Genomic DNA, 144179 nt, shown 5'->3' with positions numbered 1-144179 from the left:
CAGTACTCTAAAAGATCACTATTCAGGTGCCAGTGAACAAGACACAGGACCTTTCTCATCACTGATGCCCTGTATCAGGGATATATACAAATCCTGTGTGCATATGCTAGATGGAAATGTAGATATTTAGGAGGTGTTTTCAGTGAAATATGGGTTATATATGGCAATCAATCTGGTTTCTGTGACCAAATTACACCCTAGTAGTGTCTTCACTTCCTCCACTAGGATTCTCCTAGAGAGGAAAACAAGGCAGTCATTTTCCCTAAGGAAAGAAAATGGACAAAATGTCACTAAAATTGTATAAATTCAGTGGTATGGTTATTGCCCCCAGCTTTGCAGTGATTCTGCTTTAGCCTTTGGGTGTCAGGCTTTCATTTCATACTACCAAATACTTTCTGAATTCCTGGGGTTTTATTTCTTCTGCATCTGTTAACATTTTACTCCTGTCCTTTTCTTCAATTTTGCTACTTCCATTTTACTTCCTTACCTCTCCGTGTCATGCTCTAAAAAGTGCATTGAAGCTGAATTTACACTGGAGAAATACCACCAGTAATATCAAGTAGCAGGATCGCTTTCATTTTGTTGCTCCTTGAACAGACAACCCCAACCCTGTTTTGCTAATTTTGACAGAGAAAGTGTTTCAAACAGAATTATTGAAAGGCATCTGGTCTCATTTTGGTCAGTGTCTTCTTGGATGATACCATGGGAAGATACTGTGTTTGTTTCATGGAAATTAATGAGACAAGTTTCTCTGCAGAGAAAGAAACAAAAGAGAAGTAAACCTTTAATGTTTGTTTTAATACTCTTTCTTCTGTATGCTAGTACACATCAACATCAGAAAGTCTTCGAAGAAGCATTTTCTTAATGCATCTCATCTTGTTCACAACATACAGAGCAGAAAAGCTGGTGATGATAATCACATATAGCTCTGTGAAGCTGACATAGACCTATAGAACCTGAGGGAACAATAACTGTAAGTGTATCCACAGATGGCTTTTTCTAATATAAAGCTTTTCATCTTCAATGCAGGCTCAAAATTTCAGCAAGTTTAGCATAGTACTGACTACTGTCAAAGAATGTATAACACAAAATTAAATCCTTACAAGTAGTTTTTGATTGAAGGAGACATTTTATGCACATAGGTATATGCAATCATTAAATAATTTAAAATATCTGTAATAAAATAATTGTTGGATGGTGTTAGTTCATTATTAGTGCACTCAGTGTCTCAACATTTTGCTTTTACTGGTTTAAATATATGAGTAATGACTATTGGGGTTAAATTGCAAGATTGTGTTTAACATGCCATTACTTAAGAAAATTGTAACCACCTTCTGATTTCTGATAGAATCTGTACCAGATCTGTCAACTTTTCACTGTATCTTTTTTCTCTAGCTAAGACCTAATGATCTGAAAAATATAATGTAATGGGAAGCAAAACTATTCACAAATTTGTACTAAAACATTCATGATTAAGTTCCAGGGATAACAAGGAGCACATGGTTGCCTAAACATGAAACAGCAATCATAGAATCATAGAATACAGGATTAGAGGACTTGGCTTCTGTTGCTTTTGCTATAAAGGATTCAAACATTTATGAATCCCCAAAGATGTATGAACCTTTGTACCTGAGATAGGTGCCTTCTTCTGTCACTTGTACTTTTCTATTCCATTTTACATTTCATAATGAAATATTCATCAAGGCATTAAAGTTTCTATATAGCCTGATAATTAGGACAGTAATCTGATTCCTAGTTCTTGTGCCAACTGGTGTTTCAGTATGAAGCCCTCCATCAGCTTGGACTCAAATCACCATTTTAAATCAAGTGGTATCCTAAACTGCTAGCCTATAAAGACAGTCTATTTTGGTTCAATGAATATTTCATTGTGTCCAAAGCGAAGAGATAGAGAGCAGCATTCTCTGGGAAGCTTGAAATTATCATGGTCACTGCAGAGCCAACACAGCAATTGTGAGGCTTTCACAGTTTCCAAGTTCCTAAATCCACATGAGCCCATCTGTTGACATGTGAATTTGAAAATCCTGAAAACCTTCAGGCAGCTTGTAAAGAAGACAGGCTCTAAGGGTTTTGTCCTCTCACCTGCTCATTTATTCATTAACCAGGTGCTAAAGAACTCAGCAGGTACCCTGGCATGTGGTTAGAGGGTTCTGAAACATTTTTGGCATGAACAGATTCACCAAACCCTATCTGTCTTCTCACACAATTTCACCGAGATCATTGAAAAATATTTTGCTTTCACCGATTCAGCATTCTTCACCAGAAAAAGCTTTTTTTTTTTTTTTTTTTGTATTTTCCAGTTAACAGTTGACTTTGTAGGCTTAATTCATTACATGTACTGTAGCCAGACAGTTCAATGACACACTTTGAAGGAGAGCCCTCTGTAGAAGAGCATGACAGACAATATCATTGGCTTCTTGATGTGTGCTTTGGTGAAGATCATATTTCTGATATTTGCATAAACTAGGATGCCAGGGTCTTATTGATTTGAGTGGGAGGATGAGATGATCTGAGCATTGTGCCAAGCTCCTGTAACTCATCACTTTCCATTCTCAGAGAAGTGGCATTCCCCTAATCTGTCTGCCAAAACCTGGTTTCGATTTCACAGTCCCAAGGACGGTGTAAAATCTAACTTATTTCCTTCTTGTTAGACTAACTGCTGCAAAACCTGTTTCTGATTTGCACTTGGTTTGAACTGGTGATCAGCTGCTAATAAACTCTCTTTCTCACTCTTTTGCTCTCTTCATATTCTGCACCCCTGCCCATTCCAGCCCTTTCTCCACACTTCTTCAGGCATACTTCCAAGTGTCAGCAAAAGCTGGATCCCCAGCCATGTACATTAGGCAGTGCCTGCTGTATTTCATTTTTCTTTCAGCTGGATTGAAGTACAAGGCATAGACTGGGTACTGTCTGGAGTCAAACTTGCTCAAAAGGTTATGCTTGTATATTAGAATGCATTTTCTTTCTGTGATATTGGCACTTAGATTCATATAATATTCACACATAAGACTTCAGTAACTATGGAAAAAATCAACATGTATTGCAAGTTGTGCATGAAGCAAGCAGGTGTAATCCTGGGAAGATAAACATTACACAGTTGCTAGCACTGATTTCTTTAGCATTTTATCAAACTCCCTGTTGTAGCAACGGTCTTATGCTGTTTTTTCCATTCTGCTTAACCAGCAGATGACTCAGTCTACAGACCAAGATAATATAGTACAATTATAGCCTTCAGAATGGTTTATGTGTGACTATTCAAAGCTTGTCTTCACTCTGTTTATTGGCTACCAGCACACTAAGCTAAATTCAAGTTAACAAATTCCTAAAAATACTCCAGGGATGAATCATCCCTTTCAAAAGGATTCTGGAGAGTGTTTACCACTCTGATGGTAAGTCACGGGGTAGTAGGAAAGCCAATTTCTGTTACAGAAAGAGACAAGCTTGAGTCAGCCAAATGCTATGTTACAGATTGTGAATGCTTTGCCTGGAAGATAGCTATTATGAGTTAATGTTAACTTGGGCAGCTAAAGGAGACTCTTAAAGCAAATTTTTAGCAAAGTATCCACTTGCAAGCCTGATTTCTGTTGCTTTCCTTAGGAATCCAGGATTGGTTGGTTTTTTTTTTTTTAATTTTTAGAAAAGTTACTCTCAAATGCCAAGTTATTCATCATTTGTGGGAAAAAACCTGAGGAGTCTGCTTGCTTGATGCTTGGTGCTTGACTTTCAACACCGATATTTGAAAGTGTGTGTTCAAATTCATGGCATAGATATGTGAGTGAACATTCTCTGCTACCTACATGGTGAAGTATTTTCTTTTAAAGGCAGGTATTCAAATGCTATATCTGTTCCTTCAAAAACTTTGTGTTTGTTAGATCCAGAATTACAGAAAAAAATGTTAGAAATAACCATAGCAACATAAAATCTAGATCAAATTAACATTCACATTTCAACCTCTGCCCTGTAATTAACACGTAATAAACCATGCTAATAAACTCATTTCTCCAGAAGCACTTACATTTAGTTCCAGTATTACTGCTTTCCACTCTAATTTAATCTGAATGAAAATTATTTACTGTAAATTAAAGACTGAAGAAATGACTGAAAACTTCACTTAAGGAGATATTTCTGTTTGATAAATAATTATTCCACATTCACAGTTTGATTTCTAGCAGATGGCATAAGCAGACATTCTCTAGTGTGGTTTAAAGAGTTATGTCCAATCCTACTCATCTGTGCTTTTCCAGTGGAAGTTGCCATCCCCATGCATCTGAGCTCTCACAAGTAGCCATGCAGCTGCATCATGGCCTCACTTCCACTGCATGATGGCCACCCTGCTCACTCACCCAATTAACACAGATGGTTTGTGCACATTAGATGCATTTAGTAGCACCTTCAGACAACTCAGAATTTAGGCTAGAAGAATAAAGTCCTGAAGGCACCACTCAACAAAAATTATGGATTGCACTTAACTTAAGTTATGGCAAATCTTCCATATTTGAACCTTCAGCAGCTGCAAAATATGGATATATTCTTTGGATATATGTGGAAAAAGCAGGATAAAAATACTTTTTAAAAAATCTGAATCAAACAGTTAAATATACAGCAGCCACCTCACAGACTAGGCCTGAGACACACCTCTGCTCACACTTTGCCTGCTATCGGATAAGAAGCAAAGGGAAGGAAAACCAGACGTTTGCCTTGGCATATTTGAGTAAAGTTTATGACCAATTAGGTAAATTAAACAGAAATTTTTAAATAATGGTTTGAACATCAGTGCAGTGTGAATGAGATTATTGTCTGCCATCTTCTTCACTGCCACCATTCCTTGCAACCAAACAAGTTTCACATTCCTTCCAGGTGAGCAGTGAGATGTGTCATATGAAAGGACATGAGTTGAGATCTTCAGATTACCACAGACCATATATCCTGGATCCTCTGCATGGGAACTACTGACTGCTCATAGAATATTACTTAATTTTACTTGACTGTGAAAAAGCTCAGAAAATCCTTATTTCTGAATTAAAAATTTGCTTGCAATTTAATCATACTCTGCTTGTTCTTGACTCCTCCTTCTCACAGTTATGCTCTAATAAGCATGCTGATGTCTGCGTTAAGATTGTATTATAAATGTTTAAGAAGTAGCTTATGAAAAGTCTCACTTGTGCTCACACATCTCTTGTCAGAAGGAAAAGTGTTACGTAGGATATGCCACAGCCATATTTGTAGAGGTGGATCTGGGGAATTTACTCCTGGAAAGCATTTCTGTGAAGAGTAAATGAGGACATCTTTAGATAATCCCCTATGACTGAGACTTAGAAACAAACACCAGAAATGTTTGTCATAGTGAAATCTCCCACTTGATCCCTGTGGAGACTTGGAGAAAAAGCTGCTGCTCTGAAGTTGTACATTACTTTGCCATGGATGCCCAGTTAAAGTCCATTGCAAAACCTTTTTTTTTTGGTTGATGTGAACTGAAAGCTCCTAGCTCCTGCACTTTTTCTGATGATGCATTTGCTGTCCTTCCAAAACAGTACTTAGAAAGAGGTGCTGTAATACAGCTTCACAAAGTGAAATGCAAAATAAACAAGTCTGCAGACAGGATGCTACTTGACAGCCTTTTGGGAGTAGTTTATCAAAGTGCAGCTCTGTCTCACATCCATCCCTACCATGATCACTGATTGTATTGGTAGCTCAGAGCACTCACTGCAACCACTGAAGAGCTGCAAAATTACCAAATACTCCAAATGCATGCCAATAAAAATGCAGAGCATACTACATCAGCCTAAATGCTAGTGAGCATCTGGACAAACACAAGGGTCCACAAAACCCACCTTCAGAGTACGAGTGTTATACATTCCTCCCTCTCAACTGGGAGAAATTTATGCACTACTGCTTATGTTCACTTAATCCTGTAAGATGTTACTTAAGAACAAACCAATTGCAAAATTTTTTGCAAACACTTCTAATAAGGATTAAGATTTATTAGGATGACAAATTCACAATTTTACACTAATTTTATTTTCTATGTTTTCATCTTTCTTACAAATGTGTTAGTATTGGAATAGTACCCAAACAATAGCAAAAAAATACATTCTGGAATAAAATTATACACATAAAAGGAGTCAGTCCCTCAGAAAAGTACAAAAAAATGTCCAGGTGCAAATAATTCTCTTACGTATGTATGGTTTTCTCAATTGCATATGCATTTTTTATAATTTGAGCTGCACAAATATCAGGGTTTTATCTGTTTGCTGGCAACTGTAAAAACAGACCTAGTCTGTATTAAAGGACATTTAGAAAATATTAAAACAAGCCCATTTTTGTTTAAAAAAAATTTGAAATTACATATTTCTCTTTATTTCCCTGACATATTAACAGAAACAATTGGCAAAGATGTAAATTTACAGAGTACTTCAGTGCAGCTGTACGTATATTTTTCACATACAAAATGATGCCTGGAAAGGCTTGTAAAAATCACAAATCAAGAAGTTACAGACTGTTTAGCAACTGCAGACAAAAAAGCCAGAATGCAGTGGTGTACCAGCATCACCAGCACCTTGTATAGGACACTTGATTTCCTGTTTTGTGCCTATTACTTCCCCTACTCATTTTTAATACTTTATTATTTTTTTTTTTTAATTTTCATTCTTCTGTTCAGCTTCTGCCCATACCTAGATGATTTGACTACAGATACACGTGTGCTAACAGTGAAATTATCATAGAATCATAGAATAGCTAGGGTTGGAAAGGATCTTAATATCATCTAGTTCCAACCCCCCTGCCATAGGCAGGGACACCTCACACTAAACCATCTCACCGAAGGCTCTGCCCAAACTGGCCTTGAACACCACCAGGGATGGAGTATTTACCACTACTCTGGGCAACCTGTTCCAGTGCCTCACCACCCTAACAGGAAACTATTTCTTCCTTATATCCAATCTAAACTTCCCCTGTTTAAGTTTTAACCCATTACCCCTTGTCCTATCACTACAGTCCCTAATGAACAGTCCCTCCCCAGCATCCTTACAGGCCCCCTTCAGATACTGGAAGGCTGCTATGAGGTCTCCACGCAGCCTTCTCTTCTCCAGGATGAACAGCCCCAACTTTCTCAGCCTATCTTCATATGGGAGGTGCTCCAGTCCCCTGATCATCCTCTTGGCCCTTCTCCAGACTTGTTCCAACAGTTCCATGTCCTTTTTACGTTGAGGACACCAGAACTGCACACAATACTCCAAGTGAGGTCTCACAAGAGCAGACAGGTAGGATCACCTCCTTCAGCCTGCTGGTCACGCTCCTTTTGATGCAGCCCAGGATACGGTTGGCTTTCTAGGCTGTAAGCGCACACTGAAGCTGGCTCATGATCATTTTCTCATCAACCAACACCCCCAAGTCCTTCTCCACAGGCCTGCTCTGAATCTCTTCCCAGCCTGTAGCTGTGTCTGGGATTGCTCTGACGCAAGTGTAGGACCTTGCGCTTGTCATATTTAAACTTCATGAGGTTGGCATCAGCCCACCTCACGAGCATGTCAAGGTCCCTCTGGATGGCATTCCTTCCCTCCAGCGTGTCAACCGAACCACACAGCTTGGTGTCATTGGCAAACTTGCTGACGGCGCACTCAATCCCACTGTCCATGTCAACGATGAAGATATTAAACAAGTCCAGTCCCAACACTGATCCCTGAGGGACACCACTCATTACTGGTCTCCAGTTGGACATTGAACCACTGACCACAACTCTTTGTGTGCGGCCATCCAGCCAGTGCTTTATCCACGGAGTGGTCCACCTATCAAATTGATGTGTCTCCAATTTAGAGACAAGGATGTCATGTGGGACAGTGTCGAATGCTTTGCACAAATCCAAGTGCAATGTACCTATAGAACTCCTTCCTGTTATCTTTCCCATCCCTAGCCAAGTTTAATTCTCACTGGGCCTTAGCTTTCCTAACCTGGTTCCTAGCTTCCCGGACAACACCCCTGTACTCTTCCCAGGCCGCCTGTCCTTGCTTCCACGTTTTATAAGCCTCTTTTTTTCCTTCAGTTTCCTCAGCAGCTCCTTATCCATCCAAGGAGGTCTCCTGGCCCTCCTGCTGCACTTCCTTCTAGTTGGGATGCAACACTCCTGAGGTTGTAGCAAGTGATCCTTGAATGTCAATTAACAATTGTGGATCCCCCTGCCCTCTAGGGCTATATCCCATGGAACCTTATTGAGCAGGTTCCTGAAGAGGTCAAAGTCTGCTCTCTTGAAGTCCAGGGCAGCGTCACATTTCCAATGAGCCCTTCCCTGTTGGTGAGCAGGAGGTCAAGCATGGCACCTCTCCTTTTCGGTTCCTCTATTACTTGCAGAAGTAAGTTGTCTTCCACACAATTAAAGAACCTCCTGGATTGTTTGTGCCGGGTCTTACCATCCCTCCAACAGATATCAGGGTGGTTGAAGTCACCCATGAGAACGAGGGCCTGTGAGTGTGAGGCTGTTCCTGTCTGTCTATAGAGCGCTTCATCTGCAGGTTCTCCTTGATCAGGCGGTCTGTAACAGATCCCCAGGATAATGTCCCCCATAGCTGTTCTCCCTTTAACCCTCACCCACAAGCTCTCTGCTAACTGCTCACCTGTCCCCAGACACAGTTCCATACTCTCCAGCCTATATCTAACATAAAGGGCAATTCGCCCTCTGAGCCTGCCAGGCCTGTCTTTTCTAAAGTGCCTGTAACCTTCCATTCCAACACTCCAGTCATTGGAGCTATCCCACCATGTTTCTGTGATGCCTATTATATCATATCCCCTTAGATGTGCTCACATCTCTAATTCCTCTTGTTTGTTCCCCATGCTACGGGCGTTTGTATAGAGACATCTGAGCCGAGCTCCAAATGAAGCCGGCTCATTGGCTGGAGCAGCTGGAATATCTCCACATTACTCCAAGCATTTATTATACGTGCTGGCAACTGACTGGGAGTTCTGGGATGGAATGATGCCCCCCTCCCCCAACACATCTTAACAGGAGAAATAAAGTTCATGAGTGCTTGAATTTATTCTTTTCCACTGAAACATAGAATTCCATTCCCTTAATTAAAATTGCCTTGCTGTATTGTTCTGTGTGCAGTAAGATTGTGCTGCAAGCTTGGTTTCAGATGATAATGACAGCAATGAAGGCAAGAGTTCAGGGTCCCTGGGACTGTGGTTCCTGGTGGCTAAGAAGGTCTGACCACTGGCAGTGCCTTTAATGGAAACGTTTGATACACATCTGCCTATACTGCTCAGAAGTAATTAAATATTTGGTCTCTAGCAAGCATTTTATATGTGGAAGTTCTTTGATTACACTTGAAATGTAATATGGATACCCTTTTCTACAGAAAGGAGGGAAACACAGGTTGCTGCATCAGACACCTGTGTATATTTGGGTATTTATACACCGTTATACTGATGGGGGCTGGCAGTACACTACTTGTGGTATAGATGAGCTATAGGTTCAGGAGGCTCTACCATTATCCCTCTGTATATTAAGAAGCATACAGGGATAAATCAAACCATAAGAAACATGAATTTTAACACAGTGAATTTACATGTTCTGTATGTTGGATAAGGAAGGGAAAACCAGCCCCCAAATGTTTTCTGTCCACCTGTAGCTACTAGATGTGTTTCCTTCATGTGCTGTGAGAACATTTCGTTGGCTATTCCAAAACTCCACTGTAACCTACTAATAAGTCTGTGTACATAAAGGAAGAAAAAAGTAGGAGAGGAGAGAGCGGGGAAATGAAGACAAGCTTTGAACATCTCAGAAAATAGAGAAATATTGCAGAAATGTCCCTGTCTTTCAAAGCAAACAAAAGAGCTTGAAGAAACCAAACTTCCATCTGATAACATGTGATTTTTAATTGTTTGATAGTCAAGGTATTCTTGAAGGAATTTATGACTTCAAGAGTAATTACCAGCAATGTTTTGACTGCTGATGCCTTTGGGCAGCAATTTACTTCGGTTTAGTTTTTAGGTGCTGTCGCTTCAATCAGTTCTGTGGCTATATTCACAAGCAACTGTATCACATAAACCAAGGAAAAATACATGCTAAAAGGCACATCTTCCCATCCCTGTTTAAGGCAGAGTCATTTCATTCAACTGCTCTTTTAAGGGCAGAATACTGAAAGTATTAATTGGAGAGATGAGAGATTCATTAATTATGAAGATAACAGAACAAATTTCTCCTCTTTTCCTTTGCACAGTTTTTTTACAGACACTGATAGTTCTGTATTGTTATTTATCATATTTCTTTGCACAACATTAATGAATAAGCATAAAACATCTCTTTATGAAGTTCAGCACAATCTCCCACACTCCCCCCTTCTTTCTATGCATCTATCCTGCAGCTCATCAAAATTAACAGCAATTTCCTTAAATCTGTTCACAGCTATCAATCCAAGAAAAGTTTAGTTAGTCTGTATGTTGAGATTTTTCAGGAGCTGACAGGAAAATAGTGTTTTGGTGTTTTTTGCTTTTTCTTTTGCCAGATTTATGTAATCAATCTGGCTTTTTTTTTTTGCTTTATTGTTTTGTTGGGTTTTTTATTAGACCTTAAGGGTATGTATTATGCCTGCTTATATCTCTTAGAATTAGTATTGAAAGTATGAGGGTTTTTTTTTTCTGTAGATATTCTATGTACTGATGTAAAATAATTGAAAATGTCCCTAAAATTAACAATCTTTTATTTAGGTTCTTAAGTGATATACCATCCATTGCTGCTGTTTGTAACACATTTTGATCCCACTTACTAGAAGATAGGGAAATATATTTTCTTTCCCCTTTCAGTGGCAGGCTGCTGAGCTATGAGGAGAAAAAGGACCCAACCAGATCACTGGCACCCATTACTCAGTAGTTTCAGACGCAGGATACAGAAGTTCATTTTACTCTTGAAAAAGAATGACATCCTGCCCACATCCTATCTCCACATCTAGTGAGATCTTTTCCTGTGGGAAGGAAGAGCCACAGAGGCAGGAGGGACTCCCAAGCATTTAGCACTCTTTAGGTGTGTTTACAGAGGCCTATAGCAGAGGAGGACTTTCCCTGCATCCAAGCAGACTGACCCATCCTTCTTGTTAAAAGAACACTATTACATGGAAATATGAACACAGGCAAAAATAACTAAAATACTACAAAAAGCTATTTTTTGTTACCAACTGTAATCACTGTAATTATTATTACTTAGCACTATATTAGCTGCTAAAGATCCCAGTTGCATGTTCCAGTAATTGTTCAGATATGCAGCAAATGAACTCATCCTAATCCTGAAGTGTTCAACTACCAGCAGAGAAGTAAAATATTTTCCAGTGTGTTGTAGCAGATACCATGCTAGATTGTACTTCTATGACTGGGCAACTTTGCAGTGTTTGGCAAGTGACTCTATCACCTTGGGCCTGTTTCTTTTTCATGGATTTGGGTTATGACTATGTTCAGTCCACATTCCAGTGTTTTCAAATCTGCAGGTGCAAGGAGCTATTAAATAAAAAACAATAATAAAGAGAAATTAGGAAACAGTGCTGGCAAATAAGGTATCAGTAAATAAAACATCTATAGATAATCTGGAAATAGAAAAGATTTATCTGTGCCTTAGCCATGTTTTCGTTTTTTAATATTTTTTTGTATATGAGCTGCAAAGTAAAATCTTATATAATCTACCAAGTGAATCATCCATGGGAGAGTTCTGAAACAGCTAATTCAGTGAAGGTAAAATTAGGAAGATAAATTAATAGTAAAATTTTCAAATCCTAACCACCTTATTCCCCAGAAAAAAAAAAATAAGACTTTTTCTTTTTTTTTTTTTATTCCTTTATTTGGACATTTTGTAACTTTTATTCATGCTGTACAGCAGATGTGATTCCTGAAAGTCACCCAGATAAAACGTTTATTTATACTGGACTCAAGCATCTTCCTTATTCTGCCAGAAAACTTCAGGGTGAAAAGTATCTGAAAATATAAGAGGTTAAAGATAATGTTAGCTTATTCTAACTTTAGTGACTGAAATAAAACCATCAGTTTTTATCTAATGAAACAAGAATATTATAAAACTGTTGGTTGTTTTTGCAGAGCCTTACTCTTTTTATTCTTTAAAAAGCTGTGAAAATATCTTCTTTACTGTCAAGGAAGGCAGGAAAGCTGCAATTTTCTATGTATTCTTAATTTCACAGACAGATCTGGAAGGAAACCTTAAAATTAATGGAGAAACAGAACAATCACATGCTGGGTATTGTGTCTCATGTGGGAGCATACAAAGTAATCAAGGAGAATGAAGAGGATATTAAACTGTTCTTGGTTTGGGATGACTGATAACATTGCAACCATTTGACTTTTTTGACCAAATAGGATAAGATGTGAAAACTGCAAACTTCACTCCTGGATCTATGTAGCAGCTCAGCCAGGGTCTGAGGTCACACCGCGTGATGCAGGGAAAGTAGAGCTGAGGTCCTGGCCTGGGACACGCATCATACTGACACCTGAACATGATGACTTGGACTGAAGACTCTCCTTCAGCATTAGCATCACTTTGTGCAAATTAGTAACTCTCCAGCAGCATTTGCAGGCTTGGTCAGACTGTCATGCTCCTTCTCAGCTGCAGACACCACACAAAGTGTAGAATGCGCTGTTGGCACCCAACATTGCATTAGTTTTTAAGCTGTGCCTCGATCACTGCAGCGTACTGTGATGGAGACTTTACACTTAGCAGATCACTCTTCCAGTTGTCGTGCTGCAGCTCAGGTTCTAGCACGGGGCCTGGGACAAGAACGAAGAGACTCCAGGAAAAGATCTTTTAGTAGCATAAGATCCATTCTCTGTTAACACATTATTTTCCAGTTCCAGAACACTTAGCTGGTAGCAGTTAATGAATAGTTACAGTGTGATTCACTCACTGTACAGTAAAAATACTGACTCCACGGCTCTCATCCTTCCTCTGTTCCTTCTATTTATGAAGGCTGAAACAATAGATTCAGCAATTATATGAAGAGATTCAAGATGGGGTGACAATAAACCTTGCAGCATCATCATTTTAAGTGAATAAATTTCTGGATGAAAATACTTGATATACATAAATATTACTTAAATATAGCAAGCTAATGCAGTAAATTATCTTTTCTCAAGGGATTTCTGGTTAGTTTCAAATTGAATGGATCCAGTTTCACCACATGCTGTGAGCAAGATGATTCCCCTTTCACAGATGAAAAAATTGACAGCAAAACAAAATGAATGATTTGTTTCAGATCATTCAGAGTTTTTTAACCAAGATGTGTTATTTGGTTTTATGGATTTGCAGCAAAACCATCTAACAGCCAACTGTGCCCTTTGAGTTGCTCTCACTGTCATTCATTGAGTCGTTTGCATTTTCAGTCTGATTAAACGTATGTTAAACTGTACTGCCCAGCTACAAACTTATTGCATTGAAGTGCACTATATTAATTTTTAGTACAACTCCATAGACTATTCTGACTTCACACCATGGATAAATTGAGGCACATCTTGGCCTCCAGTGAGTTTGACTTTTTAAGGGAAAAGTAATAAACTGTGTTTGTTCCCTGTCCCCAAGAATAACAGTTTCCATTGTTACTCACCTTAAACAGCCAGAAGGTACATCTGTACTTTTCAGTCCTTATATAACCTCACCTTTTAAAAATTGTGACAGTAGATTTCTGACTAAACGTTTCCCAATTACATTGTGAAGCTGTGCAACTCATTCATAGTTATTCATATCTTTCCGTATTCCTTCATCATTTAAAAAGCTGTTCCTGAGTTAATCCTCTATGTTCTTTTGTTTCCAGGTGTGAATATTCATTTGGCTTAGGGAAGAGACAAGTGTGGGTTATACTTTAAAGTGTGCCTCAGGGTTAAATTGCCTGGGAAAATAAATGATTTCAAAACCCAATCAGACAAAAAAGGTGCTACCCTAAACTCTGGCCTGCACTAACCTGCCTCTTGGCAGTACTATAAATGCAAAGTACTATCCATGGGAGATTGTGAAGATTTTATAACATGGTAGTCCCTCTGCTGTGCTTTTTCATAAAGGATTAAGAGCCGTTTTTCTTCTGACATAAGAATAACTACAGATAACAGTGCTGACTCTGGACTGATCACAACAGACATTCCTAGTTAATATCACACCAAGGTGGGAAAAAGCAGCTTACACTTTCCAGAACTACTTTGTCTTCAGAAAAAGGCTGTCTTCAAAATAGAATAGCCTCAACTGCAGCAATTCACACCCAGCTCAGCCTCTGAAGGCCACCTTAGCAAACAGGACAGTCTAAACCGAGCAGTTTTCTTCTTGTTTAGAGTAATTTCTGAGACACTTTCACAAGTCTCAAGTTTGATGTATCAGTGTGAAATAGCAAAGAAAATTTCTCTGAAGATTGTTTTTCATATGTCTGCATTTGTACTATATAGAAAAGAGACTTAAACCCCAGAGACTGTGGAGTTCTCCTTCCATCGTGGGAGGCTATTTCTTTTAATGAACAGGTGTCTTGAGACTAGATACTTGCTAAAGCTGCAGGTGGAACCAACAAGGAAAATTCCTGCCTTTGTATATCCTTATAGCTTCTGCTTTAATATTCCTTTAGGTGGTATCACCAAAGCTTTAATGGATCACTATACAAATTCTTGTTGATGTGGCATGTAGATGAGGTTTAGACAAGGCCATCAACAGTTACATGCTAAATATATTAGGCACAGACATGGAAGACAAGAAATTTCTCAACTCTGAGGACAATGTCTTTTCTCTGAGATCAGACTTGATACGGCATTATAAAACATACTGGAAAGGAGAGTTTTGCTTCAGAGCCAGTCTTTTGCTTATTGTTTGTTTTTACTAAGTAGGGAAATATGGACCATTACTTCTTACACAGAAGTTAGAGTAAAAAAATCAAGAAGACTTTCATCTAATGCTTTTACTGTTGGGTGTTTTAATTCATTGTCTATTTTTTGTGGCACTCAGTTTTCCCAAACACATGAAGAAAAAGAACACTCAGGCAGTATCAAAGTCACTGGCTTTTTCTTATCTTCCTGCATTTCATTCTGCTTTCTTTGGCTTTAATCCCTGGGTAGGGAGGGAGAAGCTGTGTGCAGAACATTGGCAGGAATAGAGAATGAAAGTAAATCTTACCTTCCCCTGTCTCTATGAAGAGTGTTGACAAAGTCTATTTCCAAGAATCCTATGTAGTCCGTTTGCTTGAAAGGATACATTATTCATATCCTACTAGTCTAGTGTTATGTGCTATTGGACATTGAAGAGGCCTTTTTCTATGTCTCAGTGAGGAAGGTTTATTACTTTTAAGGCATTTTGCCAGTTGAGTCTCCCTCCTCCACCCACTTCTCTGCCTCTTCCACTTGGAATTGTTACTTTTTTCTTCCAGTTGATGAAATTCTATGGAATGAATGACTGCAGAGGTATCTGAAATTATACCAAAGTGAGATAAGAGGAGATGGGGGAGATCTACTTCCACAAGGCTGCATCAGACTGAAATTGAAATGGTGGTGGAGAGACACTCATCAACACCAGTTTATTAATCCAAGATGGGTAAAAGGTGCTAGGCTGCAACACACCAAGAACAAAAATGGAATCACTGGAAAATAATAACTTTATCCCCCATCCCCCCCCCCCAAGGACCTGAATTCTCTCAGGTATTCCTTACATGAAAGTAAATAATTGGATATATAGAAAGAATCTGGTTGCATGTTCAAGGTTTTGGAAGGTGCGTCTCTCTGAAACCACATTAGTGATAGGGATCTCTGGAGCCTGCAATAATCTTAAGAATAGTGACCTAGTAGACTGTGGTTTTGGTCAGGTTTGTTAACCATTAGGCTGTGAAATCACATTTACTTTTGCTATGTTGATAAGAGAAGAGCCTTTTATTTTATGTATAGATATAAATTGCATATGTATTTATAAATATAAATATATATACAATTATTTCGTTAAAAAAATATGATCCTTTTCTAATTGTGCAGTTTTTCTGAACTTGAGGTGAACTTACAGTGGAAGATAAAATTAAAACCGTATGTGAGTAGTAAAGTCAATAAAAGCTAAATAAGTACTCTAATGTTCAGTTCTTCAGTCATACTTACACAGTACTCTGTGTCTTGTTTATTTTTGCTGATCTTTCCATAGCCTAATCCTTTCCTTCTTGTTGCCAGCAACAGTGTAATAATGCCACCTGTGTGGGTCATTTAAGTTAGAATAGGATCTGAGAAGGCTTTTGTGTATGATTTCCAGCATGCACAGCACCAACAATATGAAACCCTTTCTAATGGATACACCATTAGAATAGGATCTTCCCAGACAAGAGAAGTGGAACAAATAAGAAGGTGATCCATCATTTAGCAGATTCTGTTCTTAACTGTGGGCAAAAAGTCCAGCAAATACTTGCTAGTACATCAGCTACACCATTATTCCTATGGGGTCTTTAGGACTTGCCAGTCTGTTTCTGCTGGAGAATATCATAGTAGTCTCAGCCAAGACAGAAGCCTAAAGTTCATTATAGCTTGAGAGCTTCAGTAGTGAACAAAAGAAAGCATGGGATTGTGCTTATTTTATAACCAGAACAAGCTTGGAGGCAAAGAGAATCAGCCCCCTGAGCAAGAGTCTGTCACGCTTTTGAGCTGGTCATTTCAGTGATAATTCATGTGCATTACGCAAACCACAGCTACTTCTGAGATAAAGTGAAAAACATGCAAATTCATTTATAGATCTGTGTAGTCACTTCATCTATACAAAATAAATTGCTAGAAAAAAAAATCATGCCTCAGAAAATCAGACCATATCTACTCATAAAGCATAGGGAAATATAAGCTTTGTATGTTTTATCAAGTGGAATTATTTTATTTCCTTTCTTTGGCTTGTGAATTCTTTACCCACATTTGAAAACTCAATCTTTCTCTATTGGCAAAACTTAATTGACTTGATCTAGGCATGCTTGTGTAGTTAACACTGCAAAAGAAATCCTTTCAGATAATCATTTGGAAGGTTAAAGAAAGATTTAATGTCAACAAATTGAAGTTCCCCTCAACTTGCTGCAGCTTTTATGAATTTGAATGGAGCATATCTCAGGTCTTTAGACTTGTGTCTGAAACTGCAATATACATCCTGCTTCCAATGTGACCTTTAAAGATTTGAGCTGAGGTGTGGTTTTTTTTATAGGCTGATGTTCACAGCAGGGAAAAATGGCAGGAGGAGATTTCTTTATGGCAGCATAAAAATGTGTTTGCCTAAAGAAAAAGCAATACAAAGTGTAGGCTTTTATTTATTTTAAGATGACAGGAAATCAGAAAAGACTCCTCAAAAAGCCTTTGAGGAACTTGGATCACAACCTGTAGCTGAATTCATCAATGCTTGGGGTTAATTCACTCATTTTGTTCTTTGAGAGACATTTATTAATATATATTTACCCTTCAGGAAAGATATTAGGCTCAGGCTTGTTGAAATTGTAACTTGTTCCTTTAGTGGTAGCAATAGACTAGCAGTTCAATTTTATTTAAACAGAAACTAATATGCTATGGGTCCTTGTCTCCTTGAACTGGATGGGCAAGTTCATTTGATGAGAGGATTACAGGACAGGAGCAGCCACCATGCAGCTGTCCTGTGTTATACATTTAACACAGACACATCAGTGGTGGTTTTGGAGGTCCTAATTAATCTTGACTTTGCTCACCCCTAAGAGGAATTATGGCAGCCAAAAGCCTGCTATAAAAGCAGTGAAAGTGATATTGTTTACCACTGGACTGTTCATTTAATCTTTATTTTGGTCAAGGAGAACTAGTGATACCATGTATTAGGTCTTCCTGTAACCATGTCACCATATAAGGGAAATTACAGTGTTGTTCCCTTGTGTCTTGATGTTCAGTAAAGTGCCAGAGGGACTGTGATGATCTCTTCAAATAACTTTTTATGCCTATGTTACTGGCAAGGTTTAGGCAAATGAAGACATGTTTCATATTTCACATGGATATTTACCATTTAAACTTACTAGTCTGGTAAATAATATGCTAAGGAAAAGACTCAGAAAACGTGATCCTTATTCCTGGATCTGTCTTTAGGTTTCTGCATGACTGATCACTTTTTCCCCAGCTTATTTCTTTTGGCATTTCTTTGCCACTGAAACATGAACAGTGATGCACTACACAGTATGTTGTGAAGTTTATGTGTGATAAAATGATCAGTAATAATGAATGGATTCCAAATGCTGCATTTTCACCCCAGTGCATACTGTTCTTAAGTTACCTATGTATTTCACCATCCACCTGGTATGGTGAGCTGCTAACCATCTCCAACAGTGTGCAGCAGATTTTCTGTCTAAAGACTAAAATAGGCAGCATTTGAGAGAGCGCTGCAGTATAGCACCCATCATGAGGAGGCTCACAAGTAGCAATGTCAACAAGTTTTCATTCATGCAAACTTGCAACCCCCATGGGTGTTCAGATTCACTGCTTATTAAATTCTGAACAAAAAGCATTAGTGAGGTCACAGAGAGAAAATAATGTGTAGCTTGTAACTCAGCCCAAAGTTCAGAGTAAACGGGCAAGAGAGATTTATTATGGGTTTTCAGAAACTCATACAACAGCCAGTTGGTGGTATTTCTGATAAGGTAGAATTACATATATTATGTATGGAAATACACAAAACACAACTTTCATAATAAGTTTCAAATACCTCACACTCAGTAGGAAAAGAGTATCTGCCAAAGTAGTTATTTAAAGATACTGAAAACACAGTGTGTGTGGATAAATACTCCAAGATGATGTACATTTTTAATATTCCCTCTTCTATCCTTCTCTGTCTGCTTCAGTATACTTAGTCCAACTATGTTAACCACTGATCTATGTCATAGAAGTCCTTAAAATATGGTTTCTAAGTTTGAAGGATGGCGTATCCTGTTTACAGCTTTCCTGACAAATGTCCAGGAAAATCTCAGATTACAGTGACTCTGGCAGTTCAGCTGTCTCTATTTCCACTGCCCTACAAAGTTTCCAAGCAAATAACTGCTATGCCTGAATTTTGAACATCTTACTTTATTTCACAGAAAACGCGTTAACTTTCTATTAATTCCATCCACGGTGTACAGTAATTTGTTAATGAATCACTGACACAAAAAAACCTCAACATTCTCCAAAATAAAAGGAAGAATGAATTTCAGTTCATCTTAATATAAATGGAAGTAGTATAATGAATGACAGAACTTCAATAGTGTTAAGAGACATTTGGGATTTGATCCATCACAGAGCATTTCACCGAAGTGTCTGACCCTATTGGTGTTCACTGAATTCAGAAATGAGCTTTTATATCCTCTGTATTGAAGGGGAACTATGAAATCAATATCCAACATCGTTAACATTCAAGTAAAGCAATTTTGGTTTCATCATTTCTGCAGAGGTTTCATACAGAAATAGTATTACTGTTTAAAGGTAATACATAGAGAAAGATAAACGGATTGAAAACACTATCGCTAGAGAAATTTAAAGCCAGACTGAAAGCATAAGGAATATTCCATGGTGAGGAGATGTACTGGATGTACAAGATGCAAATGTACCCTGACAATGCGCAGTGATACTTACTTTGATGTTCACAGTGAAAAAGTTCTCAAGAGAAAATGGTTTTGTGTATACACAGACTCTGGAATATATACTCAAACTTTGATTCAGCTCTTCCAGTCAAACATGAGAGCTGTTTCCAGAATTGCTGGTTTCTTAATAAACAGAGATTATATGTGAATAGAGAATATACATAGGAAGTTGAGATATCATAGCCAGTTCAAATTTGAAATTATCTCACTCACATTTTGCTATTGAAAAATCATTCACAGCCAAGGAATCTGGCAGGGGGTTGCTATATTCAATATGAGAATTGTAATAGTTCTTCATTGCATAACATAGGTCTGCACATGTCACAACAATTGGTGTTAAATGTTCTTTCCCAGAACCTCTTAAATGTATAGTTGCCCACATCTTCTTTGCCAGTTAATAATAATATGAGTAACTATCAATAAACAAGATTGAAAACTTAAAGTACACATACAGATATATATATTTCTCACTAATTTATCTGTATGCACACTATTAAGGCTTCCAGTGTTATTTTACAGACCTGTCTTCTTTCAAGACTTCTGTCATCAGATGATGACAAATACATTGGTTTTGCTTGTGTGTTGCTCTGGTGCTCAGCAGTCTCAAGCTGCTATAGTTACTATCTGAAACCTTCTTGGGGAGCAAAAACTCAAGGCACAACAAAAACCCTCTTAAAACGTGCATTTTGCTTATCTTTCTGTTCTTGGAGATGTGAGAAGGCTGTCACCCATCTGTTCCCTGTGAATGTTTGAAGTGAAACTTCACATACTTGTGTAAGTATACCTCATGCATACCATCACTGATATTAGGACACCACTGTTTAAAATATTACTGTTCTCCACTTGAGACGTGCATGTCATTACTTCCCCTGGATGGCTTACTCCTAAGATCACCCTTCCTTAAATGGCTCATTTTACATTGTTCTGTCTTTTCAGAAATTTGATAGTCCCCAAAGGGTGTAACATCAATTTCTAAGACTTTTGGGGTATTTTTTTCCCAGATTGGGACTGAATAAAATACCCACAGGTCTCATTGTTGGATTCATTGGTGCTATTCCTTAATTTACATCACTAAATATTGCTCTGAGTTTGATTTTGAATCTTTTGACAAGGCATTTGTTTAACACTGTTTTCTACTAAATTATTAAAGTGGGCATAGTGGTGACTTGAGGTGATATAGCAAAGCCTCTGCTTCTCTGAAAACTGCTTAAACTCATAACTAAATTGTAGTTTTCCTATCAAGTATTATAATTTCAATTGTTCCACGTTTAATGAACAGGACTTTTGGATTCAGGGTGTTTCTGTGGAATTTTTCAGTAAAATTCAGAATAACAATTGTGGCTACTTTTGTGTTGATTTTTAATCCAGTAAATTAAAATCTAGGCTTCTGTTACTTGTGGTAGCCACATTTCCAGTGTAGCAATCTGAGCCCAGGTGATTTTGCCTGTTGTGCTGTCTACTTGAACCTCCTGAAAAAATTCACTTTACTTTTTAAAAGTCTCAGTTACTTTTAGGTATTTTCTGTTAGATGTAGAGATGATCACCATAAAGCCTTTAATGTAAACTGCATCTAATTATGAAGGCTGTCCTTAATCTGATGATAGTGCTTTTCTTGCAGTTTCTTAAGATCCTTATTCCCCACCTGCCCCATCTCTTGTCTTCATCCTAGTTCTAGTAAATGCAGGTTGTATCTGGGGCCCCGGCATTTTAGAAAGACTCTTGGTGCATGCTTCCTCGTTATCATTTTGCTGAGTGTTTTGCCAGGTGTTCTAACAGCTCTTCCCAGATTTATTATTTATCTGAAGATCATACAATTGCATCTGAAAAAAAAAGCATACTGTCTGACAAAACTACAGAACACAGCCTGGTAGCTGGCGATTTCTCCTGAGATGTGGGAGATACAAGATCAGCTATTACACGATTGTCCAAGCTGCTTTATCCCACAAGACAAAATCCATTTAAGTGGTAGCACAGCCTTCTCCCCAAGTTCCCTGACTCAAACTTAGTGGTGTCTTTGCATTTTAGGCATATGTTAAGCACATCTACCAAATCAATGATAGCAGAATATAGTTAATTCTTACCGCATCAAGACATTAGGACTTCTGTGTAAAATCAGTAACACAAATGGAAGTACCTAAAGATGTATGAGTACCAGTAGCCTTTCAAGCCCTTAAGTGGATGAGGAAGGATGATACTGGATGTGTCTCTCTACAAAATGATGATATGAAAGTTTCATTAGAGTTGCACTTTTGCTCATTAAGTGAAATTTTGGATCTTTTCTGAGAATCGACTTTCTTTAACTGGAAGAGGCTTTGAACAAAAGCTAGCATTTACAAAAGCCACTAAAAGACATAGCTCCTCATCTTTCTCATGGTGTTTCCTGACCTTAAGGATGGAATGAACAACACACAAGCAAAAAAATAAAAAAGTGAATATACCATAGGGTTTTTTGCCTTTTTTTTTTTTTTTTAGTTCAGTACTTCTATTTTCTTTTAATAGAAACAAAAGCATAGCTCATTGGTGAAACAGTCTGATACATTTTGTGTGTGTGTGTTTAATTTCATTTTCGATCTTTTCACCCCAGGCTCTGGCTGGGAATGGAAACACAGCAAGCACAGTGAAGGTCTTTATAATGCTGTAATATATGGGACATAAGGGGGCCTTGCTACATCTGTATTGTCAGCACTATCCAAGTCATAAATGGAATCAGGCTTTTTAAAACCATGTGGTACCAAATGTGCGGTTTTTAGGAAAAACATAAGTTTTCCATCAGCACCAAAATTATTATTTATCAGCATAATATACAGTCTATAGTAATCATCCACATTCTTACAAATTAAAATGTCATTTATATGTCACAGAAAATCATTACTGTGTGATTTCCTAATATGTTATTGTCCTGGGTTCAGCAGTGGCAGTCATTTTTCTCCCTCTTAGTAGCTGGTGCAGTGCTATGGTTTTGACTTTCAGCCTGGGAACAGCACTGATAACACCGATGTTTTTAGTTGCTGCTCAGTAATGTTTAGTCTGACCAAGGACTTTCTGAGTCTCATGCTCTGCCAGGGAGGAGGGGAAGCCAGGAGGAAGCAGACACAGGACACCTGACCCAAACTAGCCAAAGAGGCATTCCGTACCACAGCATGTCATGCCCACTATATAAACTGGGGGCAGTTACCCAGAAGGGGAGATCACTGCTCGGTCGGGCTGGGTATCGTTTGGCGGGTGGTGAGCAGTTGTATCCTCTTCCCTTGCTATTTCCCTTATCATTATTGTTATTGGTGGTAGCAGTAGTAGTTTGTGTTAGTTACTGGACTGCTCTTATCTCAACCCGTGGGAGTTGCATTCTTTCAATTCTCCATCTCTCCTGGAGCCGGGGGGGGGGGGGGGGGGAGGTGGAAGAGTGAGCAAGCTGGGTGGCTGGGCTTAAATCACAACAGTTATAACATTACTCCATATAACAGAAGAGAAGTGTTGTCTCTTGTAAATTCAATACTTTTTTTTTTTTTTTTTTAATTTCTATGATTCAGGAAAATTTCCAGTTCTTTTTATTTGTTTTAATGGCTGAATTTATTTGTACTATTTGTAAGGATCAGAATTAAAAAGAAGAAAAAAGAAGCCAATTTTCTAAGATTCCTGGGGTTAAAAACTGTTAATTTAATGAGGACATAGGTGCTGCTATTGTTATTTCTTCTAGATCTTAAGCTTTATACAGTAAATTAACAATTCCAGGTTTCTTAGAAGACATAAACACCAAACTTTTCATGTATTTGCATGTTAATTTACTTCAAGATGAATAATGTTTCAGAACTTAGTTGCCTGCGAAACACAGCTGGAATAGAATTGCAGTTTGAAAAAGCTCAACACCACAGCTCACAGAGAGAATGTCTTCGATTCAGCTCTTTGGATGTGTTTGTGCATGTGTGAGTGTATCTGTCTCTGTGTTTGCTTTTGGTTTGCTTGGATACTGTAAGTGTAAAATAAGTTTTGATTTTTCACAAATGCTATTCAAGTCACAGTGAAGAGCTGCAAAGTACATTCCATGAGTCACATGGCAGCTTCTAACTTCTTTGAAACTTGTGTTTGGTTGTTTGCTTTTCTCTGTGTGTAATGTTATATTCTCGAGGAAAATAATGCTACTTTGCTTGCTCACCACCCCCACCACCCCCCCACCCCCCCTTCTGTGGAAACAAAACAAAGCCCTCGGCAAGGCAGCTTGCATTTACAGTCCTCTTCCTTCTCCTTTGTGAAGTGTGATGTCACCGCTTGGCACCAGGAAAGCCATTGTTTGGTGAGAGTCCCATAAATGGCCTTTCTGTGCTCCTGATTTGCATGCTAAGAAATTGGATGGGAATTGCTTGCCGCAGTGACTCCCACTTTCCTTTCAGTTAAACATCATTTGGTAGTAAATATCCAGAGGATACTTTGTTATTCATGGTACATCCTGTCTACCACCTAAGCACTTTTTTTTTTTATTTTCTGGAACTCTCAATTTTAAAGAAATTTGCAAAATAAAGCTCTTCTTCCTTTATTTTCATTCTCATCCCTCTCCACCTAAACACTACAAATGTTGGCTCTGATATTTGCACATTTCAATAGTAGAACAAAGACAACTTGTTTCTTTATTTCAGAAGTAAACTCATAATGATGTCACACTTCCAGAGTGGCGTACTATACCTTACAGAATAGTATTACTATGCCTTAGACAAGTCATGGCAAAGCTATTCTATTTTGAAACTGCTCAGAACTGATTAATTTAATGATCAAGTGTTCCCTTCTGGATTGCAAAAAAGAGTGGGGTTAAACTAGAAGATAAAGGAGTTGTTGCGATTAAAAAGCGAGATAAAACTCACAGAATGTACAGTTCTCCCACAGTCTTTTCTTATGCTTTGGCAAGCAGTTTTATCCAATATTTTAACCTACAAAGTGAAGTAGATACTTCTCTATAGGCTTTTTGTTTGTTTTTATTTTTTGTTTGTTTGTTTGTCTCTTTTTTTTTTTTTTTCTTTTTTTTTAACTGATATGTGGCTCTTAGGAACAGAATGCTCCAGGTGTGTTCACATCCATTACCAGAGTGTATTCCTAATCTCAGATAAACCCTCCATAAACCATTGCAATAAAATAACTAATAATTCAATCCTAAAACCTCCAAAACAAACTTGTTGGAAGTTCAGATCCAGTCTGAATAATTCTCCTCTCTGACAGGATTGTAAACAATGGCAAAAGGTCCTCTGACTTCCAAAAAGTCAGTACCACTCACTAAGCCACATCATTTGGAATGCTACTTAGATCTGTATTCAGATTTCAGGCAGTTCTCAGTTACAAGGAAAAGCTTTATGACGTGATAACTTCTATTTTATTTTTCTTTTTAAAGCTTTTAAAAATATACTTGTGGTGAACATTTGCCATTTGCATTTGTTAGAACGTGATCGGCAGGATCACTGATTGATGTAAGTCAATGTTGGTCTGATTTACACCGTATTAGGTTTGGCTGTCTGCCTTTTAAATGAAAAGGGAGCTCAGATATTGTTGTAAGTACTGCTGCGAGCTATTTTTACTTAGTCAACCAAGAAAAAATATCACCACCCAAAATAAAGAGAGTTTTAACAAGTCTTGAGTAGGTACTCTGGAGCTGTGAAAAATTTGTTTCTTCTCAGTGAGCATCTGGAACCCCCAGTGGAGCTCTGGCCCTTTCCCATACGCTTTTCTTCCAGCAATAACACTGGAGAGTGGCAGTTTCCCATCAGCTTTGTGGAGCAGAACTGTAACCTCAGGAAAGAGTGAATAAATATCACTGCCAAGCAGCAGCTCCTGAGGAGAAGGGTGAAATTTCACGTGTTTAGGTCATGTGGAGAAAGGAATGTTGACCAAGTTCATCTGAATGATTGGAAAAATATCCTGGGCTTCATTAAAATTACTTTTTCCTTCTGAGGGCTTGACAGCCACTTTCTGTTTCATGACAGCAACATTTTCCAATAACAAAATTGCTGGATAATGCTGAAGCAACCTTTATGGAAAGATTAAGCAACTGACTTATAATTAGCTAAACAAAGGAGGCACTTTTTTAGAGACACTTTACATTGCAAGTACTGGATAAGAATGTAATTTGTGTTTTATCAGAGAGTGTGTGTGCCTAAATGCAATGCCAATTTAGTATTCAAAATCCTATTTAGTATTTTGAGACTAAGAAGTTGAAATCCTTTACAATTGCTAAAATCCAACGAATGCAGCTAAGTGTTATTATTCAATTAAGAACTTCAGAAAGCAAGAGATATTAGTGTTTGCCACAGTATGTCTTCTAGCAGATAATGCATGTTTCCAACCGGGACCTCTGAAAGAATACAAATGAACTCATCTGGAGCTTCGAGTAAAAAAAAATATTAGACAACAAAGAGAAAAAGATACAGATACAGCAACCAGGGAAACAGAGGGAGAGAACAGATACGGTAGAAAAGTTATATATAGTATGGAAAATAAGTTACAGGGATTTGAAAACATCTGGAATACATTTCTGGGATGTCTCTGAAAAACAAAGCAAACCACAGGAGGAAAGTCAGACTAAGAGTTACTCAATTCTTTTCTTCCTTTCCTTTTTATAGAGGGGGGGGATGCAAAAAATGTTTGATGTTAATGGGAAAATTCCTTCCAGTATATGTGTTCTGCCTTCATACGCCTCAACTGAGTAAGCACAAACCTAATTTTAAACATTTCAACAGCTCCTTAAAAATCAATGGGATTATGCTTGTGTTAGTTTTAAGTGAATAAAAAGGCCCGAGTGAAAACCTCTTTCCAGTTATTTTGGTGAGCTTTGGAACAGGCTGGCTCCAAATGTCTTGTCTTCAATGACTCCAACCTTGAAATTCACAATTAAAAGTGGCATTTTCCAACAGAAGAAGAGCTATAGAAAGACCATATTAGCCCAAAGTCCAGTAAAGCACACTTTTGTCCTGGTTCAACCTCAACCTGCAAAACCTAGTAAGAGTGGAGAGGCCAGTAAAAAAAAAAAAAAAAAAAGAAGAGTTTTCAAATCTGTAAAGTACTGCTTAAAATAAAAAACAGCTTTTGCTATGAATGGAAGAATGTCTAAAAGTAAAGATTTTTCAGATCTGCAAATATGAGACAGGTGACATATCATACTTCAGGTATGTCGTTTTTTCACAGGTATGCTTTGTGTTGGTCAAAAAATTATTAACTGCTCTTTCTAAGACATTGAAGAAACTTTTAAGAAAACATAGTAATTCTGGTGTTAGCCAGAAGTCAGTGTTTTTACCTGAAACAGTGAATTGAATCTCATCTATCCCATTCTTGTGAAAAAAAAAACACACTATGACTGGGAGAGAGGCCATGTATGCATCAGCAAAGCTGACGTCATGAGAAAGGGATCAGGCCCAATGTTTCTGAGATCTTCCAAGCTCGAGAGTTTGCAAAATACTGTGAATTCTGGACCTAAAACAAGCTGACGTATTAAAAAGACAGACAGTTTGCTCTGAAAACCAAACAAAAATAGTGCAAAAGTAACACTCTAGGGAATTTTGGACCTTCTTGCTTCCCACGCTCCATTATTCCCAGCCCACTGTCCTCTCATGAAAATGCTCAGAGCTCAGGATCCCTTACAAATAATGATGCTTTGGTTGCCAGCACTAAGGAAGTGTTATCTTTGCAGCCTTTCTTGCTAAGGCCATATTCTAGTTTAAGCCAACCTGAAAACAGAGATGTGAAGATCAAGATTGTAGCTGGCCCCAGTAGCAATCCTATTCCATGATCTGTGGTCTAGCCCTGGCCTTGGCACCTTTTGTAAAGAGACAAGGCATTTTACGATGAATCTGACTTTGCTGTCTTCCTTACAATTACCAAAGAAACAAAACAAAACAAAACAAAAACCCAAAAACCAATCAAACAAAAAAATCTGCTTCTTAGACAACTACAGGATTCATCACGTTTGTTTTTTGAAAATGGAAGCTCAAAGCTCTTAGCTTTAATACTTTGTAACAGGGCTCTGTATCAGGTGGAGGTTTTCAGGTCTTAAGAACCCAGAAATTACACTTCTGTAGGTTCCACACACATAGAAAACTTCTACGGTAGTAATGAAGTCATTTGTGTGCAGAATCTGAGCAACTAGACTGGTCTTCCAGAAAACAGGAAGATTAGAGATTAACTCCTTATTTGTTCTTCAGACTGATTGCCTGAATGACAAAATGACAGTCTCTTCTAAAGGGCTGAAAATGACAAACTGATTTATTGCAGTTTCATCCAATGTGCAAAAAATAAGTCAGATTTCTTTGGCCATAAAGAGGCAAAAGGCTTTTGTATCTCATGGTTAGAGTTCTCACAGGAAAATCTTAGTAATCAAAGTTGTTGTCTTGTGCATTAAGCTGAAACAGTATGAAATTTTAAGGCAATGTTTTGTGATCAGCTGTAACACAAATTAAAATCTTTCTTATATGTTCTTTATTAGCAAGTTGCCAGAAGGTAAGGTATTAATGTAATGGAGACTTTCTACTAGATCTTATTTTGACAATATGCCATTAAATATGTCAAGAACTAAAAATGCAAACTATGAAATATTTTAATTGATTCTTCTCCTGCCCAAATAATCTGTATGAATTTTATACAGTACCTAAGCCCATATACAACAAATAAATAACTGCAGTGTAGTTTTATTCAATTTGACAATTCCAGTTATGAATCCTTTCACCTAGGATTTTTTGGTGGTACATCACCAAAGGAGATTTTAAAGATCATTTAAAGGTCATTTAAAGGAGACAAGTGGGCAAAATAGTGTACTCCAGGCAGTTGTACTTGAAAAGCAAATGTAGTTTACATTATTGATAGATAAAGGAAAGTAGAAAAGTTTCAATGAAGTTTAATGAGCAGGTCTTGTGAATACAGCATATTCACAAAAATCTTGTCTATTATCTCAGTATTATAGCAATCCTAGAGTCTGGTAGTAGAAACGTATAAGCTTTTACCTTCTTCTGCCACACCCTATCTCACTTTTTCGTCTAGTTCCTTTCTATTGCTTTTGGAAAACATAACATAGCAGCTTCTCAGATTTCCTTCCACTCACTGACTCCCACTGTGCTTCCTGCTTCAAACTATAAAATATAATCACAATGGGCATGAAATTTGCTTTGTCATATCTATTTGCCAGGTGCAGCAATTTCATGAGCATGAAATACCAGAGGAATCCTCCCATAAAGCGGGTATTGAACAGGCAGCAAATATTGAACAGACAACAAACAAAATTATGATTTTCTGATTTTCCTGTCCTTTCTGCGCATTAACCAAATAACGTCTTTTTCTGTATCTGCTGCAGAATGAGTGATTATGTGTTGCAATTAAATGCTGTACTGAAACATGTAATGTTCATATCATTTCACAATCAGTTAGGACAATCCTTAATTCTGCTGGTGCTTTTGTTATTGGTAAGTGAATGGTAGAGGAACCATTTAAGCTTATGGCTTGCTGATCAGCAGGCTACTTCCATAATAGCCTTGGTTACTTACAGTGTCTGCCATTGATACTTGTGCATGCTATGTGTTGTTATTCCTGCTCACCTCACTCTGATTTTTCAAGAAAAGAACATATTTAAAATAGAAAATAATAAATACATTACATTAATGAATGATTTTTATGACTAAAAAATAATAATGAAAATGGACGTGTATCCTTTATGTTTTCAATCACCAAAAGACAGGAACAGAATGGTACATCTCTGTGTGCTAGCAAAATCTCTATAGAAAATAGTTTATTTTCAGGGCATGATGACTTCAGAACCTTTTGTATCTGTGGAAATATGAGAATAGCCAGCACTGGAAAGCTAGGTGATTTTTGATTAAAAAATTAATTATTACAGAAGTGTTACCACAGTGCATTATGGAACTCTAATTGTGTCAGGTATCCGTTCCTTTCTCTGAATTGTTTACTATGGCAAAATGTATTAGCAATATTGTAAGGGGAAAATGCTGTGGTACATAATTGGGGATGTCATCTGATTGAAAACTGTGACAAAATAATACAGTCATGGAATTACTAGCACACAATTGTTTTAAACTGAAACCTTAGATTAAAAATTCTTGACTTTTCAGCTTAAATTGATCAGTCTTTTTTTTTTCATTTTTAATTTTCTGACTAGGGGTAGGTGAAAGAAACAGCTGCCTTGGAGTCAAATTAATATTCCTGAAAACTCTTTCTTCAGTATTTCCCTAGCTATAATCTAGCACTGCTACTCATTCAGAAGCTCAGTGACTTGAAGGGGCATACATGCTGTGACTGTCATATTAATTGGTAATAATGCTGTAAATGGTAGCATCAGTACATATTAGACTGCAAAGAAATTACACAGGTGAAAAATGCCAGTGAGACAACTTTAGGTTTTCAGGAGTTACATTTATTTGTAGGATTCACTTGGTCATTCGGGTTCTACAGTTAAACAAAAACTCAGTTTAACTTCAATTTAATGGGAGCAACATCTCATACTGGGGACAGAGTTGAGCTAATGTTCTTCCAGATAACTGGATGTTTTGGCAAACATTAGAGTAAAAATTAGCCAAGAAAGAGGCACTGATCTATTGAATTTTTGAATTTACTTTAAGTTGAAAAACTTCTGTGAAAAAGTTGTAAACAAGAACTGATCTGTGATCCTGGCATTTTATTACTGGTGATAAAACAGTTCATCCTGCACTGGTTAGTTTGACCCTTGGAAAGGGAATTCATATCAAAACTGTTCAATATTCTCAACAGCCAATATAAATTTGTTGGTTGTCAGTCACTGATTCACTCTCACAGAATGAAGGAAACTTTTAGTACAAAGGCAGAAATACTGCTGGCTGTTTAATTCCTGACATTTCCAGCTCTTTACTTTGTTATTTATGAACTGGTAGAAGTTAGTAGGATGATCTGAACTAAAATGTACAATTCATTTTTGTCCAGATTTCTTTATAACTTTATTTATTTTGAAGAAATTGCAGGAAGCACAAAATTATTCCCCTAGAAATGAAGTGGCTGATACTATACGTTTATTATAGCTGTGAAGCCTTCAAGGTAGATGAGTAATAATTTTTTCACACTCAACAATAGATTTACAGAGAATGCTTGGAGTCTTGCAAGGATGATTAACAGGCTGTGCATTCCAATGTAATGGCATCATGCTACTAATTCACTCCAAAATAAGTCTGCCATTCACTACCAACTGGGAAAGAAATGGAAAGACTTGGCATTTCACTTAAATTATCTGCTTTCATAACCATTCATTTTCAAGTCAAGGCCAAGAGCTTTTCTAAAACATGTGTAAATCTGCAGGCTATATTTACAATAAATGAACAATGCATCTGCAGTTAAACTTTTTTATTAAAAATACAAAAGATTTTAAAACTAGAAGGACATCAAGTAATAATACGGTCACAATAGCACATGGGGAATTTTTGGACCTACACTTAAAGTTCTATTATTCCAATGTTTAAAAATGTCACTGATTGTGAAAAATATATAGCTTTGATTTCTTTCTTCTTGTTTGGTTGTTTTACTGCTAGTGTTTTGGTTTATGTATAACACCAGCATGAATAAAGCTGATAAGATTGGTGCTCTTCCTAAATTCCTCTGCAAGAAATGTAGAAAACATATATAGTAAAATTCACTAGTTGTCTTGTTAACCAGATAATTTCTACAAAGTTACTTGTGTGTTATGAATTCTAAAAGCTCATAAATCATTATTGCCATAAAATTTCAGTTACATTTTGTTTTTGGAATTTTTTTTTTTTTTTTTAACAACACTGAAATGATTTCTGGAAATATTTAATAACTGAGCATTAAGCTCCCAGACTACAATTTAGAATGGAAGAAAAAAGAAGGGATAGAATAAGCTCTGCAAAAAGAGTTGCATTTGAGAGGCTTTGGAATTAGTTAAAAACTATTTAAACACATACTGGGCAATGGATTCCCTCTGGGGAGGCTGAAGCTGTAATTTATGTAAAATTTTCTGCTAACATCCTAAAGGGGATACAGTTTGAAAGGTCCAATTAGGAGCCAGTGTAGTGGCTTTATAGTCTTAATGTACATCACAAAGGTAGTTAAACGAAAGAATTCTCAGTTGACATACCTGACTTAAATTCAAAGATGGTTTAGGCTAAAATAACACTTTTTTTAGTAGTATGTGTTGGAAATGTGTTAATTCTCTCCTTCCTCAGGGGTACATTTTTGTGGAATGTCCAAGGACAAGAAGAGAAATAAATTCTGAATATTGTTTCAATTGCAATTTAGAATGAATATAGGAAGTATTTGAGATGTTACAGTGGCTTTTAGGAAACCAGCCACATCTAACCTACTGCCCACTGATTAGGTGACTGAAGAAGTTCAAGTTGTTACAGCTTGAAACAGATCTTAATACCTCTGTGTTTCTTGATTGCAGCCTGGAAATATTTACATTGACTTTGTAAAAATAACAGGGCTTTCCGAAGAATTTCTGCAGGAAGATGCTTGTCTTAGTATATCAAATGTCCTTAGAAACTCCTATATATTGATTAGTCTCTATAGTTTGGAGAAGAGGAGATTGAGGGGTGACCTTATTAGTGTATATAAATATATAAAGGGGGAGTGTCACGAGGATGGAGCCAGGCTCTTCTCAGTGGCAAACAACGATAGGACAAGGGGCAATGGGTACAAACTGGAACACAAGAGGTTCCACTTAAACTTGAGAAGAAACTTCTTCTCAGTGAGGGTGACAGAACACTGGAACAGGCTGCCCAGGGAGGTTGTGGAGTCTCCTTCTCTGAAGACATTCAAAACCCGCCTGGACACGTTCCTGTGTAACCTTATCTAGGTGTTCCTGCTCCGGCAGGGGGATTGGACTAGATGATCTTTTGAGGTCCCTTCCAATCTCTAACATACTGTGATACTGTGATAGTCATATATCCCTCAGCAGAACTGTCTGTTTCTCCAAGCAGTACATTAGACATTAGTCACTGTGATCTATGAGTTGAAGGAAAAATTGAGTCTGCAGGTTTTGTGTTCATAACAAGCCTTTATCAGCATCATTTGGAAGAAAGTAGTAGTTTGCTGTCACATTCTGTATGTGTATTTTAGGACATACATTTCTGTAAGTCTTCTACTCAAGAGGGAACAGTCTAAGAGTATAGAGTACAGTTGGTAACTACAGAAAATGGTCTTTTAACAAATTCAAGAGATTCCAAATTTTAATATTGAATTGTCAGAATTCTTAATACCATCACAAACAGTTGCAAAAGTGGTACCTGATCTTTTTTGCTTGAACATTAGTGGATTGCACATAATCCCGTGGGGTTTTTCTGAACTGAAGAAGCATGTAATTTCCTGTGAGGGTGTAGAGCTCTTTGTTCACCTGTAAGGGATAAGCCCTGTAGGTGATCTATGTATTCTATAGAATTATAGAATCATAGAATTGCTTGGGTTGGAAGGGACCTTAAAGATCATCTAGTTCCAACATCCCTGCCATGGGCAGGGACGCCTTCCATTAGACCAGGTTGCTCAAAGCCCCATCCAACATGGCCTTGAACACTTCTGTGGATGGGACAGCCACAAGTTTTCTGGCAACCTCTTTCAGTGCCTCATCACCCTCACCGTGAAGAATTTATTCCTAACATTTAATATAAATCTAGCCTTTTTTAGATTAAAGCCATTCTTTCTTGTCCTATCACTACATGTCCTTGTAAAAAGTTCCTCTCTAGATTTCCTGTAGGCCCATTTAGGTATAGGAAGGGTGCTATAAATTCTCCCCAGAGCCTTCTCTTCTCCAGGCTGAACAAGCCCCAGCTCTCTTATCTTGATTTCATAGGAGAGGTGCTCCAGCCCTCTGATCATTATCACGGGGGGATATTCTTTGAGATTTACACACTTTTTGAAAAGGAGCTGACATCCTCTGCTTCAGGCACCTTCTTTAGCTATTTAAAAAATACAGTGAATTAGCACGTGCAGTCTCTCAAACACTCCGCGATAATTCGAATGAAAATAAATAAATAAATCTTAGCTATTACTGGAAAAGATTGTCAAAAAAAAAAAAAAAGATATGTTTCTCAATGAATAACTGTTATGACAGATTCCTTTATAATGAAATTGGTGAGATTTTTTTTTTTTTCATTTGACGAAGATATGTCCGGTTCTTTCATTGCTATAGTAACCAGAAAAACATTCTTTGTAACACCTTACATGACATATATATATGCATGTATATATATGTGTGTGTGTGTGCATGTACACTTTTTACACAAAATTGTAAAAAAATATTTGTAGCTTCCAGTTAAAACCTAAATATTAAGAAGAGATTTTTTTTTTCCTGTTTTTTACCACTTGGGTGTCTTGCAGATTTATTAGGATCTGTTGAATGTCTCTGGATTTATTTTCTCTGCTTCTATTTTTGCTTTTCCCAGAAGTCAGGGTACTTACCTAATCATTCTCCCATTTACAATGTCTTTATCAGACTATTAGATTTATTCATATTATTCATAATGAAAGGTACATGCTATGTAAAATATGAAACCACAATCTATATAACCATTGGTATCTGCAATTCAATAGTATGGTCTGGTGAGAACTTCATGTGGGTGAAATCACCATCACGAAACAGGGCATATGCCAGCAGGATTCTGCACATTTGCAGTATTATGGATTACAGTATTTTAATGAGATTGTTGTAGAGAACATGTACTGGAATTAAGAAACCAAGGAAAACAGTCTGATTTATTGAAGTGGTCTTTTATTTATGTCACTACCAAAATTATGAATTAATTTAGAAGACAGCTTTCACAAAAGTTGATTATGTTGTTTATCTCTGTCCTTCTGTCTTCATTGCCCTGTAAAAATCACAGGGTTTGATATTTATTACTGATTCCATTCTAAGAATGATTTAATAATATGGCCACTGTGTACTGCAAAACTCTTAAATTCATAGAATTCTTACATGTGCCAGTCTTTCAGCTTTACTGCTGCTAATAGCATATTTAGTTGTTCTTGCTTTGTCATAAGTGTCCCTTTATTGCAAAATGTTGCCATAAAATACACTAAATGAACAACTACAACTTTTTAATCAGCTGCTTATATAATCTAGCAGAGCTAGTAGAATTTGTGTACCTTTATATATATATCTTATTTCTTTTCTTGTTTTGTATCCTTTCTACAAAACACGCTTCTTCTGTCAAGTTTCCCAAGGCAGCTTCAGGCCATAATCAACTCCCTGTGAACTGAATTAGCAGCATTTTCAATAGAATAACAGTATTTGTTTGCTTAGGAACTTCCTTCTTGGTGTTTCAAAGTGCTTTATATATCCTTAAAAAGTACAGCCAGCTGGGGTTAAAATTTCCTTTGTTTGTTTGGGTACTTCTCCCCACTTCCTCCCCTCTCCCCAGAGATACAGGCTAACTAATGACCAAATGGGGAAGAGAGGACTATGGTCATGCATCTCTCCCAGCTCGCATTAGCCACAGGCAAGTGTGTTCCCATGTCCCATGTAATAACCCCAGGAAATGCCTTATAAGCCTCTGCCCTCCATCAGAATCAATTCTGTAACAATTCTGTATCTATTCTTGTCTCAGAGCAGCTTATGAATAGATAACTGCAGTTAATATATTTCACTTCTAATGATCATTCATTAACTGCAACTGGTGTAGCAAAACAGGTCAGTTTGGTTGGCCCTGATTTCAGCTGATTATAACTTTCTTCAATGAAAAGTGAGATTGGCCAGGTCAGTTTTCTGCTAACGATACATTTTTCATGACATTAAAAAGAAAAAATATTCACCTGTTGCACAGAATGGTATTAGGGGAAAAGATATTTCTGTGTGCATGTAAAGATTAGCATGTGGAGAGAATCGAGCACTTTGATATCCCTGAAGAGACTGATAAGACAGGTTAGTCTGACTCCCCACCACCTTTGAGAGAAACCTAGACCCTAACAGATTATTTCAGATTTAGATTCCTAAAACTGTGTGAAATGAGTCTGACCTACACAAACACACTGAGAAATTATATGATGTCAATGTCAGATGGCCTCTTACATATGGGGTTAGATTTCCCCATTTAGCCCTAATAGGGTAATTTTTATTGATTTTACTACATTGCTTTTCTTCTTCTAATAGAACTTCCTTCATCCAGAATAATGGCAAACAGTTCCTGAGACATGAATTCATATTATGCAGCAAATGAGTGTGCTGCAAATTGGCTTTTTGCTTATTAAATAAACAAGTCCAAAGTTGTGTAGTAAATGTAGAAAGAGAAGTGTAAAGAGAGAAAGGATGGTTTAATTATTAAGACAACTGAATGCTGTGAGAATCTAGACCTTTACATCACTGACATTTTTGATGGAGCCAAGCAATTCACTTAAACCAAGTTTTTCGCCAGTAGCCACTACTGTGCACTACTAATTTTCTGATTGCCCAACCTGGGCCACACAGGGATAGATTTTTCCAAACCTGAGCACTTACAGCTACAATTTAAGCCAGTTAAGTTTGAAAAGTGTTTTCTGAAAAGTGTCGTTATTCCTGAGCTTGTATATTTCAGGTAGGGAATCTAAACAAGGTATATAAACTTCTCAACATTTATGTTTACCTGTGCCTCAGCTCTCTGTTCCTAATATGTGAATAATAGCTCCATCAAACTCTGCGGGTAGTGTGAAGTGAAAATCCACCTCTTGTGTAAAGTATGCCAACTCCTCTCACAGAAATAGTTATAATGACCTTATATTTCCTTCAGAGTTTAGCTAGTCTGCTCTAAAGAAGAGCTAGAGCCACATTGCATCAGAAGTTAGACAGAAATATTTAATAACATTCATTCACTCAGGTTTGGAAAAGAGAAAAATATTTATCTTGATTCTGTGGCTAGCACATATAGGCAGACAAGTCATATGAAGACTGCATTGACACTTTCTCTTCTGAGGTGCTTGAAAGTGTAATATTCTTTTTAATTTCTTTCAACATTAACATTTTTTTATGTTACTGGTGTGTACAAACCTTTCTGGGGTTCTGGAGGCAGGAGGCTAGATGTGGTTTTCTTTATTTTTATTTTTTGGCCTAGAATATTAGTTCAATTCAGGATAGTGATCATAACATTTGGATAACTCAGGTCCTAAATCCCTTCTCCATTCAGATCAATGGAAAGATTTCCAAAACACTGAAGGGATTTTGCTTTCTCTGGGACATGGCAACAGTCCAAGCTTGGAGATATCCAAGCTAATGATATAATCCTGGAACTGAAAGTGGAACAGCCATGTCAGCACCCAGCCCAGGTTTCCTACCACCCATAGGAAACATGCAGTAATCTGGGCTGTGCTCAGCACTGAGGAGGACCCATCTGGAAACTAAGTGCTGGTTTGGACATCCTCCTTTCAGGTGAGGTGTAAAGACCGGCCAGAGAAGAGCAGAGGTGAAGAACACGTGGCTGGGGATAGGAAATACTTGGGAGAACTGGAATTGTGTAGTCTAAATAAGTGAAGGCTGAGGGAGGTGGAGTTTTAAGGTTTGAGTACAGAATGCATAAAAATCTGCTACAGAAGAAAGGAATAATCTATTCAGATTGTGCAAGGCAAAACTAGTGAGAAATACATGAAACTGAAGTTCAGTGGGACCCATTATAGATATCACGGATAGCTTCTAATGTAAGCAAAGCAGTGATTCATCGACCCAAAGTGCACTTTGGGAACTTCTATTACAGTAAATTCTTAAGGAAAAGTTATAAAAGTATCTAGGATGACCAAAGGGATGGATGAGATGAGCTATCCAGGACCTGACAATTTTATCATTCCACACTTCCATGTTTCAGCTATAAGTATTCTCAGTAAGGCAGATTAATTTATGTTAAGAGCTGCACTACTACAATTATCACGTTTCAAGAATTCCAGGTACTTTTCTATAATGGGACTTTAGACATATGAGCTATTGTGTCCTGTAGTTACCTTCAGTCATTTAGGAGTTATTACCTAGGATTAAAGCTTTCACTAGTTAGTCCAAGAAACATTCCTGAAGATATCCCTGTTGCTGTCAATGCAAAATTGTTGTTAATGTGGAGTTCGTAAGAGAAATAATATATATTTACATTGAGACAAAGGGGCACAAAATCACAAAATGGGATATAGAAACTTTTATATGTAATTTTAAGTAATGTTAAGTTTGATGGCTTTGTAACAGTAGCAATGGAAAATTACTGAGGTGCTTGATACATAGAGAAAAAAAAATAGAGTACAACTAGAGAACATACTGAGAATTCTCACAAGATAAATCGCTATAGTTTGCCTAGTTTTAAGAAAAACAGTCTAGAAGAACAGGACACAGGGATAAGGAGTATCTGGGAATGGCAGGTGTCCAGGATGGGCTACAGTTAAACTAACTGATAAGTAGGAGGACAGGAGGATTATTATGTCTCTGGTGCTAACGAACCAATTAAACTGGTATGAGCATCTACTGCGCATGCTCCAAAGGCTGCCAGAAGTGATGAAGATTGTTGGAAGAAGTAAACGACCCTCAGAGACCACCACCACAATTCTGTACGCATGCGGGGAACTCTCTGGAAAATGAAGTAATCCATACGTAGCCTCATGAATATGTATGTATGCCCAGGGACTATATAAGGGTGGCTTGTATAGCAATACGGGGACACACGTTAGGAGGATTTATCCCCCGTGTCTCCCAGTGCCGCAATAAAGAATACCTGCTTGTCAGCTTGAAAACTTTGTTGGCAAGTTTGTTCCTGGAGTTTTCTCCGAATCAACATGCATATATCTATATTTATATTTCTGTAAACATAGTAGATCCTTTGAATGGGAGTCAGGTGCTGAGTCCTAGAATGCCATTTGTTTATACTCTTCCAGTCAAATATAATTTATAGACAATATAGTCATCAGCGAGTGAAAAAAAAAAAAGCTCCTCAAAAGTGCTTCCATGTTGCAATGCATGCTTGGTCTTAAATACCATAAAATTCCTTGACACTACAGTGAGGATGAATTAAAAAAATGCTCTTAGGAAAATGCTATTTAATATGAGCATAACTTGTCTTGATACAGTCCTGTCTTCTTTAAGTTTTTGCTTCACATATAATCAAGAAAAATCATTGCTTAAGTCTTTAGTATAAAATGACTTAGTATAAAATGACCATGTCAGAGTACTCCACTGAAATAAGCATTTACTTGGTTGTACAAGACAGCGATGTTAAGTTAGAAAGCAAACCGCTGAAGTGGAATAAATTACACACTTCAAATGGATGAAAAAATATTTCGTAAACATAAAATTTTGCTTCCAAAATTAGTTTTATTATTTGAATTTTATCCTCAATCTATGTTTACATTCACAAAGTAGTTCAAGACCCCCAGAGAGACTTATATGAAAGGCATCTTTCAATTGCCTTAAAAAAACTTCTGGGGAGTTTCTGTTGTTTTGTGCTTTTAGGGAATCTTGTACAGGAGAGAGGTTAAATTTTAACTCTGTTGCTTTTTAAGTTGCTCATTTCAGCTTCTTCAGTCTTTCTGAAGTAAGTCAGTACCTCTGAACAGGCCTGATCAATCAGGCACCATCTTTTCAAGAGAGATTTCCACTCCAAATACAAGACAACCTGATATACTTACTCTTTTCCTAGCTTTTAGTTATAAATTGAATCTTGAGCATTTAAAATTCATGTATGTTTGATCATATATCACTTAAAGATATGCACCATTCTTTGGAAACACTTCAGACTTCCTACACCTTTTTCCCCTATCAACATTTAATTGAGCAAACACTGAAAATCTTTCTCTAGAAACTGTATTTCTGTTGCTGCTCATTTTATTTATTAAGTAATTCTACCTAATTTAACTGAAACTGAGATAATCCAAAACACAACACTACTATTTTCTGCAATACATAAGCTCATCATGAGCAATTGCAGTTGACAGACAGTTATATAAGTAAGTAAACCACAGGCGGGAGGTGAAAGGAAATGTTCACTGCTTGTCCTTTGTGAACTGGTTGTGAACACATGAAAGGAAAAGCCTTCATAGGTATTTGGAAGTAATCACCTCCAAAGCTGATGTTTGAAGCAATTGATTGATTCCCTATAAAATGAAGTGCAAGAATTTATTTCCTGAATAAATAATGCACTAACAAGAAATGATAAGCCTAATGGGCTCATTTATTTGTTTAAAGAAGATGTCAGCAGAAGGCAGAGCAAGAAAACTGAAAAATATGCAAGCAATTCAAATGATGAAATTAAAATATGGTGCCTAACTTCAAACTCCTCCATGCCCAAATAGTCTGCTTTGTTTGTAGCTAATCATAGACTAATGAGGGATGTTCTAAGACATGAGGGATGCTCTAAGACATTGAAGTCCAACTCTGATATTTACTATTATGTAAGGTAAGGTGCATATGAAGTAGCAATACGTCTTGGCCGTTGTGAATGGCATTTATGAATATCAGCACAAAAGCTAAAAATCACTCTTCTTTAAAAAAAAAAAATAAGTAAAACAAATTATAGATGATGCTATCAGGGTAAAGAGACGACACAGAGTTAAACAACCTAAGCGATATTTGTTTAACCAAATGACACAATCTGGGATTTCTTAGATCCCCTATACCATTAACACAGCATTTGGAGACCACCACACCTTGCCCAGTAAGACAGACCTGGCTGTGGGTGAACACTTGCTCCTGGCTGGGGCTGGAGAATCAGTGCCACTCAGCCTGTCTGGTGTCTGGAGAACAGCCTGCCTATGGAGCTGTGTGCTGGCTAAGAAGGTCACACATGGGGCTGGAAGGAGTTGCTCACATCTTAAAAAAAAACAACAATAAAATAATTGGTACTGGGCTCAAAGCTAATAATTAGAGCTTTCCAGTGTTCCTAAAATGATAAGAAACTTGAAAGATGTTAGTTCCTGCTTTGAAAGAATACAATTAACTCAATGTCTTTCCTTCAGCCATTTCTTTTTGAAGTTCTTTGCAGAAAATGCTAAGCAATTTCCTTTCCTTTTTAACATCAATAACCCTCCTCAGTGAAGGACTTTGTTTAAATAGTTTTCTGTTGTTTGCAAACAAGTCAAAGGAAAATAATTAACTGAATGAAAATGTTGCTGAGAAAAGAGAGGGGGATTATTCAGTGTTGGTTCTTTGAATCTGAAATGTTGATTGCATTTAGATATTTGAGTGAGGCCACCACTGTGACTTACTGCCAAGACCGCTGGTTATATGGATAAGCCTCAGGCCAAGCTTGAATGACACAGCAGGCTCAAAATAAACTGACTTTCTCCTGTGTAACATGTTCATTTCAGTTTGGGTTACGTGAAAAGCAGTACTTTCAGGATTGTATCAGCTTTTACTGTAAAGCATGAGGTGTGGAGGAGAATGATCAGATCTCACTGTCCCTAAAAATTGTGACTGTGACTCAAACTCCAGGTTATGTGTATTTGGCTGGATGAGCTACTTTTTGCAAATACAAAAGTAACACCAACTGCAAAACTAGCTTTATTGAACGATGTGGTCTTTCCAGTCTTTTGTAAGAAGGAGGAGGTTTTACAAACCAATTTATTTTTCTTTGCACAAGCATATTGTGTGCTTTGCCCTGCCTTAATTATATATATATAAAAATATATACCCACTGAATTCCATTTATTTATCATGCACAGAAGCAACGTTTGAGATGACACATTTGTGCTGAAAGTCTATATGTTCATGCTGCCCAAGTAGTGGAATGTTTGGCTACTTCTGTGCTGCAAAAGACAAGATCTCACCTGGACTAGAGAAGCTGAAATGGTTTCACACATTACTCCATACCTGTAGCCTGGATCTCCCAAGGTATGGCAAAGTTTTTGTTCCCTTAAGCATTGATAATGAAATAGTGAATTACTGAGAGGGTTTTCTCAAACACTAGCATAAAAATATCTTAAAGATCAGAAATTATGGTCATCCTGGTGTTACTGAAGACAACGCAAATATGCTTCAGGTTTTCGTGGCACTCCTATCTCTCTGGACATCCCTGCGACATCTGTAATTCACTGAACAGAGACAGAGCTCAGAGCCTGGCATTGTGTGTGAGGGCACTGGAGATGAACAAATTGCACAGGGGTGAAGTCCCTAAAATCTGTCCTAGAGATGTTTGACTAACGGACCTTTCCAGCTGGTGTTTTCCTATGCTAAAGTTACATACAAGAGTTACTATTTAATGTTGCTAATTACTGACTTCGGCAGAACTGGGCCAGTGAGGAATGTGAGGTCTGTGCATGAATATTGTTGACTTGGAGCTCTCCCAGTGGCATACTGGTACAGTGGCCAAGCAGGCACATCAAGGTCCAGATGACTTGATAACAGTATCAGAAGCCTTTCCACAATGCAGCTGCTTCCTATGAAGGGCTGCTATTCCTCTGACAAGAATCTGTAGTATGTATAGAGAAAAGCTACTTTTGCTGGGAGAGTGTTATGGGGAATACATTTCAGTGTGAGGTTTCCCTTAGTATCCACATGCTTTCAGCACACAGTTCAGCTGCTTGGAAATAAATTCCCATTCCCTTTCCCTTTCCTTTTCCCTTTTCCTTTTCTTTTTTTTTTTTTTCCCTTTTTCCTTTCCCTCCTGTCCCTTTCCTTTTCCCTTTCGCTTTCCCTTTCCTTTCTTTTTCTTTCCTTTTTCTTTCTTTCTTTTTTTTTTTTTTTTTCCCCTGTTTTTACTCATCTGTGTATAGCTGAGAAACAAACAGGTCTTTCCTCACTGAGGGCTGTATGATCTTTACCCAGTGCTATTTACCAGGATTGTGCAGCAAGGCCAAATCATGATCAGAGCTACCTCAGAAATGAAACTAGGAACAGAAAACCTAAGATACAGCTTTACAAAACTCTTCCTTCTCTCTTTTCTTCCACACAGGGAAAGTGCCTTGAGGGAAATAAAGATACCAGCACTGAGGTAAAATAGGCAGATAATGCAAAAAGTCATGTTGTGCTACCTTGTCTCTTTTTTCACTGTGTACAGGTTGGCAAAACTCCTTGGCAAAGTTAAGTTCAGCAGGAAAAACAAATTAAAAGTAAACCTAATATTTTTTATTTATTGAAGGATTGATTTATAACTGTTGGTTGAAGGGGCATTGGCCAGTTATTGTCTCTGTAATGTTCATTGTGAAATGTGACTAATTCTGGAGAAGGGAAAGCTTGTGTGCCCAGTGAATACAGATGTAATCCAGACCAATCCAGCTCTCTCAACAGTCTCAAAGATTGGCTTGATTTATAAAATTCATATTGGTTTTAAACTGAGATCTCCCAAGATCAGGCTTGTAATGTTTGAATCTACTAAGCTGCTTTGTAAAAAAGTGATTGATTCTCAAATTTCAGACCCAAATTGACACTGGCTGGAGACAGAAAGGCAAGGATAGTTGTTTTTCAGAATCCTCTTTTTTTTTTTTTCCAGGCCAAATGAAAATAACATAAATTTCAGTGTCAGAGGTGAACTTTCCTGAAATCTCAAGTCAGGCAAAGAAAGTTTAGCAATTACACCTTAATTTCTTGAACCTCACAAATCTTTCCACTTCTGAAAGTTTGCATAGTGAAAAAACACTGTGTAGTAGTTTAGGACAAGAAATGGATGCTGTATTTATCCTATATAAAGCAGAAGAGAATGATTTAGGTGTTTCAAATCTTATCTCTGACAAAGCTTCACAAAGTAAGTCAATGATGTTAAGGTCACTGCTTTTACAAAAATGTCGTCCCATGATTTTAGAAATATGTGCTCAGCATCTATAATTAAAATTAAATTGTAAATAATGCCATCTTCATCACAACATTTCCTAAATATGTTGTCAAGACTAATTCAGGTGAGAAAATCCACCTAATAAATCATCAGACTTGTTTCCTGCTCTGACTAGGCAGGTCACAATGCCTTTAATTCCAATTTTTGCTACAAAATAAATTCTTCTAAATATGAGACAGACTGGGGTAATAACTCAGTGTTGGGATTCATTTTACTATATCCGAGCTGGCCAGCATGGATTTCTTTAAAACCAACAGAGATCTAGAAAATATATTCAATAAGAATTAAGGCTAAATCAATCTCACCATAGAGCAGATAGCTACAGTAGGTGACACAAATTGCTCCCTAAAAGAGAAATGCATATTCCACTCTTCCTTACAAGAGTCACCAAAGGAGCAGCTGAGTTTTAGGTGTCCGCATCCTACACTTCCGTACATCTGGGGTGGATATACAGTATACCTGTCACATCTCTTTCTCTAGGGCTTTAGAAACATTGTGTTAGAATTGAATACCTCTGAAATCAAGTCATCTGCAACTTCACATTCTTTTTTTGTGGAATTTCTCCAGAGCTGAAATGTCCTTACTAACTTCATCAAATATTTCAGCAAAATCACTTGTTTTTTCCATACTTTATTAAATTTTGTACAATATCGCGGTATGATTCTGATCAAATGTGTTAATTTATATATTGGCCTTCGCATAATCTGCAGATCATAAGATCTGAATACTATTGTCTAAGCATACCTTGTTCTTATTTTATCTGAGCATGTATGCATACTTATATATATACATACCTATATAGAAATAATTATGCAAAAATAGGCAATAATGAGCTACACACCAACTGTGAGCTACGTAGAGACATAAAATCTGAGGTCTATATGTGTACATACGCATTTATACAAATGCTCTTAGTTCTGTTATTATTTAAAAGAACAATGCCACAGGATACAAGAAGCAATTGTGTTGAGTCAGGTGACAGAGAATAAGAAGTAAGAAAACCACCAAATTTTAGGTGAGTCCATGTAAAAAAAACATTACTAAAAAAAGAAGGCAATCTTTGGAGTTGCAGTTTCTTCATCAGTCTATGAGAAAGCAGAACAAAGGGATCAGAAAATGTATACTTAAAAGATGATGATTCAGAGCTCATAAGGGATTATGTTATTGTAGTATGAGTAAAAGGTCTATGGGAAATATTTTCCTTGGGAGACCAGGAAATGCCTGAAAAAACTAAGCCACAGGGTGCATTAAAGAGAAATGTTTCCCTGGGTCACCCTTCCTTTTACCGAAGGAAAGAGGAATCTATTAAGTCAGGAATGGACAGTAAGATCAAGGGAAATTAATGAGCTGGAAGAAAGCCTTTTAGAGCTGTATTAATGCTTGGACCTGTAGGCTGCCCTGAAATAGGATTCTGTTTTCCTGAAAACCAGTGGTAACTTCATGCAGCTGCTCATTAGATAGTGCAGATAGCAAAGGAGAAATTGGAACCATGGATGTGTTAGATTAGCTTTTTCCCTCTATTTCCTGCATTTATTTTCTAGATGGCATACTGTTTCCCTATTATGTTTTATTTATACAAGCTAAGTCCATTCCCCTTCCAACTCCATTAACCTCAGCAGAACAACACTAGAAATTATAGGGGCCCACTGACTACAGAATCTTATTTGATATTGACTGTTTTCTTTAGGACGATTTGATTGACACAAATTATTGCAGCAGATGTGTACTGTAATTTGTAATTGAACATTTTACCCTTTTGAATCCAGATAGCTTTTCTTCTACAGTCTCCATTTGTAATGCTGCTTATTGCAATCTTTGAATCCTTATTGTATCAAATAGCAGGTATTTGTAGGGGCAGCTAACTGTGGAGGATCAATCCTTCCACATTTAAATATCTTGCTGTTTTCATCTTGTCCTAAGTCATCAGTGGGGATGAATTTGGTCAGTTTATCCTGGTACATTTTTACAAAACTCACAGAAGTGCCATGGCATTTGATGCAGTTATCAGTCTCACTTCAAAAGGATACCAGAATTGAAGTGACAGAAATCTCGGGAACCAGGACTGAGGTACTTTACAGGAATATATCAGATGCTTAATAATGGGCTCCACTACATTTATTTTCATTTTTTTTTTTCAAACTCTGATTTTCTTCATCATAAATGTTAAATATGTATTACATGTGTAAAGAATATGACAAAGGGGAAAGGATGTGGAAGGGATAATGCTTAACATTTGGCTGGTTTGGATAAGACTCACAACACTAATCATTGCCTTAAAAAGTTATAAATACTGTAATAGCTTTTATTTGAAGAGCAAAAACAGCTATTCCCTGATTTGATGCTTTGTGAATTAAAGGATAAGACCTTCTCTCAGGTACCAAATCAGGGCAACACAAGCATTTCATGCTCATGGCATGGGGGTACACAGAGCAGAAATCAGGCTGTTTTGGGTAAGTATGGCTTTGAGTATGGCCACAGCTGGTTTGTCTTCACAGCCAGGTAAACAGTATTTCAGAAACACAGCATGCAGGTTGAATGCATACAGATTCCAGGAGAAGGAGGCAGTGCAGAGGGGCAGCTGCTGTGCCCTGCTCTGGCACAGGCCTCGTGCTCTGCCCAGGAGGTGCTGGTGGTCTGAGGAGCAGGGGGTGTGTGGGGAAGAACTTATTATCTTAAACTCAGTACTGCCCATCCTGCTGCTGCATTAGCTGGGGAGCCTGCTCCAGGACACTGCTGTTTGGAGCAGGCAGACGCTCCATGGCTGTTGAGAGAAATCCTGATCCCAGTGTGCTGCAGAAGTGTGGAATAATTACTGTGCACTACAAGTGATGAACAGTTTTTGACAAATGGCCAGGATGGAAACCAGAACAAAATGTTATTTTGGCTTGATCTGAACAACAACAGCTTAATTCTTCTGACTTCTCTCTCATCAAAATGAGAAAAACCTAGGAGGGAAAGCAAAAAAAAAAAAAAAACAACAAACCCCAAAACACTGAATTGAATTTTCTTTCAGGAAAACCAAAATGTGTTTGGTTTTAGTACAGGCTTTTTTTCCCCATTCCTCCCCTTTTTCTTTCATTTTTACTAACTTAGTTAAACTTTCTCTTAAAGCGTATAAACCAGAGAGAAAATACTCCATATCAAAAGAAATGCCCCAGTGGTTTTTTGGTTTTTTGTTTTTTTTTTTTCCCCTAATCTGGTAATTAAAATGCACCTAAAATCACAGATACTTTCTATTACACAAAAGATGCAATTTTAGTGGCTTAGCAGCTTGGAGCATTATATTTTATTCTACACAGGAGAATCAACTATATCTCTCCTAAAGCAAACCCTAGTGTACTTGAAACATGCTTTTTGCAGGGATAATGCCTTTCGATAGCATTGCTCAGATACCACTCTCTTCCTTTCCTTTCCCATAACACTTACCAGCCTCAGAGGACACATAAATATGCATTAAGAAATTTATGGCTAGTTCACAATGTACTAAGGCAGCTATTCTCTTTTACTAAAAGTCTTTCTTATACAAAGTGTCCAAAAGAGTTTTCACACTTAAGCTTTCTGAGTAGGGTTTAAGTGCTTAGAGGTTCTTTGTTAGTCTGCTACCTGGAAATGGCCCATCAGCAGTTAATCAGTGGTATATTGCACAGACCACTTGCAATATACATAGAAACTGAAAATATATATGCCATTGTCCTGGGTTTAGCAGTGGCAGTCATTTTTCTCTTTCTTGGTAGCTGGTGCAGGGCTGTGTTTTGACTTTCAGCTGGGAACAGAGCTGAAAAACAATGATGTTTTGGTTTGGCCAAGGACTTTGTGGGCCTCATGCTCTGCCAGGGAGGAGGGGAGCCAGGAGGAAGCAGAGACAGGACACCTGACCCAAACTGACCAAAGAGGTATTCCATACCACAGCACGTCATGCCCAGGAGGTAACTGGGAGTTACCCGGAAGGGCTGAGGGGACTGCAGGGTTGGAGGAGGTATCGGTCGGTGCTTGGTCGGGCTAGGGGGGCGAGTTATCGGTTGCCTGGTGATGAGGTGTTGTATTCTCTTCCCTTGTTATTTCCTTTATCATTATTATTATTGGTGGTAGCAGTAGTGATTTGTGTTATACCTTAGTTACTAAACTGTTCTTATCTCAACCCATGGGAGTTGCATTCTTTCTGATCCTCCTCTCCGTCCCTCCGAGAGTAGGGGGAGGGCAAGAAGTGGGGGGGGGAGTGAGTGAAAGCTGTCTGGTTGGGTTCAAACCACGACAGCCATTAACAGCTGTATTTGGCCCCTTCTTTTACTTATTACCAAACTGGAAAGAAGAAAATTAAAATGGAGCAGCAAGTAACTCAGAAAGCAATTAGGAAGAAACGGTTTCATGGATCTGAGCTACCTAATGCAAGCAAGGAAGACTACTTAAGTGTAATATGTTAATGCAATAAAGAATATATGATTTTGGGTGACAGACAACAAAAAGTCTGCTTTTGGAAGATGGAAAAGTTACTTTTTTCCCAGGTGTCAGCATTAAAGAAGCCTGGATATTTGAGAAGCAGAAGGCATCCGTACCTGTGTAAACCGTGGACAATCACTTCTCCAAGTTGTTTTCAGTGCCTGTTTTTCTTTTGAGCAAGCAAAAACTAATGAAAGTAAGAATAAGAGTCAACGTTACACCTCTGGGTCTTACCATCATACCACTTTAAAGTCACTCACTCTTATCTGTCTCCTAGTATGAATTTCTAAGCTGAGACAAATTTTCAGAAGCTGGAAAAAGAAGGTAGACAAAACCAAACAATAAAGAAAGTTTTCACGGTGATGGAAAATTTACTGAATATCACTCCTCCCTGAAGGAATGCTATATTCTACCATGTTTATGCTTGTAAAAATATCACCTCTCTGTCTAAAACGTAGACATTAGCTAGTGGGAGGGTATGCCTGGAGCACATGGTGATGGAGAGGATGAAGAGGGGTCTTTGCTGAGGTGTTGCCCTCTTTCTCTGTCTTCACCCACAGGTACGGGGGTCTTGGGATGGCAGCTGTGTCACCCACACCTCTGCACTCTCAGAGGACCCACTACCTGGAGTGATGTGAACATTCCCAAGTGAAATGCTGCTCTCTGTGCTGTATATAAATAGCATACTCACCTCACAGATGAAGTGATTATAGGGTGCACTCTCACCATGAAAATCTATGAATCCAGTAATCTGTACAGCATGAAGGCAATATTTTTTCAGGACAAAGCTCTGGCATGTTAGCCTGCTCCCCTCACTTCTGCCAGGCAGAGGCAGGACGTTCTTTCTTTGCCACCCTTCACAGGATTTGAAGCTTTTGTGTCTGGTAGAAAGCCCAAGCTGAAATCCCAGGTTAATCCTGTTATCTGGTACACAGCCTAATGCACGCTTTGCAGAATTCACCTCCATGCTTTCCCCACAAGAGAACAATTTCGACGGTTTTAAATTGAAAGGACAATATTAACTCTTGTGTCCCTCCTTCATCTTCCAAATTGCATTTGCTTTTAGAATCCTCTATCTGTGCTGGGCAGCAAGATTGACATTCTAAACTCTGCTAAAATAATTTTTTTTAAGAAGTTATATATGCAGGCATGCCGAGTATACAAGGAAGTAAGAAAAGAAATCCAAATAAAATAATAATGAACTAGCACCAATTTTAATCCATAAATCATTAAGTACTCCAGCATTCCAATAAAAACTCCAGGGCAGACTAGGCACTTCACCGGTTTCCAGTGATGCTTTTTATGTGAACCAGAATTCACTGTTCTTCTTCCTACATGTACCTCCCATGGAATTTCAGTTCAGTGTGTCTCAAAGGAAACATAGGGGTGGAGCAGCAGGTTTGCAACCAAAGGGTTAACTCATCACAGTGTCTGCTATAGCTCTCTTGTTACCGGAAGGAAGTCAATTTTAGAATTTGGTGGAGAGCAGATATCTAGCTATTTTTAAGCACCCAAGTGCCACAGATAGGAAGCTAGATCCTTTATATAGTAAATGAAGAGACTCCTCTATTCAATGTTCTGCCTTAAATCTGAAGGACTCTACCTCTCTGGAGTCAGACAACACTAAAATTTCCCTGGTCCCATTCTTTCCCTACTGAACAGTGTAAGTTTGCCTTGGACTGAATACAAAGAGGGTAGCCTTTGTGACCAATTAATATAGGTACAGGAACAGAACCTGCTTTCTTCTTTCCTTTTTCAAACTCACGCACCACTGACCAGCACAGTCAAACAAGAGTCACTTTCTATAAAAGATCCAGAATTATCCCCTCTTTTTCTCTCCCTGAGTATGGTGGGCAAGTTATCATAACTGCAAAGTGCTTAGAGAGCAGAATAAGCCATAGAGGCATACAAAGCTAAAATATATTTCCTGCTATTGTGCCTTCTACTGAAGTAACTGAAAACTTAACTGAGAGCTGCTAAGCAAAGCAACACATGCCAGCATGGTGAAGGACAGCTGAAAGAAGAAATGCATATTGTGAATTGAAATAGCAATGGGCAGGTGTGTGAGAGATTTCTGAACTCAGGAACATGTCCCTGAAACTTGGCATCTGATGCTGTTTGTTCCTGGGCTGGCATCCAGCAGAGACCGAGACGGACCGAAAATGCTGCTGTTAGTTACACAGTGTGCACAGTTTCAGATTCATTAGAAACCCAAATATACTAGTGAAACATTTATAAATCACACTAGAGCAGCTGCCAGACAAGAGAATATGATGACACTATGTTCGTGGAATATAAGGGAACTTTAAAAAATAGAAAGGAAAGTCAGAGTTACACTAAGGATAGTAAAAAAACAACAACCAAACAAAGAACAGAAGAACAGCAAATGTGCTAAAAATAAGGGTTTACTGTCTGTGACATTCTTAATAGTAGTTAGATAACTATCTACTAAGGTGTATGTGACATTTGGGATAGAAATTGGGGGTCTTTTCTACCACAGGGTCATCCTCGATGATTAGCACTGAGGGACAGGCATCCCCAGAGATCATACCTGGCTCTCTTAGTTCTACTGAATAAAGGGGGAGCCTATATGATTAGTTCAGACATACAATGTTGAAAACACAGAAAAAGAATCCATAAACTAAAATAATGTCTGAGTGAACAGCATAGAAATGTACTGTTAAGTAAAAATCGTAAGTGAAAAAAATAATGGTGTAAAAAGTCACTTTTTCATGTGTGTACTACTTCTTAGAGACTGTGTATCACCAGGATGGATTACATTCTCCTTTTATTGAGCATTGTTTGTCAAAATTACTATTATTTTATGTTCTTTGAATCCTGCTCAGTAGACTACAGGTATTGATCACCTACTATTTTTATACATCTATGGTTTAGAAGTCTACATCAGAGTCAGTTCATTTAAGGTTCCCTTTAAATTTAATAGAGTCACTTCTAGGATACAGACCATCTGATTAAAGGTAGAGGTATGTTTTATGAGTTTTTCCAAACTCATAGTGTCAGGTGAATCCCAGTCAAGGTATATGTCTATCTAAGAGAGATTTCAGTCACTGTGTTTTCAAAGACACCTATCTTTAAAAATAGATTCTTTGGCTAAATAATCTGAACAAAAAGTTTTCTGAGGCATTTAGTGTTGACTCCAAAATGAATCCTAACCTTTGAATACTCAAAACTGAACTCTGCCTGTAATTACCGTTATCTTACAAAAACCATATCAAATTGCACAGGGTCATTTTCCTTCTGATAGCATTAGGAATTTTGTGATGAATAATATGATCCACAAAGCATTTTTTGTACTAAGTTAAAAATATTTTTCATCTCTGTCCCAGTGGCAATAATAAATCAATAAATACAAAAAATAATATATTGTTATATATGCTATTCATGGAAATCTAAACAAAAATTGTGTGGCTTGTTCAATTTCTCATATGCTTGTGCCTCTTTGGGTAAATCTAAGAAATCCTAATATTTAAAGAGTATATGGAAATGAGTAGACATGATGTCCAGGGTACAGGCAAAGATCAGCTACGAAATTCAAAATGCAAAGAGAGATTTAATATCCTAATCAGAAGATACTTAAACACATCTTCAATTTTGAATGCCCAAAGGAATTACAGATGTGCCTAATGTTACGTACATATTTAAACACCTTTCCTGACTGATAGTGTTTTCTTGAGCTGAAAATGAGACTGAGTTTAGAAGCAAGAGTGTCAAATGCTAAAATTAAAAAAGCCCCTTACATATATTTTATTGTGCTCTCCTTGGAACACATGGCGTTTTCTGAGCTTCTGTCACACTTTTAAAAAGAAACACTGGTAGAAAAGAAGCCATCCTAAACCACAACATGAAAATCCATATTGATGGTATAAATGCTGAAGGATCTTTCCAAATAAATCAACAAGACAGGGAATCACACAGCTCTAATCTATGTGAAGTAATCGTGCAAACCATCTTAGAGGGCTGTAACAACAAGTTGGAGAATGGGATTTTTCTGATGGGGAAAAACTATTAAAATAAAAAAATAAAAATAAAAAATAAAATGAAAAAAAATGCCCGAGACACAGCAAAACCTTTTTCATAGTAAACACTAAGATGCGATCCAACTGGCTCAGTTCTTTGTTAATCTCTGCTTCATTCTCTGTGACATTACTTATCTGCATTTGACTGGCAGTCATCTATTCTCAGTTTGGACAGTTTCCCAGTTAGAGTACCAGGTATGTGGTTTGTACAGTAGTTATCAGGCAAAACTGTATGTTGGACTGGACTGAAAGAGAGTCCCGTTGGTGTGTGTCAAATATCACAGGATTTTTTTTTTTTTTTTTTTTTGGGGGGGGTGGGGATGGTATGTTTAACCAGATGCCTCATGCTCTAGGAAAAGATTTGGTAGGAAAAAAAACTACAACCACCACCACTCCCCCCCGCCCCGAACCCTTCATTTTACAAGTCCTTGTTTTTTCACCTGTGAGCAGTCCATTACCAAGGCGTTAGTAAAAGCCTTTATTTCCTCTCTTGTCACTACAATACAATGTGTCCTGAGATTTACTCATTATAAAAATGCAAGCCCCACAGCTGTAAAACACAATAATTGATCTCCAACTGGCTGCTGGCTCATAAGTACATGGATATCTTTACATATACACACATGTATACTCACATACACAGTACACCTACAATGACTGCCATTTTTATGATTTTGACTCCAAGAAAGAAAAAGCAAAACCACAAAATAATCATGAATAGAAACCTATCTGAAGGAGTGAAAAATTAAATCTGGCGTTACCTTAGCAATTCAGTGATGGTGTTCATATCTGATAGAGAAAAATGTAGTAACAGTAGCTTTGGAATCCATAGTGAGGCTATGCATAAATGGACAGAGAGATGAAGCTTGAGGCACAAACCTGGAGCAAATCACACAGCAGCATACAAAGAAGCAGGACGTGCATCTGAAAGCATGAAAAAGAAACATGCTGTGTCTGGAAAGGTAAGTATTTGAAAGTACATCAAACATAGCTCTGATTCATTCTAGTAAATTTGAAGGTAAAGGGGCTAAAATATTTCTAGGAATTGTCTCATGTATTCAGAGTTTGACTTCCACAGTTTAACATTGGGGTGTACTGATCTTTGTATGCTGATGTTTTGCTCATCTGTGCTCCTGGATTTTCTTCTGTGCTCATTGGTTTTGCCTTTCATGGGACATAATAAAAAGAGAGTATTTTAATCTTACTGCTAATAACTGTGCTGTTGTTTGCTCCAGAGATTATGTTGTAGACCCAGCAACTGAAATTGGCTTGCTTTCTCTTTAACTGTCCACAGTCTGTAAGTACCATTGCTTTGAAAAGACATTATGCCACTGTTGTGTTGAATAGAATATTAAATAACACCCTAAATGGCATTAAATTAGCACTAAATAGACATTTCCCACTATGAATATAACCAAATGAATTTCACTGTATCTGGCTGGAGCGTATAAACTACATCAGCTGTCTAATGAGGATAAAATGAAAAATGATTTGTACACTTGGCTGATTCCTAGTACTTTCTCCTGGTTTGACCAGTCTATTCCAGCAGTGTTTCTTGGCAGTTTCTGTGTTGCTCCATCCAGTGCTAAAAAGAAATACGTGTTTGGTCCAAAGGGCACATGTTGAGTGGAGAGTGGAAAGCTGCAGCAGCTGTCATGCAGGGAACCAATGCCTTCCAGAAGAATATTGTCTTTTTCTGAAAGTGGCTTTGTCTGTGGTGAGGTAAATTATTTAAAGCCTAATTGTTTGACTACAGATATAAATAAACCTGGCCATTTCCCTGCGTTAGATCAGACTTGTGTAGCTCTCTACATTAGTGCCCTCTTTCTTAAACGTATGAGTAAAAGGTGTAGCAAATTGAGTAATTAGGAGCAAAACCACTCACAGATTAATTGTTTTCTAAAAAAAAAGGTCTTTGAAGGTTGGACTAGAATAGATTAATTCAGATATGTGACTGCATACCGCATGGTAGGAGGGAATAATGTTAGCATGTTTAAGAAACTCAGCTTTATACAGAAACCCATATATGAATCAGTCATGCTGGCACTAAACTTGTGTTTTGGCATCCATCTCTGCACCCATGTAGCCAAAATCAACTTCTATTGTCACACCTGGACAGAGCATAGGCAAACATAAATAGTGGAAATAAAGAGCTAGCAAGTAATTCCATCCAGATTCTAAAGGTGCAAAATAGTCAATTGCATGGCTTACATAGAATTGCATATTTCAAGTCTGGTTGTTCTCAGCTACCTTTAACTTAATTTCTCTCCACTGTGAAATAAAGTGGATACAGCTGAGACATCTGTTGCAGCTAAATCACAGGTGGTACTCGGCTGCCACAAAGAAGGGAGATGTTTTTGGCATTATCATTATAACTCCCCCAGTGGCTTGGCCTAGTGAGGTTGTCTTCAAGCTAACTCAGGATCTTCTAGACTGATGAACATTAGTGACTGTGAAAGTTATGTCCTTTTTCCTTATAACTCTTCCTGTCAGGTTTTGACATGGTGTTGATTTGCTTGTGGATCACCAGGGAAATTGTGCTTGCTGACAGCTTCAAACGACATCACCAGCAAAGAAAGAAGGGTTATATTTTCTAGGGTTCAATGAAACCTTAAATGCAAAACTGTTCCAAGGTAAAAATTGCTATGTCCAAGATACATCCAGTATGAGTTTTCATATGGCATAGACATCAAATGATACCTGAGGTGGCAGAAGCGTTTAGAGGTAGATGAAACTACAAATTATCAGCATAAAAAGGTATTGATGACTGTTTAAAAGAAATTGAGACATTTTCATCTGCTATAATAATGAAAGGGGATATAGTCTGCAAACATGATCTGTTTCTAAGGGTCTTCATACAGATACAGAGCTCACATGCTGAGTCACCCTCCTATCAAACAAATGGATCCTTTCATTTCCAGGATTGTGAGAGGATGAGATTGTCTCTGAGAGCCAGATGGACGTAAAGGCAGAGACAACAGCAAAGGAGAAAGCTGGTGTTGTGCTTTACAGTTTTCTTATAGCATCCATGAAAAGGGACAACTTTAGCAGAGATTCAGCAAGGGCATCAGGTGACAAAAAACCTTCTCAGTTACATGGTTTCTCTTATGTGCAGATGTCTCAGACAGGCTGTACTTCACCTCACTACAGTTTATTCAGCTTGTGAAATTCCTTACTTGTCCTCAAGTGAGGATTTGCCTGGGGGCTTTTCTGCATACACTTGCACTACTGCTGGGTAAACTCATGGCAAGATTATCATTAGCAGAATTTCTCCTGTACTAGCAGTTCATCCTCTTATTTTCCCCATATGGTAACCTGCTATCTGCACAGCTTTTCTGCTCCCGCTGCAAAATTTTGTTGTCAGCATATAAGTGTTGGGCCATGAAAAGACATTCATCCATGCTAGACTAATACCTCTGAAATAAAAGTGTTTTGTTAGGCATTTCATATTGCTGTTAAGAAGACAGAACAATTACAGAAATACCTCTGCTGGAAATACATCTTCACAGAGACAAAAACTTTTTAAGAGAAATAATACAAGGAATGGAAGCTGATTTCCGAACCCCAAAAGATAAACACCGTATCTTTTCATAAGTTAGTAATATGACCTTATGTAAACATTGTTTCTCACTGCATGGCTTTGTTTGTTTTTTTTCATATACTAATCTCAAGAAATCGAGGTGTCTATTCAACTTTTTATGTCATCTGGCCTCTACAAACGTGGTATTGAGTGGAGCCAAATGCAATAACTTTCTCACAAATAAAACATTATGGAATATTTTAGTAGAGATTTTCATTGTAATGGAAGCCTGATGTGCTCCAGAGTGCAACGCTTACCATATGCAAATAATAAAGCATAGAGGAGGTTACCAAGTACTGCTGTTATGAAAGTTCACTAGCACTAAGTCTAAGAGCAGTACTACTATCACCAAACTTCAAGGATAACATCAGACTAAAATGAAGCATTTTTTTTAGCAGAAACAACTTTTGTGGTAAAGACGTATTTCAAGTTGAAAGATTATTAGGGAGAAATGGGGAGAAATGTTTTCATGCTCAGAGCTGAAGCATGCTGCTTAAAAGCAGTGTTTTTGAAGAAGTTCAGGTATTGCCCAGGTACAAGTGCTCTGGGCAGATATTTACTAATGGCTTTAGCAAAATAGAAGTAAAATTTGTCTCACACTGATAGAGTATGGTTTCCCAGAACACTTCTGACAGCAGAAGGACTTTATTCTTGGATTTTGCCTTGGGGTGTTTGTTTCATTTTTTGCTGCTTTCAACAGAGTTGTTCATGAGAGCCTGGGTTATTCACATGCCTTGGAGTTATTGGTCTCACCTAGACTTTGCAATCAGTGACACAGATTCTAATACAGTCAACTGCTCACAGAACTGTGAATCTGAAAATTCATAAGCAGACAAAAATATTTTACACAAAGCAGATGATCTTCTGATATATTTATGCAGCTAAAAAAAAGAAAACAGGCTCAGAGAGAGGTACTGTCATATTTCAGAAAATCCCACTAGATACTGTTCTGTCCCTTTGAGCATGTAAATATACTTGAACCAGAGCTTAAAATCAAGCAAATATGTAAGTTCTTTCAGGAATAGGTATGGCTTTTAGTCCACTCCAGTTAGAAAGGAGTAAAAAAATGGTAAAAGTCTTCTGAGGAATGGAGGTATGAATAAAGGTTCATGGGTTCAACCTTTTAAATGTATAATACACAACTGATTAGAAAAAAAAAAAAGGAAAATTTTTCAATATTTAAATATTTTTGTTTTGTATTTCTGTCTCTAGTGCTTTTCAGGGCTGTGTTACAGATTTCATTTTATTGATTTTTTTCTTATATTTTGCCAGCAGTAGGTAGTTGGATTAAAGCAGTATAGTGGAGAGGATGTTCTGTTTTTTTCTATATCACAAAGGAAAGGAAATTAACACATTTGATCTAATTTCACCTATTGTGGTTGAACGTTTCTTTGCTGTTTTCAAGGTTCCTTTTTTTTAATGTCAGTTGCCATAGAAAACCACATGTAACAATAGCTATAAGAAGCCACTGTATTTAAGAACTTTCCATACCTTACTACTAAAAAATGACAATTGTCACACATATAAAACCTGAACAAGCAAATAGCAACAACAAACTAAACCAACCAACCAATCAAAACAAACCACAAACCCCAGAATGAGATCTCTTTCAAAATACTTTTTCAGGAAAGTGTGGGGTTTTGTTTTTGTTTTTTTTATATTCTCAATCTGAAATTATGGTCCCAGTCTGCTAAAATACTTACGTTTTACTGTATGCAAATTGAAAATCAGGGAGAGACTAAGTTTTGATTTCGCAATGATCTTTTTTTCTTTTTTTTTTTTATTAGTGTTTTTCTCATGCTAGAATGAAATTAAAATAAACTGTAACAATTCACATAATCTCCAGAAGTGAATATCTTGTTTCCAGTTAGACTATATTTTTAGTTTTGCTCAGCACAGTGTCTGATTTTCTAGTTAAGGTTACATCTGTCAGTCTGGAAGTTGTCCTAAAACTCAAAATGCATTTGATAATCTGTATTGCAAACACTGTAGCTTTATGTCCCAGAAGCTTTGTTGCGTTGCTAGATACAAAAAGGTCTCTCAGCTTTACATTTTCTGCTGTGTGAAACTGATGCAGATGTAGCCCTTGATGAACAGGATATCCACCAGTTGGATTCCCTTCATCTCTGTTCCTGAAAGAAGGTCTTTCTGAACCAAGTTTTCTCCTTTTGTGAATCATAGTGAAAAAAAGGGAAGAAATACCATTCTATGATTCTGTGATTCTAAATCATAGAAAGGAATAAATTATTACAGTCATACCATTCTAAATAAAAAAAAAAAGTGATTTTGATATGCGCTACGACATATGGTATGAAGAGTTCATGTAGCTCAACTTAGCTAATGTGATCTCAAGTCAGATTTAAATAACAACATAGAAACTTTGTATAGGACTTTATCAGCTGTTAATGACATCTCCTATTTAGTTTTATCTCTACCTCCTTATGTAAGCAATGTTCTGTGGGACTTAATCAGTACATATTGAAACCATTGAAAATATAACCTTTGCCATCAATATCCTATTGCCAATTGCCAATTACTAATAAAGTGTAATTAAATATTTTCTAAATTAATAATAATGATCTATTAATCAATCATCCCTGTTCCTGCAAACTAAAGCATGAATTTCAAAGCCCTGCAAGCATGGCAGGCAGAGGAACTAACTGTGATCAATAAACAGCTCTTACCCAGGATTCTCTAAATATTTCTAATTAATTCCATTCACAAAGTACTGAACAACAGAAAGAGAGAGGAAAAAAAAAAATATTTTCATCTCAAACACAACCCCCTTCATTAGTACTTTTTCATTGCCAATAATGTTGCTTTTGCATTGCTTTTAGCCATTATTAGCATTTGAGCATTTGTCTGAGCCTGGGCTGCTCTCTCTTTGTTCTAAAAAGATTGAAACTTATCTTACAAAGTGCATTGGTAGCAATACTCACTCATGGTAGAAATGGCTAACACGACCATTCACTTTTGAGGTATTTTAGATTTCTGCTTATGAGAAAGGAATTCTAAATTGTGAACAAAACCGTAAAAAGCATACCTAAAACCTACATAAATCAAAAAATGTTCCACCTAAATCTACATTCCTAATCAGTTCAGAAGCTTCTCTCTCCCCCTTCCCCCATATTACCTCAATTTATATATATACATATATTTTTTTTTTTTTTTTTTGTCCAGGTTTTAAAACAGATAACCATGTCATCCTACTGAAATAACAATTTTTCCTTATTTTTCATGCTTGGAAGCAACCCAAATCTTGTGAGAAAGTTTCTCTTTATTAACTGTTTGGTTTTTTGTGTTTTTTTTTATTTTTGAGGAAGTAATAATATAGAGAGACAGTATTGCATTTCAGATTAATACTAGAAAATTTTTGCTATATGCCTGGAAGCATTTTGATACAAGCTATTTGAAATTTACCTTTTTGGGGGCCTGGGGGGTGTTGCACAAATGTTGCTTTGAACCATATAGGATATAATGCACTGTTTAAAATGGATGATTCATATTTTCCTCCTTTTTCTTCCAACTCCAAAATCACTGCATCTCACTTCTTATCTGCTCACATCTAAGTCTAATATCTTGCCAGGCAGCTGTCACTTCTTACAGTTACTTTGAGAGAGCTGTGTCAGTACAGGACTGGGCACAAGCACTCTGTGATTTATGGCAGCAGAAGCAGCCTGTTGGCTGAATTCATTTGACTTGCACCATCTAAAAGATAAAACCTTCCTCCAGCCTTGTCCTCCAGGAGCCTTTATTGTCTTTGGAAGGGAAGCTGACATCCCTAGAAAATGGTTTATCTAGTACCAAGGTAGATGTTATATAATAATACCTACCTCGGGGGAAAAGAAATACTCATTTTGCTTTGACTGCAGCGAAAACACAGGCAGTTGTCCAAAACAGTCATGTTACTTTTATGTAGCTGAAGTCTGATGGAATGGATACAGACTTTCTTATTCAAATGGCCAGGAGTATGTACTAATCAGTCAAGTCAGAAGTAAGACTTAAGCAGGAATTTTTTGGTGGATATCTTAATTCTTAGCCTACTTGAATTGCACTAAAAATAAGACTTCACCGTGCATGGCCATACAGGAGAGAGTAATGCTGCTTTTGGCTTCCCTGCATAGAAACATGGTGACAGAGAGCTGTGAGCAGACCAGAGCTCCTTCTCTTTCAGAGGGCAAATTTTCTTTTCTTTTCCGTAAATTGAAGCAGCAATGTAACCCATGAGACCCTTCCATCTTCTTGACTGATGAGCTGAAAAAAATGTTTCAGCTCTATTGATCTCCTTTACCTGCTCAATATGAGAGAGTAGATCAGGGGCATGTTGTGCGGGAACAGCAGAGTGAGGAATGAACAGACCCAAACTCTATATGCTTAGGTAGTAAAAGACAGACAGAAGTCCTTATATGTTTATTTGTTTATATGTTCTTATTACAAAATATGGAACAAAAGGGGAGCCAAGGTTTGCTATCCAGTGTGCTGGTTGCTGAGGCAGTTATTGACCAGGGCCTTGTGTTTGGCTTATTCAGGACAGCCTTTACTAAGCGGGTGCAATGCACAAGGACCTGAGCCAAGTCACGGAGCTGATTATGAATCTGTTGATTTCAGAAGGTTTTGGAGTTGTTTCTTAGAGCTTAAGTAATTCCTGTTTACCCCTCCAACATTCAGAAGGGCAAAGAGGGAACTGTGAGTTCTGCACAATGCACTCCTTGTACAGCACAGCCAGGTAGATCCAAGTTAATTATTTCCGTTTCACCCTCACACATCAAAACAGTCTGTTACAAGTCCCTCTTTCTCTTTCACCCACCCTTTAAAACAAAACAAAACAAAAAAAATAGCACCATTCTATTTAAAAGGATCAAGGATGGCACTTCAGCAGATGGCACTTCAGCAGCGATTAGTGCCTGGTGGTCAGGCCTGTAGCCTGTTATTGCTTGCTATTTAAGTCTATCACCGATATTTTATGACTACATTTGCAGTTAATGTCAGCTGAGCAATATTTAATTCCTTGATTCACAAACTTGGTCTTCACAGCGAATATACTTTCTCAGGCCCTGTTATGCTTCCAGTGGCATTCGTAGCTTGCTTTCTTTTTTTATTTGTTCTTCTGCTGGGAATCAGGGTTTACTGTAAGATATCCAATGTTCATGAGCAATAAAGTCATAAAAGAATTGAAAAAGGTGATAAACAGAAGATACTCTCGGCTGTAACAGGTTATTTGAGAGAAAGCAATGGGCTTCATTTCCACTTAAAGAGACGTCTTGTTCTTTTGTATTAAAAAAAATGTATCTGTTGGCCTATGCAGGGCTTCCTCCTGCTTCATCATATAAGGGTGATGGCAGACCTAAATTTAAAAACATATGCTAGCGCAACATTCTTTGAGTATCAGCCTACAGTTAAAAAAGTTCTAGAATGTGCCAGATTTTAAGGGTTGTACTTATTATTTCCTAAACTATGGCGGTTCTTGGCAGTTATAGTCATTGGCTTCTTTTCAGACTTGAAATTAGGATTTGTAATCTTGCACGTGTGTTTTAAGTAGAGTTTAAATGGTAAACAGACAGACAATCTTTTACAAGCTATTTGTCACAAACAAGTGTACAAAGACCTTCAAGAGGTTTTCTAATCCAGTGTCTACCAACTGATGAACCACAGGACATGAATAATGGTCCACCAAAAAATTTTAAAACACCTAAGCCCTCCTCATTGACTCAAGTAATCAAATGAAAGAAAATAGGAAAAATAAATATAATAAATGAAGGCTCAAATAACAACTTTTTCTGATGGTAAATGAAAGTGAATATGGAAGAAACATACAAAAGGCTCTGTGGCTTTTACATGAAAAAATGTTACATAGCTCTTAAATGCTTTTCAGAACATTTACGTGATACTTAGATTGACTGAATAAAAGCATCAAGCTATGACCTTTCACTTTCTAACTTATCTTAAAGATCACCAGTGATGACATTTCCACAAATTCAATGGGCAATCTGTGCCAATGATTCAACATTTCCTAATAGACATAAGCTATACGTTTCACTGCAACTTGACTCCACCAGTTTTTGTCTCACAGATCTGCAGAACAGGTTATTGCCCTTCCCTTGTGCAACAGCCAAAACTGAGCACAACATTCAAGTTACTCATGTGGCTAAAAATGTCCATTTACTAGAATGGAGTTACAAATGCTCATCTTACATAAGCCAAGTACTAGCATTTGTCTTAATGGGACTACAGAGGTGTCAGAAGATGAAAGGTTTGAAACCTGATTAACCAGAAACTATACACTCAGAAATAAATAATCTGCTGCCCTTACAGTATTCACATTTGTCTGGAGAGAAGTGGAAAAGGTTCAAATATACTAATTTAAAACTTTTTTTAGCAACACCACTGTGTTGCCTCTGGCAATATTCTTATGACTGTGTATATATTAATATACATTTTTATTTCAAATTACTTCTTGTTCCCTCTAATTGTGTCCTGCATATTTTTATGTCCGGTAATTAGTTCTTTAGACTCTTAAAAAATTGCCAGGTTTTGTCTAAAAATATGTTTAATTGTACCTTTTTGGCAATGTTGCTTGCTACTGAAAAAAATTATCAGTAAAATCAGGGAACTAATTTTAATGATGATTGCTATTTGAATGGAGGAATTATTTTTAGCTAAATCTAAAATGCAAAACGGCTTTATGGTTTGATGGAACCTTAAGTGAGTACCAAACTGTAATGCATCTACCAAGCACAGATAGCACATTATTTTAATTCAAATTATGAAGGTATTTATAGAACAGGCCAGCAAGTGGAAGTACATATTGTGCATAAATCATGAATGATAAGACTAAAATTTTTAAAATTAAACTAAATAGACAGTCAAACAAGTTTTTATGTACAGTCTTATTCATTTTAACTGTCTTGGCAAGAACTGTAAATGCTTCATTCCACATGACCTTATTTATTTTCCTAGAAATAATAAGTATCTCTCAATTTTAAGAAAGATAGGAAACAACATTACTGCAACTGCTGGGATACATTTGTGTCTCAGTTAATCAAAATGTATGCACTGTAAGCTTAACAGTGGCTCAGAGTGGAAAATGGAATTTTCCAGAGACTGTAGTGCTATGAATTGCCATGACTCATAATCCAATAAATAATCACTGCCTATGGGTAGTGTATTGTAATGGATGTAGAATGCCTATTTCAATGGTCTTTGACCCTGGTATCTTTTATGTGAACTCTATATTATGCAGTTTATTTTCATAGTTGAAACGTTAGATGAAACCATAATATTTACTGTTACAGATTTGTTCAAAGTCAGTGTAATGTATTGCTAGGTGACACCCAGGGGAAAAAAAAAAAAAAAAAAGTGAAGTAGCTAAGAGGACTAGTATGAAATGTGTGCCTTTTGATATATGTACTACATTGTAAGCCCTAGTTATATTGGTAAAGTGTTATAAAAGGAAGTATGCTTTTTTTCTCCAGAAATATTTAGATGAATATACTGTGTGACTGTAATGACTGATAACCTCTAAGGTGAAAATAATCTACAAAACCTAAAGACAGATGTAGAGAGAAATAACAGAGGTAACCACTGGTACTTTGCAAGAGTAGGTGGTCTCTGACCCAGAGATACCACTAGTAGAGGGGAAGGAGGGGTGAAGGAGGAATACTTCCCCTAGGGCCCTTTTAACTCCTTCCTTGACACTTGAGAATATTAGCCAGAGTGCTAAATACTTCTGCTTGTGAATGCAAGTGTTGGCATATTTGTACATTATGTACAAATTATTTGTTCTTAGACTGGCGACCTTTACTATGTAGCTTTCACAGAGAAGTATAGAAATTGCTCTCCTTTTGCATCTCTGTTACTGGGGTTGCAAAGCATGGTGGCTCCACTTGTCTCCTTTGTAAAATAAGGCTGTTCAAGCAGCAGGCTGTGGCATTTGTTAGTAAAATGCAGTTAGAGTTGACTGAAAAAATGTGAACCACGTTGTTTGAATTTTAGAAGTTTCTGCATGTTTAGGTTACACTTGCAAATGGGCCAGAAGCAGTAGGTGGTGTCATTCTCTGATGCAGCAGTTGAGATGGAAGTAATACTGGAGAATCAGGTGCAGGAGAGCTAAGATTCAGTCCCTTTCCTGATTCATGAGTTTTGTTTTTCTCCTTTCCCCCAGAACTGTGTCTTCTTTGCTGTGCTTTAGCCTATTTTTAGGTGTGCTCTCAGGCTCTGCTTCTAAGTATATCTACCTTTTCTTGGAATGACTTATGAGAGAGCACAAAGAAGAAACACACCTTTTCATATCACCATCAGGCTGAGCAGGTCATTCTTACTTGCCCTTTGAATAAATATATATGTCATGCGAAATGGAATGTACCCAGTGGGAGGAACCAAGAGACGTTCACCTGCATGTGCATAAGTGTACTGAGTATATGAAGTTTCTCTATGAACTTAGAGATTTTAATCTCTGTCTTACAAATTTTTAGTAGAAGATTCCAAGAACTAGATTATGGGTGTGGAATTTGGAAGAAATTTTTCTTGCTGACTTCTACTGAAGGTATTCCACTTAGTGGCACTTAGGACATGCCTATAAATTTCAGAGCATAAAATACAGACAACAGAACAACAGTATTCTGTAGTTAGTCTTTCCCAGCCCATTTGAGAAGCTAAAACCATGGGTTTTAATTGTAAAGCCACATTGCATGCACACAAGGCAAGTAAGGATGTCTGTCTTATCCACTGCTTAGAAGGTTCTCCACAAAGACTGGATGAAAATATTTTCCACAAGGTTGTTTCTTAGCCAGTCTCTTCCCAACTTCTGCTGTTCCATAGGGTTACTTTGTCCTACTTGCAGAACTTTGCACTTTTTCTTCTCAAATCTTCTGCAGTTTCTGTTGGCTCAGTTCCCGAGTTTATCAAGAACTTCTGGACTGAGTCTCTGTTTTTGTCTGATGACATTTGTTGGTCCTAGGACTGTGTCTGAGCAACATGAGAAGCTATTTCTGAATTCAGGGTTTATATCTTGTGCTGAAATTTTCTGAAACACTGGCATTTTTGTATTCTCAACTTTGCTATACAAGTTGAAGCTGCATACCCTGAAAAACTGAGAGGCTATCTTGAACCCTATTTTATAATGTCTCCTTCAGAAAAGGAGATATAATTTCCTTCTACTTAATCTAAAAAAAAAACCCCAGGTTTCTCATTTGACTTCTATTTCTAATTTGTTACACGAGTTCTCTAGTCAAAGGGCTCTTATACAAAAGGTTGACAGCATCATGCAGTTAGGTGCATTCAGAGTATTTCTAATAACATAGACTCTTCAAAGATTTTATTTAAGATCCTGTAGGATAAAACACAAGGAAGAGATCTAGATGACCAGGCTAAGCATAAAATAGATTTTTTTTTTTTTTTACAGGAATTTTTACCTCCATATTGGCTTGCTACTCTCTTTCTAATGCCAAAGAAGTTAAGAATGTTTTGGCCTATATTTTGCTGCATATTCAGAATGTGGGTCTCTGAATGGCTTTTCAGTTGCACTTCTGTTGCTTAAGTGCTGTGCTAAATCTTTGCCTAGGAATCTTCGCCTAGGAATCTTCTCAAATTGAAGTTAGGGTATATCAGCCAACTCCTGAAGAAATTGCCTTACTTTTCTGGGGCTGTGTAGACATCCGTCTAGTTCTACTGAGGACTCTGGCAAAAAGTTAACTTCTAGTTTGCAATGACTGCATTTAATGGGTTAGAAAATGTCAATGTAGATAAGAATCAGACAAAACCAATTCCACTCTGCCTAGGGGCTTGTCTTAGCCCCAGCTACAAAACACTGGATAATCAGTTACCATGGCTGTAACGTCATAGTGAGGATTCCAGGCTTTACAGCACCACATAAATTCTTCTGTACTTGCTGTTGCTTTTGTTTCCTAGTACAAAGGTAAGGGAATCCCGTGCGTGTGTGGTAACTGGCAATGTTTATTTTGGGATACATTGCAGATGGTATATCCAGGTGGTGATTTCTGATTCAAAGCTGAGGTCAATAATAAGTGATGGAAAAATGTTAGCAAAGTCTTGGCCAGACTTTATCTATGCCTTTAGGAATCTGAATAAGACTTTCCAACTAGTACAATGTCTTCTTTGTTCTTCCTTGCCCAGCCTCTACCCACCCTCTTATTACATGGCAAAGAAAGATTAAAAAGAGAATATATCCTCTAGCTGTTTTCCTCTCAAGCGATGATATAATAGGGAGGAAAAAAAAAAAAACAAAACAAATAAAAAAAGCCCACAAATAATTCATAGGGGAGGTGAAGCACAAGTGGACCAAATAAATGGTACAATTTTAATTTTTCTGTTAAGAATACATAAGTAAAATGGAGATGAACTAAAGTGTTTCAAACCAACCACATCACAGTAGGGAAAAGGTAGGGAAAACATAAAAAAAGTAACAATCAGAAGAAACAATAAGCAATACATGTAAGACATCCAGAATTATATTTAACCTTCTTTTTATTTTCAGTTTAAAACAAAATGTGCCTTTCTGTTCAAGATGGAGCTCTCCCGGTACTGTAAGTTGCTGGACAAGCAACAAAAATCTTAAGCTGAGGGTGCTTTCATGCATGAAAGATAGAGGAACAGTCCACTACTAGAACAGGAAATACAGGAATCTAAAAATACAGTTGCAAAGATCTCTCCAAACAGCTCCTGGAGGCTGTTGTTTTCATTCTTGCAGTATGCAGCAATTGTTACCTGAGCTCTAAGTAGGTCACAGTCTGAAACTTTTCATTAAGTATATTCAGCAAGAAAACTGTGAATGCAAAATGAAATCACAATCAGAACTGTATTATTCATGAATCAAATGAAAAGCAGACAAAAAAAAGTCACCTTTTAGGTCAATATCTAACAACTGTAGTACAGTCTGTTGTTTTCAACTGAAAGAAAAATAGAGGCCTAGAAAAAGTAAAATTCCAAAGGGCAGAAAAAAAGTTATTCTGAGTCTCTAAATATAGAAATCTCTCCTGTGCTTTTTTATAAAAGATAGGACCAGCTACAAGAGCCATCCCGATCAGCACATTTTTTATTATGTCTTGTTGACCTTTTCCTTTATGTTGAACACAAGTTCCAAAGCAGAAGGGATCTGTATTGTTGTACATCTCTAATAAAACTGGGCAAAAAAAAAAAAAAAAGCCACAGATAAACAATTAAATCCGTATAATATTTTAAAACAACTGATTACTGATATAGCTTTTAAAAAAAACAGGAATTTTGAAAGCTACTACACTTTTGCTTTGTTTGAATGAAATTGTAGTGAAGTAACAATATTATTTGCAGTTCATTTGTATATGTATCTTGGTTTGTCTTGGTGTTCTGTATAAATAAGCTGGATACCTGTAAGTCAAGTGGATATGATTTTAAAAGTAAAGTAGATCTGGTTATGATTAATTTCGGAAAATAAACCTGCAGCTAAGATCTTAGACAAGAGAAACAGCAATTAAAAGAAAATGTATGTAATATTCAGGGCTCCTTCACCTCTTTGTATTTTATGATGAGATTGAGCTACCAACAACTAATAAAGAAGCCTAGTGACTTACCTCTATGAATACTGAATAACACTCAAAAAGTTGCCCCTTTATTTAATACCTCATGTAATCTGTTTCAAGTGTTTCTAAAAGATTACTATACTTATTTCAGAGGCTTATTATAGGCCTCATAGCAAAGACTCCCATATCCATTAAAGGTATGCAGATACACCATTGAAAACCACCTACTTTAAGGTCAATGGAAGACATATTCTGTTGTTGAATATTTCTACAGCATTTTCAAGAAGAAGCTCCAAAGTAGCTAAGAACTTTCTCAGCTTGCACTTGCATAGGTGATTGATTCTAGATTTAGGTGTTTTAGAGTCCTACTTCTGAAAAGGATATCCCATCTGTGACCATACCTATAGTCTTTACTCTCAGAGAAGAGAAGATTAATTACAGCAGCATAAGTAACACCTAAAGCTTAGAAAATCATAGGATTTACTTTCCATAGAGCTATGAAAATGGGCAAACTGCACTCTTTTAAGACTTCAGTAAGCCTCCAGAATACTGGGTGTGATTATATCTGACTTACTGAGCACTTGATAATTTTTGTTCTTCTAGCATAAGACAGGCTAATTTGTAAAGTTTATTTATAATGTATATTTATATGTGTGCATTTGTATATTTAAGCATTTTGAAAAGTATACTTTTTAATCTAGAAGGTAAAATGAATGCTACAGCCATATATTAGGACACACCTATTCCCTTCTCTCTCTGGGCTGTACGTTCCAAAGAAAATGACATCTGCATACCCTAATAGAAAAAATGAGAGTATATGCATATAAGACAAATACATTTCATCATAAAAACATGATTTACCATAAAAATTACCAGGAAATTAGTAAAAAAAGGAGAAAAAGATAATTATACAAGTGATTAAGATAAATAATAGGAAATATTTTAAGTATATGGAGAACAAGAAGTCAATAAATGAGAATCTAATGTTTCTCAGAGACAAAAAACGATAATTTAATAATGAGGACAGTTTATCTCAGAACTTATTCTCAATGGGGTACATACACAGTTGTTCGCACTGAACATGAATACCAAACAGGTGCCCACAGAAATGCTAATATGGGTGTTTCAAATCCTGGAGAGTGTAATAAAAAGTCATGATGATGTACTGACAACTCTTTGTGCAAATTTCAACTAACAGATGAATACAGATTAGTGTGAACTGGATTCTTGTGTCGCTTTAGAAAAATACTGCACAAGAACTTTAATTCTCTGATGGAGGTATAAAAAATATACTGAAATCATTACAGAAAAGTAATCAATAAAATTGTGATTATATGAAACAGAACAGAAGTTGAAGCCTGTTTTAGAGTGGTGTAATATGGTAGCAATACAAACTTTTATTCACCATCTACTGGGTCAGTTTCAAAGTTCCATTAATGTCAGTGATGCAAGATAAAACTCCTGAAGCTTGAACATTTCAGTCAATATGTTGCTAGTGATCTATTTGTGCAGATAGCAAATGAGCTTAGATGAAGCGACCACTGAAAAGCCCTGTTATTAAATATCATCTTTTTCACTCTATAAACCAATGTCATGTGAACAAAGAGTCATCCATAAACTCAAAAAATTTATGAAAAGAGGAACAGGGAAATCAATAAAAATATAAGAAGGCAATAAAAATGAGAATTGCTTAGAAAAGGAAAAGCTAGGGAGATATAGTAAATACCTTAGAGCACATCAATAAAATGAAATGTATACTTTAAAATATGAATGAGAATAAAATAAAATATAAGATTAAAGACATATTTCAAAATATAGATTTGAAAACTAAAAGCATTCCTGTATTTTCAGTCAGGACCTTAAATATGGGATTAACTACATTTAGTGTAATTTTAATCCCTCCAAAATATATTTTGGATTTTTTTTTTTTTTTTTTGGAAGAGTGGGTTTGGGCCTTAAAATATTTGTTAGTTTTCTTGTTTGGTTGGTTTTATTTGGTTTTAGATTTTGAATTTCTTCACAAGCATTGTGTCTGTAAAAACTAGCAGTAAAAAATAAAAGTTAAGTGTCATTTACAATTTCATACCCCCAGAATCTGGGGCTGTGGCAAAATGACACTACTACAAATAAAGTGCTAGGGCCCGAGGAATTCAACATAAAAGTTTTAACTTCTCTGCTAAGTTTGTGGTAAAAGTGCAAGACATGATAATATCAAAGTGTCTGAATAGTTTTTTACTTTTTTTTTTGTAAGCAAAATTCTCAGTTTAAAATTTCAGATCCTAAAAATAAGGTTGCAGATGCTTAGTACTGAACCTGTTGTTGGGCATTTTAGCCTTTCACAACATTAGCTGGGCTAGGAACAGAAGTCATTTGCATAGACCTGACCTTATTATTTTTAATGTACTGGTTAAGAACTGGATGAGGTTCAAAATTAAAACTGAAAACTTTTCTATAATAAAGAAATTATTATGAAAAGAGTACAAACTGTACGTGAAAAAGAGAAAACATAACTAAAAACTTTAGGAAGACATATTAAAGCATTTAAATAAAATTAATTTGTACATAGAATTTTCAAACATACTTCCTCAAGGAAATATCTGGTACAGCTTATTTACCAGATAAAGTAAACCAGATACCTATAAAGTAAATGAATGAGGGGCTTGGTTAAAACAGAAAATGGTATCGGGGCAAATTCTCCTTTCTGCTCTTCTTGGTGTTTGATACTGGAAATAGTGACGTGAAGGTTTTTCCTCCACATAGCAGACAGGCTGTGCTTTGGTGGAGGTCACCATTAGCTTTGGTCATGTTAAGGCAGCTGGGTAGGATACGGATGAATCTGGAGTATTTGGAAGGCAGACGCAGGGACTGTGAGAATGAAGACCTTGGAGAGGATCTGGTTCGAGACCATCTTAAGAACCTGAATATACACAAGTCCATGGGACCTGATTAAATCCATTTGCGGGTCCCGAAGGAGCTGGCAAATGAATTTGCTAATGCAGTTCTTTACCCTTGTCTCTAAATTAGAGATACATCAATTTGATAGATGGACGACTCAGTGGATAAAGAACTGGCTGGATGGCCATATGCAAAGAGTTGTAGTCAATGGATCAATGTCCACGTGGAGACCAGTAATGAGTAGTGGTTCTCAGGGATTGGTTTTGGGACCAGTCTTGTTCAACGTCTTTGCTGGTGACATGGAGAGTGGGATTGAGTGCACCCTCAGCAAGTTTGTCAATGACACCAAGATCTGTGGTTCGGTTGATACGCTGGAGGGAAGGAATGACATCCAGAGGGACCTTGACTTGCATGTGAGGTGGGCTGATGCCAACCTCATGAAGTAACCATGATAAGTGCATGGTCTTACACATGGGTTGGAGCAATCCCAGGCACAGCTACAGGTTGGGCAGAGATTCAGAGCAGCCCTGTGGAGAAGGACTTGGGGGTGTTGGTCAATGAGAAGATGAACATGAGCCGTCAGTGTGCGCTTGCAGCCCAGAAAGCCAACCGTATCCTGGGCTGCATCAAAAGGATTGTGACCAGCAGGTCGAAGGAGGTGATCCTGCCCCTTTACTCTGCTCTTGTGAGACCTCACCTGGAGTATTGTGTACAGTTCTGGTGTCCTCAACATAAAAGGACATGGAACTGTTGGAACAAGTCTGGAGAAGGGCCACGAGGATGATCAGGGGACTGGAGCACCTCCCATATGAAGATAGGCTGAAAAAGTTGGGGCTGTTCATCCTGGAGAAGAGAAGGCTGCATGGAGACCTCATAGCAGCCTTCCAGTATCTGAAGGGGGCATATAAAGATGCTGGGGAGGCATTCTCCATTAGGAACTGTAGTGACAGGGGAAAGGATAACAGGTTAGAACTTAAACAGGGGAAGTTTAGACTGGATATAAGGAAAAAGTTCTTTCCTGTTAGGGTGGTGAGGCCCTGGAATGGGTTGCCCAGGGAAGCTGTGAATGCTCCATCCCTTGCGGTGTTCAAGGCCAGGTTGGACGGAGCCTTGGGTGACATGGTTTAGTGTAGGTGTCCCTGTTCATGGCAGGGGGGCTGGAACTAGATTATCTTAAGGTCCTTTCCGACCCTAACTATTCTATGATTTGATGATTCTATTTCTGGAACAGACTGTTATGGAGGTGAGCAAAGAAAGGCAAACTTCTCTATAGCAACCTGATGCTAAATGGCTGCACCTTTTCTTACACTGAAGAGTTATAAGGTCTCTGTGTCCATTCTGGTTTGTTTAAAGCAAGAGGCATAGGCATCTAGCACAAGCACACGGTAGAGACAATTTCTCGTCAGATTTGACAGTAGTCTTCTGAAACAGTGTACGTAACTTCTATATTATTCATTTATTGTCACTTATTCTTCTTACAAAGTACTGAGCCCAAGGAGCCCTGAATGCTATTTGGCACTCAGGACACCAGTGTAAAATGAAAAGAAAAATGATAGCAATGACCATAGTAGTCTATTCACAGCGTGTTAGTAAAGCGAGACATCTGAGTAAGCTTTATTAGTGTGCCATTAGCAAATATAGCCTGTGGCAAAGTTTTCCTTAAAGGATCTTGTATGCCATATCATCATCAGGAAGGTTCATGACCAGTGGGATTTATGTATATCACAAAAAGCCAGAACTGGCAGAAAATCTGTTTTCTTATCCTGTATCAGCTGAGATGTTAAATCAAATTAGTATGAGTCAGATATAATCACTTTTCGGGAGAATCAGATCAAAATCAATTTCAGGAAAAGAAATGTATACAACTTAAAGGCCAGAATGCCAAGAAAAGTGATAGAATTATTAGAAAATACACAGTGTAGCTATTTGCTGGAGAGAGGCAAAATATATAATCCACATGTATTGACATGAAGACAGACTAAATGGCAAACTATGGTGATCTCAATCTGAAATTTCTATGAACCTCTGGCATTACGACAACTACTGTGTGAAATTTAGAATATCTATATGTGTACACATATATACATGAATGTATTTTTTAAGTGGACAGAAATGGAAGCCTAAGACATCAGTCTGAAAGAATTAGGCTTAAATTATTAAGCAAAGCTTAAGACACCACAAAAAAAAAAAAAAGCCAACAAATAGTTGTGTATTACAGCAACATTTTCAAATTAAGCATATGCAAAGCAATAACTAAAGTCACCAGAGAGCCTTTAATTGTATCCATCTAATAGAACTTCAAAAAGGTCAAATGTGAATAGATTATTTCTAGTGTGCCCTTGAAATTAAAGAAGAAAATCCTGTTCTTGAAACACTATTTGGCAAAATTCTCAATAATGCAACAGAGGAAGCAGTCTTCCACAGGTGTAGAAACATACACAAAAATAGGTCATTTATAACTCTATGTGGTGTACAAAAAACAACCACAGAACACACATTATTTAAAAAAATGCACTTAAGGCAAGGTGTCTCAATGTTTTTCTAAAAAAATGAGAAGTTATTTGCTGATGGCAGGCACTGAGATAGCAGTTTGTCATCTAGGAAAGGAACATTTTGAAGTGTCCTTGTCCCTCTGGAATTGTTATTTTTTTCACTGAGTGTTTTGGTGATGCAGGTGGGGGCAAGGGAAACTTTCATACCTGTTCATATTAGTAGAAAGGTAAAACTAGGAAATGCTGTGCACCACAAACAAGTCACTTCATGTTAGAGGATGTTCTTGGTTTTCACTTTTACTGTGAACAGTGTGGTCACAGGTAATGAATCCATGTACAGCAAAAGAAGGAAGAGCATGTCTTCTCACTAATATATCTTAGAGATATATGTATCTATTTAATGACTTCAGCAGCAAGCCAGGATGGATTTATCTAAGTGTACACACATACAGTATATTCACCTGAAACTATATCTGCTGATATTGAACTTTACTTCAGGATAATAAGTTGCATCTAAGACACTATTTATCTACCTTAAAGTAAATGCCTAAACATTAATTATGCCTTACAACCAAACTTAAAAAAGCCAGCTTACAGTATTCTCATCTGTATGTAAATGGGTAAAGAACCCTTCTTGGCAGCAAGTATTGAGGCATCTCTTGATTCCTTAGCTTTTCCCCTTCAGAAAATTATTATTTAAGTGATGAACTACTTGGGTGTTTTTATCCTCTCTTGGATTTGCTTTTAAATAAAGCTGGACATGGGTCACTTTTATTTATCAAGAACATATGCAAAGTTTTGCCGGTTATATTCTTTCCTGGAAAGGTGAGATACTTGGGAAAGTTTATTACTATTTCTTATTGGAACATAATTTTTCTGCTGCGATTTGGCTTCCCTCTTCTTTCACCTTAACAAAAGCTGCTGTGAAGTGTTTCTGTTCTACATTCCAGTGAACTGGATTTGACAAGATCCCTCCGAGCATTCTCCAGTCACTGCAAGTACAGATTTTGACAGCCCTCAGAGCTCGTACGAATGATGTAGTACTCTCTGGTCTGGGTATCAAAACTGGCTATTAGTCACGCAGCAGCCAAAATCTGAAATGGGTACTACAGGAGAGGGAAAGGAGAGATATAGTGATACATAACACTTCTTGGTAGTAATCTTGATGTAACGTATTTTTCAGTTGAAATCTCTTTGTCTTCACCTGCACAAAGAGATTTCACAAAGGGTGAAAGTTTGAGTCCCAAAAGGTCTGTGTTGCAGACCCGTATATGTATCTTCTTGATTTAAGTCATTGTTAATTTTGCACAGAATACACGCTCTGCCCTCATTAAAATAATATACCACAGCACAGAAACTTTTTAAGTTAGAAAAGATAGTTTAACGAATTTAGTGAAGTGAGGACTTGATAGACTTGCAAAACCTATAAAATAAAGCTACTTATTTATTTAAAGTTATTATAATATTTTTCTGCTTCACAGGAGAACTCTAAAAGTTATCAGTCAATAGTGCTGGAACTCAGTGAATGGAATTATACCTTAATTTTAAAATATTATGCATAAAATCAAAACTACGCTGGTTAAGTTGCCTCTCTTATAGTTTCTTTTATGATAGTTTAATTTTGGGAAGGGTTCCTTACCTGAGGGATGCCCTTTTAAAACATGATTGTCCCTCTCTGTTTATTATGACCACAGTTTATTTTCAAACAAGATGATTATTGAAAAAGGTGTATTTAATTTCTTGCCTCTAAGCTGTCCACATTGACTTAAAAAAAAAAAAAAAAAAAAAAGAAAAAGAATCCCATTGCACTTAATTTGACACAAAACAATATGATTGTCAGGCTTTTCTACAGACGTGTCTAACATCAGACACACGTGCTGCCTCAATTGTCTCTTAACAGTCTGTGTTTTAAGCTGGTCCCAGTCCAGACAAGCATGTCATTTCCCAGGGAAGTGAGATTATAATTTTGGCACTAGACCTGGTTGCTCAGATTTCCCCTTGCAGTCTTCAAAAGTAGCATCATTTCTAAAAGGGCACAGTCAAATAGGATAGTCCTGAATGGTCAATCCTTTAACATCAGAGCAACCACTTCCTAATGGACAACCTAGGAGAAAGGAAGTACTGGATGATGGAATATGCAAAAACATGTTCAGTAATGCTTAGTAGATGCATAGGGGAATGGATGGAGAGACACATTTAAAGATGAAGTTACAGAGCTTGAATTATTCACTACAGAAAAATAGCTGAGACTTCTCAAGTTATAAAAGAAAGAAGATGAAAATTTGGGAGAATAATTACCTTTGCTGGCAAACTGGAAAGCCTAAGGAGTGAGGTGGGAGTGGGGGAGAAGTGGGTTGAAGAGCATGACGAAAGATAAAAATGCAGTTGCTAAAGTTAGAGAACATCATATATTTCTTGGTGAATATATCAGTTAAGAAAGAATAAGACAGGGAGATTTAGATAGATAAGTACATGCAAAAAAAGGTCCAGTGATAATATGATACTACTGATTTAATACAAGTAATTCTGGTAAGTTGTGCAGTTTCAAACTACTGCCTTAAGATTTGCCTTCTTTAGAAAAATCTGTTAAAACATAATCATGCAATTTAACCATATCCTGGAGCCTAACCTGCTATACCTTGATACTCATATACAGAATGAGTTAAAACCCTTTACTCCTTGCATGGTATTGAAAACACACAGGACAATTTTAGTTTGGAAGGCTAAAAAGGAAAAGTGGGGGCCAGGAGTGACAAGGGATTTTGCAAAAATCTCCAGGCATGCAGTAATTTGTGAACATATTTAAAGAACTAATGACATTTGATGCACTCCAGTGCTTTTCAAAGACAAATCAAATTACTCTTTAGAAGAATTTTTATGAACCAAGGAGGATTTATTGGTAGAGAGAGTATGATCACAATCAAATGTAGGAGTCCTTTCATTTCTTCCTCTCCCCATGCTTTGCTATGACAATAGTGTATAGTTGAAAACGGAAATAGCCATGTTCTGCACTGACCATCTCTTATTCTTCTATAGGCAGACAGAATATGTTAAGATGCTTTGGAGAACCAGGTTCACTTTTTACTTGTATCTAGCATGTTGCTTTTCATACAGAAGTAATGACCTCATCTTTCTCTTAGTACCAGTTTAGCACCAAGGCTGTTGGCTCCCCAACCTCCCTATGTACAGCTATATAGTTGTATTTTGCCTTCATCAGGCCATTGCATTTACTGTGTTATGTTACGATATATCAGAAAGTATACTATGGAGCAAAACTTGGTTCAAAATAGCCCTGTCCCTACATCCTTCAGCTGTGTTCCAGGTGTTTTTCTTCCTAATTTAGTTATAGAATAAAATATTCCTGCAGGAAATGGCCTGTGTTGATCTATACAATCGTATAAATGTCCTGTTGGCAGAAGCAGCAGTTACAGCTGTTATGATAAAATACTTGCTGTGGTAATGTTTCTCAAAGAAATATGATGATTTAAATGTATTCTTCTCTGTCATTCATGTATGGCATTAACTGCTTGAGATTAGATTACAATGTATTCTCTGGCATTTCTTGATCAAATCACTGGCTTCAAACAAGGTTTTGTTCCAAGGACTCAAAAATTACATGCTACTTCATAGCCATGTAACCAAAATTATTTGTAAAATAGCAGTTATGAACAGGGCTTTTTCTCGTTGACAGTTTTAGAAAATGTTAAAATTGGTTGCTTTTCTAAGCTCTCTTCCCCTTTTCCTTTTCCTCTGCTGTTGCCGTTTCCCTTTCCTTTTCCTCTGCTGTTGCCTTTTCCCTTTTTCTGTGCCTTTGCTTTTTGCCTTCTCCTTTCTTTTCCTCTTCCCTTTCCCCTTTCTTTTTCCCGTCCCCCTTCCTCCCACTTTTCCAAACAAGAATTCTTAGCTTCACAGAGGAAATAAATAAATAAAAAAAAAAAAAACAAAAAAAAAACAAGGAGTAAAATGAACAAACAGCCTGTGCTGTTGGCCCCTGACTGCTTATTAGAAGACTGGAGAGTGGCCTTCAGGCTACAACTGTTTGGCTGTTGGAGAGCCTGACAGGAGTAAACCCAGGAGGCCCCATCTGTGAGTGTGTGAATGGAGCGGAGCTGCCCTCCCACACAACAGGAATGCGATCAGAAGTATGTTCTCTGTATGGGAGGAGAAAAAATAATCTGTTTAGCAGATCACTACAGAAACCCAGATACAGTATGGGTTCTGAAGTACAGAAGACAGTACAGTTTGTGACTGTGACTCAAAATGACTAAAAGCAGAGGTCTTTGAAAGATGTTAATAAAGCAGGAAAATATGAAAAAAAGGGGGAAAAAAGTGGTTTTAAAAATATGAAATATTATATTCCCTTTTCACATCACTGGGAAATATAACTATAGGTTATTTCATGTGTGCAGTGGATTGAGGTTACAGAAACTGGAAAAAGATGTGCTTCATAGAGCATGCTACTATAAATTCTGTTTTTCTCACAATTTCTAAACTACAAGAAAGCTATTTCAAGATTCTAATTTAAGAGGTCTTTTCTTCTTTGTGGTACCTGAAAATTGTAACAGTATGGAAAAAGGCATTGCATGGGTGCATGTGTAAATTCATATGAATTTCCTTTGAAGCTCAGCTTTGTCCTTTCCTTTTACCAGCATTTTAAAACTGTCAAAATTATAAGGATAAAACCTGCATGCCTGCAGCCTCCCAGTTGTGCTATATACAGCTTAATATCAGACAGTTACTGGATTAAGATTTGCATGCATAATTGAAGAAAAAATATATGAAACTGCTAAAATTTCCTGGGATTTATAGATTGCATATAGGTTACAGGAAATAGTTATTTCTGTAATATCATCTCAGACTCACAACAAAAATAAGCAAAAAAGAGTAAATGCAGCAATCTTCCTTATTTAAGAAGTTATTGAATTCACTGTAAACTCCTTTTATATGGCAGTTTTGCCCTGTAAAATATGATCCAAGAAAATGCTATTTCATTATGGGCTAGATATAAATATATCTTTGGGTTTTTTTGGCTACAGTTTCACTTACTTTCTCTTTACTTTTTTCTTCTTAGTGTTATCATGTATTATTTTTACAACACCTTAGTCACAACAACAAAGAGAGTGTTGAAATCCACAAAGATTTGATCATTTAAGAGCTGGCAGTGGGAGGCAGCATGTAAACATATCTTTTACAGAGTTCTTTAACATAGCAAACAGACAGCAGATTATTAGATTAAACTTCCACCAGTGAAAAAATGTATTGGCCAGTGGTGGGTATGTTTGTCTGTTCTTGTTAACAGAAGTGCAAACATTCTGAAAAGTATTGTTCTGTACCTTGTGAGTGTGCATATTGTACATTTTATTATTCAGTTCTTTTGGCTGGTAGCTTGAAACAGATGGGAGTCCTAGAAAATAAATATTTAAACCAGTAGGCCAGTAGTTAATGTTTGTAATCACATTCACTGAAAATATAATGGCATTGGTGACATTGATGGTCATACAAAACTTAAGCCTATATAATTTCTATCTAGCTTTCCATTTTCATTTGTTCATAATTTTATGAAAGTGTGCCCTTTGTGGCTAAGAGTTTCCCTGCTTTGTTGACCTCAAATATATATTTTTATGCAAGGTTAAAAGAGAAAAAGATCTTTTCAGCTATTTTTAAGAAATGTGATGTTGGAAAAATATGCTCTCCTTTATGCAGGTTTGTTGGGTTTTTTTGCATCCAACATAAACTATTCCTTTTCAAAATAAAAAAAAAAAAATCAAAGTGCACTAAATTGCAACTTAAAGGCATAATTAAATAATAAAGTTTTAATTATATCATAGAGTCATAGAATGGCTTAGGTTGGAAGGGACCTTAGTAATCACCTAGTTCCAACCTCCCTCTCATGGGCAGGGACACCTTCCTGTTGCCCAGGTTCCTCAAAGCCCCACTCAACCTGGATGAAATTCTCATGCTGAACACCTCAATGAGTACAAATAAAAAGACAAGTGTATTAGCAAAGCCAGCCTTTGTGAAGCAGCATGACTACAGTGAACCCACAACAAAAATGTCAATTTACTTGTTGAGCTGAGCTGAGTCCAAGGGCCAGTTGAGCTTCCTCTCATATGAGAATATCATATTACATCCCTCCTTCACAACAGAAAGCCTGAGAATGCTTTCATATTATTCAGGGTTTGGATTTGTGAGGGCAGAGCTGTGAATGGTTTATTGAAACACTTCTAGAAATCTTTTTTTTTTTTATTTTTTTTCCCAGGTCTTTCTACCTTGAGGAAGTGAGTTGCTGCCCCATATTATCACACTGCTGCACCACCCAAATTTCCATTTTTTTTCCTGGGTGTAAGGCTTAACCATGGAAAGAAGCTCATGCATGAGACTAGGAACAATGACAGTAGTCAAGGAGTGCAGGAGTGCAAAAGGAGTTGTGGTAGGTTTCTTCCAGCAAAAAGCTACTACCAAGTTCTTCAATAGTCATTATCTCTTTTCAAAAGAAAAAAGAAGCTCACTGTGCCAATCAACACACCTAAATAGCCCCCACAGTATGCAGGTTATCTGTATAGTGAGATGGTCAAACTTTCTCCCTTTCAAATGCAAGCTTGGTCTAAATGCCTCAACATGAAACAATAGAATTTCCCTAACCTTCAGTTTTGGAGTATGACTTTCACCTTTGCTCAGATGTTACCACAGTACTGGACTCACTACGAGATTAAAACGTTCACTGTGTTTTTAAAACTGCAATAATAAAGTTGTTTAATAAGCACTACCTCAAAATTTCTTATTTTGTGATCTTGACAATGCAGTTTTTTGTGATGCAAATGTTGCAGATAAAGAAACTTTATATAAAATTCAAACTTTGAGTACTTGATTGCAACAGTGGGTCAAAACATGTGGGAGGTAGCAAGGAATCAGTCTTTTCCCTTGACCACAGAGGGTGTACTGGTTGTAAGTACAATCACTGCACTCTACTGACTGCAGAATATGCTCCTGGGTAGTACTGGTAGCCAACCCAGGGCTAACAACTGATGACCTTATCACACTTATTGGAAGAATTTTAAATATAACAGCACCTCCATCTTTTAAAGGTATGGCAAGCAGTTGGGAAATTGCCTTTTTTCTTGTGTTTTCTTTGCAATAAATAATGAACTTAGAAAGAATGCCTGTCATGGTTCAAGACCAGATGGTAACTCAGAACCATGCAGCTGTTCGCTCACTCCCTCCTTCCTTCCCCCCCCCCCCAGGATGAGGAGAAGACTCGAAAGAATGTAAACCACATGGGCTGAGATAAGAACAGTCCAATAATTAAAGTATAATATAAAACTACTACAGATAACAATAATTATGATAAGGGAAATAACAAGGGGAGAGAATACAATTGCTCACCACCTGCCAACCAATATACAGCCCAACCTGAATGGCAATCTGCCTTTATGTGTGACTCCCTGCAGTTTATATACTGGGCATGACATGATGTGGTATGGAATACCCCTTTAGCTAGCTGGGGTCAGGTTTCCTGTCCCTGCTTCCTCCCAGCTTCTTGTGTCCTCCCTCACTGGCAGAGCATGAGACTGAAAAGTCCTTGATCATAGTAAGCATTATTTAGCAACAACTAAAACATCAATGTGTTATCAGCATTGTTCTCAGACTAAAGCCAAAACACAGCACTGCACCAGCTACTAGGAAGGAAAAAAATGTTACAGCTGACCCCAGGAAAATGACTTATATTTTCTTGTCTCATTCATGTTTTGAATTATTGAATCCTTATGCCACCACAGCACTTGCATATGCAGTTTATTGTGCAGTCATGTAAAAGCTCATTTGTTTACCAGTTAGTGGAAACTTGAAATAGTCAATCTATAAAAATATAATGCAAATGGCACAAGGAAAATGAGATAACTGTACAATAAAATCAAGGTTGCAGAACTGATCAACCAGTCGTGGTATGCAGTTGGCATTGAGAAACCAAACTAGTGGTTGTGTCTCTAAAGATTCTGCCACTGGATGGTGGAAATGGATGGACAAGTATGGCAGAGGATTAGGTATGTACAAAGATCTAGCAGTAAACATTAGCAGAAAATTCAGGTCAGAGTAATCTATGTTCTGCCTTTTCAGATGACAAAATGTGACATGACAATTATGTTGTCAGTGTTTTTACTAGAGGAAAAAAAAGAGGAAAAAGAGAAAAAGCTATTATCAAAATCTAAATGTACACTAGTTAAAACCCCTACAGAAGTATCAAAAAAAAAATGCTTATTATTGAAATCTATAAGTTGGCATTTATGTCAGTAATAACAGAATTGTGCTGTCTTCACTTACAGCATAGTGCTTCAGTTCTCCAGGGATATACTTCACTGTCAATTCATATTAAGCCATTAGAGCAAAAAAGAGGTTTGCTAACTTTGGATAGAAAATAATTTCCTACTGTTGTTTCTATGGCTAATGTATGCAATAGAGGCATTTGCTTTGAAACACAGTAGATTTTTTTCATCAGTGATTGATATTCTGTGCTATGTAACCAGCCAGACCCACAAAGGGTTCATTCACTTCTTTTTGTGATAGTATCACATCCATGAACAGTCTGTAACTGTAAGAAGCATGTCAGTTCTTCTGAATCTCTGCACATCGGTATCTCAGTTCCTGTTGTCTCAAGACAGAACACAATACCACTAATTATTTGAACTTCAGAGAACAACAACTCTAAATTCCAGACGCTGCTTGTCAGAATTAAGGTTTCTTGTGAAGTCAGTATTATGTACCTGTATACCTCGTTGCTGTTGAAAATTGCTGAGTGAACTAAATGAAATTAAATGTTTTGTTGTGATCTCAGTAAGTTTTTGAAGGTTTTATGTAGCATTCTCATCATGTATTTCAGATTGTCATAGAACTGTTATTTATTTTAGCAGCCATTTAGACCTCATAAATATAATAACCATAACAGGATATGACTCATGACTGTAAGTCTCATAAATTAAGATAACTTATCTTTTGACCCCTTTACAGGATATCTGTTTCTTTAAATCACTGCACCAAGTTTAATTTACTGTATATTTTTCTTTGTTTTCACAAAGAACTCTTTTCATGGGGCTAAGGAATATGTGAATGAATAAATTAACACAAAAAACTTGCTTATCGGCAAATTAACATTTTTTTCTTGCTGGCAATAATAGAACATATATACTTCCTAGAAAATCACGTGTATTAGGAACACATCCTAAATCTACTGTGTTTAATTCTACTCTAAGTTTTAAACGGAAAATAGTAATTGATTATGTTTGCAATTTTTTGTCTCATGTATTACTTTAGAGAGAATCTATTGTGCAGTATGGGAGATGAAGCTTGCTTTTACCAATATGCCGAAAGCCAACCTAGAAAAATTATTCATTGTCAAAATATGTAGTTGCAAATGTAGCCCTTTTTCCTATTAATTAATCATAGACTCACTAATTCTAATTTGTGAGATATATGAGCTAGGCCTAATTCCCATTTTGTTATAGTAGCTGTAGATCTCTGTACTAAAATAACAATATTTATAGTGGCACAGGGTTACAGAATTATTGAAATGAAAAGAATGATTTTTGTTAATGGAAACTTTTAAAATAATGCATATTGGACTTACCTGTTGTTTGGAAACTGTTTAATAATGTTCGCAAGTTAGTGCTTTGGATGAGTGCAGCTGTTTTTTGTCTCCATAGATTCTGTTTTACCCTATGGATTGTTGTTTTCTATATGAGAGTTTTAAAGCCAGAAAGAAGTCATTAGGATTTGGAGTTAGTTTTCAGATGGATAGGCTTTATTTGTATTTAATTCTAGGATTCAGGGCTTTTTCTTAAACTACGGAGGCAGTTCTTTATGACTAATGGCAGTTACAATCTCACAGAGCAATCAGAACCGCAACTCTTGCTTTTTCTTTGCAGAAACATGTGTAAGCAAGGTTTTACACAGTATATGGTTTAAAAGAGAGACAAAGAGACTGAAAAGAGAGAAAAAAACTGAGTAGTCTGTTATTTACTCTCTGTTGGCATGCTTCATATATAATCTCAGCAGTTGTATCTCAGATGCTTAGCTGTCAACACCTTAATGAAATATTCAGTAGATAAAATTCTGTCTGTACCTTAGCCCAGATGTAAGAAAGGATTGAATCTACATCAGTTTTACTTGCAGAAATATGGATGTTTTCCTCTCTTGCACTTATTATTATTATTAAGCTAACTTGAAAACTATTCAAACCAAGGAACTTAATGTCATAAGAGGTCTTGGACATAAATTAGAACTGATTCTTTCTAATCTGCAGACTTTTCTACAAGTGCTATTTAGGAGGCAGTAAGTTTTTAGACTGTTTCATGTACTGGATTTTCACTTAAGCCTCATACTGTTGATGGTATGGTAAAGTTCTCAGCGGTATATGCATAAAGCATTGCACAATCAGTTCTTGTTTTCCCCTTTCAAGGGATTGGGAATGTGTTTGCAGCAGATTGTCATGAAGTCCAGTGTGTGTCACTTGCCCTGTGGGGACTGAAGACAAGACTGCAAGACCTATAACCTCTATCTCCGTCGTCTGAAAGTAAGACATTAGTAACTTCACAGTTCTTTCTTCTACATTCCAACTTGACATTGTCCACTAGCAAGATGCATATTCAAGTGATGAGAGGAATATTGGCAACATCTCTGCCTATATATCTCAAGAACAAAGAACTTATTTTGGTACAGGGACAAAAAATTAACTAGTAATTGTATTGTTAAAGCAAAAATGCCTGAGGGTAATTTAACACCTAACAGTTGTTCTACACAAGAACAAGAATGTGAACTTTTATTGTTTGCTTTAGAATAGCAACAGTTCAAACAGCAAAGAATATGTACCATTACACCTTCCAAATATAGAGGATCTAAGTACACATTAGGCATATACTTTGAATTACTGATAGCTTGGGCTCTAAAGAGCTGAAAGCCAAAGAAGGGATCATCTGAATCATGTTCAAAATAAAACACTCCCTGTACTTGACCCTAGAGATTTATAGTTGCATTATTTAGTTTATCCCAGTCTTTGGCAACGTCCTAATTTATGAGTAATACCCCTGCAAAAACTTTGACTGCCTTGTTATTATGCAGTAAGGTTACTCAATAATTCACAAAAAGGATTATTTCTTGCAAAAGCAAAATTATTTTTTTCCCAGGAACCAATTTTAAACCCAGGGATATATGAGATGAGAGATTAACTAAAACATTATGGAAATTTACAGATTTTTATGCTCTATTGTATCATTGTCCTTAAAATTAAAATACCCCATAACACCATAAGACAATGTTTTGAAAGTACAAAGACACTTAAATAGAAGTTTGCTTTTCAAGAACACTGGCCTTGTGCAATATAGCAGCATTATGAGAAGCAAATGCTCAGTACTATTGCAATGAAGAATGCTCAATTCAGAGACTGCATTTGAACAATGTGTCCCTCAGCATCCAGAAGCAAAATTGAATCGAAGGACTCTCTTGAGTGAACAAAGCTGCTTGCATGTCTCTCAGAGGGTTTTCAAATCTGCTAGTTGTACAACAATTTTAAAATCCCAACTTTTTCTTCTCAGAGATGAAAGGGAGCTCTGAAGAGAAGATGAAGATCAATGGTGGCATCTTTCTTCATTTAGGGCCATCAGTTATGAGGCATCCCATTTTTTTAATTATTTTTTCTGTAAATGCATGTTCATAGTGGGTCTAGATTTCTGTGATTTCAATAAGAAGAAAATAAAATTTGTTCCATTGTTATTTACATAACAGGAGAAAGTATTTGGAAACTACAAGAATTTCCCAATTAAGTTGTAGGAATTTCTATCCCATGAATTTGCATCAAATCAAAACAGAATTTGAAAATCCTAAGAATTATTGCAAACTTTTCCCTGAGTCTGCAGTTAATTTTTAGCACTACTGCCTAGATCAAACAAATTTCCTGAGTAGAAAAATCTAAAAAAAGACTAGAGAAATCTAAAAAAGGAAGAATTTTTTTTTATTATTTTCATATGGAAATGATTTCTTATGAAAACTGTTTAGCCTAGAAATTACTATATAGTGGACACTACTTAACAAAAGCATTTAAATGCACCAGAATATTTTCCCTTTATCATTACAAAGTAGTTGTTGCCAACAAGTAAAATAGCAGCCAATGGTGTTGAAATGACCTTTGCTTAACTGAGCTGTCGTCTTTCTTGTTGGATTGTTATTATATGAACCAGAAGGATCATCTTAATCCTGCTGCAGATAAATTTTTGAACTCCTGTCACTTTCTCCCCCTCCCCCTTTTGCCTCTTTTCCTGAAATTACACAGAAGCGTTACTTACCTTTTGCAGAAAGGTGGCAAAGGTGAAAAGCTTATTCCAAATCCAGAGGCCTCCACCTGAACCTGACAAGGAAAAACTGCTGTTACCAAGAATAGAGGATAGAGACTCATGTAGTGGTGACTGGAAAAAAGCTGTGTTGAAGGAGGCCAAAGAAGAAGGAAGGACACATGGTCCATGCTAGAAAATATTCTTGCAGTTCAGATGAGACATACAAGGTACTTTATCACTTAATTCCACATGTGCTGTGTAATATGTTTTCATTGACCTTAGTGGCTGACTGTCACCAGTTTATCAAATACATGAATATCCTAACCTTCCATTTGAGCATTCTGTACTTAAAATCAGCAACATTATCAGCAAGTAATATTGATTCTGTTTTTGAAGTAGTTTATCACCTCTGCAAAAGCAACATATTTGAGCAACATAGCTCAAATTTTATCACAGAATCATGGAATCATAGAATGGTTTGGATTGGAAGGGACCTTAGAGATTTTCTAGTTCCAACATAACTGCCATGGGCAGGAACACCTTTTGCTAGACCAGGTTGCTAAAAGCCTCATCCAACAAAGCCTTGAACACTTCCAGGCATAAGGATAACCACAGCTTGCCTGGGCAAATTGTCTGGGCAAATCTTCATAAACCTATTCTCAAAACTAATACAGAAATGCAAAGTTGATGTTTGGGAAATGTTCCTTTCAATCAGTCAGTGGAACAGAACACACCTTCAGAGTGCCATAAATGACCTTGTAAGGTATAAGTTTTTGGGAAACATCACATTCTGAGAGCAACTTTCAGTTGGTTAAATTAGTGAGAATAACGCATCAGTTTGCAAATCTAGGTCCTTTTGTCATCTGTGTAATGTAGCAAGACAAACCAAACATGCATGGAGTTATTTGACTGACTCTCAATTCATTTAGACTTATATCTAGGCTCTTTACCATGAGCCTTTATAATCAGTGGAGATTTGAGCATTGTGAAGGCAGTAGCTGTTAAGGTCCATGGTGCTATTTAGTTCATTCTAAGTAGGCAGATAAAGTAAGTCAAACAGATTATGACATAAAAGTACCTATATCTCTCTGGTAATTGTAAGGAGAGCCTGGGGAACCTAAGTTAGCAACTTCCCAACCAGTGCAAATCAATGCACGCTGATATTGCTCATCAATTTTTCTTTAAATGCTTTTTCAGATCCTAAGTAAGTCCTCTGAACTCCTCCTGGCTCTCCCACATGTTGCTCTTTTTTTCATGTTCAACCTAGTTAAGATAATTAAATAGGATGTCAAAGGTGTAATATCTAAGTATACCTGGACTCAAGCACTGATAAACCTGATGTTTAAGGATATTTTCTATTTTTAGTACTACAATAATTCTGAATACCAAATGACAGACAGTGTAAACACTTCTTAGACATCTGTTTCATACCTAAGTTATTCTGCAATTAAAAATCATTAGTACAATGAGAATGACTGAGCAAAAGACCATTTGTATAGGATATGGAAAGGGGGAAACATTCAGTACTGTTCAGATAAATATTTACTTAGCTGTTCAAAATTGCTTGCAGGCAGAAAAAAATATGATGCCAAATGACACCCTTCACAATTGCCAAAAATGCATTTAGAGTGTTCTAAAACCAAACAGAGATCTCTTGTTTTAAAACCATGGATCATATTTGGGAGCAGAACAATTGAATGACACTACCCATAACTCCTCCTGTTAGGCAACCTATTCTGACCTGTTAGAATTTCTAAGGACATTGTTTGTGTGATATTAGAAAGCAAAGGTGCATAAGTAGCAGATTCGGATTCTTACATTTGCAGTGCCTTTCTCTCTGAGTAGTGATAGTTCAGATAAATATTTTGACATGGCATGCTGACAGAAAACAGGACAACAGACATGCTAAGGATAAGGTGGAAGTCCACTGAAGTAATTTAGAAAAAATAAAGACTGTCAAAAGCAATAACATGAATACACTGATCTCTATTACAGGTGTCACAAGACAGTCAAAAGAAATTGTGCGACAAATATCCAGAATAAGCTACCTATGTCACTGTATCAGGAAAAACAACCACAATGGCAAAAAGGTTTGCAAGGCTGACCAGCTGCATTAGCAGGGATACAGTACGAGATGATCTATATGGGAGTTTGTCCTGGGTTTAGCAGTAGCAGTCATTTTTCTCTTTCTTGGTAGCTGGTGCAGTGCTGTGTTTTGACTTTCAGCTGGGAACAGAGCTGAAAAACAATGATGTTTTGGTTTGGCCAAGGACTCTGTGGGCCTCATGCACTGCCAGGGAGGAAGCAGAGACAGGACACCTGACCCAAACTGACCAAAGAGGTATTCCATACCATAGCACGTCATGCCCAGGATGTAACTGGGAGTGAGCCGGAAGGGCAGGGTGGACTGCAGGGTTGGAGGAGGTATCGGTCGGTGCTTGGTCGGGCTGGGGGGGGGCAAGTTATCGGTCGCCTGGTGATGAAGTGTTGTATTCTCTTCCCTTGTTATTTTCTTTATCATTACTATTGGTGTTAGCAGTAGTGATTTGTGTTATACCTTAGTTACTAAACTGTTCTTATCTCAACCCGTGGGAGTTGCATTCTTTCTGATTCTCCTCTCCGTCCCTCCGAGAGTAGGGGGAGGGCAAGAAAGGGGGGGAGTGAGTGAGTGAAAGCTGTCTGGTTGAGGTTTAAACCACGACAGAGTTTTACATGTGAGAGTCTACTCATGTGCTGCATCCACACAGATAAGCTTGTTTTAGCCCTCTTGGAGCTGCATGAAAATTAAAACAGTTTTTAAAAACTAAAAAAAAAGCCACATTTCAGTTGAGCATGAGAATTAAGAAAATCAAGAAAACCCTCCTAGCATTACTTAAACAAAATTGTTAAAAAAATTAATATTTTTTAAGTTATTTCTTTGGGTTTTTTTTTCTCTTTATTTCTCTCACCTTCAGGAAAAGGCTAGAATGTAATAAAAAGGTTGGTTGTTCTTTTTTGAAAATTAAATCAGAAACTCACAAATACACTTATTCTAGGAACAAGGTTGAGAAAAAAATGCAACACAGTAACTGAATCTCAAAACTGACAAACACGTGGAAACTGCAAAATATGCCTTGTTGAAGAACTTCTTTACAGAACAGCATAGATTTATGTACCTAAGCATTGTTAATTTTCAATGAAAACTGGGTAACTAACTGTTCTTGCTGCCCCTGAAAATGTTCCCATAATCAATTCTTAAAAGAATCTATACTCTGCTGCAAATTTTACTGTAAAAAGCAATATACTATATACTAATTTCTTGAATTTTCTTTGCAATTATTTTATATTTTTGAAAAGTTTTCCCTTTTCTGCTCAACCTTGAAATATTCATAAATGGTCTTGTTCTTAAAGAATCACAGTTTAGTACTTGGATTTTACTTTAGGTTCAAATGCAAAGTCTACGTATGGATGATGATGAAAACAGTGCTTAGTGTGAGTATACACCTGCCTGACAGCAATGGCAATCAAAGGTAAGTAGGTAAAATTCTAAAGTTTCAGAGAAATTTGGGCAGCAGCGTCCTAAACCCTCCAACAGCAAGGACTCTTAACAATTTTAATCTGAGAATAAAATGTTGAGTGGGAGAACTGCCTGACCAATTGTCTGACCAATTTGGTGGCCTTCTATGATGGGTATATGGAAAGGATGTATAGGGGTAGAGCAGTTGATGTCATCTACCTGGACTTGTGCAAAGACTTAGACACTGTCCTGCATGACATGCTTGTCTCTAAATTGGAGAGACAACAATTTGATAGGTAGACCATGCAGTGGATAAAGAACTGGCTGGATGGCTGCATGCAAAGAGGTGTGGTCAATGGCTCAATGTCCACGTGGAGACCAGTAATGAGTGGTGTCCACCAGGGACCGGTGTTGGGACTGGTCTTCTTCAACATCTTTGTCAATGACATGGACAATGGGATTGAGTGCGCCGTCAGCAAGTTTGCCAATGACACCAAGCTGTGTGGTTCAGTTGTTACGCTGGAAGGAAGAGATGCCATCCAGAGGGACCTTGACACGCTTGTGAGGTGGGCTGATGCCAACCCTATGAAGTTTAACTATGCCAAGTGAAAGGTCCTATACCTGGGTTGGAGCAATCCCAGGCACAGCTACAGGTTGGGCAGAGAAGAGATTCAGAGCAGCTCTGTGGAGAAGGACTTGGGGGTGTTGGTTGATAAGGAACTTAACATGAGCCAGCAGTGTGCACTCACAGCCCAGAAAGCCAACCATACCCTGGGGTCCACCAAAAGGAGGGTGATCAACAGGTCAAAAGGAGGTGATACTGCCCCTCTACTCTGCTCTTGTGAGACCTCACTTGGAGTACTGCATAGAGTTCTGGTATCCTCAAAATAAAAAGGACATGGAACTATTGGAACAAGTCCAGAGGAGGGCCACAAGGATGATCAGGAGACTGGAGCACCTCCTGTATGAAGATAGGCCGAGAAAGTTGGGGCTGTTCAATCCTGGAGAAGTGAAGGCTGCAGGAAGACCTCATAGCAGCCTTCCAGTATCTGAAGGGGGGCTATAGGGATGCTGGGTATGGACTAATCATTAGGGACTGTAGTGATAAGACAAGGGATAATGGATTAAAAGAAGGGAAGATTAGACTGGATATAAGGAGGAAATTCTTTCCTGTTAGGGTGGTGGTGCACTGGAATAGGTTGCCCAGGGAAGCTGTGAATGCCCCATCCCTGGTGGTGTTCAAGGCCAGTTTAGACAGAGCCTTTGGTGACATAATTTATTGTGAGGCGTCCCTGCCCATGGCAAGGGGATTGCAACTAGATGATCTTAAGACCCTTTCCAACCCTAGCTAATCTATGATTCTATGATTCTAACTCTTAGTAACTTCAGAGAACCAAGATTCACCTTGTTTATTAGAAAATACTAAAGTAACTGAACAGAAACTATTCTTGATAAAGTATGTATTTTATCTGGTCATTCTTTCAGAAGGGAAATCAAACACATTTGACACAAATAATATTTCATTTCGGCATGCTTGTGAGTAGGACAACGTTCATGCCACGGTATGATCACAGAATTAAGTAATCCCAAAATACTCTTAAAGCATTATCAGTATAATCAATTGTTTTGATTTTCCATGAGACTTCCTCTGTGCAATGTAATTCACAGTTGATAAAATGTCAGTATTCCATGTGAATGAACTTAGTGGAGAATATGCCTGTTCTCAGATCGCATATGGAATAGATATGAACACAAGACAAAATTCTCAAACTGATAGAAAATAGGGTTGGGATTAAGCCCAGCAACAGTAGCATGCATACATAAAAAAAAAAAAAAAGTAATCAAAGAAAGCAGGGGAACAGTTTTTTCATACAGATTATGATATTCTATTTGAATATTTCATAAATCCTGTTAAGAAACTGCCCATGTACTTCTAGTCTATGATCAATAAAAAAAATGACATAAAAAGTATTGCAAGAATTGATGAAAATGCAATTTCTGTCTTAGTAGATGGACGAGAAAACTTATTATTTTGTCCTTAATTTTTAAAAAGTCACAATGGCATGTTAATAAATTGGTGTGCTCTTCGAAGGATACTCAGAAAAACTTGCCTGCTGCAGTTCATAAATCTCCCAAGTGTTTTGGAATTACCAATGCCTTCGGGACACAAAACCACAAAATGCTGGTACAATGTCAGCTCTGAAAAACACCACTGTGAATGTTTAAACAAATAATGAGATAAAAAGTAATGCATAATTAAAGGGATTTTTCAGAAGAAGTCTGAGTTGTATTTATTTTAAGGGTGGCAGTGAAATACATTTACACCTGTGTATGCTCCAAAGCTGTCATTATCACAAGTCTTACTGCACAAATAGGGCCTAAACACATAATACATCCTTAAACAGGTTATGCATTTCAAAGAGAATAAAATTATATGAAAATAAATCAGATATTTGACTTTAATAATATATCAGAATTGCTAGTATATTGGTCCAGAAGAGATTTAAACAAATTATCAAGCAACACAGGCCAGTATTTTGTCTTTTGTTTTGAAATTGTTTTTACAAACAGTCTAATGAAAGGCCATTTTGAGTCAGTGTAATTGGCCTTATTTAAAGGGTGACAAAGGTAAGATCTGTTCTCTGCTTCACAGTTTCTCTGGTGAAGATACTGATCTGAAATTGGTCCATATTAGCACCGAAGCAGCAATGTTTTGCTTCCCCAGGAAATCCAAACATATTCTAATTAGCTCAGTAACATAAAGGATGTGGAATTATTGCCATAATAAGTATCGCACTCAGAATACACTCCCTTTCTAATGTGATACATCTGGCAACAAAAACGGGCTCCCATACACAGTCAAGGGTCTTTCTGGTTTGTGCAAATCACTACAATGCTCTGCAGATTCCTTCAAAATGTGACATATGACCTACATGCCTATAAGTAGTTAAAAATACTTCATTGGGAGGCTTAAATTAAGAAAGTATTCCCTTTAGTTACTTTATTTCTAATTAGAAAACTGCTTTTCTTTTTCAGCCCACAGACACGGAGAGGTGATACACGTATGCCAGCAAGCAGTGCACTAAACAAGACCAGACCTAGTGGCCCTACTAAAGCCTCAAAATCCAGACTACCTGCACTTTGGGGTTCAGATTACTTGTGGTCTGTTTCTGCAAGCTATGGGTCTGTATGGGTCTGGGAATCACTAGGAGTCCCTCTGGAGAGCATCTACTGGTTTAGTTTGTACCTGAAAGGAGTCTATCCCCTGAGCTGTAAGAATTTCTCTATGATACAAACATAAGGGTGGTAAAACTAGTCAACTGGGAAATTAATTACATCAGTATATGCCTGACCTGCACTGACATTCCTGTGTGAATACCAGCACAAGCAACTCCAGTAAATGTTTAATTTTGCCTGACACTAAAGATGGTGTTTCTGTCTTAAGTATTTCATGGTCCTTAAATTTAAGTGTGGGGATTCTGGCCTTATATATTAACAGGGGGAGATCACTTAACAATTACTGTCACAGACAAAACAGACTTGACCTGACAAATCAGGTTAATTTATTACCAATCAAATCAGAGTGGGATAATGAGAAATAAAACCAGATGTTAAAACATGTTCCCACCACACCCTCCTTCTTCCTGGGCTTACCTTTACTTCTCAATTCTCTACCTCCTCTCCCACAGAAGTGCAGAGGGACAGGGAATAGGGGTTGTGGTCAGTTAATCCCACATTGTCTCTGCTGCTCATTCATCCTCAGGGGAGGACTATTCTCCTGCTCCACTGTGGGGTTTTTCCCATGGGAGACAATCCTCCAGGAATTTCTCCTATCTGAGTCTTTCACACTGGCTGCAGTTCTTCATGAACTGCTCCAGTGCGGGTCACTTCCATGGGCGCAGTCTTCAGGAACAGACTGCTCCAGTTTAGGTCCCCTGTGGGGTCACAGCTCCTGCCATCAAACCTGCTCCAGCATGGGCTTCCTTCTCCATGGGGCACAGGTCCTGCCAGGACCCTGCACCAGAGAGGGCTTCCCATGGAGTCAGAGCCTCCTTCAGGCATCCCCCTACTCCTGTGTGGAGTCGTGCTCAGTTGGATATCTGCTCCAGCATAGACCTCCATGGGCTGCGGGTGAACAGCCCTTGTCTATTGTCACAGACATGGCCTTCACTACAGGCTGCAGGGGAATCTCTGTTCTGGCACCTGGAACACCTCCTGCCCTCCTTCTTCACTGACCTGGGTGTCTCCAGAGCTGTTGCTCTCACATATTCTCAATTCTCTCTCTGCAGTTGTTATCCCAGAGGCTCCACCACTGTCACTGATGGGCTCGACCTTGGCCAGTGGTGGCTTCATGTTGGAGCCAGATGGCATTGGTTCTGTGAAACATGGGAGTTGGGTGTTTCTAACAGCTTCTCACAGAAGCCACCCCTGTAGACACCCTGCTACCAAAATCTTGTCATGCAAATCCAATACAACCTTGTACATTCTGAAAAAAACTCAGAAATATATTCATCTTTCTCTTCCATGAGCCTTGCCATGTCTTTTATGAGCTGTTGTGATGGATCCTGTATTTTTTGTGACAAAAAACATATCCAAATTTGGACTTCCTGAAACTTAATAAACCACATAGATATCCTTTGCTCTATCTCACCCTCTGTATTAATTAATTTCACTTATAAGTAAAGTTAGCTATGGCAATGTACAAATAACTGTAGATACTATTTTTTACCATGTGAGATTCTGTTGAGTATAATCACATGATTAAGAAACTTCATGCACATAGTTAAATATCTTAACTTACACCTGTCTGTATCATATCAATGCAATTATCAACACAAAGAGCAAGTGAAAGCCTGGAATAGGAGCCTGAATGATGACCAGTGGCTTTATTTCTTTTCCTTTTTATATCCTCTGCAGGTGTTCATCCACACAGATGACTCACCCTGCAATTAATACCACATTTCCTGAAGTTGACTAGAAAGGTAATGGAAGAGTACAGATGTCTTTGTGGAAAGAAACCTAAAGAAGATGTGGTTTTATGTATCTCATGAATAAACATAAACGACAAAGTTATTGAAACATCTGAATTGACCATCATGTACCGGACCCATAAGTGTCTGATCATCTGGCTCTTCTGATCTGCAATGTGTCACCAAGTGGCATTACCTCCTTGTGTAGTTAAAATGATGTGAAAAGAATATACTCAGTTTTTAACATTAAAGATTTTGTTTTAGTTAAAAGTTGTTTCAAGAGGCCCCAGCTGACACTGGTTAAGGCTATAAATGTTCCATAGTTTAATTACATGAAAGCCTAAAATATCTCCTTCTCAGTAAGCCATTTGGCTATGCAAGCTAGTCATTATCTCTTTAGATATCAGTAATTAAAAATTAAGATTTACTATTACAGACTTTCATGCTGTTTTCAAAGCATTTCGATAATACCTTAAAGTTATTTTTCTTTCTAATTTTTTTTTGCAGGTGTCTGATTGCTAACCTACATGCTTTACTTTTTATTATTTACCTGAAAATCAACAGTCCCATCAAGCCAATGTATATGCAAACTGTGGTCCTAACACTACTGACAGTGTTAGATGGTGATCAACAGCCAAAATGTAGGAAGAAACTGATGGTGTCCTTAAGCAAATGTAAAAGGAACTGTCCTTTGCATTACTAACCTGGTTTTTGCTTATATCAGGGCAATCTGGGACTAGTTTCAACAGATAATGACTTTGCACAACAGAATGACATGAAGGACAAGGAAGGGTTGATTCTTCCAACAACCACAAATTATTTATTTCAGACTGAAGAGGGATTTTTGGAAACCTTGTTGCTGGAACTAGGAGTTGCTTTCGAAGCAGGAGCCCTTGATGTGAACCATGTGTTGATTCAGCTACTCAGATTATAACCAAACTCTTCAAAATGCCTTTTATAAGAAGTGCCTACAGAAGAAGTGTATCTGCCCTTACAGTATTTGAAAAGAAACTCAAGATCTAATAAAGGCAGTAGCAAAGCATTTGGACACCTAGCATTATTTCAGCCTTTAACTAAGGCAAGCTATAAATTTACCAGCAGAAGCAGTAGTATCTATGCTTTTCTGTATAAGTTTCTGATTTTCTTAAGATTGAGGTTAGAGTTCTCATCGTCTTTAAAAATGTGGATAAAATAAAATTGTTTCTTGTTTCTTGTTCTAAGAGTATATGTGAACAATATCACTGATGACTGATGATGATATCAAGGAAGTCAGAGATCACTGAAGCTGTGTAGATATAAACTTAATTTTAACTTTCAGAAGTTTGGATATTCAAACTATTTAAACATCAAAGCCAGCTATATTCTCCTAAATAAATTCTTGGATTTAGACCACACTGTTTTCTTGGTTTTGTAGCCCTGATCCCATGGACATGAATGTAAATAATACTTTTGACTTTTGCATACTTTGTTTTGCACCACATGTAACCAAGAAATCCCATATATAGTAACTCCCTCCTTCTCACTCATACACACAAATAGACAAGGAAAAAACTCCGTTTAGCTAAACTGAGGCCATTAATACAATTATTTTTGCACTTAACAGCAGAGCAACACATTCAAATTCTGAGTTTCCACAAAATATTTTCCTCTGGCTTTATAAATAAGAGACTGTGTTTCTGCTTTCTAAGGGGTTCGTAAAAAGGGGAAAACATGCACTTTTTGCTTGTACATTTTTCCTTCTGCACTCCATGAATACAAAACATATCTTAAGAAACAAAGCTTGTTTGTTTTCGTTTAAGCAAAGTCTGGAATGCATGTAGTTTAATAAAAGGAATTTGCTGAAGGTGAAAGGCAAGTCTTCTTACTGGAGATGAATTTACAGCCAAGCTTATTGAACACATGAAAATTTGCAACTTGGGGTACATAGCATTCATCTTCAAGGAAATGTGATCCATTTAACTATACTGTCAAAAGATGCCAGAGCAAATATGAGGTTATTAAAGCATGTGGATTACTTGCTAAGAAGTCTGGCATCCAAGTCGGCTAAAGGACTCTGTCAGTAAAAAAAAGCTTATAATGAATATAAATATAATAAAAGTATAAACTTTTGAGGTTTTTTTCATCCAGGCTGAAAGTAATGTATCTGACAACTCATGCAGATAGTAGGGTATTTCTATGAGACATTTTAACTGATGCTCTTGGGTTAAGAACAGGCAAAGCTAGATTCAGGGAACTTTCAATTCAGATATTACAATAATTAGACTAATAGCTCCTGTTAGAATGTAGAAGTTTGGGCTGGCATACATTTCACATAATGCAGGTCATCTAGAAGTCAACAATTTAATTGGAAATGCAGGGTTCCTCTTCAGCCAGGCATAACTAGACAGAGGAGATTCATCCACTAGGACCAGATGCTGTTCTTAACTGAGGAAGGATGAGCCACCCACCCTCTAGCTATCAGAGTGCAGCACAGTCTAAATGGAAGGAGACCTCTGCCACTCCCGATAGGACTAGGGAGTGCACAAATGCAGGAGACTTTTGACAAAGAGTGGACTAGCTGTTAGGCAGACACTTTGGGGTTTGTACACCCCACCGCAACCAACCCCTCTTTTAATCTGCTGATTGTCTGATTTAAAGATCAGTGTAAATGCCACATAGAGTAAGGTTATCTTGACTGCGTGGTCTGGTACTCATGGTATCTTGTCTTTTGGATGAGTGACTTAAGTGCTAAGCATAGGTTTCTGAATTAGCAGTGAGGTACCTATCATTTCTCTGGTTTTAGTCCCTTCTGTAGTTTACTATGGCTATTTCTATTTGATTAATTCTTTTTATTTTTCCACTTAAACAAAAATAAACCTTTTCTTACTTTTTCTCCAAAAGGTAACAGTGGTATACATATCCCATCTTCTGCCAATTTACATTCACTCAGGAGCTTACACCTGGAATCATTTATGCCACTCTGTATAGCTTCCGTGAATATGCATTTCAATTTACTTCTTTTTCACAGTGCTGTACTACAATTCCAGTCTGTGGAAAAGGTCTGACCATAATCTTTACCATTATTGTTTCTAATTTTTAAAGTACATTTATAAATTTTTAGGTTAAGAGAGATCACTATGATCTGATTTTCTGCTTACCACAGGCAGAAAAATTGTAAATGTCTGGGAAATATCACCATAGAGCTTAAGATTTAAGACTCATAGATGGGTAGATTTATATATTATTTTTAAAAGCTTGAAAATAAGTCAAACATAGACTCTAGAATAGTATTTTTGAATGGAGACTTAGCTCTTCACTTCTATGTTAAGATCAAGTGTCGAGGTCCTGATGAAAATTTCATGCTGTGTGAGGAGCATTCTCTTTTCTTGCAAACCAATATTGTGTAGAAACACTGAACTCAACCTTCCTCAGACTTTGAAACCAGACACATTTTTAAAGGCATTTTCTCTACTTGAGTGAAATAAAACAGAGCTCAAGTTGCTGTCATCATTGGTCACAGTGGTTTTGATCACGTAATATAAGAAGGATGAAGGATTAGATAATACATTGGACATCCTAATATTTTACAGCTTAAGAAAAATTACAGTATCCTTAACCACCTGAGCTCTTTTAAAGGACATAGACATCAAAAACTTGAAGTAATACCAAAACCTTATGCCAAAGGAATTTTTTTAGTAAGGTATACCAAATGCTATTAATGACTGTTCTTTACCAGATTGCCTATTGTATTCCTAATGGTGTATTTGTGAGGAAATTCAGCATGATGAACAAACATATCAGCAACATAACAGTGTATGTCTGAAACTGATTTCAGATGCACTGGTTTTACATTAACATATCTAGGTTTAGCGTTACTTTAGTAATACCAAATGTAGTTGCAGTCAAAATGAGATCAGTGTACATCTATATTTATATCTCTCTCATCTCCCTATATCAAGCAGTCTGCTCTTGCATGCAAAGCATGTGGGTATAAATAGATGAGCTTTCAAAAACAACTGTTTCATTAGCAAGGGATGGATTGAGCAGACTGAATAGTAGGAATTAAATATTTATTAAGTATATATAGGAGCCACTAGTGTGAGTGAGAAGTCTGAGTTTGCCTGGAAGCAGACTTGCTAAAATGATTCCCTGATGCTCTGGAGTTTTACTATATCTTTTTTTTTTTTCTGTTAACTTTCCATCTTTCTATAGGGTACACATCAGTGCAATCAAAATCTAATCTGCAACTTTTATTTAATTTAATATTATATTTTGTCCATGCATTTCAGCATGATAATTCAGGCGATTTCTGAAGGAAACTGTAGTAACAGTGTACAAGCACCCATCATCCTGCTGTGGAGGAAAGCTAAAAAATATTTTAAATTATTAACTTTTCTACACCATCAGCTTTTCAGTGATCACAAATATTGAAGGAAACATATAAGAAAGTAGGTCAAATTACTTCAGATAACTGCAAGAGAAAGCCTCTAGGGACAAAAAATATAGTAAACCAAAGCACAAAATAATATAGAAGTAGAAAAGGCTATAAAATATAATGAGAAAGAATGAGCATACTGTAGTGAAAAGATGACAAAAGAGACCTCATTTACTACTCTGTAAAGAAAGCTATCAATGGATCATAATGTGAAGAGTACAGTGTTTAGTGTCATTTTAACATCATGCTTCAGTAAAATTTCAAATGGTTTCTGCTGATTTTACCATAGTAAAAAATAAGGGGTAAAAAAAACAACACCAAACAAACAAGGACATATGCATGTCTTCATCTGAGTCTGGTGAAATTCATTCTTGATTTAAAGAAGTAACCTAAACAAACTTCAAAATATTAACGAAGAATTAAAAAATTGTGGAGTATGGGTGGTCTTTCCATGAATAAATGTGAGCTTTTATTTGTCCTTAACTTGAAAAATTTAATATAGACATCTAAATCACGTAATCGTCTACACTTATTTAGTATTTAATCCAAATGCATAACAGTTTTTTAGCTCTCTGCAGTGATTTCATGCGATACTTAGTTTGTCAGGATTTCTAATTCCGGTATCACAGATAAATGACTCAAGTATTTTGATGGGAGTCCAGATTGTAATATCTGTCTTTAAAGAGGAAGAAGAGGAGGAGCTATGCAACTATAGACCATTCAGTTTGTTTTCAGTTACAGAAAAATACTATGTAAAATACTAAAATTATTTGTAAACAATTATCCTAGAAAGTAGAAGGAAATGTGAAAGAGACAACACTGATTCTCAAGAATGAACAGTTTAAAACTCATTCATGTATCAACGGACAAATTATGTAGACAAAGGAGAAAACGTATTTTTCATATATCTAAGCCAAAGGGAAGATCTTAAAATTTCTTGTGATCTTCTAAAAACCAGGTTAAATATTTGTTGAGTTGGATCCATGGTCAGATACAGGCAAAACAAGCTAGAAGATTGTACTTAGAGAATACCTAATATTGGCTCATTTTTGTAGGTTTCTTCTGGGGACATCATTGTATTGAATACTGCTCTGTTTTTGTTAATTGCAAGGATAACAGAATAATAAGTGTGTTCATCTAAAGTACACAATAGCAATTTAAAAGTGTTTAGTGTCATGTTAATGTGCTGAATTGTAATTATAGTAGCAGATTGGAGAACTTCTCTGAAAAGATGAAATAGGATGCAGTTCTGTAAGGTAGAATGCAAAGATCTAAAGCTAAACTAGAAGTCATCAGATTTAGAATGAAGAAGTGATTTAGATCACATTTTTGCATGAAACAATCTATGGATATACAAAACCATAAATAGAATAAAACCAATATTTATGCTTGTGCAATAGCAGGCAAATATCAACAGGCATGTGTAAACAAAAGTAGGACCAATAAGTAATAGTCTCCCTTCACAAAGCACTGGAGAATCTCCAGCTGTAGCACTGTGTCCAGTAATGGGCAGTGCAGTCAAAGCAAAGAATCAAGGTGAGCTCAGATGAATGCTACAGAATGATGATGGAAAAGAAATGTAATAATGCTGGAAACTAGTCATGATTTTTAAGTTAACTTACGAATCTTGGTGGCTGTGGTTATAATGACTTTTAAATACTTTCAGCTGCAATAAATACATGCAGCATACTCAGAAATAAGCTAAGATCTAGAAAATTTTGTGAATTCATAAAACCAAAACAGAACTAAAGCCCAGTAAATATTAGGAGAAAAAAAAAAAGTCAGAGAGGAAAAAGCATGGCTAAACAATTTCAAAGGCTTGAAAAATGTTACTCATGATACGTGAAATCCATTTCTTGAGACAAAAGCAAACAATAAAATGAGATAAAAATATGCAAATAGGCAGGAAGTCTTTTTGCTAAGACCACATATACCTCCGTCAGCCCATGAATGTAAAGCCAGCAAGATAAAGAACAAATAACTTCTCTGTCTTCTTTCTGAATTTAGATTCAGGTGTTCACTGGAATATGAAGACTTTTCTCAGTCTTCTCTCCAGAAGCACATTGGCCCAAAGGGAGAGGATTTATCCTGCCTTTCCTCCAAATCCACATTGCCTAAGTAGTACAGACATCAGTGGATGTGTAACAGCACCATATACAAGTTGTGAAAATTTAGGGAGGATTCTGCAAGGATAAGAAATGATCTGTCTTTCTACAATGTACTATTTTCCTTTAAATGATTTCAGGTAAATAGTACTCGTCACTATGCGTGACTTCTGTTTATGTTACTAGTGTATGTGTTAATATGCGTTACACCTGCATGGGGAATACTGTGCAAAATTTCAGTTTTATATCATAGAATCATAGAATCCCAGAATGGTTTGGGTTGGAAAGGACCAGATCATATAATTCCAATCCCTGTGCCATAGGCAGGGGCACCTCCCACTAGACCATGTCACTTAAGGCTCTGTCCAACCTGGCCTTGAATGCTGCCAAGGATGGAGCACTCACCACTTCTTTGGGCAACCTGTTGCAGTGCCTTACTACCTGGCTGTTGATAAGATTATGATTTGGTGAAGACATTGCATAATTACCCACCCAACATCTCTATTTTAGATACCAATAAAAATTGGTTTAGAAAGGAAAGTTTTGAAGACAATGATCACATCCATCAACTAGATGAAAGAAACCACTACTTGAAATGAAAGTGTCCTGCATGTTAATATTAGAAGATGGTCCTTAAGACAGACAGGCAAATCTTTTTTTTTCATCTTGTTTCAAGTTAAATTAAGAGTTTAGTGCACTGCATTAACTATCTTTCAATTTAACAGCTGCATTTTGCATGTGTGGTGATAAACATTTTCCTCAGTTCCAGTGGCAACCTATGGGTAAATAGGTGGCCCAGGAAGGTGGAAAAAATAGAAAACACCTCCTGAGAAATTATTTTTTAACACTAGACCTAATGCTTATGTAGAACTGGTGGTCATCAAAAGTTTAGAAAAATTATGCTATTTCTAAACTACCTGGAAAACTGTCCCTACACTTCAGTGATTAACAGCTGGAAACAGGGCCCCAGGTAATCTGTCTTCTTTTGTGTTGCATTTTCATTTCTCTATGCAGCTGCTGAAGTGGTACAACACACAGTTATATGGTAGGTATAAGGGGCATAGACTATGACAACTATACTTGAAAATGATCAGTCCTGGTTAGTGTGGGTAAACATTTAATTTGAAATGTCTGCAAACAGTCAGCTAGTAAACACTTTAAAATAATGTGCTGTTATCTTTTACTGCTGTGTTCCTGTTTATACTGAAGTTCTTAGTACTGAAGTCTCAGTATTGGCCTGCGCCAAGTCCCAATCCCTTGAGAATAGATTGGAATTTTGTTTTTTTACTCTGTGGAAACACAAATTTGTCTAACAGGACTGAAACTGCTTATTTTATATGCCAGATTTAGAGGAAGTTATCTGTGTCTAATTGAAGACTTACATCAACTTGCAGCAAACCCAGTTGAATAACCTGTTGATTTCTATTAAAGCTGCAGCAAAGTGTGAAAGTAGAAGTCAAAGAACATTAGTCACAGCACAAGGACACTTTCCATGTATTTTTGAGCTGCATCAGTTCTCTACTACAATTTTATACCTTTGTACAATTTCAGAATTGCCAAACTAGATCCCACACACTTCCTTCAGTTAATTGAAATTATGCTTCTTACAGTCCTTGAGAGCAGAACTAATTTGAGGATATTGTAATATTTCTGAAAGAATGATTTTTTTTTTTTTTTAGAGTATGCATTAGGTCATCTCTAAAAGACTAAAAGAAGATTTCCAGGATAAGAAAAAACTGTGCCCAGCTAACAGTGAATCCAGCAGTAAGAGGCAGAGTGTCTCAACAAATGTAAAATGCATCAGCAACAGCTAAGTACTTGCAGTGAATCAGTCATCTGGATACCAGAAAACTATGAAGGAGTCAAACAAATAATATTTGACAAGGGTTAAAATTAAATCTAACTGACCAAAGGCTGAATTGTGTTTTAAAGCTGATGAGAAGTTAATAGTTTCCAGTAAGATAAGCCAGGGATATTTCTTCAGGACAGAAACCCTTTACTGAATGCCAAATTGCCTGTAGCTTGTCTCTTGTTAACCATTCATGCTAATTATTTCCTATAGATTTGTTAAGAGGTTTGGCCAGCCTGACAGACGCATGTTTAATTTTACAAAGTAATATAGAGGCTACGGCCCAAGTACATTGGCAGTCTCATAATGCAAAGACATTTATTAGAAAGCCAACTTCCCTTTAGACAAAACTAATCTTAGAAGTTCACATTCATTCTTGACCCCATTTGAAGAAGCACAGCTCTCCCAGTGACATCAGATAGAATTTTTCATGTGTTAAAGAAATAATATTTTACTGTTATGAGCTACCTCAAAACATGTCATATTCATTATGAAAGTAATTGCAGTTTAATTGTGATTGCAGAGACCAGATATGCAAGTGTGGTTTGGGGGCTTTTTTAGTTTTGGGGTTTTTTTCCTAAATAAATGTCAACAGCAGTCTATTTCTGCTATTATTTTATAGTCTTGGTAAACATTCTTACTCTCTATAGATGCTGGAATAGGTTCAGTGCAGTCACTTTAGATCTCAGATACTAAATAATAGTAGGATTCACCAGCACATGGATGGGGAGCTATTAGAAATCTGTGGTGACACACACACAGGCAAGGAGCCCATGTGGAAAAAAAGCCTTTACTATAAGTTCTGGTATACATTATTATAGTGTGCTTGTAGGACATAATCTTTTTTTTTATATTCATTTCCATTCTTTTGATAGCTTCTGCCAAGTCCTGATCTCCCAGCAATAATTAGGAAATTTTCCCACTAAAGTTACTGAGCAGACTGTCATAGACTTTGATGGATTTTCAGCCAAGGTATCCGAAAATTATATTTTAAATAAGTTATACCAATACATTCAGACACTTATGGCTTAGAAACTGGGAAATCATACAAGATCACTTATTGCTAAATACTAGAAGTACAGCAAAAATTAGTTTCTTGTGTTGTTTCAGTCCTTTACTTTCATTCTTGTCCAAAAATAATCCAAAACAAGAAAACCCAAAGAGAATGAGCCAAATTAGCAAAATAAAAGAGCTAACATACCAAAACTCAGTTTTATGAACATTAGTGTTTGAACTAATTTAATATATCTGAAAGGTCTGGTTTGGACTTGTCTGCTAACAGAAGTACTGCACACTCCCTGGGATTCATGAAATTGGAATTTTCCTTCTGACGGTAGTGCAACTATATACAATCTCTTACTTGGACTTAGATGTATGTTCTATGTAAGACTCTTCTAATATTTAGAAGTATAGAAGTACACACAAGTCCAAATGCAGACAATGACAGAGCAGACAGTTAATCAGTATTGGCCCTGCTGCTTCCTCTGTGGTCTTTACTCCACTGAATTCTTCTAATAAACAGAAACCTGATGTAGCAGATTATCTTTTTCTTTCACTATGAATGTCTACATCATGTATTATTATCAGTCACAAGATTGATGGCTTTTTGCAAGCATCTCTAAAAGAAAACAAAAGCTGCTTACAGATCATTTCTCAATTGAAAATTTATTGTCCACAAAACCACAAACTGAAATCTATTATTTATACTGGTAAATAACAAATAAAAGGAGTCTGCATTAATGAATAATAATAATTCTTCATTGTTTTTTTGACCTATACTAAAACATAAGTTCCAGTTTTCATGAGTCATTCTAATTAGAGAAGTAATTGAAATTAGATTTGTTTTTCTAACATAAATAGGTCTTCCATTAGAATAAATCTTTTTATCATCTTGCAGAGCTGCACAGGAGCCATGCAGCACACGGGGTTCTTGAAGCAGTGTGTTCTGGACAATAAATAAGACAAATTTATGAACATGATTTGTTCAGTGATTTAATTGTATGTAATTTGATCAGAAAGGATTTAGAAAAACAAATTTGGGAATTGGGAAATGAGTAAAGCAGATGCATAGTAACACAAAAGCAAACTAGCAACATGAAGCTACCAAAATGTTGATTCAAGCTTTCATAGACTGGCCTATCTTCCTGGCTCAGGAAGCCTTTTGTATTAAAGTCTGGCAGAAGTTAGCCAATGCAACCAGGCTAATACTGACAAAGCAATTTCCACCATTGTGAGAATACTGGCAGTAGTCCACCCACTGGGTTCCTGCTTTTTATATTTGCAGATTGTGAGTGGGCAGAAAGTTGTTTATAGTTCAAGGGGCTGATCCTTACTGGCAGTATAAAAAGGCTTCTGGAGCCAACTAAACATACTGCTTTTTTTCACTTTTAAACATGAATAAATTAAAAACCTTGTATATATATTTTTCATTTCAAGATGCTGTTTGCTGCTTTCTGGAAATATCTTTATTGTTCATTAAAGAACAATAATAAAATATACATCCAGACTTCAGTAGACAAGCTCACAGGACACAACCACAAAAATGAGTTGAGATTTACAGCTCAGGTCTCTTGTTTCTCAAGAAAGAGCCCTGCAAATTACTTAAAAAAGCAGCTTCTTAATATATTTCTGCAGATTTTGCAGTGAAAAAGTCTGTAATTGAAAATCAGCCTTTTGCAAAGACTAATTTTACAAGCCCAAATAAATGGATTTTACATAGACAAAAGAGGAATAATTTTGCTTACCTATCAGTAAGGCAACACATATGGTATAAACAGGACTTAGTGTATCCTGAGTAGAAAGCTAGCCTTCTTGGTGTGAATGTTGCACATTGGTTAAATAAGTCTTACTCTGCCAATTTACCCAAAATACTCTTCAAAGAGGGCAATATATTACCTGAGCATATTACTGCACTTATTCCACAATCAAAGGTGGAATCTCCCATCTAGCCAGTTTGATCACCAGTAGAATAAGGCCACATTTGTTCCTTAAGATATGTGACTGAAATGGCAAAAGGGATGGAAACTGAAATTTATCTCTTCTGAGCACTACCAGAAATCTGGGCTCAGTTTTGACTATAATCCTTACTGCCCTACAGATTACAGAATCACAGAATGGTTGAGGTTGGAAGGCACCTCTGAAGGTCATCTGGGCCAACCTCCCTGCTCAAGCAGGATCACCTAGAACCAGTTATACAGAGCCATGAACAGACAGCTTTTGAATATCCCCAAGGATGGAGACTCCACAGCCTCTGTTGGGAACTTGTCCCAGTGCTCAGTCACCCTCACAGTGAAAAAGTTTCCTAATGTTCAGAGAGAAAGTTCGGTGCTTCAGTTTGAGCCTCTGGTCCTGTCATTGCACACCGCTGAAAAGATCCTGGCTGCATCCTCTTTGCAACCTCCTTTCAGGTCTTTATATACATTGACAAGCTCCCTCTTGAGCCTTCTCTTCTCCAGACTAAATAGTTCCAGTTCTCTCAACCTTTCCTCACAGGAGAAAAACTCCAGTCCTTAATTGACCTTCATGGTCCTTTACTGGACTCTCTTCAGTATGTCACAGTATCACAGTATCACAGTATGTTAGAGATTGGAAGGGACCTCAAAAGGTCATCTAGTCCAATCCCCCTGCCGGAGCAGGAACGCCTAGATAAGGTTACACAGGAACGTGTCCAGGCGGGTTTTGAATGTCTCCAAAGAAGGAGATTCCACAACCTCCCTGGGCAGCCTGTTCCAGTGTTCCGTCACCCTCACTGAGAAGAAGTTTCTTCTCAAGTTTAAGTGGAACCTCTTGTGTTCCAGTTTGTACCCATTTCCCCTTGTCCTTTCATTGTTTGCCACTGAGAAGAGCCTGGCTCCATCCTCGTGACACTCCCCCTTTATATATTTATATACACTAATAAGGTCACCCCTCAATCTCCTCTTCTCCAAACTATAGAGACCCAGCTCCCTCAGTCTTTCCTCATAAGGGAGATGCTCCACTCCCTTAATCATCTTAGTTGCCCTGCGCTGGACTCTCTCCAGCAGGTCCCTGTCCTTCTTAAACTGAGGGGCCCAGAACTGGACACAATATTCCAGATGAGGTCTCACCAGGGCTGAGTAGAGGGGAAGGAGAACCTCTCTCGACCTACTAACCACCCCCCTTCTAATACACCCCAGGATGCCATTGGCCTTCTTGGCCACAAGGGCACAGTGTCGGCTCATGGTCACCCTGTCGTCCACTAGGACCCCCAGGTCCCTCTCCCCTACACTGCTCTCTAACAGGTCGTTCCCCAACCTATACTGGAACCTGGGGTTGTTCCTGCCCAGATGCAGGACTCTACACTTTCCCTTGTTATATTTCATCAAGTTATTCCCCGCCCAACTCTCCAGCCTGTCCAGGTCTCTCTGGATGGCAGCACAGCCTTCTGGCGTGTCGGCCACTCCTCCCAGCTTAGTGTCATCAGCAAACTTGCTGATAGTACACTCAATTCCCTCATCTAAATCATTGATGAATATATTAAATAATACTGGTCCCAGTACCGACCCTTGAGGCACTCCACTAGATACAGGCCTCCAACTAGACTCCGCCCCATAGACTACAACTCTCTGGCTTCTCTCCTTCAGCCAGTTCACAGTCCACCTCACTACCCGATCATCCAGACCACACTTCCTCAATTTAGCCGCAAGGATGCTGTGGGAGACCGTGTCAAATGCTTTGCTGAAGTCATATCATAAAAGGGAATTGTAGCTGTTGACTTCTTGTAGCCAAACAAGAAACAGAGGCCTAAGTTAGAGCATGTAAAACAAGGGCTGAATTTATTGCAGAGGAGCATCTCAGTAAGGTGATGTGCTACACTTCTGCAGAGCTTTACATATGTTTAAACTTCCTACCTTTACTTGCCCTACATCAGTCTCTAGCCATGTCCCTGCCTTCGTCTTCTTTTGTTCCTGATAGAATTCCCAGCATGTGCCCAAGATATGATTCCTCTCTCTTTGTTGGATGCTGTTGATGGACCCTGTTACCAGTCCCATGTGACTGTGCCCTACAGGGGAAGACACTGACTGACCTTGTTCACCCTGGCACCAAGCCCCTGAAGGAGTATTCAGCTGCCACTGTGCCCTAGTGGTGTGAATTTCCTTAGAGGAAGAAATCAGTCATGTGCATTATAGGTAAGATACATGAGAGAAATACGCACAAAAGAAAGACAATCCACAGAAATAGTACCTTGCCAATTTAACGTTTTTAATTTAAACAAGGTTATGGACTAAACAAGTTGATATTTCTTGAAAGTTTTCTATTGCTTCGTATGTTTTTAAAGTGAAATATCCTTCATGGGTATATGGAGCACAGACTAGACTCCACAGAAATGCTTAACAGGTTTAGGGAGAAAACTCTCTTCCTTTCCACTAGAAATTATATTTTTTTTTTCTCCTTCTTCCAAGTTATGAAAGTGATGAAGATGCATAAAAGCTGAAAAAAATACGTTAAAAATATTCAGATCAATTCATATCAAGCTCATGTGAAAATATTTATATTTCGTATCATTATTTTAATAATTGCCAAAATACTTTCTATAAACAATTTTGAAAATATTTTCTCATAAGCTGGGATCTACTCAGAAACATTTTTAATGGAAAAAGAGTTGAACAAAAAATATTTAAAACCAATAAAATTTTCTAGATAGTTGTCACAATGTATTTCAATCACTGAGAAACATACAGAAATATAACAGCCCCTTATGAGAAAAAGTATTGGAGTATTTTTAAAGATCTACATAGTCAATAATTTAAGTGGGCATAATTTAATGCTTGTAGTTAGGCTAACATTAAAGATGTGCAAACAAACTCCCATCTTAGAATATGAATGAAAGCAAACAAAACAAATACCAGCAACTGCTGAGAAATGGACAAAAGGCTATGATATGGCTTGCTAAATTCACTATAAATTATAAAAGTCTTATGAACTGTGTCTTTTTCTTATTACTCTCTAGTATTGCCTGATCATACAGTCACTGCATTTTATAAAGATAAGATACATAAAGATGTTGAATTCCTGTTTATGTTTTTATTTTATTTAAGCTCCTTTTGTAGAAGAATTTTTAGCAGGGAATTCATAATAACTTTGTCTGCAAAATTATTTGAATATACGAAAGCTCACTTGTTGATTTATGTGCCTATTAAGGAAGGGTGGCAATAAATATTCTGTCTTTGATCTCTCATGCTTTGAATGCTTGTTTGCATGCTGACTGTATGAGAAATGGTCCAACTCTTCCCACTATCTGCTTCCATGGTGTGATCTTTGAAGAATTTTTTTGGTTACTCAGTATTGGAAAAAGACAACTCCCCTGGTGTTCAGCTTGATAAGACAGATCTTCCTAAGGAATCACTTCAGAAATCCTAAAATAGGGACTAAAACAAGAGACTGAAGGATTTTAAATTTAGGTGGTATTATTTTCCAACAACATTTTTGTTGTTGTTGTTGTTGCTTGTTTGTTTATTTTTGACATTTCTGATGGATTAAAATGATTATTAGTTCTTTATGTAAGGCAACAAAATATGTGTCTGGAACTGAAGAAATAGGAGATTAACCAAAAAATTAAAGTTTTTATAATAAGAGAAGTTATGACAAATGGGCAAATTTTTGTTTAGTTCAATAAACCAGGAATCGGTAGGAATAGAAGTTATTGCTTAAGGAGCTGCTGTTCAGGCAAGATGTTCAAGCCCCCGAGTTCTCCTAATTGCTAAAGGAAGTTAGCTATGTCTTGGCTTTCAGTTATCATTCTTACTGCATTTTAGATTATTGGAGAGGCTTAATTTTCTGAATAGGTACCTATTTCCAGACTCTGGTTTGATCTAAATTAAAAAAATATCAACAAACAGTAAAATGCATGTTATAATAAACAAAGCATAACCTGTGACCAACATGTGTTTTCAAAATGTTTATTTTAAAGGAACACTTAATAACTGAAAAATTATTCTGCTTGAAAAAATGTCAGTTGTTAGCTAATCATCTTTTGATTTACTTTGAACTTTCATATGAAATTCAGAATTGCATCTAGGAACTTAGTTTTTAAGATATCACTTGTTATCATTTTAATAAATTGTTCTGTACAACAAAACCATTTCTACAATTGCAACAACAAAAAATATCTCCTCTCCTTTTTCTTAGGACAAGGAAATGGAACACATTTAAAAAATAAAGTTAAATATTTAGCCTCTCTTGATTCACATTATCTTGGTTTTAGAAATACTGCAAGCATCTTTAAATATGTTCATGATTCTTCCAACTCAATAATCAAATTCAGCTGAACATTAGGATGCTGAATAAAAACTGTGTAACTTCTAAGGTTGAATATAAATGAAAAAAAGCACTTACAAAATCTCTTGTAAATGCTTACTAGGATCTAAGAGCTGTACACAGTATCAGCAATATATGATTTTACAAAATGAACTATTTAAACTGAGGAGCATATTCTTATTCTCCAATATGCATGTAGAATATTAAATCTAGTTGGACTTCTGGTTGGTGAAATGATTCTGGAGTGTTGAAGTGGTATCTTACATACTAGAGATTTAAACTAACACTGCTAAAGTTACTGAAAGAAAAGATATTTCGTGATTTGAAGTTTCATAACAAATTCAGACATTTGTTGGGCTTGCCAATGTTTTGTGTCATTTTCACTGGGCACAGGAGGAGAATCAAATTAATTTCATCTATTTTGAGCAGTTCCCACATGCAAGATTGAAAGAGACTGAGCCAACTGTTCTGTCTACCCTTGCCTTGACTGAAGCCAATCCTCATCTGTTTGTTAAACAAACGTAAATTTCATCTGAGAACAAGTTCATATAATATGTGCTTTTTATGTATGCAAAATAATGGGTCTAACAATACAGTGAAAAACATAACTTTGATATCTAGTTATGAATGCAGGCAAGCAAAGAGCCTTCTGGATCAACAAATCTAGTTCCCTGCTGAAAAAATGTAACCAAGTCTATAATACTCACAATAGTCACTTTAAAGCCAACTTTTCAAGACTGTCTTAGGCCCCCCTTGCACTGACATCAGAAGATAATAATTACAAATGCTTTTTAGTCTCACTGACATATTAGTAGTATCATAAACTGTTCAACATTAGCTGATTGATTTATTTAAGAACATATATTGTGTATGAGCCCAAGTTAAACAAGTGAGAATAAACTGTGGTCAAACTTGTTGCTTGTGTTTGTCCTTTTAAGGCAGTTTCTGTAATAAATCCTTCTTCACTTAATGGTCAATACATGGATAAATGTATTTAAATAAATTAAAAAACATAAAATAAATAAATAAATGAATATATAAATAAATAACTTTGAAAGGCAGTTTGTCTTTATTTTCTGTTGCCATGTAGATTTACGTAAGTAACTTTTGAAATTATTGTGCTAATGCTGTAGAACAGATCTTGGCATTCTTTCAGAACAGCAAAATGTAAAGGTTTCAGGGTCAAACTCATTGAATGTAGTTTAACATTTTTATTATTTCATTTTGAAAGAAATGTGCCAATTACTTGTGTCATATAGGACTTGAGTATATTAATTTCCACACTACATTAAATATTCATAGATGTAATATGTGACAACTGTGACTTCATGTCAGTCTCGAAAAGAGAAATCTCTTTTTCTTGGTTTTTTGACATCTCTAATCAAGACTTACCTATATCTGGTTTTGAATCATCTCCAAAGTTGCTTATTATTATAGCATAAAATAATAATGGTGAGAGATGTTCATAAGTCTCATAAAATTTTAACAAGTGGTCTTTATTTTTCAATAATGGATTTATTGAGAGGTTTTAAGGTTCTGTAAAAGAAGAAAACATTTTGGGGGCAGGGGAGGAGGGTGAAAGGGAATGGGAGCTACAGCTGTAATCCCAACTGAAAGAGATGGGAAGACTACAAGTATTCCAGACTGGATTTGTACTAGTAAAAATCCCATATTGTATAATAATCAGCACTGCCAGTCTTGTTTCAGTTTAGTCCCTAAGGAAATAAAAGAGATTGACAGATATAGGTTAGATATAAGACCACTGCTATTGTTTTTTCTTCTACCGTTTATAGGCTTTTCATTAAAAATAATGGTTTTGAGCAGTAGATAGGTAAATTCCAATAACTTGTTTTAAATAAAAGTGGTCACAAATAAACGTGGTATTTAAACTCGTAAAGTAGCAATGTCTCTGTGGTAAAAATACTTGTAATGTGCTACTGAATTTCTAATTAGAAAAATTGTTAAAACCAAAGAAAATAGTTAGTGACTAAAAACATTACCATAGGTATACATCTAATGTACCACAGTTTTAAATGGATTTCTCAGCTTTTCTGAGTAATTAGTCGATAAGAGATAGCATTAAAAATGCAGCACTCTTCAGCAAAGGATAGATGTGGGGTTTTGGTTTTGGTTGGTTTTTTTTTTTTTTTTTTTTTTGAGGATGAGATATAGCAAGATATTTTATGGCTATGGTCAAATAATTCCCTCTCAGGTTTCCTGACAGTATTTACAGTTCCTTGAGGAAATCACTTGTTTTGTAGTATTTCCTCCACCTTTACAGAAATTATTTACTTCTTGGACAGATATAGCTATAACAGTTACAGTTACTTCCAATGTTGGGGAAGGATTTAAAGGAAATTATTTCACATCATTGCATTTTTTTCTCAAACAGTTATCTTAATCCCCTAGTACACTAAAACTGATTCTTATTTTTTTCATAATCTATCTGATGAAATCAGCAATAAGAAACAAGACTTTGTATAGAAAGTAACCAGTTGTTTCATAGGAGCTAACTGCTAAATTATATTCAGTATTTCATGAGTAAGGTTCATTTCATTAATGCATCTAAAATGGGTGCTCTCCTTGACTGATCCCTTTAGAGAAAATGGGGATCATCTAGTAAGTGATGTAAAGACCTCAGTCTGGTGACTCATTATCATCCTATGCTACATCCTAGAGAGAAATTTGCCACCCAACTTGTGTGAATCATCTTGGAACTACCTATCTCCATGAAGTGCTTAACACAACTACAGATCTATCCCATACAGCTTATCAAATATTTAGGTACTTAAAGTTAGGTTTGATAACAACTGGTGTCAGATGAGTGCCAGAAAATAATCCCAAACCATGTAATTACCTTTCCTTTAAAAGTGGTTATTTAAATGCAAGACATTATTATTATTGTCCATCACATTTGAAAAATGGTAGTCAGGTGAATTTCCTGATGACAGGAAAAGGGAACTGTAACCCTCATTTTCAAGGAGGGGAAAATGGATGTCCCAGGGAATCCCAGACCAGTCAGTCTCACCTCTGTGCCTAGCAGATTCTCCTGAAAGGCATGCTAAGGCACACAAAAAACAACAAGGTGCTTGGTGACAGCCAGCATGGTTTCATTAAGGGGAAATCCTACCTGACTAATTTGGTGGCCTTCTATGATGGGATTACAGAACTGATGGACAGGGGTAGAGCAGTTGATGTCATCTACCTGGACTTGTGCAAAGCATTCGACACTGTCCCACATGACATCCTTGTCTCTAAATTGGAGAGACATCAATTTGATGGATGAGCCACTTGGTGGGCAAAGACCTGGCTGGATGGCCGCACACAAAGAGTTGTGGTCAATGGCTCCATGTACAGCTGAAGACCAGCAACGAGTGGTGTCCAGCAGGGATCAGTTTTGGGACCAGTCTTGTTCAACATCTTTGCTGGTGACACGGACAGTGGGATTGAGTGCGCCCTCAGCAAGTTTGCTGACGACACCAACCTCTGTGGTTCAGTTGATAACGCTGAAGGGAAGGAATGCCATCCAGAGGGACCTTGACATGCTTCTGAGGTGGGCTGATGCCAACCTCATGAAGTTTAACCATGACAAGTTCAAGGTCCTACACCTGGCTTGGAGCAATCCCAGGCACAGCTACAGGCTGGGCAGAGAAGAGATTCAGAGCAGCCCTGCGGAGAAGGACTTGGGGGTGCTGGTCGATGAGAATATGAGCCGGCAGCATGCGCTTGAAGCCCAGAAAGCCAACCGTATCCTGGGCTGCATCAAAAGGAGTGTGACCAGCAGGTCGAAGGAGGTGATCCTGCCCCTCTACTCTGCTCTTGCAAGTGAGACCTTACTTGGGATATTGTGTGCAGTTCTGGTGTCCTCAACATAAAAGGATATGGAACTGTTGGAACAAGTCCAGAGGAGGACCACAAGGATGATCAGGGGACTGGAGCACCTCTGTTATGAAGACAGGCTGAGAAACTTGGGGCCATTCATCCTGGAGAAGAGAAAGCTGCACGGAGACCTCATAGCAGTCTTCCAGTATCTGAAGGGGGCCTATAACTATGCTGGGGAGAGATTCTTCATTAGGGACTGTAGTGATAGGACAAGGGGGAATGGGTTATAACTTAAACGGTGGAAGTTTAGATTGGATACAAGGAGGAAGTTCTTTAATGTGAGGGTAGTAAGGCACTGGAATAGGTTGCCCAGGGACGTGGTGAATGCTCCATCCCTGGTGGTGTTGAAGGCCAGGTTGGACGAGGCCTTGGGTGACATGATTTACTGTGAGGTGTCCCTGCTCATGCCGGGGGGGTTGGAACTAGGTGATCTTAAGGTCCTTTCCAACCCTAACTATTCTATGATTCTATGATTCTATGATTATCATTCTGTCCAGTTTAATAACAAATCAGAAGTGTTAAATGAGATAGCTTACTTGCATCAGGCTTTGTTTCTAGTTTCATAATACTGAAAGGACCTAATGCAATTTGAGTAGCTGCATAATCTTGGTTGTTCCACATTCTTTCATATAACTTCTTCTGCTAAAGAGTATATGAGGGTTTTTTTTTTGTTCTGAAAGTCAGAACTTAAGAGCAGTCTGTAACAAGACTGGTAACACATGTCTCAATATGCATGTATTTCACGAAAAATGTTTATATGAAAATTTCATCAGAGCCACAGAACTCCTGATAGGTAATCTAAATTCTCAGCTGTGAGATGGAGAGTAATGCATCTTTTGTGTCACCCCTGAGGCTCTTGAGGATCCACTGACATTACTTGCCTATGCAGTTCCCCTTACCTCTGCTCTCTGAATTAATGTGTATGTCTTGTGTTTTGGCCATATATAAAACTCTAATAACAGTTTGTAAACTGGGCTAAAGTTTGTAACTAATATAAATTTATGATGCCAAGTAATAGTTAATTGACTAGTTTTAGAGATGTAGGAACTAGCAAAAACTGGAAATAAACACATTTTTTTCTAATTTATGATCATGTACTAATATTTTTTTTTCTATTCTGTATTCTTAACTGTTACAATAAGTGTAGTTAAAGTCTGAAGAGTCTGGAATAATGACCCTCCAATAATGTGTTCTTGACTTTGCAGGCTGCTATGAAACAGCTGTTTGTGGTATCTAGTATATTTTCTTACCTATAAGATGTTAAGACACACTAGTTTTACCTTATAAATAGATACTTATTATTTTAATAAGGATTTGGCTAATACTGATTCTATAGTTAGATTTTCCTGTTCATCTGTAATTTAGTACTTATTACAGACAGCCAAAAGTTGCTTGATTTTTTTGTATGTGTGTTTCTACAACTGTGTTTTATTGACCACAATCCATAGAGCATCCCAGCTATGCTGCTGCAGCAATTTATCGCTTGACGTAAACCCTGAAAAATCATCATCATGTCCATAGAGAACCCCAGCTATGCTGCTGCAGCAGTTTGTCACTTGAAGTGAACCCTGAAAAACACATTGAGAGGAACAAGCAAAATGTTACTCTGATGTATATTAATTGTATTGTAACACAATTCTAACAGCAGTGCAACCACTGTTCATCTTATCTTTTATTTGCTATTCTCTGGGCTTGTATTTTGGGAACAGGTAATTGTAGGCAACATTTCTGTATCAGCTCTTAAAAGAAAAATACAGGAAGTTCTACTTATATGATCTTGACTAATATGCATTTACGGAGTTCAAGTGGTAGTTTCTGCAGTTTGCATTGACCAGTTTCTCTGACTCTATACACACACATTACTCTTACTTTCAAAATGGGCAGTTTCACAGTCCAGTATTTAAATTGTTTAGAAAGATAAACAAAACTGGCAGATGGTCAAGAAGTAAGCAAACCACAGTTTTGTCAGCTTTCCAGGGAATCATGATATTCACATAGTGAGAGTAGAATACTCACTTTCAACAAGAACAACTAAAGGAATGAATATGTATTTAGAACTTCTGAAATAGCTTCTCAGTGTTGCAGGTAAATTGTGTTGTCTACAGTCAAAAGCATAAACCAGACCTAAGCGACAAGTCATGGTGAAAGGAAAACAAACAAACCCAAAAAAATGTAATCACATTCTTAAATGGCAAGCTGTAAATCCAAGTTTTGTCTTTTATTTTGTGTATTCATTTTTAAGGGTTTAGTCTCTGAATTCGATGAAAGAATTGGTCCTACAGAAAGGTATTCTCACATTTTGTGGCTGCCTGCCCAGGACTTCGAAGTAGGATGCTCCCAAAGGAACTTCTCAGGTATATGCAATTTTGATGTGGAGAAATTAGCTGGATGTGTACAGATTATTCTTCTTTGATGTTCCCTATCTACCACAATAATATCAACCCAAATAACATGAATATGTTTAAACACAGAGAAACGCTTTAATCTGGAGAGAGATGAGGTGGCCTTAATTGAAAAGTGCTGAACAAACAGAGCAACATTTTACCCTTTGCTATACATCTGGGTTTTTTTTTCAAGCCTTCATAACATTTTTCACTCTTCCTACAACACTCAAAGAGACTGAATCAACTTTATCATGTATGTATCCCTTCTTCCTCTTTACCTTTTGAAGTATAGAAGTGGTGTGACCCATTTTCCCAGTCTTCAGATCTGTCTCTGTTTCTTGAAGTGAATAAAAATTGAGTGAACTTGTGAAAATGCTGCTAATGCTTTGCCAGTTTCATTCCCCACTTCCTTCAGCACTCCTGGTATGTGTAATCTGGCCAAGGAGCCTTGGTAATTTTAAAAGGCTATAACCTTTTAACAACCATTTTCTGCTGCATTTTGCACGCTTCCTAATTTTTTACCTGCCTTTGTGCATGCCTAATTTGGATAAAATTTATTCTTTTTCATATATAAAGGCAGATGTAGGGTAGCATTTAATGTGGCTCTTTCTCTTCTACATCCCTAATGTCTTACATGTGCTCTCACAGTTGCTCAAAAGTGGGTATGCGATTGAGAAGAGATTTAACTCTACCTGCTTCAACCCCAGATTTATGTGGCCTAAGCTACTCATTAATTTGTTACTAACATCAACTACTCCTTTATATTGATGTACCATAAGATTAAAAATAGAGGTGAGATTGATGAAATTGAGCTTTGTAAATAATTTAGAAATTGGAGTTTAATTTTTATTTGTTAAAAGGCACCACTTTTTAAAGAATGATGAAATTTTAGAAGCATACTTTCTTTCCCCGGTTTTCAGACACTCTGTGTTATCCAATGAAGACAAAAAAAAAAGATAAGAAAGCAAAAAAAAACCAAGAGGAACACATTTTAAATAGTCAAAGGGCTCTTCATCTGATATCATCCGATGCCTCTGTGATGTTTTTAAGCAGATTTTCTTGTAAGATTTGTAAATTCTAATGTTACATACAAGCCATCTGATTAATAGCTATTCAGATCAGGAAAGTGATGCAAGAACAAAAGCCACAAAACCAAGCATTTAGACCCAATGAACCAGTGATAATGAAAATATTTTACCTTTCACCATCACCATGAGGCTGGAAATACTCAAACAGTGAGTAAGCTCTACTGAAATATCTCAGAGATGCGTAAATAAGGAGTTTCTTAAAATGCCAGATCTTGCTTCTGCTTTCCTATATGAGCATCAGTTAATTCAACTGTCAGGTAATTCCAGATTTTCCAGCTTTTGCTGTGACCAGGAATTTCTTTCAAGATCTAAAGTCCTTAAGCCAGACAAATCTACTGTGTTCATGAAAACAAAACAAACAAAAACCCAACCCCCAAGATGTTTTATTTAAACATACAGGTATTTTCCAAGTGAAAATAGTTGTGGTAAATGGTAGAATATTCTGAGGTCAGGATTTGGCTTGTCCTGGCTTCCACTCCCCATCTTTATCTTCTGTGCAATATGTTGGCAAAAGGAAAACAATGGCAAAATCCCCACTGACTTCCAGGGTCAGAAGTGGTGAGATTAGCATGCAACAGTTAATTCTGTGCTGTGGAAGTCAGTGGGTATTTTGCTCTGGATAATGAAGGAAGCAGGAGCAAGCATAGAGAAAAAGCTGAAAGAAGCCTTTTGTCACCTGACAAAATAGACAATTTTCTGTATTTTGTTTTCTGGGTCACCTGTATTATATTAAGAAATCCTACCTACTGCTGTTAAAGAGAGTTGCAGGATAGACCGACTCACTCACTAGTAACATGATTTCAAATGATTTGAAAAGACTATTACCAAATAAATGGGCATTAAAAAGAAAAAGGTTTAGTCTGTACAAGCTGGTTAGTACAAGCACATCAGAGGAAGATAGAGGGTCACCTGTACAAATAAGGATTGAAGCCGTACAGTGTATTGGAAGGGATTTAAACCCACCTATGCGCAAAAGGTCTAGACTAGCTTTGCTTTGCAAGAAGAGAGCATATGGTGTGCATTTGCAATCTCCTATGAAGATGCTCATGAAGGATCCAAGGACAATCATTTTATTCATAGATTTGTCACATTTATGGTATTTTGAATTTCAAAACCTAATATACCAGAAAATAAAGTGTATCCTCTAATATCACCCTATAAAAGTTGTCTCTATGAAGCTAGCATTTCACTGTTTAATCTGATAAGTAATGTAGAGTGAAGGGAGAGGATGTGACCATTCTGGCCCTCCCACATTTATACCACGTAACAATCATGGAAACATAACATGAAAAGCCAAGTAGGGCTTGTAGCAAATCTTGATACTGCTTATATGCTTCATACTCCCACACTGAAAGCTCATTATGATTTCATCCTGTTTCTTTCTTGTTATGTGGTAAGTAAGTCCTTTTTATATAAGTTAACATTACTGAGCTCTGTTGGCTGGCCTTTTCTCTAGTTGAAGTGAAGAAAAAGGGAGCAAAACAGCAGTTCCTTTACTCACAAGTGCCTGTCCAACTGCTATTCTATTCACAGTGCACCAAAGCTTCAGAGAGAAAACATGTCCTCTCCCCAACATATTTTGTTAAAACTGTATTAATAGTTTGTCTCCTCCTGCCAACCATGTTTTTTCCCTTCATTTTTTTCCAGGTTTATCTCTTAAGGAGCTTTTTAACTCAATCACTCAAAGGTCTGTGTAGATTCTAAATGGTTCCCCTGCAGCACTCTTATTTTAAATATTTGTTACATGTTTCTGTGTTTCTTTGTTTTATTTTCCTTTTGATCAACCTAATGTATTGATTTGTAATACTGAGACTCTCCTCTTCTGAGTAGGCTTTTATGGGTGTGTCAACATATAAATAGCGATCCTAGATGGAACTGAAAACATTCCAAACTATCTTGAATACTTGAAACAGAATATTAGCATCATATTCTGACTGGACTGACTGGTCTTACTAAGAGAATGTCTCTGTTATGCAGGATCTAGAATTGCTCAGAAATTTTTGCAAGCATTAAGCTGTCCTGTAATAATGTCACCTTAATGTTCCTTCATTTTCAATAGGTTTTCAAGTAGATTGTAAGGCAATAAACTCTTATTACAGAAGCAGTTGGTGGTCACAGTCCTTGTGCTCAGTACCCCTGTCTTCACACATCCTTCCTTTTTTAAATTTTTTCTAAGAAATTTGTGGCCTCTGTAAGCCCTTTTAACTTAGTATGTTTGACCCTTGCAGTCTGCTGGGTTCATGTCCATTCACAGAGTACTTATCTTGTAGCAGCTGCCTAGATCTGCACTGCAATCTGTGCAGGACAGGAGACATGATTAATGGGCATTTGGTGAGTAACAGACACTGGGGAAAAAAGAGAGAATGGAACAAGCTCATGACAAACAAGGGCCAAGGGCACACCTGTTCTGTTAGCAGTAGTCAAATAACAGCTCTTTGATTAGGCTATGTATCATGGTTTCCTTGAATTTGTAATTATTGAGTGACATAACACTGAAGCCGATGGCTCTCCTTTAAAATTAGAAAGATATATCAGGTTTTCCTGTAAAATGTATCTACCGAAAACCTTTTAAAGTACATACTGTCAACCATATCTGAAAAGAGCCTTTAAAATGCCTGTTGCTAATTACATGCTGGTCAGTATTTTGCCATCTATTATTTAAAAAAACAACCTTTTCCAAACAGGAAAAAAAAAAAGAAAACAACAAAGAAAACATCAGGACATTTCAAAGTATTAGTAAATCACTCATTTGGCCTTTAGCATTATCTTTGCAAAAATAAAATAAAATTATGTTCCATTGTCTCTTGGCTTGATCACTGGTTCATTAGTACTGCACTACTTCCAATAAAAAGAACATTGAAAGACATTAGCTCTGAAATTAAAACATATGAAGCCAGCAAAATGCTGCAGAGGAAACAATGTGCAGTAGGTCATACTGCTGGTTTGTGAACATCCCAGAGAGGAATTGTATTCAGAACAAATCACTCCTTTTGAAAACATGTACATTTACCTCCTGCAGCCAGAGCCTTTTCTTATTTGTAAGAAATATGGACACATCAGTCTGTCTGGTGAAAATGAAATAATCAACAGTTCAAATCATTATTTTGTTAAATGCACAGTGTATGCTTTACTAGGTGAATACGATGATTGGATGGGCTCTGAAATTTATTGTCTTTGAGCGCACATTCATATAATTTAGTAGGATGTATAGCTAATAGGTTTATAAAAAACTCACATTAAAACAGTATTACTTAGATGACATGATTGCATTTCAACAAGATCCAGCTCATTTGGTGCACAGATAATTTACTTTAAACTCTAGATATGCTATATTAACCATTGCCCAGACAACTTTATTTTTGTACTGTGTATGCTTCTCCTGCATCATGAATGAAGCATAAGTACTGTTGAAATAAGCTAGCCCTGAAATGACATTTGATAAAGCACATCAAGTGGACTGACCCTGAGTATATTCTTTCCTACCTAATATTCATAACAGCTGGCAACAATGACAGTCTGTGCTCCATGAAACTGGCCTGATACTTACTCTGCTATGGTCAAGGGAAAGTTAGCTCAATCTTACCATACAGGAAGGCCCCAGCTGAAAGAACATTACTTAGAAGGCCAAAGTTTCTTTTAAGGAGATTGTTTGAGCTAGTTAAGGATTTTGGTTAATGTGACTTGTCAGCTTTTTCTTCATATAAAACAAGTATTTTATAAAATAAATTTCTGTCCATGAGCTTAGAAAGTGATTTGTAGAGGGAGAAAATTATAGTCCTTTCTACATTCAAGCTGAGATAGATCAAAATCCTGGAAAACTACAAGCTCACTAAGAACATAACATGACTTGACACAAAACATTGTATATTGCCATGTGAAAGGTTCACAGTTGGATTACCTGTGCAATCTTTTGTAGGAATGCAGTTTTTAATAAACATCTGAGAGGGCAGAGAGAAGAGAATGAGAAGCTGGCCTGGTTGCTACATAACATTACACATGTTCTTGTTTGCTTGTGCATTAGCATCAGCTCTCAAAGAGGGCGTGTTTTTGATCTGCCAGGTGGAAGTAAAATGCAGCGGTGGCCTTCAAGAGTTCATCAGGGAATTAAAAACTGGGAGAAGTGAGGAGATACTTAAACAAAAACAAAAGAAGAAAAATTGAAAATAAGGGAACTTGATAACTTTATATCTGAACTTCAGTCAGTACATGCTTGCAGTACCTTCTGTTTGCAATGATAACTGAAATATTTCATACAAAATTCGAACGTGAGCATACAACAATAGATAAAAGCAGAGCTATTGGCCAGAATGTTTTTAATGCAGGGCACAAAACACCGTTCATGAAGATATCACAGAATTTCTTATGTGAGCAGAATGAAACAATTTCTATGGTTGAACTTGATGGTCTTAAAGGTTTTTTCCAACCTTAAAAGATTCTGTGATTCTGTACTGGTATTCAGCCAAAACAGATAGAATTCTATTCCCTACTCCTCTGCAGTAGACACCAGCCAGACTTTTAATATTAATTTTCATGTGAAGGATAGCTTCTACAACTAAGGGTATTCAAACATTTGAGAAAGGGACTACTGTTCAATTGAGGCTAAAAAGGACAAAGACTACCGTCCTGGTACAAACACTTTTTTCTGTATATCCTGTGTTTTCCTGGGTGGACTTCCAAGAACTGGTCAGGTACAAACTTTTCTAAAACAGAACTAGTGAATCACAGAATAAGGTAGTTAATTTCCCAAGGAATACTTTAGGACATCCTCTGTGTATATCTGTGTGGATGATACATGCTTTAGGAAGCCATGTCATAGTCCTGTGAAGATATAAGGAACTAACCTTCTATGTGATATTTAGAAGATGTTATCTCACATTTGGAAGATATTTCGAAATGGTGCCTGGGAACTTCAGCATGTGTGATTTGGCTTGGAATCAATGAACTCAGTGGAGATATACTGAATTATAAGCTGTGGATGTGGACTGAAACTGTGGCTCTACTGCAGTCCCTAGCAAATAGTCTACTTATTTTAATGAGGCAAGAATTTCACCACTGGATCTCACAATGGATCTAATAATAGGTACTACAGTTTTCCCATGTGAAAATACAAATTAAAACACTGGTTAACATCCCCTGCTTATATCTAAATTCTTACAATATCATGCAAAGAATAAATGATTAATCTTGCTATTATATTGCTTAAATAGAATATTTGAGGTATGAAAGTAAAAGAGAGAGAATAAACTATTAATTTTAAGGACTATACCTTCCTTTGGTGTATGCTATTATTGGATCATATTGCATTATTATTACAAGTGCAATTATAGCTAACCATATGATGATTATTTTACTGAATACTCTTATTAGAATTTCTTAATTTCAGTGATAATTTGACTGCCCTTGAATACCTTTATTCATTTAATCTTATTCTTAAAATAGCTATTAAATATTTGAAAGAATCATAAAAGATCTTTTTGAAAAAAAAAAGAAAGAAAGCACCCTGTTTTTCAGCAAGTGATACTGGCTTTCACATAGTCTACAAGATAAATTAACACATGCAATCTTAATTCTATTGTTAAACAATAGCTGGAATATATTTCATTCATAACATAAGCATACAGGTTATACTAAAAGTACCTCCTGGACTAAATTCACATAATCAGTCTCCATTGCACTGAACAGAGAATGAGTATGACACATATTTCACTATAAGCTTTTCCCACAGTGCTGCTTCATACACTAACTGAAAATCTAGGACAAAAGTTCTGTTGACTTCAGGAGTGGTTGAGAATGACTATGTGGACTTCAGATAAAGTCTTGCAGTCACAAAGCATCCAGGGTAGTTCCTGGTATTTTAATGGCCATCTCTGCAGCTTATTTTTACTTCGGAAAGTTAGGATGTATCAATTTATGTTAGTGTAGCAGCTCATGAAAATGCTCTTTCTTCCAAAACTAAGGAGAAAGTTTAAATCTTTGAATAAAGCATAGTGACTATGTACTGATTAAATGAAACAGATAATGAAAACAGACCTCAATGTAGCAAAACCAGTACTGTTTTAGATTATTATTTTTTTTTATGTTATAGAAGCTATACATCCTTTTGAATACAGAGTAAGCAAAAGTTTTAATCAAGAACTAGCTGGATTTTTTTTTTTAAATTTTGTTATTGTGTCACAGAAGATGAAACAGCATTTTATAAAATCATCTCAACGGAACCAGACTGCTCTCAGAGACACTTAACTGAGATCCCTCTTTAAGAGGAAAAAATGCAATAAAATATTAAAAATAAGTGAAAACTATGACAAACAGAGGTGTTACTCTAACCACTTAATAAAAATATTTTACAGATATAGGGAAAAATAGATAAAATTAAATATGAAATTAACATCTATAGGAAAACAAACAACTGTTCACATTTGCAGTGAAGATTTTTCGGAGTTACAAAATAATATGGAGAAAATGATGGAGAATTTAAAAAAAATAGGGAGCATAAATAGTATTTTAGGTAACTACTGCTGATTTGCGTGATGAAAACTGCTATTGACATGCTGTTACATTTCTCTTTCCTGTTTTTCTTCTGCCTTTTAAAAAGGTCACATTTCAAACCAATAGTCCCTCAGAGCCATGAGATGCTAATATCACTGGAAAAAAAAAAGTTATTTCTCAGCTCTTTTTATGTGAAAAATTTATACAAACTGCGATGAATGCACATATGCATTCTTACTAGGAGGTCTGGAATCATATTGTAAGTGATAAACCAAATGCACCAGCAGACTACTCAAACATGAATTATCTTTGAATAGAAAAAAATAATATATGCTGATCTGTAGGTAATATTTTTCACTGAGCTTAAGCGACTTCTTTCAGGTAAGTAAGTTTAAAATAGAAAAGGCTGGAGACAAAGAATAGATGAGATCTCCAAGAATGCAGTAATACACTTAAGTGGTGATATGAACAGCGAAAAGAAAAACCTAAAGCATTGTGGAAAATAATAGTGGGGGTTTCAGGACTGCTGTTTGTATAAACCACATACTACAGGCCTCAGTTCAGTGGTTCACAACCATAATACCAGTAGGTAAGGCTGCATTTCTCCTCCAGGAGCAAACTTAAGTCATGGAGACTATGTTATGCTGATGATAACCACTGCTACAATAATCAGAATCATAGAATGCTTAGGGTTGGAAAGGACCTTAAGATCATCTAGGATCATCTAGGATCATCTAGGTCCAAGTCCCTGCCATGGGCAAGGACATCTCACCCAAGGTTTCGTCTAACATGGCCTTCAACGCCACCAGTGATGAAGCATTCACAGCTTCCCTGGGCAACCCATTCCAGGACCTAACCACCCTCACAGGAAAGACTTTCCTCCTTATATCCAATCTAAATGTCCACTGTTTTTTAACTCATTATCCCTTGTCCTACCACTACAGTCCCTAATGAAGAGTCCCTCCCTTTAGGCCCCCTTCAGATAATGGAAGCCTGCTATGAGGTTTCCACGCAGCCTTCTCTTCTCCAGGCTGAACAGCCCCAACTTTCTCAGCCTGTCCTCATACGGGAGGTGCTCCAGTCCCCTGATCATCCTTGTAGCCCTCCTCTGGACTTGTTCCAACAGTTCCATGTCCTTTATATGTTGAGGACACCAGAACTGCACACAATACTCCAAGTGAGGTCTCACTTGCGAGAGCAGAGTAGAAGGGCAGGATCACCTCCTTCGACCTGCTGGTCACACTCCTTTTGATGCAGCCCAGGATACGGTTGGCTTTCTGGGCTTCAAGCGTGTGCTGCCGGCTCATATTCTCATTGACCAGCACTCCCAAGTCCTTCTCCACAGGGCTGCTCTGAATCTCTTCTCTGCCCAACCTGTAGCTGTGCCTGGGATTGCTCCAAGCCAGGTGTAGGACCTTGAACTTGTCATGGTTAAAGTTCATGAGGTGGCATCAGCCCACCTCACAAGTGTGTCAAGGTCCCTCTGGATGGCATTCCTTCCCTTCAGCGTTATCAACTGAACCACAGAGGTTGGTGTCGTCAGCAAACTTGCTGAGGGCGCACTCAATCCCACTGTCCGTGTCACCAGCAAAGATGTTGAACAAGACTGGTCCCAAAACTGATCCCTGCTGGACACCACTCGTTGCTGGTCTTCAGCTGTACATGGAGCCATTGACCACAACTCTTTGTGTGCGGCCATCCAGCCAGGTCTTTGTCCACCAAGTGGCTCATCCATCAAATTGATGTCTCTCCAATTTAGAGACAAGGATGTCAGGGGGGCAGTGTCGAACGCTTTACACAAATCCAGGTAGATGACATCAGCTGCTCTACCCCTGTCCATCAGTTTCGTAGCCCCATCATAGAAAGCCACCAAATTGGTCAGGCAGGATTTCCCCTTAGTGAAGCCATGCTGACTGTCACCAAGCACCTTGTTGTTTTTCATGTGCCTTAGCATGCCTTCCAGGAGAATCTGCTCCAAGATTTTGCCAGGCACGGAGGTCAGACTGAATGGTCTGGGATTCCCTGGGTCATCCATTTTCCCCTTCTAGAAAATGGGGGTTATGTTTCAATTTTCCCAGTCATCGGGAACTTCAGCTGACTGCCATGATTTTTCAAATATGATGGCCAGTGGTTTAGCAACTTTGTTTGCCAGCTCCTTCAGGACCTGCGGATGGATTTCATCAGGTCCCATGGACTTGTGCACGTTCAGGTTCTTATGATGGTCTCGAAGCAGATCCTCTCCTACAGTAAGACCAAGTTTTTCATTCTCGCAGTCCCTGCGTCTGCCTTCCAAGACTTGGGTGGTGTGGTCAGAGCCTTTGCCAGTGAAGACCGAGGCACAGGAATCATTGAGTACCTCAGCCTTCTCCAAATCCTGTGTAGCCAGTTCTCCTGATACCTACCAGAGGGGCCTACGTTGTTCCTAGCCTGTTTTTTATTTGCTACGTACCTATAGAATTGCTTCCTGTTATCCTTAACATCCCTAGCCAAGTTTAATTCTCACTGGGCCTTAGCTTTCCTAACACATCCCTAGCTTCCTGGACAACATCCCTGTATTCTTCCCAGGCCGCCTGTCCTTGCTTCCACCTCTTATAAGCCTCTTTTTTCCTTCGAAGTCTCCTCAGCAGCTCCTTATCCATCCAAGGAGTTCTCCTGGCCCTCCTGAAGCACTTCCTTCTAGTTGGGATGCAACACTCCTGAGGTTGTAGAAAGTGATCCTTGAATATCAACCAACAGTCTTGGGACCCCCGCCCTCTAGGGCTATATCCCATGGAACCTTACTGAGCAGGTTCCTGAAGAGGCCAAAGTCTGCTCTCTTGAAGTCTAGGGGAGTGAGTTTGCTGCACGGTATTCTCACTGTCCTGAGGATATTGGATTTGACCATCTCGTGATCACTGCAATCAAGGCTGCAATTCCTTATTGGTGAGCACGAGGTCAAGCATGAACCTCTCCTTGTCGGCTCCTCTATTACTTGCAGAAGGAAGTTGCCTTCCCACACAATCAAGGAGCCTCCTAGATTGCTTGTGCCGGGCCGTAGTATCCCTCCAACAAATATCAGGGTGGTTGAAGTTCCCCATGAGAACAAGAGCCTGTGAGCGTGAGGCTGTTCCTGTCTGTCTATAGAGTGCTTCATCCAAGGATTCCTTTTGATCAGGTGGTCTGTAACAGATCCCCACAGTAATGTCCCCCATAGCTGTTCTCCCTTTAACCCTCACCCACAAACTCTCTGTTAACTGATCACCTGTCCCCAGACAGAGTTCCATACTCTCCAGCTTACCCCTAGCATAAATAGTAACTCCCCTTCCCTGCCTTCAAGGCCTGTCTTTTTTAAAGAGCCTGTAAGCTTCCATTCCAACACTCCAGTCATAGGAGCCATCCCACCATGTTTCTGCTATGCCTATTATATCATACCCCCATAGACGTGCACACATCTCTAATTCCTCTTGTTTGTTTCCCATGTTGCAAGTGTTTGTATAGAGGCCTCTGAGCCGAGCCCCAGACGAAGCCGGCTCATTGTCTGGAGCAGCTGGAATATCTCTTCATTGCTCAGAGCATTTATTATAGGTGCTGGCAACTGACTGGGTGTGTTGGGATGGAATGATGTCCCCCTCCCCCAACACATCTAATTTAAAGCCTCCTTGACCAGTCTGGCAAGCCTCCTACCAAAACCGCTCAGCAGCTCCACCAGCCCCCAGTAGACCTGGCCTACAAACTTGGGTCCCGTGTTCAAGATACCCAAACCCCTGACTATGACACCAGTTTTCTAACCATTTATTAACCTGGCCAATCCTCCTAGCTTTTTTAAGGTCCTTCCCTGTATCCTGGAGAATTGAGGAAAAAGACAATCTGAGCTCCAGAGCCCCATTTTCCAAGACATAGTTAATTCACTTATTGATAAATTGATTAAAATATTTCAATAGAAGTATTATTTTTGATTGTTTGTGAAGTAATTTTAAATTCTGGTTCAATTCATCAGTAAATCAGTTAGAGCTGGCACCATTTGGAGAAAATATTGAGGTAGGTGATAATCCCATCTACCCCAAGCGGGCAAACATTTTAACATTGAAATGTTCAGATTCACCTATATCTGGCTAAAATAATGTGGACTCACAACTCCTTGACCACAACAGCAAAACTGTTGTCCTTTCTGTGGGAGCTGCTTCACTCTGTATAAAATACGTAAATTTTAATTAAGGCAGAGAATAAATAGCTCACTAGAATGCTTAAGACATTCAGTGAAGAAGGGGAACACAGTTGTAAATATCTTCTTACCATGAGATTCAAACTGTGTGGTCTTTCTTCTGAAGTGAATATTTGAATTATCAGATCATCAGTCACTTTTCAATGGGCTCCTCTCTTTCTTCTATTGGAGCTTCCATGCTTGAAGTATTCTTTCCAATGGAGAATGCAAAGTGTTAACAGAGTTGTTGGCTTATGCATAAGATTTGGTGTTAGGAAGAGAAACCTGGGGGCATCAACTGAATATTTGACTGCTCATGCAAAATGAACAGCATCAAATGGAAATACACAGAACAATACTTAATGCTGCCTTAATTATCCTCTCAATATTTTGGACATATATTCAAAAACTTGAAAGTCGTGTATGCTTATGCTCCTGTCAGGAGGAACTGAACATTATCTCTCCCCTAAAAAGAGTTCCTTACCTAGAAAGTTTTTTTCCACAGAAGACTTGCTATCTCCCTTTCTTGATATTTCTCTGTATCAACCCTTTTGTTTACATTGTGCCTTTCTCCACATCTTCTGATATTAAATGTTTCAACTGGTGTTTAAAGATTTTTTTTTTTTAATTCCATCACTAGACTAGCACTGGTCTAGTTAAGCCTTGACAAAAGCTTTCACCCTCAGCTCATTGCATAGAGAAAGATGAGTAGAAGTAGTCACGGAAAAAAAAAAAGATGGTTTTACATATAGTTACAGATTTATGAGTATGATATATACAAGTATGCACACAGACAAATGCATTCACTTATATATCCAATACAATCGATTAGTACCACAGAAATAACGGTATCATTTCCAAAAATTAGAATACTACAATGATGAAAGATATCTATCTCAGCAAGACTAATGAACACAATAGGGAAGATAAAAAGTAAATATTGTAGTCCTTTCTTCTAAGTGGAAATTGTTCAAAAATTTTAAATAAAATTAAACTAAACTTTCCATTTTCACAATAATTTCTACTTTTTAAACTATTTTAACTAGTGCAGAAATGAGCCTTCTCTTTTTTTTTTTTTTTTTTTTAATAAAATCAAGTTAAGAAAGCCTTGATGTCTCTCACAGATTCCTTTCCCTCTTTTTTGACTCCTGTTGGATACAGCTGAAAGTTCTGGAAGGGAAAACAGCATCTGCTCAAGGGTGTGAGATTACATGAAATCATAATCTTCTAAAAGAGAAGAAGAAAAGAGAAAATGTAGAAAATGTACTTTACTTGCCAGACTTTCACAGTTTCCATCCAATTTTTTCTGGGTTGTTATTTTTTTTTTTAAAGTCACATGCTGTGTCACAGCACAAAAAAGTACATTGAGTGCATGAGTAAGTCTACATGCAAGTGGTGTAATAATAATAATAATAAAGAAAAAAAGAAGTAAGGGGATATGCTACAAACAGATGCCCTTTTTGTTTTAGGAAGCATCTAGACACTGAGAGCTGAAGCAATTCCAGATTTCTTTTCTGCTGGAAGTCCCTTTTGAAAGCCAGAAAGAAAAGCTACCAAGAAATACAATCCAATTTTCAACAAGAACCAGAGATTCCAACTGTCCTGGCTTTACACCAGGTTCTTATGGGAATGCTCTCCATGAAATTTTATTATGTGGTGGGTCCTCCAAGAGGAATTTGTTAGCTGTAAATCACCTCCTTTCCACAGAAGCAACTATATTGACACTAACTGATGAGGCATCACTTAGTAGGCAAAAAGAAATGAATTCTTGATTTCATGCAAATGATTTTACTTGCCTGCAAACTAAAATGTCACTTGTTTCTTGGTCCTTCAAACTACTATTGTATAGATATGTAACTACAGCATAATGTTATTTCTTACTCATAAGGAGCACAGATTGGATTTCCACCCATGATATAAACTAGCAAGCTCTGAAGAAGAATCTAATCAGAATAGCTTTTATATATGAGATTGGTAACCTTGATCACTAAGCTTTTCTGCCTTTATAACTATTATGAGGAAATATCCAACCTTCTGGTCACCTTCTCTTTATACTAGTCTTCTTGCTTCATCTGTATGTAATCAAGGATGTGAGATAGGATCCTTCAGGGATCAGACATGCCATCAAGAAAAAACATCTAAAGAAAGTGAGATCACACTCCAGAAATACTGTATTTTGTTTCTGATTGAGACCGAGTTGTCTCCAGCAACTTGAATGAGATGATTTTTGCTGAAAATTTCTAATTAACAGACTCTAGACACAAGACCCAAAAGCAGAATACTGCTTTATTTTTCACCTTTATAGCTTTGGGAAGAGGATATGCATGAGACCTTCAATAAATATAGCTCAGATACCTGCCTCACATATAGGCACTTCTATCTCTCCATTTTATCCTGTGAACTAAACTTTACCTTAGATGTTAAGAAAATAATTTCTCACTTTTACATATTTCTGGTTTTAAGGAATACTTTTTAACAGGATTAAGTTGTTTCCAGCCCTCTTTTGGAGAACTGAGTTTAGGATACTTACTAAGGGATTAGAATGAAGCAAATTTGGCCCTCTTTAGGATACCACCTCTGCAATGGACTAAAAAGTGCCTTGTCACTGTGATGATGCATCATTGTGTGCCTGGTCTCTTCTGCTCTGAATGACTGCAACATCTGAGCTGAAGCAGCCTCCCAGGACTAGCTGTGGGCAGGTCTAACTCCTATGTTTCCAGCCTGTTGGGAAGGATCAGCAGGGGGACATCTGTCTCCCCCACCTTTTCCTTTTCCTACCTCCTGCTGGAAAACATGGCAAAGTATATACAGAAATATTGTCCTACTACATACAAAACCCCCAAGAGTATGGAATGATGAAGCTCAGAGGGAAATGGACCCAGATGTGCAAAATCTCTTCTTGCACACCCTACAGGAAGCAAAAGTCATTATACTCATGCTTTGCAGAGTGTGAAGGATATATGACCACTCAGTCCCAATGAAATTATAAATGGTGTAAGTTTACAGGACAGCATGGTACATCTCTATCAAGTGATGAATAGTCCCCCCAGCATCTCCCAGTCCTTCAGAGTGCTGGGCTCTGCTGCTTCCATAGCAACCAGCAGTGCTCAGGATGGGGCTGTGGAACTGCAGAAGCACTTCATGCTTGACAAGCTGGAGATGAGTGTTACAAGCTGACTTTCTCATTTCCAGACATATAACTGTGGCAAACTGGAAGAACATAAATACTGCCATAATAACCATGAGGCTGTTCAGTTGCTTGTAAATAGCTAAAATGATGAAGAGGGAGGAGGAGAAGCCCAAACATCTATTGAGGAGTATTTACTGTTGCTGTGAGCAAGAGAGGGAGTTCTGGATTTGTATTTCGGAAAAACATGACCTTTCCCTGAGGGTTACTTAAATATTTGAAACTACAGTGACCTCAAATATGCACTGATGTATATTCTTATCAGATATTACTGTAGAAATTATGCTTATGCTGCACTCAGTAAAGCACGTTTACAGTTCATTTCATTTTCATATTGAAAATGTATAAGCATATCAGTTTCACCTTGAAAAACACTCACAATGAGAAAAAATAGCATAGTTTATTTAGAAAATGTTTTTTGTAATGATATTTCTATATATCTTTCATCTTTATGGAAGTATATGACCTTAAAAAAGACAAAATGTCAGAAAAAGAACAGGAAGTAGGGATTTCACAGATCTTTCCTTCTCTCTTCATTCTTGGAGACTCTTTTCCTTCCCTCATTTTCCACATTTTAGGCAGAATTTAATATGCAAAAAACCTGGTTGCTTTTATGACTTAAATGTACTTAAAAGTACTAGCTATCATTAATAAGCCTTTCAACATTATTTGTGCAACATACACTTATTTATTTGAGTAGAAATATAGTTTCAAAGACAGCAGCTGTTGTGCAAGGCCAACTTACTACATTCTTCATCTACTGCTAGTGTTTCTGGAAGTTTTACTCAAAAGTTTTAGTGATCATATCTACAACATCATCAGCTTCCAAAACATTTGTCATGTCAGAGCTGAAGGGGCAAAAAACTGTTAGTGGGAAGCAGAAAAATACGGGCCAGAGCTGAATCAGACAAGGAAGCAAGAACATCTTAATTGTTCATGTAATAGTATTACATATATTACAGTCACAGAAACTAGTAAACACAGAATGCCCTTGGAAAATGTAAAATTAGATAGCTGAGTCTTAATTCCAGAAAATATTTTTTCAAATAAGTTACAATGTATCCTTATTTCTCAGCACCCCATTAAATTTGCCTGTAAAGAAAGAATTAATTTAATACTTTTTTATTATTTTTATTTTTTCATTCTGTGTAAACCAGATTTGCTGTTGACTGACCTGCTATAACAGCCTTATTCAGCAGAATAATCCAGATCTCATTTCAGATAAGCATTTCAGCCTTAACTGAACATTGAAGATGTGCATTAGTCACACTGAAGACAGGTGTATGTATTCAGTGGCTAAGATGAACAGAGCCAGTTGGCAGAGAATGGGTTTTATCACAACAGATTCCTGCTTTACTGATGCTGGATCAGAATGTGAATTTCTTTTAAGTAACACATGAAAATTAAAAATTATTGAAAACAATTTCAACATGCACTCTTCACTTTTGTATTGCCACTAAGGTAACACTGCCTTGCACGCACTGAGACTCACCTTTCCCACACTTTCCAACTGAAATTCTCAAAAAACCACTTTGGAGCAGACAAAAAAACCCCACCTGTATGAGTAGCTGGACACAGCTGTTAGTGAGAAGAAAAAGCTGAAAGGTGAGAAACTATAGAAGTGAGAAAGAACCAATTTCAGTAGACATTTTTATCTGGCAGAAACCATTTTTATGGGGCAGAACCATTTTTATCTGGCAGAAAAGAAAAGGCAAGGAGCAAATAGTTGTATACACTAACAAGGATAGTTATATTTGGAAATACTTGGGGATATGCATAGATGTGTCTCTGGGTCTTTGCTCCCTTGAGATCTGTGTGAAAAAGCCACAGACTTGTACAGCAGTACCAGCTCTGAGTTACTTTGGGAAAAAACTACATCACATCCAGCAAAATCTGCGCCATTCTGTTTTTATAGTAATTGTCTAGGTCTTTCATACCAGTCATACACCTTCATCATATCATCTCATACCCTATCATATCATACCATATTCTGTATTTTATCATACAGCTATCAGGAAAGCTGCAAACCAGTGTTTAGGAAATAAGGGGGAAATTATGGGAAAAGAAAGGGAAATAAAGACTTAGAGAGTGATAGTTTTGCATTTCATTTTTCTCTTATTCTTACTAATAAGTGCTACAAAACATATTTCTACAGTCAGACATATACTCAGGAAACAGCATTTACATTGTCTTTGTCAATAAAATATAGAATAGATTCTGGGTATACTCAATCCTTTTTTAATCCAATAATTGCAATAGACCCATGTTCATCTTTACTGTTCAGTGAATAGGACACTCACCATATAGGTTTTTTTTTTTATAATAATTCTTCTCTCAAACAGTGCCTAGGCACAGTTTGGTGTCCAACAGATAGTTGGGAGGCTTTTTGTTGTTTTCAGGGAAGGGTGTCTGACAAGGTGGGAATAAGTCATATACATGCTCTTTATGGCTAATTAATGGTCTTGCTTACACTGGTTCACAGCATGTCTTTCTCTGGCTTTCACCAGAAGTACTACCCTGAACCTAAGAAACATTTCCATATGATAGTTTTGTGAAATCTGATATGTTCCTTTGGAACTGCCTAAAAGCCCCTGTAGAACTAAAAGTATTTAATGAAAGTACATGTTAATCAAAGTTTTTATTTAGGTTTTCTAAAACATTTATTTGCCTAACACAGTTTCAAAATAAATTAAAAAGACACTGAACATGCTGTAGAGTCAATATTCTCATTATTCTATACTTATTCCAGCAACTGCTCTGGAATGAGGTCAATTCTGTAGGCTACTAAACAACCTTGAGAAAATTAAGAAGATCCTCAGCTTTGCTCTGAGTCAGAGAAAATTTGCCAAAAAAGATTAGTGTACTGCACAGTTGAAAACCACCATGAATATGGTAATTATACTGTGGTCTGACAAGTTTTCCCTGTACTTTAACAGTAGGCTGCATTTGAGATCCACAGAATGGTCTTCTTACAGAAAAGAATTTGGAAACCTTGCCAATTCTCAAAGGATTTACCCCTCCTGAGCTGAGTTTCTCTGCAGGACACATAAATGTGTATTGACGTTACTGCTAACTGTAATAATAGCACCAGTAAAACATTACTGAGCATGTAACACGTTATGGGCAAATCTGAATTGCCATGTAAGGCAATATAAATGTACAGAAAGTTACTTCCAAAACCACAAAGAAATGTAAACCCTTCAAGGTATTGAAAATTCAACTTTATCAGCTGCAAAGTTGAAAGCAATTCATAAACTTCAATGTTTTTTGCAAAGCTTTTTCACAAGTGTATAAAAAATGTTCTCAATGTCAGTAATAAATGACAGGCAAGGGATTTTGGCAGCAAATGTTTCAGCCATCCTCATGAAATGGATGAATATTTCCATCCTTACATTAATCCATGTTACAATATGTGCATGGGAGAATGATAATAAGGTTCTTCCCTCGTGCTTGTCACGTATAAAATATTGCACAAATTCGTAACATTAAAATGGTGAGACATTATTTAAAAAGAAAAGGGAATCCTGAGGTTTGAAAGGTAACATCTTCAGGGTGAAATGTACTATTCATGAACACTGTCAAATACCAACCTCATCTCAAGTACTGGTTCCTGCTAATTTTTACTGACAGCTGTTCTTATGCTTACCTTACATTTGGTTTTAAATGTCAGACTGGTTGGATCTTACTTCTTCCCTAAGCATTCACCAAGAAGTTGAGGAGCATGTATGCTGGGGAAAAAAAAAAAAAAAAAAAGGAAAGAAAAAAGAAATCGTGCAAATGTGAAATGTGTGAAAAGTTTTGTAAGGAGATTTCCTTTCAGAGAAAAATTATGCAAAGTAAAGTATTTCTCTCTGTACCTTCCGAGATTGAAAAATAGAGAGGGTTTCATGGATACAATATCTACTACATATGGAAGGTTAGCAGTCTGTTAATAAACCTTTTTTTTTTGCAGTGCTTGCTTTGGTACAGTCAAGTGTAAGGATGCTTGAGAGGAGGTGTGGGCATGAAAAGACATAGAAACCCTTACATTTTCTGTGAGTCTCTGAAACTGCCTCCCTCATTCCTGCCATGTTCAGTGGCTGCTTCAAGGACTGGAGGCTGATCCAAAGCCTGTGAGAGCTGGCAAACATTTTCCTCTCAGATGCGATGATCTTTAAATTTTGCACCCATTTGCAATGGGTTGTTGTGTTGTTTTGGGAAATAGATTTCTTATTCTTTAAAGATTTATTCATAAATTTGTCTTAGACTCTGATATCCCTTACAGTGAGAGGAATGAATGCACTTACATTAGGAAATCAGTAATATATTTAAATACCTTTTTAACTCTCAACAGATCTAGTTCCTCCTTCACCATCATTCCCACCACCCCTTTCCTTTAAGTCTTTTAAATAGAGATGTAGTAGTGGAACCCAATTGCCTTATGACAAGATCAGTTGCCTTCCCATGTTGTGTGTTTTCATAAGGCCCTCAAGGTTTATGACCCTTTATGGGACATGTGTGGAGTATTCCTCAGCCAGTCTTATAGAAGAGTTCAAACTAGATGATCTGAAGTATCTGAATGTAGTAGAAGAGTATTTCTGTCTTTGCCTACCTTGTCTATTTAAAGTTATATTTTTGGCAGAGATTAATCTTTTTGTATGCATCTTCACAGCACTTCATGGAACGAAATATTGTATTAGGGAAAACAGGGTCACAATGACATGGTGAAGACAATTAAAAGCACCATTGGAATATATTTTGCTTTTCTGGTCTGACAGATCTTGTGTCAGACCTCACCTTATGTCAGACCTCCAAGGAAATTACACTTTAGTAGGGACCAAGTGCATTTTTTTTCTAAACAGATGAGAGTCAATCAGAATGTGCAACAAGCCACTGTTTGAAAGCTTAGCACTAGAAGATGGTTGACTTGGGCAAACCCAGCAAAGCGAGCTTCCTCCTGTTGAATTTGGGTGGTGGTAATTGACACTGGTTTTCTCCTGTCTCCTTCTGTGTCTATGTCTAAATAAATGTCTCTGACCATTTTTCCACTGCCTAGAATGAAGTACAAAAGTTTGTGCTTGTGGCCAAGTTTATATTGGCCACTGGCTTCAGAAAACGCTAATGCTAAGCCAGCTGAGGAGGTCCTCTGGGCTGCCATCCTGGAGGCTGTTAATCTTTGACACAACCCATAACAATCAGAGACCAATATCAGTGCATGCTTCAAAATTAGGTCAACACTGCCTAGATTCAAATCATCAATAAAAGAATGCTCTGAGAGAATTAGCATACAGTAGTCAACAATCAAAGCACTTCAGATACCGAACAGTAATCTTCAAATTCTTCTGTTAAACAGCTAGTTGTTTCCCTGCATATTATGATCCCTGTAGGATGATCAGCATTTTCCTTGACAGATGCCAATCCAATTTGGAGATGTGTGCAAAACCCCACCCTGTAGCTTTCTCGTGAGATTTTGTAACTGTTCTCTGCTGAATATGTAGTCATAGACACGTTATATGCTGCTACATGAAGGACCTACAGCCGTTGCTGCATCTTATACAGATATATTCAATCTCTCAGACATATCTGAGCTGCACTTTTTCATTGCACTGTCCCTGATCAAAATGTAAAGTGTATTCCACAGGAATATACACAACTGAATTCATCCTTGACTTAGATCCAAGGCATGATAGTGCAGCTGGTGTAACCAGACTTCAGTTTACAACCTGTAGAGTTTATTGAACAATTAAGTAGACTCCCTGATCTTTTATGAACATAATACTGGTGGTTCACAGTGCCACTGACGTCTAGAGATATCCTACATCCATCTTAGACTGAAAGACATAATTTCCCTTCCATGAACGTTGAATATGTTTCAGATAGCAAACATTTAGCTAAACCCTTGCCCATAAAGAAAGATCTAGATTTTATTTTGCATGCTTTTCTCAAATTCTTTATTTAGCAATATTTTAGTGGAAATGTTGCTTAAGTCAATAACATCTATTTTAAGAGGCTGGGTTATATCAAAACAGGTGCATTACCTTTACTAATACATAGGGAGGGAGTTTATAGCTTAAGAGTTTATCCTGTGTGCTAATTACAGCACAACTAGAAAAGTAATAAATTAAAGCTAAAAAATTAAGTGTTAAACGTGAGCTTTACAGCTGGAGACTAGGTAAGATGACAATAGCAGGTAGGCATAAACCTATACATTTAGAAAGAAAATAACAGTAGAATAAGGTAAAAGAAAGGTAATTTAGGTGGGAAAGGGGTTGTAACTAATGTTACAATCCCATTTGTTTTCCTTGCTAACACATATAGAACTAAATGTGCCCAGTAACATATGCTCTGTGTACACAGCTTCCATGTTATGTGCTATTAAACATTGTAAATGATACTGTAACATAGCCAGGACTAGATTAAATCTTATTTCAGCTGTCTGCCTAAGCCTGATCCCCAATTCATTTGGATTGTTTGGTCCTAAATCTCACAGCAATTTTTCTAGACACCCAGGCTTCCTAAACTACAAGCTGACATTTCTGCTACTAACCACAGATGTATCAGCTGTGATCTTCAGTCCTGCAAACATCAGAATCCCTAATTTGGTTAAGGATTAGATAGCCTGTAAAAATTTTCACTTGAAACTAATGGTTCAGCCCTAATAAATCTACAGTTTAATGCAGCTACTGATGACAATGAGTTGCTTTGCACCCAGAAATTATTTTAGCTATTGTTGTCTGCCCTGCAGCCTCTCCAAAATATCTAGGAGTAGAAAGGTGACTTCATCAAAAGTGATGAGAATGTGATGATTTATTTTTATATATATACATCTCTGATGACTGGAACTACTTAAGCAGTGGAGGCCAGGTAGAAAACCATTATACAGGCAATATATGAGAACTTTAGTCATATTCATGATAGTAGCTATCATTCTTTCTTCTTTTGGTGAAAACCTTAACATCTTATGTAGACACAGGGTATTTAAGAGGAAAAAATGAAACTAGACTACTTTCTAAAGTAGCTCAGAAGGTTGGGAACTCAGGGGCTAAATCCGCTGCTTTGAATGACAGAATAGCTTTGAGTGTGTTATATAGACCTTAAATGACTGTACTAATTCCTAGATTATTGAAGCCAGAGAACAAGATGAAACCATGTTGGAAACAAAGTAATTTCAAGCTGTCTCATAGAAGAAAATACACTCACTTTGTCTTTCAGTTCCAGGAATGAGATTAGACCAGTATACAGTACTTGTGGTTAATCAGCTAATTGCTTGCATTGTGCTGAACTATTATTTGTGATCTAGGTAAGTTGTTTTTGTTTTTTTTTTTAACTATTAGCAAATTATTGGTGGCATTTTTTTTTGTTTGTTTTCTGTATTGATTTAATCTGAACTTTTGCAAAGTGTCATTTTCTCTTTGAATTTTTTCAAGATCTTGCTATAACTCGCTATAGGACCTTCTTATAACACCTCAATTCAATTCTGAAAAGTTTAGTTATTTTATAGCATAAGAATATGCGTGTTTCATGTCTTCAAGTTCTCGTTTGCCACAGTCCTCCCATTTCAGAATAATTTTCATTAATAGGATGACTCGTGTTTCTGCAACAAGCCTCAACATTTCTGTTCCCATAAATTAGCAAATCACATGGAGAAGAAAACTACTAAACAAGTTGTTTCTCAAGAGGCTGGGTGAGGCTTACCCTTGGAAAGCCACACTGCAAGCCAAGGACAGCGTGTATAAATGCACTTCAATGCGTACATTTTTCACTCCACGGAGACCCATCAACCCTCCAGGCAGATTCCTCCCATGTTTTCTCAGCACACCCATAAATCTTGAAATCCCTCCCACTGAAAAAAAACAACAAATGACACTTGATCCAAGGCAAGCACAGCAAACCAGCTGATATGGCCAGTCAGATCTGCTTTTATTAAAGACAGATGAATGTGTGGGTTGATCCTTGAGAAAACATCAGAAGCTTCTTGCTGACAGTGATGAAATGCTTTGACACTTGAGTTTTATTATTTGCAATGTCCAGCCTTTTCATGTTCAAAAGAAAACACAAGCTTTCTGAAATCAGTGGAGTGGGGAGAAAAAGGGTCCTTAAAAGGACAGATCCTCAGTACCTACCACAGGCCAAGCAAAAAAAGCTTTCCACGGAAGTCTTCATTTTCAGAGCTTAAGGAGATTCTTGTAGCAAACAGTGCTGACAAAGTGTATCTACATCATCCATTCATTAATCTGTATTACTTCTTTTAGTGCTTCTGTCGTTGAAGCCAACTCTGTGATTGCAGTGCATTTGCTCTGGAAGGATTTCTGCTGTATCATGCACTAGGGAGAAATAACTGTTGAGTACAATTTAACTCTCTAAGCTGAGGGGAAAAAAATGAATAGTAATTATTCCCGCTTGCTTGACTTTCAGGAAATGTGCATTTTAAAGGCTCATGTAACTATAAAAGCAGTTGCATGCTGAGCAGTTTTGAAAGATTTTTTAACAGTTTGAAATTCATGATATTTACTACCTCACAAGGGCCACTGACAACTAGGATGGGTTTGGATTCACTGTTTACTTTTCATAAATCAGATGTGATTGAAACAGGAAACAGAAGCCTGAATATCATGAATCATCTGCTTACATATGGTTTCTCTGTATCAGGATTGTAAACATTTGCATTATTGGAAGCTTTTATGCATAAGAGGATCCTCTCATAAACAAAACACTCTGCTAATCAACAAGTCTGAGGGAGACTCCAATGCAGAAAGCTCTTTCATCCTAACTGGAGTACTAATTATTTGTGACCATGAAGCTCATTCTTAGACTGGAGAGGTATATATAATACCCACCACTTCCAGAAGTGTGTTACTATAAGTTGAATATAGAATAATACAATAATTTTTGCTGGAAGGGACTTTGGAGTTCATTTAGTGCAACCCTCTGCTAAAAGCAAGTGTAGCCTCTAAGTCAAATGAAGTTTCTCAATGCTTTTGCTAGTGAACTTTTGAATATTTCCAAAGCTGCAAATCCCATGGTCTCTCTGAGCAACCTGCTCTAGTGATTAACCATTCTCATTACATTTTTTTCCTTCATATCTAGTCAGAATTTCCATTGCTACAAATTACAAATGTTGTCTCTTTTCACAGTGTGTTTCAGAAAAGAGTCTGTCATCTATAAATACTAACTTATTAAAGAAAGAAGTTAGGATCATTTTATTTTTTTTTTCTCCAGGCTAAAAAGACCTGGGTCATTCATCCTTTCTTCATATGTCTTATGCTTCAGGCATCTGCCCACTTCATTGGCCCTCTGCTGGACATTTTCCAATTTGTCAGACACCCTCTCTCAGTTACTGATCTAGTCATTTCACCATAGAAGACATTCAGGATCTGTCCTTGTAAATCTGTGCTGGATTATCCCAGTAACCTTGCTGTCCTTCATGTGTCTGGAAATGACTTTCAGGAGGACCCTTTCCATAGTCCTCCCAGGAGTGATGTGAGGCTGACTGACCTGCTGTTCCTTGGATCCTTCATCTTGCCTCTTTTGAAAATAGCCGTAACATTTGCACTTTTCTAGTCATTAGGAAATTCCTACAGCCTTAGAAGACAGATCTGTGCCAGCAACATCAGCCACAAAGCCAGGTGTTGATCTACAGGATCCACAGCTCTTCTCTGACTTCTTCTCCTTGACCAGCAGGGTTCAGGAAGACACCAACACTTTGTCTTTCATTCTAACTCCAAGGACCATGTGGCAACCCTTGGTCTACTCAAGGTCTCAACTCACAGTATCAATGACACCCTTATGGACAGGCAGCAACCGGTAGTAGCCAGAGTCCTAGATGAACCTTGGCAAATTCTTTACAGTATTCCAAATTTAGTCCACAGATGAGCAGCAAGTGTCCCAAGACAGCAAAACTGTTTGCCATATGGCTTTCACCATCCCTTACAGAAAGACCATCATTACCTTTCCTCTCTGAGTCACTGGCTCCATCACCTGAGTCAGACATGATCAGTCTGGGTGCCTCCCCAGAATATCAGTGCCTCTTCTCCTTCTCCCATTTTGCCAACCAAACACCTCTAAAGAGAAACACCCTTTTTTGTTCCAGAAGTCACCATCTTCCAGCTCACATTATGGCTGGAGTCCCTGTCCTCCCTCCACTTGAGCACAGCCACCAGCTGTCCCTCCTTCTGGGCAACACATGTCTGGGATTCTTGCTGCTACAAGGTCTCTGCAAACAAATTGTTGACCTCACAGTCTTCCTCCTTGCTACCACATGATCTGCTCTCCTCCTCCCTCAGCCTGCTCAGTAGGTGGTCCACTGATGTTACAAGATCACAGCTACTGTAGGTGAGGCTACTGTTACTGCAGCCCTGGCCTAGACATCATCCCTCACTGCAGACCAAGGACCACACATCTCTGTCCTCCTCCAGCACATCCACCTGAGTTAATTGCAGTGTGTAATCCACTTTAAAAATAACTGAAAACTTTTGATACCTTGTCCTAAAAAGTTAATTTCAAGCTTTTCTAGTTCTTGTATTAAAAAGAACATATAAGTATACACACACATGCACACACATATACAAACTGGTGTTTTCTGATTACTGACAAAAATTGAAGTCAGTTGTGAAATTACCAGTTCTATAGTACTGAAGCAAATTGTCTTGCTTCCCTTTCAATCTTTGAAACATGGTTACAAAGACTGTAAAAGACATACAGTGTAATAATCACCTATTGAAGTTACAAATTTCTATGTGAGAAATATTTTCATGTTATTTCATGAAGTGTCTCATGAATGGTTACTCTAAAGCTATTTACACATAATTTTTGAATTTCCCACCTCCCTGTTCTGACAGCCTTTGAAGCCCTCTTCTCTGTAATGTGCAGCATCCAATCTAGAAAAAAAAACCTCTGTACTTTATTGGATGTTTGATGTCTGTTCAAATGCACTTTCAGCCTTTCACATTCCTGTGTCAAAATGAATAAAAAAATATGGTTTTACTTAAGTTCCTTCCTATTTCACAATTTGCATTCTTCACCAATGCATGTTAAAGAATTCATATAAATGCATCATAGACTCATTTAAAGATCATGATTAACTGTTAATATGAGACTTTAACTTGCAGTGTTTTGATGGAGATGATCATGTACAATTATAGTTGATGATCATAACTCATAAGTATCATTTTGTTACATTTTTAAAATACACTATGGCAACTGCTAGATATTCAAAACTTCTGTGTAAGTTTAAGAAATAGATACTGACATAAGGCTTACTGTCCTGTCATAACTGCTGTGACTGACTGGTCATGTAACTCTTCTCAGTTCTGCCCATCACAGTAGCACCTCTTGGACTACTGAAGGATGTTTTAGCTAATCTGAATTTATAAAGTATAACAGTTACTCATTAAGAATATCCTGGACAATATTTTCTCAAGAAGCACTCATATGGAAACTGTTTTCAATAAAAAGGATCTTGATATTCAGTGGACAAGTATCATCAGGCTAAGGAGACTTTTTGCTCTTATCTTTTTTTTTTATGAAATAAAAAAGAAACATAATTAAGACCTTCAGGTAAGTCATTGTGCTGCTTTTATTAAAAAAAAGAAAAAAAATTTGCCTATAGAACTCTCATATGAAAGAAAAGAATCTAATGATAAGCTCTTTCTCAGTTACTACAGGAGTCACATCTAATCTGAGGAAAACTGGGAAAAACAGGAAACTTCTGGACCACATTAACCAAATTTCTCTGAAACTTAAGGTATGACTCTATCTCTCTCCATTCTGGAAGAGATACATAGACCACAAAAAAAGCTGCAGGTAAACAGGACTTTAGCAGTGTTTAAACTCACTCTTTCAGTTTTTCCAGTGATTTTTATCCGTATATTGTCTCAGACAGAATTTTACATCCAAAAATTTCCTTTCTTTAAGAAAAACTAAGGCTTTGGGACATAAGTGTAGTATCTCTGGTTTCTTTGGATTTCCCTTCTACTGTATTTTACTGCTCATCACAAATATTTTGCTGCAGTACTAATGTTTCAAAATTCAAACTCCACTGATGGGGCAGAGATTATATTGATGACTGTTAGGATATTACAAAATTTTTAATTGTTTTAATGTTTAGTAAGTAGTTGGGAAGTTTTGAAATGTTTTATCTTTTTTGGAACAGTCCAATTTCTGGAAAAAAAAACAAAAAAGAGGATCTGTTGTAATCTGTTATAATTAATTTCTTCATTCATGGGCAAAAAGCAATATGCAAAAAATAATCTATTTTTATGACTTTTCAATTTAAAATTTACAGTTATTTTATTCTGAATTGGTCAAAAATTGAGAAATAAAACTACTACTCTCAGCTCAGAATCTTTTGCTTCTCATAGATGTCCTGTCATGGTAGAAATACTTGCTGTTTATCTACTGTATGCTATTGTACCTGAACAGAGAACCACAGCAGCTTTCAAAAATTATGGAAAGATCTGGTAGATGTTTGTTAGGTTTTTAAAGTCTTCTGCAGTCAGGAAAATTATTTTTCCAAAGCCAGCTTTGAATAAACTTTTTAATAAATACAGGAAAATAAAATATGAATATACCCATATAAACACACACACTTGGTGATATATATTTAAATACCATAATTAAAGTTGTTAAGTAAAACACAGAAATGAAAAGAAATAACCAGGCTATTGCTAGTGTGCAAACCTTATGATCTCCCTTCTGTGTTATGGTACAGTATTTTTTTTAATCTTCACTTTAGAAATGATCCCTGAACTTCTCTCTCCTCCATTGCATATGGTGGCAGCAAATGCAGACTGATATACTATATTTGACAGCCATTTGTGGTGGCAGTGTTCTCTCCTTTTATAATTAATTAAATACTTAGAATGGAGAGAAAGAAAAAGAAGCATAAATTCTTCATAGTGATCAGCATGCTCATGAATTAAAATAAAGACCCTGGTTCAAATTTCTGCTCTTAATAAATAGGACATGATTTCACCATCTGACAACTAGTCTTGCAGTCATCCCATACTCTTGCTGCTCTGATAATGTTGTAACAAGTTACAGGATCTCACTACTGTAGCCCTCAAAATTATACTTTTAAACAGATCTTTAGGTGGCAATTGCTACGTAAGAGCCCTCTGAAACACCTACACCAACAACTACGGAAAGAGAAAAAGTGATCCTAAGAAATGAAGCTTATTTGGGAACCGTCTTACTGGTCGAAGACATCAGAATGACTTTTTAACTCTTGCTCTTCATTACTCTAACCGTACCAAGCAGTGATAAACAGAGTTATCCAGGAAGTAGGGAGTACAAAAGGTGTGTTTAAACAGCATCTCACACATCCTCAGTTGACAGAGATGCTGAACATAATTCCTGCTTTAGCTTGCAGGAGGATATGGCCTAGTTAGAAGCAATATTTCCTTATACTGTAAAGAAAGCAGAGATATAGGTTGACCATGTTAGTCATGGGACCAATTGATTTATCTTGCCCTTTCATCCTTCTCTTTTGTGATGTATATCAAAAGGCAGACACAATTAATTTATTCACCTTATTTTTTTCAATTATTTCTATCAAACAGTTGGTCAATATACATGTATATCAGGTTCTTTACACACAGACTGAAACTGCTGTTAGCTGTGAGAGTAAGAACATTGAGGCAGCTCCTATAGGGGAAAAGTGTTAGCATTCAGCTTTCGAATTATTAACAAGATTAATCTTCTCTCTTGCTGTTTTTAGAATTCCAATCAAACTATTTAAAAATTTAGAACCTGCTCCATGGGAAAAAGAAATCTTAATTGGGCAGGATGTGCAGATTTTCTCCACATAATTGAGGGTTCAAGTTAACTACTCCTCGTCAGTGCTACTGTGAACTAGGGGAGATGCTCCTTCTACTTCCCCTATAATAAAGCAGGAGTGAGAGACCTGGGTTCAAGTCTCCAAAGAACATTCTCAAATGAGAGGTGATTATGATAATTATCCACAGGATCTGTGTTCACAGCAGCAGTATAAAAATGCTGCAAGTTGTGTGTGACTAAAAATGGAGCCATTCAAGACTTAAATGTCACAACAGTAGATAGTGTTATGATAAAGGTCTCAAAATCACTTGAGCATATCAGTCATTTGCTCCCAGTCTACTTAAATTACAGCTAGCGTTTTTTTTCCCTTTTAACTTTTCAGTAAGAACAGTTCCCAATGGAAGCAAATGGGAGTAAACATTAAAAAAAAAAAAAAAGGCAAATTAAAAAAAAAAATTAAAAAAGAACATTTACACATGAAGCACTCCCTGGATTAGTCCATGGGTTATTCTTTTTTTCTGTTCTTCCTTTTCC

This window comes from Neopsephotus bourkii, unplaced genomic scaffold (genome assembly GCF_033783945.1).
Source record: "Neopsephotus bourkii isolate Nb327-2 ecotype Australia unplaced genomic scaffold, CSIRO-AGI_Nbou_v1 NB_53, whole genome shotgun sequence".
Taxonomy (NCBI): Eukaryota; Metazoa; Chordata; class Aves; order Psittaciformes; family Psittacidae; genus Neopsephotus; species Neopsephotus bourkii.
The sequence above is the reverse complement of the archived record's forward strand: the minus strand, read 5'-3'. Positions refer to the sequence as shown.